The 144,179-nt window shown below is 42.5% G+C and overlaps 1 protein-coding gene across 1 annotated transcript; it reads left to right on the top strand.

Moving 5' to 3' along the window:
- Positions 1 to 24,734: 24,734 nt before the first annotated feature.
- On the top strand, positions 24,735 to 85,039 carry LOC139408493 (PDZ domain-containing RING finger protein 4-like). The gene is made up of 7 exons (XM_071152462.1): positions 24,735 to 24,985; positions 29,983 to 30,064; positions 54,757 to 54,855; positions 73,189 to 73,251; positions 75,265 to 75,366; positions 80,603 to 80,725; positions 81,688 to 85,039. The coding sequence occupies exons 1-7, from the start codon at positions 24,879 to 24,881 to the stop codon at positions 83,242 to 83,244; spliced, it is 2,133 nt and encodes a 710-aa protein (XP_071008563.1). The 5' UTR covers positions 24,735 to 24,878; the 3' UTR covers positions 83,245 to 85,039.
- The last annotated feature ends 59,140 nt before the right edge of the window (positions 85,040 to 144,179 follow it).

The following is a 144,179-nucleotide window of genomic DNA, read 5'->3' as shown; positions in this document are numbered from 1 at the left end:
GACTTCAACTGTAGATACTAGGTAGAAATACAATAAGGGTGAGACTTCGGTGATTGTATGGTTGAGTGTGAGGGTCAGTAAGCTCCATCCCCTCTCAGTGAGGTGCGAAAAATAGGTTCCGCTCTCCTCACAAACACTCTTTTTAATTGGTCTGGAAGACGTCTCCTTGAGAATATGCTAATGAATGAATGAGGGTCCTTCTGTATTGCCAAACACAGCTAATCAACTGAGGGAGCTGTGGATGCAGATTCACAACCTCCTGGGTGTGTCCCAGTCCCATGGCTCTTTGTTTTAGATCACGTTCAAAGTAGAAAGCCCAAGCTGTCGGGTCTGGTGTCATTCCATACACCCAAACATGCACATGCACACACACCCACAAAAACACACAGTCATGCACACAAACAATACACTCAGACTGGATTTATGCTGCAGTATAAAAGAAGGTGATAGCCATTTTGAAATGCACACGTCTTTCCTAAGGACAAGTTGTACAGGCTCATGGCCACTGCTATTGATAACTAGTCTCTACCTGAGTCAAAGGAGCAGAAAGGTGTTTCTAAAGCCCTTTGATTCATGCTCATTTGAGGAGATGGATACTAACTACAAAGCAGTCTGCTTCCAGACATGATATCTAATCTTTTCACAACCATACCATGTCATTGTCCAGGTTTTCCATATGCACCGACTTATGAGTCATCTTTAAATGCCCAGTGCAGTCAAAAACATATATTTCCACAGAATGAGGTTTGAATAAAACTGTGAAATTGTGTCTCTTTGCTAGGAATCACAGTATGGTACTTAGTTGTTACCCAGAAATGATTTGATATTGAGATAGTTTAGTAATGGAAAAAGCCAGCAACCTTCCCCCTAGCCATGATTGGCTGAGATAATGAGTGGGCTGGACATGCCGAGAGATGAGTTCGGATTGGTCTGCCATGTAGCACGCTTGAAATCATTGGAATTAGAGCATGATAGCTAAGGAGATGGATAAAATTCTGATTTGATTGCAAATATGCAGACGGAGTCGAATAGAGAACACATAAGGCTCCGTATTACATCTTCAAACTAAGGGCAACCATGGCATCAGTAACATAGAGGGAGATGTGTTCATCCATGTATACAGGTAAGAGAGTCTAGCTAGCAACATTTTCAGATATTACACGTTTCTAATGTTGTCAAAAAGTAATTTTCATTTCAAGTTAAAGTGTACTGTTAGCTAGCTAGCTAACGCTGGCTAGCTAGCTAACGTTACATGTATGATCTGTGTAGTAATATATATTCGTATCTCAGAGCCATTTGCATTGCTGGTTATAGCCTAATGTTAGGTAGCTAACATTGAACCTGGTTGGTTAGCTACCTGCAGATTCATGCAGGGTAGTAATGTTATGAGTTGGGATTATGGCTCATTGCTTAGCTTACTAGCTAGCTACATGTCTTAACAAAAGACTCCACTATGCAAGTCATTATTTCAGTAGAATGTTTATGATGTCACTGCGACAATTGTCGATAGACGTAGCTGGTAAATTCACTCTGGCTATCTTTTTCTTACATTTTTTATTTCACCTTAATTTAACCAGGTAAGCTAGTTGAGAACAAGTTCTCATTTACAACTGCGACCTGGCTAAGATAAAGCAAAGCAGTGCGACAGAAACAACACACATGGAATAAACAAGCGTACAGTCAATAACACAATAGGAAAAAAATGTCTAGAAGTAGCTAGCAAGTTAGCCAGTTAGCTTGGGTGCTTGACTGCTGTTGTTAGGGTCAGAACGCTCAGTTCAACCCTACTTTTTGGCCAGAGCGCCCAGTTTGGGCTCTGAATGCTCCGAGAGTGAAGCGCTCTGAATATACGAGTGGCCAATCTGACAACGCTCTGAGTTTACAAACGCCCAGAGCATACTCTGGCACTCCAGACGCAATTTCCGAACATAAGCGTAGTATAAACCAGCCTTTAGTCTTGAAATCTTTAGTTGTTTAGCACATGGCCTCACATGTGAATCCTTAAAGAGATGGGTGGGGCTAAAGCTTAAAAGGGTGTGAATGATCCTGAATGGGTGTAGACAAAGAAGAGCTCTCCAGTAGGTACCAAAACATTGAAGGGCCATTTTCCAAAAGTGAGGTTGCAAGTTTATCAACTTTCAAAGCAGAATTACTTTCCCATTGATCTTCAACTGTAGTGTATGTTATACCATGTTCTAGCTCTGAGTCTCTACTTTTATCCAATGTATAAAAAAAAACACAATTTCAAATTTTGCTTCATATCACTGAATGAATCGAGACGGTTGGTCACAAATGTCAGAAACATTTATTCTAGTGTCAAAATTGACTACAACGTGCAAATAGGATAATGATGGTCATAAAGTAAGTCTCATCCCTAACTGAGATTTGTGAGATGATAGGAAAAACATTTATGTCATGAAATGAAGGGTAGCATAACAGTTTTCCTTAGGTTGGGTTTATTGCAATCCTGCCCACAGCTGGCAGCACCCATGGTCGATTTGGTTTGACATTCGATATCCCTATGGGGCTAGTTAGGGACCATCAGTACAATGTACATGGGACGATAAAAGGTCAATAGCGCCAAATTTCAATGACTTAAAAACCTCAAACCAACTATAAATTGTAAACATTAATATACAAATATTGAAAGCATTTCATGAGACAACTAAAAGATTTCTAATATATTAACAGTCCTTAACTGGCCCCATAGATAGGCTATCCAATGTCAAACCAAATTTGAACTAGCTAGCTAGCACTAGCTAGCCTAGGCGACTTCAAGAAACAAGACCTAGAAGGGTGAGTAACTGTGCACTGTTTTGACATAGTGAATACACAAATGCTTGCCACGTGCGAACACACACACAAGAGACACCGTCATTTAACCACGCCCCCAAGACAACTCTTGTTTGGCTTTAGTGACGAATGCTGAATTTCTTAATGACCAAGCCAAAATATAAAATCAGGAAGTTTAGCCCCCCTTTAACTAACCAGGTTCATTAGATAGATACAATCACATCCATTTTATTAGGTACACCACCTCGTTCACGAAAATGGATCTCTCCTACAGACAGTGAGTCACGTGGCCATGGCTTGCTATATAAAGCAGGCAGACAGGCATCGACGCATTCAGTTACTGGGCAAAACGAGTGACCTGAGTGACTTTGAGCATGGTATGATCATCATTGCCAGGCGCGCCGGATCCAGTATCTCAGAAATGGCCGCCCTCCTGGGATTTTCTTGCACGACTGTGTCTACGGTTTACCGAGACAGTGTCTACGGTTTACCGAGAATGGTGTGACAAACAAAAAACATCCAGTCAGCGGCAGTCCTGAGGTCAAAAATAGCTCATTGATGAGAGGTCGAAGGAGATTGGCAAGAATCGTGTAAGCTAACAGGCGGGCCACATACAGACAAATAACAGCTACAGTGGGCACGAGATTACTAAACTGGACAATTGAGGAGTGGAAAAACATTGTGTGGTCCGACGAATCCCGGTTACTCTTGCGTCATGCTGATGGCAGAGTCGGGATTTGCCGTAAGCAGCATGAGTCCATGGACCCATCCTGCCTGGTGTCAACGATACAGGCTAGTGGCGGTGGTGTACCTCCATACAATCTGCAGCAACTGCATTATACTATCGCGTCCACATGGACCAACGTTCCTGTGGAACGTTTTCAACTTGTAGAATCCATTCCCCAGAGAATTCAGGCTGTTCTAGATGCAAAGGGGGGGGGGTCTGACCTGGTACTAAATGAGTGTACCTAATAAACTGGCCGGTGAGTATAGATACTTAGATAGGTGCTCCACTCCAATTTGTCAGGGACTGTCTGCTATTGAAAACCACCACTTGTAGGTATAGATGATCTTCTCTGTGGCTCCTCCACTGTGATTGAAGTTGAGGGGCTTTGATCTTGAGGTGCGTATGGAGCCAACATAAGCGTGAAGAGAAACCCCTGTGTTACTCACTCCTACGAATGAATGATGCAATGGTAATGTCATCCATACCAGCTGGGGCAAAAATAGTCTTCACACCAGAATATACTGTATACTGACCACAAATATAAACATGCAACCATTTCAATGGTGTTACTGAGTTACAGTTCATATAAGGAAATCAGTCGATTGAAATAAATTCATTAGGCCCTAATCTATGGATTTCACATGACTGGGTAGGGGCGCAGCCATGGATGGGGAGCCAGGCCCAGCTAATCAGAATGATTTTTTTTCCCACTAAAGGACTTTATTACAGACATAAATACTCCTCAGTGTCATCAGCTGTCTGGGTTGCTGGTCTCAGACAATCCCGCAGGTGAAGAAGTTATGGTTATGAGGCCGGTTGGGTGTACTGCCAAATTCTCTAAAATTACGTTGGAGGCGGCTTATGGTAGAGAAATTAACATTAAATTCTGATGGACATTCCTGCAGTCAGCATGTCAATTGCATGCTCCCTCAACTTGAGACATCTGTGGCATTGCGTTGTGTGACAAAACTGCACATTTTAGAGTGGCCTTTTATTGTCCCCACCACAGGATGCACCTTAGTAATGATCATGCAGATTAATCAGTTTCTTGATATGTCACACCTGTCAGGTGGATGGATTAGCAAAGGAGAAATGCTCAAATGAACAAATGTAATGTAAAAAACAAATGTGTGGACAAAATTTGAGAGAAATAAGCTTTTTGTGTATATGGAACATTTCTGGGATATTTTGCCTTTTGGTAGGCCAAAATGTGTTCTTAACTCACTTGCCTAGTTAAATGAAGGTAAAAAATAAAAACATTAAATATATATTTCAGCTCATGAAGCAATGGACCAACACTTTACATGTTGCGTTTATATTTTTGTTCAGTATATTAATGAAGTGATATCATTAGAGCTTCTCTGTAGTCTTCTCACTGCTCTCTGCATGATCAATCGTCAATGCTCATGTTGGGGACAGGCAGACCATCTCAGTATGGAGTGCAGTTCACTATGCATGTAGACCTATCATCTCATCATGGTAACTTGTTTTCTTGTGACAGGTAGGCCTACATTTACTGCAGCATAGCATATGCTACATTAATATGAGGACCGAATGGACGTCTAATTTACTCCATCTGGCTTTCAGGGGTCACCTTATTCTTTTATTGAACACCTACTTATTCAAGAGTTTTTCTTCATTTTTGATATTTTCTACATTGTAGAATAATAGTGAAGACATCAAAACTATGAAATAACACATTTAGATTCATGTAGTAACCCAAAAAATGTTAAATAAATCAAAATATATTTTATATTTGAGATTCTTCAAATAGCCACCCTTTGCCTTGATGACATCTTTGCACACTCTTGGCATTCTCTCAACCAGCTATACCTGGAATGCTTTCCCAACAGTCTTGAAGGAGTTCCCACATATGCTTAGCACTTGTTGGCTGCTTTTCCTTCACTCTGCGGTCCAACTCATCCCACTCTCCTTGGACGAATAGCCCTTACACAGCCTGGAGGTGTGTTGGGTCATTGTCCCGTTGAAAAACAAATGATAGTCCCACTAAGCGCAAACCACATTGGATGGCGTATCACTGCAGAATGCTGTGGTAGCCATGCTGGTTGAGTATGCAATGAATTCTAAATAAATCACTTACAGTGTCACCAGCAAAGCACCCCCACACCATCACACCTCCTCCTCCATGCTTCACGGTGGGAACCACACATGCGGAGATCATCCGTTCACCTACTCTGCGTCTCACAAAAACACGGCAGTTGGAACCAAAAATCTCACATTTGGACTCATCAGACCAAAGGACAGATTTCCACCTGTCTAATGTCCATTGCTCGTGTTTCTTGGCCCAAGCAAGTCTCTTCTTCTTATTGGTGTCCTTTAGTAGTGGTTTATTTGCAGCAATTCGACCATGAAGGCCTGATTCATACAGTCTCCTCTGAACAGTTGATGTTGAGATATATCTGTTACTTAAACTCTGTGAAGCATTTATTTGGACTGCAATCTGAGGTGCGGTTAACTCGAATGAACGTATCCTCTACAGCATAGGTAACTCTGGGTCTTCCTTTCTTGTGGCGGTTCTCATGAGAACCAGTTTCATCATAGCGCTTGATGGTTTTTGCGACTGTACTTGAAGCAACTTTCAAAGTGCTTGACATTTTCCGGATTGACTGACCTTCATGTCTTAAAGTAATGATGGACTATCATTTCTCTTTGCTTATTTGAGCTGTTCTTGCCATAATATGGACTTGGTCTTTTACCAAATAGGGCTATCTTCTGTATACCACCCGACCTTGTCACAACACAACTGATTGGCTCAAACGCATTAAGAAGTACATAAATTCCACTTTTTTAACAAGGTTAATTGAATGCATCCCAGGTGATGACCTCATGAAGCTGGTTGAGAGAATGCCAAGAGTGTGAAAAATGTAATCAAGGTGGCTACTTTGAAGAATCTCAAATATAAAATATATTTGGATTTATTTAACACTTTTTTGGTTACTACATGATTCCATATGTGTTATTTCATAGATTTGATGTCTATTATTCTACAATGTAGAAAATAGCAACAACAAAAAAAGAAAAACAGTCCCAAATGTTGACTGGTACTGTATATATATTTTAGAATGCTTGACAACAAAAAACATTGGTTGACCAAAACAAAATCGACTAGTCGACTAAATGGGGTGAACCCTAATTCTTTATGTAGGACTCATACAAATGTTTATGTAACATTTTGATCTAATCAAATCCAGATATAAACCTATATGTATGCTTTATATGCTTTTGAATGACACTTCCGGTTTTATCTGGAAATACGGGGTTACCCGGGAGAAAAGTGATGTATTCTCAGGATGGAACATTTGTAAAATACCGGGGAAATATTCAGCCCTAGTTGTGACCTCAAGGATTGTCTGCTTTTTATAGTGCTGTAGATATGCAGGATCTTAATTTGATCACCCTTTTGTTACTGGTAATGTTCCTGCAGCGATTCTGAAGTTTGTAATTTCATTACACTTAGAATGAACCTGGTGACATCCGTTTGCTATTCATTTATTTGTGGCTAATTCCGTTAACTGCGGATACATATGATGCCTTCAGAAAGTTTACATTTTCCACATTTTGTTGTGTTACAGCCTGGATTGAAAATGTATTAAAATGAGATTTCGTGTGACTGGCCTACACACAATGCCCCATAATGTTTAAGTGGAATTATGTTTTTTTTATGTATATATTTACAAATTAATAAAAAATGTAAAGCTGAAATGTCTTGAGTCAATAAGTATTCAACCACTTTGTTATGGTAAGCCTAAATAAGTTCAGGAGTAAAACTGTGCTTAACAAGTCACATGAGGTGCATTGCATCTCCAAGCCTGTGAATCATATCCAATCTTCTCTTCACTTACTTTGTTTCATTGACTGGATAACCTGAAGAGGACAGCAGTGAGATGAGGGTAGGAGGAGAAAAAATATGTAAGTGGAGAGGAGAGGAGAGAGGGATGAGAAGAGCCAAGGAAAGGAAAAGGGGGTTAGACTGGAGTGACTTTAGAGAAAGACACAGATTTTGCCTGACTCCATCTCCACCCTAACTCTCTTCACTATGCAGAGAACGAGCAAAAGCAAAGGGAATCTGCCTGTGAAGAAGATTGATTACATTTGTGATCATTCTTCAGAGATAATGTCCCCTCTTTTTAATCGTGTTCATTGCAATGTGTTCCCCAGTCTGTGCATGTTAAAGATTATCACAGGGGACTCCATCATTGTCTCATCGTAAATGCCGTCCTAATTGTGAACAGCTCGACTATTCATTGGGAGTTGGATGCTTGATCATTGATCTTGTTCCCTCCTTTGATTTCATCTTTTGGAAGTAAAGTGGCTCTGCAACATGCTGTTTTCTTCACATCAAGTTTAAAGGGCTTCATTAACTACATTTTAAAATGATAATCAGATGACCAAATACAGGTATCGGCCATCTCCGACTCACTAATGATATTCCGGGACTCTTTAAACTCCCCATTGCATCGATTGAAAAGTGGAGGAAGATGCGTTTTGGACCAGCACAGTAGTTCAGTCCCTATATCCACCTCAGCCGTTGCTCTGGGGCAGTGGGGACTTTAGCATGTACATCTTGTTGGGGCAAACCTCCCAACATTTGTTTTAGATGCATGCCAGCAAAGCCACTACACAACACAACACAACATTAAACAATACATTAATTGCACTATAACGGTGGCAAATGGTGCCCACAAAACATTAGGGCCTAAATAAAGCTGTCACAACAGCAGAGCTTTCCTTTCAGCACCACGGAGTGAATCCTTACCACCGCTACACCTGGCTAACAGCGGAGCCGTGTCTGACAGCGAAACAGTACATTCAACCTCATTTACTGCCTTCTAAAAAAACAGCGCTGATATGACTGATTTGCTTAAACAAATGTGGTTTCTACTGACAATTGAGATGTGCAAACTACGGCATAAGGGAGCGACCAGCGGATATGAGGCAATCCGTCATTTCGATGAAGACATTAATGAGCGTGCAAGGAAGGACGTAGTCAATATAACTATTTGTTCAGCACTTTTGAAATGTACAAGTGACAGAATTCAGAACATGGGCAGTTCTTACAGTATTCTCCCTGTACACCAATTCAGAACCCTGAATGACGGGTCCCCACTGCTCTGTGGTGTCTAACTTGTTATTTACACATTGAACAAGTGAGAGTCTTCATTGCGCTGGCACTCTGACACAAAATCAGACCAAGACAATTTTCCCTGTCACACACTCCACTTCCTCTCCCTCTCTCCTTCAGTCATTACCTGGCCCTGCATTAAGATCAGGAGATGAGTTTTGAGCGCTGGGACACACACACATACACACAGGGTCATGCCTGGACTGCCTGTGAATTGGATATCAGAACCCTCTAGCCGCTGGGCTACCATCAGTAGTCATGGCCTATTGTTCTCTATGGCGTGGGCAGGACTGACCAGGGCTGTTGGCTGTCCGTTGGCTATCAATTACTGATCGTTCCTTTTGCCATGTCTATTGTGGTTGTTGACATTGGCATTGTGAGGTGGCACTAATTGCACTTGGTGGATGTGTAGAAAGAGGTTAACCCTTTAGACCCCAATTGAATTCTAGAATGCTGCTGTAGATCACTGAGAATTTTCAAGATATAGCTCATTTTCGCAGACATTCAAACAAAGAACAAATGACAATCACAAGTTAACTTAGTTTTAGAGCACAACCTCAAATATCCGAAATGTGACCCGAGGACAATATTCAGAAAGTATTCATTGAATGCAACAAGTATTAGATAGAGACAGATAAAGAAGATGCAAAACACAACTGTTCAGATACAATAAAATATTTGTAGGACAAATTCATATTTCACTCTGTCACTTTAGTGCAAAGTGGCAGAGAAAATGTAGAGCAACCAAATGAGGTTTCTACACATCTCTCACTCCGGATGCACACCACACACCCTCTCTTGCGCCCTTCAAACTTCACCTACTTTCGAATGAGTTACAACTCGGTCCACATGCCACACTCTTGGCTCCCTTCTTCCTGCCACTGTAGATATATCACAAAGCGAATGCACAAGCTGCATTTTGAATGCCTTCAGGGACCAGGGCCTGCAGTAAATGGGAAGGGGCCTTTGCAGGGTCCCCTCACACAATGTACGCATTTATGATGAAATTGTTGATGATCCCCCAAAACACATACTTCCATCCATTTTCTGCCTGTGTGTCCAACATTATAATAGCTCCTCAGCAGGTCCGGATGGTCAACCCTGCCCATGTTCTCGTTGTAATCCATTACAACCTCTGGAACAGATAGAAGTTCTTATCACTTTTCAAAACAACTCCAAAACCCCTGCCACTGTCACTTTAGGTCCAGACCGTGTGGTACACGGGTGAATGGTGGGACTTAGGGCAGACACATGCCATGGAAACGTAGGTTCCCCTCTCGGGTGTGCTCTCCCTCTTCCCCTCTCTCTTCATCCTCCTCCTTCTCCGCTTCCTCTTCTTTCTCTGCTTCCTCCTCCTCTCCCTCCACTCTCCCTCCTCTTCACTCTCCTCTTCCCCTCTACTCTCCTCTCATTCACCCTCCTCTTCCCCTCTCCCTCTACTCTCCCTCCTCTTCACTCTCCTCTTCCTCTCTCCCTCCACTTTCCTCTCGCTCCACTCCTCCCTCCCCATCTTTATCCCTCCAATCATCTCTAACTCCTCTTCCTCCCTGCCTTTTGCTGCCGAGCCCCGACTCTCCACATCACTTCCTTCACTTTCCCTGACCGAGAGGAACAGAGTAACAGAGGGAGAGGAGCAAGAAATAGGATACAAGGAACATAATCTCTCTCTTCCTTCCTCTCTTTCTTTTTCTCAACCATACACATACTCTCTCCCTAATAAGGGGTTTCCATAACACATTGTAGAGGTCGACCGATTAATCGGAATGGCCGATTAATTAGGTCTGATTTCAAGTTTTCATAACAATCGGAAATCGGTATTTTTGGGCGCCAATTTTTTAAATATTTTTTATACACCTTTATTTAACTAGACAAGTCAGTTAAGAACAGATTCTTATTTTCAATGACGGTCTAGGAACGGTGGGTTAACTGCCTGGTTCAGGGGCAGAACGACAGATTTCACCTTGTCAGCTCGGGGGAGACTATCCTGCAACCTTACAGTTAACTAGTCCAACGCATTAACGACCTGCCTCTCTCTCCTTGAACTCCACAAGGAGACTGCCTGTTACGTGAATTCCCTGCGTTGCATATAATCTGACTGAGCATACAAGCATACAAGTATCTAAGTATCTGACTGAGGGGTGGTAGGCAAAAGCAGGCGCGTAAACATTCATTCAAAGAGCACTTTCGTGCGTTTTGCCAGCAGCTCTTCGCTGTGCGTCAGGCATTGCGCTGTTTATGACTTCAAGCCTATCAACTCCCGAGATTAGGCTGCTGTAACTGATGTGAAATGGCTAGCTAGTTAGCTAGTTAACGCCACTCGCTCTGAGCCTTCTAGTAGTTGTTCCCCTTGCTCTGCATGGGTGACGCTGCTTCGATGGTGGCTGTTGTCGTTGTGTTGCTGGTTTGAGCCCTGGGAGGAGCGAGGAGAGGGACGGAAGCTATACTGTTACACTGGCAATACTAAAGTGCCTATAAGGACATCCAATAGTCAAAGGTTAATGAAATACAAATGGTATAGAGGGAAATAGAGTTGGAGTTGTGTGTGGCCACGCAGTCATGGGTGAACAGGGAGTACAGGATGGGGCTGACCACAAAGCCCGATGGGGCCCCGGTGTTGAGGATCAGTGTGAAGGGGGTATTGCATTCCCTCACCACCAAGTGAGACTGGAGTGCCACTTTAAGTATTACAATATAAAGGAAAATGACAACGGTTGTCACTACTAGAGAGGATGTCTCTTTTCTCCGCAAGACCATGTTGAAAAGAAACACGTCTGAGAAATAACTGATCCTAGTCTGGCATTTCCTTTCTCCCTCCAATACACAGGAACAGTAGTGTAGTCACAGGATTAATGTCTACCGCAGCTTCAATGAGTATTAGTTCTGTTTCCTTTGTTTCCACCATGCAATCAGCAACATTTAAACCCGGCAGGAGATGCATCTCCGAGCGTGTGAATCAGATCCAATCTTCTCTGCACTCCCTTTGTTTCATTGACTGGGTAACCTGAAGAGGACAGCAGTGAGATGAGGGGTAGGAGGAGAAAAGAGAAGATGTAAGTGGAGAGGAGAGGAGAGAGGGATGAGTAGAGCTAAGTAAAGGAAAAGGGGGTTAGACTGGAGTGACTTTAGAGAAAGACACAGATTTCGCCTGACTCCATCTCCACCCTAACTCTCTTCACTATGCAGAGAACGAACAAAAGCAAAGGGAATCTGCCTGTGAAGAAGATTGATTACATTTGTGATCATTCTTCAGCGATAAAGAGATAATGTCCCCTCTTTTTAATCGTGTTCATTGCAATGTGTTCCCCAGTCTGTGCATGTTAAAGATTATCACAGGGGACTCCATCATTGTCTCATCGTAAATGCCGTCCTAATTGTGAACAGCTCGACTATTCATTGGGAGTTGGATGCTTGATCATTGATCTTGTTCCCTCCTTTGATTTCATCTTTTGGAAGTAAAGTGGCTCTGCAACATGCTGTTTTCTTCACATCAAGTTTAAAGGGCTTCATTAACTACATTTTAAAATGATAATCAGATGACCAAATACAGGTATCGGCCATCTCCGACTCACTATTGACATTCTGGGACTCTTTCAACTCCCCATTGCATCTATTGAAAAGCGGAGGAAGATGCGTTTTGGACCAGCACAGTAGTTCAGTCCCTATATCCTCTTATTTACTCAATGAACAAGTGAGAGTCTTTGCTCTGGCACTCTTGACACTAAATCAGACCAAGATGGTTTTGCTGTCACACATTCCACCTCCTCTCCCTCCCTCCCTCCCTCCTTCAGTCATTACCTGGCCCTGAATTAAGATCAGGAGTTGAGTTTAGAGCGCTGGTACACAGACATACACACAGGGTCATCAAGGAGAGGAACCACCCGAGCCACTCCCTGTTCACCCCGCTACCATCCAGAAGGCGAGGTCAGTACAGCTGCATCGAAGCTGGGGACCGAGAGACTGAAAAACAGCTTCTATCTCAAGGCCGTCAGACTCTTAAACAGCCATCACTAACACAGAGAGAGACTGCTGCCTACAAACCAAAAAAATCATTAAAAGTTTTTACTTAATTTATTTACTTTAATTTAAAAAAAACTTTACTTTATTTAACTTGGCAAGTCAGTTAAGAACAAATTCTTATTTACAATGACGGCCTATCGGGGAACAGTGGGTTAACTGCCTTGTTCAGGGGCAGAGCGACAGATTTGTACCTTCTCAGCTCGGGGATTCAAGTGGACCTCTCGGTTACTGGCCCAACACTCTAACCACTAGGCTACCTCCGACTTTAATAAATGGATCACTTGTCACTCTAATAATGACACTTTAATAACGTTTACATACCTTGCACTACTCATCTCATATGGACAGTATACACTGTATTTTATCCCGTCTATTGCATCCTGCCTATAGCGATCTGTCATTGCTCATCCATATATTTATATGTATATATTCTTATTCCATCCCTTTATTTAGATTTGTGTGTATTAGGCAGTTGTTGTGGAATTGTTAGATTACATGTTAGATTTGTGTGTATTAGGCAGTTGTTGTGGAATTGTTAGATTACATGTTAGATTTGTGTGTATTAGGCAGTTGTTGTGGAATTGTTAGATTACATGTTAGATATTACTGCACTGCCGGAACTAGAAGCACAAGCACTTCGCTACACCCGCAACAACATCTGCTGACCACGTGTATGTGACCAATAACATTTCATTTGATTTGATCATGCCTGGACTGCCTGTGAATGGGGTATCAGAACCCTCTAGCCACTGGGCTACCATCAGTAGTCATGGCCTATTGTTCTCTATGGCGTAGGCAGGACTGACCAGGGCTGTTGGCTGTCAGTCCTCAGGGCAATCTGGTCTTTTACTGCTCTTTCCCCTTGTCATGTCTATCATAGCTGTTGACAGGGACATTGTAAGGGGACACTAATTGCACTATGTGTAGCAAGGGGTTAGAACAGAAGCCTGAAGCACAGGATGACCACAATTGCCGTGAAGAGAGATCGGTATCGTGAGAATACTTGATCTTTTCAGCAGGTGGACGAGGAGGATTGGAAACAAAGTTGATGTCTCCTTTCTTTCTTTCTTTCTTTCTTTCTTTCTTTCTTTCTTTCTTTGATACTTTGTTGTATTTCTCTCTCTCTCTCTCCCCCTTTTGGTTCTACCATGAAGACAGAGTCTCTTAGCTCTCTGCTTCACACAGCTCCCAATTTCCCACCTAACAGGCAGATCAATGGGCAACTGCAGGGGTCCTGAGTGACCCGTCAAACTCCCCCTGTTTATTATGTTGAATTTTAAAACTCACGTGCCACCTTCATGACCCCCTTCCTCATTACCCCCCCCCCCCCCCCCCCACCCCCCTGTTCCTTGATGAGTGGTGGGCTGCAGTGGCAACTATGTGACAACAACAGAGACGAGGGGACGGGATGTGTGTGTGTGTGTGTGTGTGTGTGTGTGTGTGTGGTGGGGCTGGCGAGGAGTCGGACGAGACATTGTTGTGAGCTGCATTGCGTTGTGGCGTCTGGCATTATGTAAATACTGCTCATCCCATGCTAATTGCCTCCAGTGTGTTGTGATGCACTGCTTTAAGTGCCAAGAAGGAAGGAAGTGCATATCAATACCGTTGAGGAAGGAAGCTTTAAAATCCTACCTGGTTGGTTTCTGAATAAGACATGCATGGGATTGGCATCCTATGCCACAGCAAGTGCTGTCTGTCTGCTACCTGTCTGTGTGCTATCCAAACATTGTCTTCACTCAGTGTGTTGGAAAGGGGAGAGAGTTTATTGGGCAACAATACAGATTTGAACGGAAACATGTTGGTGCCAATTGTTAACTGTGCCTTATACTGTACAAACACAGCTCTTGGACTGTAGCCTAAATCTCCATTCAGTGTTGGAGAGAGAAGACAGTTTCTGGGCAGTAGCACAGAATTGAACACAAACATTTAGGTGCCATCTTTTGCTACAGCAACATAGGACAACAACAATTTACTGCACAGGCCACTCCTTTCTTTTCTAATTTCTCCTCTCTTCTCTCCCCCTCCTCTCTTCTTTCCTCCCTCCTCTCTTCTCTCCTCCCTCCTCTCTTCTCTCCTCCCTCCTCTCTTTTCTCCTCCCTCCTCTCTTCTCTCCTCCCTCCTCTCTTCTCTCCTCCCTCCTCTCTTCTCTCCTCCCTCCTCTCTTCTCTCCTCCCTCCTCTCTTCTCTCCTCCCTCCTCTCTTCTCTCCTCCCTCCTCTCTTCTCTCCCCCCTCCTCTCTTCGAAGATGCAGCATGAAGGGAAGAGGTGTTCCATGACTGTACCCTCTCCTCCTAGTTTTACACAGTCAGCAAATGGGTGGCACCATTACTTCCTTACATCTTTCTACACCAAGCTGCCTGGCCGTTTTGCTGATTTGTACAACATATAGCTACAGCCATTATCACTCATCACCAAGGAGGCTGTATAGCCATTATTTAGTCATTTAGGCAAGTGGTGTAATTCTCTGTAATTTGACATCCTCACTATCTTTTAGATTAAAACAAATTTGAAGATGGTAAGACATGGCATTTAAAGCAGTGAAGTTAACTATGCATCTCTAAATAATTTTACACTATCTACATACTGTACGTGTGTCATTAACCTTGAAAAAGCTGACTAACGCACGCACGCACACACACACACACACACACACACACACACACACACACACACACACACACACACACACACACACACACACACACCTCTCTCTCTCCACAGAAACACTGTTTGGAATCCACAGCAGTAGAAATTCATAACTCAGCTGAAATAGGAGAGTGTAATTATGCTCCTCTATTTGCCGGTAATCTGTTAGTGATGAAGATTAAATAGTTTATTGATCTAATTTCATGCTAAAGTGGCAATAAGCTGCTGAACATGGGAGATATCATATCTGCATCCCAATTGGCACCCTATTCCCTATATAGGGCACTACTTTTGACCAGGGCCCATAGGGTAGGGCACTATGTTAGGAAATAGGGTGCCATTTGGGATGCAGGCTTTGTGCTTCAGATGCACTTCAGAAGTGTTAAGCCCAAGCAACAATACAATATCCAGTTACACCTGTGTGGACTATAACTGAAAAAAATGTGTTCTCAATGCTTAACGATCTTTCCTATGCATGACATACTGTTACCTCAGCTGTGTGTGCCTGCATACTGTGTGGCTACTGTGTGTGTTTGATGACATGTGATTCTTCTTGGTAGCATGCTTATCTATCCAGACCCGGAGGCTGGTGCTCTTCAGGCTCTCTGTATTACATTAACCCAGCAGAAATGACCCTAAAGCAGCCTGCCAGAGACTAGCAGTGGGCCTCCCTCCATCACCCCCAGCCTAGAGCAGAGGAGAGATAATGGCTGGTTGTTATGGATGGTTTCTTCATAAAGATCATTGCACAATCCATTCAAATTCAAGGGGCTGTCTTTGCCTTTTGTTAAATGTAAGGTCTTTGAAATTGAACATAGGCCAGGGCTGGAATAGATTGCCACGCTTTGTAATAGTTATCTTTGCATAGAAATTACTGCAATGTCTTCAAATTAGATAACACACTTTGGCGACTAATAAGTCTTTTTTAAACCTCTCACTTTGGGTTGAATGCGTCAATGTGTAGTTCATACATGCATAATCTATGAGCAGAATTACGATTTTACCTCAATTAGCCACGAAATCACTAGTTTCAAAGTGACTGTTCACCGGAAGCTGCGCAGCGCCGTCGGGGGGGAAAGACAACGAGGTTCAGCCCCTCGCCATTTGAGTGAAAGCTAGCAAGACGCACTCGCAACAGAGCGAGAGAAAGAGAGAGCAATGAAATGGTGCCCATAAGTGACGTAGTACGCCATTTTTGGGGACCACGATTGAACCGTTAGCGCTACTTTCAGAACTGCCGGCTAAAAAGTATTCAAAGGTACCGAAGGATCTATTTAAGGGCGCCCATGGATCACAGTGCAAGTGGACAACAGATATGGGGATTTAGGGTGCGAGGGTGTTATGCAACAATGGGAGCATCACTCTATCGGTTACGAGGCTGAGTTTAGAGAGAGAAAATAGGTGGAGTTGATCAAATGTTTCACAGACATAAAGACCAAGCGAGAAGTTATTTTAATGTGAAACAGCCCGGGAGTCCCTTACGCAGTGTGTTTTATGCTGGCTGACTCCCAAATAGAACCCTATTTCCACATATAGTACACTACTTTTGACCAGGGCCCACTATATGGGGAATAGGGTGCACTATTTAGGGAATAGGGTGCCGTTTGGGACTTACCGTAGATGTAGGGTTAAAGGAGGGATGTTAGTTGGTTCATGTTGAGATGTTGGGGTGGATTGTCAGATTTCCCCAGTGGGCTGCTGGTCTTTTTTTACTGCAGTTCCATGTCACTGGAGCAGCAAGGATAGTGGTTAGAGTTGTAGCTTGGGGAATCGCTCATAGTCTCTCTCTCCCTCCCCCTCCCCCTCCCCCTCTCCCTCTCCCTCTCCCTCTCTCTCGCTCTCTCTCTCCCTCTCCCTCTCCCTCTCCCTCTCCCTCTCTCTCTCTCTCTCTCTCTCTCTCTCTCTCTCTCTCTCTCTCTCTCTCTCTCTCTCTCTCTCTCTCTCTCTCTCTCTCTCTCCCCTCCCTCCCTCCCTCCCTCCCTCCCTCCCTCCCTCTCAATTATGCAGTCATAACGTCTTAACTGTAGTGAACCAGTGCTCTGTGTTTTACTCTGACACTTCACGTCACATTCACTTGACAATCACAGGCCACAATAGGGAATTACCTCTGAGGAAACAGGAGGGGAAATTTGATGCCACTTCTCAATTGCTCCATTTTTCACCTGCATATTATAGCTCAAAGACGGCAGTTGACAGTGCGTTTGCTATTCATTAATGAACTTGGAGCATCACACAGTAGCTGGCAGCACTGAGGCTGAGTACCTTCCCTCGTCATTGTGTTGTGAATCCTATTGTTGTCTAGCCCAGTTGGGGAAAACTGTGGCTGACGTAATGCTGTTCACACACACACACACACACACACACACACACACCAGTTTTTCTATTAGCAATGCGTGACTTCAAGCCACTGTCCTGTGGTTGCAGTAGCCATATCTATGGAGCACAGCTGTACAGACCAAGGCTCCTTATCTTCCCTCTTCATCTTCTCTGGCGGGTGGGTAAACTCCTCCGTCCTCCATCCCGTACAGCTCCAGCTTTATCTGCTGTCTCCACACAGCTGGCCTTGTCCTATCGCTCTGGGGCCGTCTCACCTGTCCCCGCAGGGGGTTGATGGAACAGCCGTGTAATCAACGGCTGTAAGCGCTATGCTCCAGAGGCTGAATGACCTACATGTTACTCTCTCTCTCTCTCTCTCTCTGCGTCTCTCACCCTCTTTCTCTCTCTCCGTCTGTCTGGGTGCCTGCATATGCTTAATAAAGCCACACAAGGCTGCCACTCAAACTGAACCGGTACGATAGAGGAGACATTTCACAGCAGAGATATGCATCTACTGCCCTGAAGAAATGAGTCTTTTCAATTCAATACACGTAATGTTAATCCTTTACCTGCATGTCAGTGATTCAAAAGACATGAAAGGGCATTTAAAAGTCCCTATAATTACAAATAACACGTGCTCTGTCTATCTACTGCAGAAGAAAGCAGTCTTTTCAATTCATTACACGTTCTTTAAGAAATGGACCTGCTTGTGATCCGATATACAAGAGAACCCCATCTAAACGGTCTTAAATTACAAATAAAAACACTTCATTAACACACAGTGTGTGGCGCTGAGGCAGTTCAACTATGTATGTGGTTTATTGTAAACCATAAAAAGCTAATAGTATATTAGAGTCTATGGCCCCGAGCTGCTATTGCCTTTCACAGAGCAGAAGTACATCAATCACTCCAGTCCCTGTCAGTAATCCATGCTAGCTGAGAGGAGCTTTACGCCTGCTGCCGTTACCCGCTGACTGAAACACTCTGGCACACACGCACACGCACACACACACACACACACACACACACACACACACACTCACACACTCACACACACACACACACACACACACACACACACACACACACACACACACACACACACACACACACACACACACACACACACACACACAGGCATCAGACAGGGCTGAAGTTGACATCTTAGTGGATAAAGCCCTGTCTGCTTCCCCACCTGCCGTCAGTACAGTCTGCTCTGTCCCCTAGAGACTTAGCCTTTGGGGGGGGTGGTCTGCTAAGCTAACATATGGAATTGTTTTAAGATGGTCATACCAAGGATCATTTAGCAATTTGATGTTCCATTTTAGGACCCCTGTACAGCAGGTATCAAATAAATATTTGATATTTGATGAAACATTGAATTTGGCCTTAGCACTATTACCCCATAGCAACACATTGAGTAAGTCATTCATACATGGCAAAACAGATAGTCCAAAAATGAACCAAAAGGATGTATGTTTTTGAAGTGTCTCTCCTATATCTGTGAGGTATAAGAAAGCTCCGGAAAGCTCTGACAAACACCGCTGGTAGCTCTGCTGGTAGCTCTGCTGGTAGCTCTGCTGGTAGCTCTGCTGGTAGCTCTGCTGGTAGCTCTGCTGGTAGCTCTGCTGGTAGCTCTGCTGGTAGCTCTGCTGGTAGCTCTGGTAGCTCTGCTGGTAGCTCTGCCACCTCCCAGCGCAGATGCGGATGTGGTGGATTGAGATGCGGCCCGTGCAGAGAAACAAACGTCTCTAGCTTTAAAGAAACGGATTTTGAGTGGGCGCGGACATTGGCTCGGTGAAGATATTGACGGGGAGTCTGTGAGACAAAACACACTGAGAGTGAAGCAGAACCGACTAAGGAGGCAAAGCCTCTAGTCAAAGCCTGTGTCCTCCCTCCCTTGTACCTTCAACTGAGGTGTGATTCTAGGTGGCTCTATGAGGGGAGAGGAGATACTTTGCCTCTTCAACTACTTTTCATAGAACCACAGGGCGTACATCTGTTTAAACATGTAAGTCTTCAACAAATGGCAGTGATTCGGTCTAAATCTTGCTTCCCTAAATCCCACCTATAAAATTTCAACAAAGTAATTGTTTGCTTTTATGGTTGGACAGGAAGTATTTTCGTTTTTTTTTCTTCTTCTCAGCACTCTTTGTCAATAGAGAGAGCGGGAGAAAAAACAGGTTTCCTCTTGCCATTTCACTCCAGTAAGCCAGTGCATTGAATTTAGTTGTGAGACGCGATGCTCGTCCTCTCGCGGGCTTCGAAGGAAAACACTGTTGTGTATCCATCTGCAAACAACAAAACCGATGTGGCAACGCTCCATACATTCAATCCCTCCATCCCTCCATCCCTGCATCCCACGGTGTCCCTTTTTCTCTCCAAGGCCATTGATATTTCAAATTGCCATGGCCTTGGAAGCATACGGTTATCGCTATAGAACCAACAAAGTTTGCTACAGTTTATAACGATAATTCATATGGACTCTTTATGAATGAATGGCGCTGTTGTGGACATGTGGCGCTTCTTGGAGCTACGGTTTGAAACTATCAACACTGCAGTTCTGCTAAAAGATTTGTGGCTGAACAGCTTTTGTTTACCAGTGTGTGTTTGTGAATGAATATGGATTTGTATGCTTTGTATGCACGCTGGAGAGTAGAGGTTGACCCACCAAGCGATCTCAAGATGAATGTACTAACTGTAAGTCGCTCTGGATAAGAGCATCTGCTAAGTGACTCAAATGTAAATATCGAGTTTATGACAGTTGAACTGTGATGAAATCTGTGTGATGAAATCATGAAAGGCTGTATGAATTTCTAGCTATAGTTACAAATTGAATAGATGGATAGATCCACACTAACCAGGGCAGTGAGTATAAACAGGAGATACAACTGGCACACTGACGCACTCCAGTGCGCAAAAACCGGTTGAATCAACGTTGTTGCCACGTCATTTCAACAACAAAAATGAAATGTGGTGATGTAGAATCATAGTGGAAAACTGTGATGGATTTTTTTTTTTATAACCTAAATCCAATGTCATGGTGAAATGTTTTGTTGATTTCATGTTAAATTCACGTTAGTTGACAACTCAACCAAATGTAAATCCAAAATTGATGTTGAACTGACGTCTGTGCCCAGTGGGACAGTCTGAGTTAGTTAATATTCAGTTTGTTGATTGGAGATTAATTGTTCCATCTGGACCATCCTGGTGAAAATCTACTAAAGAGAAAATCCCTCCATTCTCCTCTCTGGTGATGACGTGTGTGTGTGTGTGTGTGTGTGTGTTTGTGCTTCTTCTGACTCGATAGGGCTCTGGTCAAAAGTATTGCACTATATAGGGAATAGTGTGCTATTTGGAATGCTGCTGAGAGCCCAGGCAGGACAGACTGGACCAGAGACCAAAGGGAGAGCTGGTTGGTTGAAAATGTGATCAGTTTTCTCCAGGACTGTCATATGCCATCGGCATCCTCATTTATCTGGTACAACTCCTTTGTTTCATTCTCCAGTTAGCTAGGCTCCTCAAACTGAGAGAGAGAGAGAGAGAGAGAGAGAGAGAGAGAGAGAGAGAGAGAGAGAGAGAGAGAGAGAGAGAGAGAGAGAGAGAGAGAGAGAGAGAGAGAGAGAGAGAGAGAGAGAGAGAGAGAGAGAGAGAGAGAGAGAGAGAGAGAGACACTTGGTTCAGACCAAAATTAGCTACTATATGGGATAGCCTAATTATTCAAAGTCCTAGTTTTTTTTAGCACAGTATATGAGGTCTGTAGCAGTATATAGCAACTGCTGACTGGCCACAAAGAGTATAGGAGAGAGGAGGGAGGGAGGGAAGGAGGAGAGCGAGCGCTACAGTCTTCTACAGCCGTCGGTACTGCTCCACGGGAGCGCTATGTGTTGACCCAGTTTATCTCTCAGGTGATTAATGCAACGTCACATCACGCAAAGGTCACTCCAGATACCAGAGGAACGGACCACTTTATTTCTCGCCTCCGGTTGTGGCTGGAAATACGTTGTGTGTGTGTGTGTTTGTAGGGCATTCTCTGATAAGAAGACCTGATCACGGAACGAAGGTGAAAGCACCCTCAGATACACCTGCCCTTAGAGATGAGGGAATGCAGACATCAGAGACAGACGTATCGCTGACACACGGTGGTTCTGTGCAGCTCAGTTGGTGCAGTAGGAGCCTGGCCAAGGTCGTGGGTTCAGTTACCCATGATGCTGTAGTCACTTTGGAGAGAAGTGTCCTCTACGTGGCATAAACCGTTGGTAGCGAGCCTGCGGTGTGTTGTTGCGTGTTCAACTGACTTGCAATGCAGATGGGACAGTTATCTTTTCAAACTTGTCCAGTTGATCGTTTCATTCCAACGCATTCCATGAACGGTCTGCCTCGCAGGCAAAACGCTACAACTGAATGCCATAATTTGATTACAACTGCAGGAGAATTGTGCTGCATGTACCGTTTTGGCAGAGGCTATCTAAATTATCATCTCTGTTTTCCGCCTTATACCAAAATACATTCTCTGAGGTATTTCAGCAATGCTTACCTTTCCAGTCAAATTACTGGGCTAAATGAACCGGTGGTTTTCTCCATAGATGCCAGCTGCAGTGTAAACGTTTTCTCACTCTGTTTGGTAGGCCTACTGTCTGACTCTCATGGTGATGCATAGAGTCAGTGATGCAGAACGGAGCGTCAATGTGGAGAACCGAGGGCTTCACTCAAACACTTGTTTCTCAAAGTCTTCTCTTGACTGATGTCATCAGTTCATCCTATTGTTCTTATACGCATTGCTTATTGGGTTTGTTGATTGGGAATCAATAAGACGTCTGTGGTTGTGGTGATCGGCTTATTAGTCATGTTGCAATGGTCTCAGCACCGCTGCAGGGTAAAGTTTCCCCTAGGTACAGACATAGGATCAGTCTTAACCCAAACCAGTGTAGTGGGGAAATACGTAACTGAGCCAAGATCAGCCTCTATGGGCAACGTTACCCTGCACCCTCAACACCACAAGAATGTTAGTTGGGTATCTACTGTGTTTCTAGGAACATGACACCAAGCATTGTGACTCAGGGAGTGGCCGTGGGGGTATCCCTCTCATGTCATGTTTATGGCCACTGAACGGAACCTGCTTTAACCCACAAATCTCAACAACTCCCAAAAGATCCCCCTCAATTCGCAGCAACTCTTTGGCCCTTCTTTGGACACTGTGCTAACAAAACTCCAGACAAGCTTCAATGCCATACAACACTCCTTCAGTGGCCTCCAACTGCTCTTAAATGCTAGTAAAACGAAATGCATGCTCTTCAACCAATTGTTGCCCAACTAGCATCACTACTCTGGACGGTTCTGATTTAGAATATGTGGACAACTATGAATACCTAGGTGTCTGGTTAGACTGTAAACCCTCTTCCAGACTCATATTAAGCATCTCCAATCCAAAATTAAATCTAGAATCGGCTTCCTATTTCGCAACAAAGCCTCCTTCCCTCATGCTGCCAAACATACCTTCGTAAAACTGACTATCCTACCGATCCTTGACTTTGGCGATGTCATTTACAAAATAGCCTCCAACACTCTACTCAGAAAATTGGATGCAGTCTATCACAGTGCCATCCGTTTTGTCACCAAAGCCCCATATACTACCCACCACTACAACCAGTGTGCTCTCGTTGTCTAGCCCTCACTACATATTCGTCGCCAAACACCAGGTCAACTCCAGGTCATCTATAAGTTTTTGCTAGGTAATGATCTGCCTTATCTCAGCTCACTGGTGCGGCAGGGTAGCCTAGTGGTTAGAGTGTTGGACTAGTAACCAGAAAGTTGAAAGATCAAATCCCTGAGCTGACAAGGTAAAAATCTGTTGTTCTGCCCCTGAATAAAGCAGTTAACCCGCTGTTCCTAGGCTGTCATTGAAAATAAGAATTTGTTGTTTACTGACTTGCCTAGTTAAATAAAGGAAATACTGGTCACCTTAGCAACAACCACCCGTGGCACAGATGGTCAAAGCCAACACCTCTTTTGGCCGCCATTCCTTCTTTCCTTCCTCTGCTGCCAATGACTGGAACGAATTTTAAAAATCACTGAAGTTAGAGACTTATATCTCCCTCACTAACTTTAAGCATCAGCTGTCAGTGCAGTTTACCGATCGCTGCAGCTGTACACAGCCCATCTGTAAATAGCCCATCCAACCAACTACCTACCTCATCCCCATATTTGTTTTAGTTTTTCTGCTCTTTTGCACACCAGTATTTCTACTTGCACATCCTCATCTGCACATGTATCACTCCAGTGCTAATTGCTAAATTGTAATTACTTCGCCACTATGGCCTATTTATTGCCTTACCTCCTTACTTCACTTGCACACACTGTATACAGATTTTTCTATTGTGTTATTGACGTTTGTGTGTTCGTACGTTTGCTGATCCCATGTGTAACTCTGTGTTGTTGTTTCAGTCACACTGCTTTGCTTTATCTCGGCCAGGTCGCAGTTGTAAATGAGAACTTGTTCTCAACTGGCCTACCTGGTTCAATAAAGGTGAAAATAAAATAAAAATTATTAAAATAAACTCAGAGGAAAGACCTCACATACTGCAGGCAGCCCTTTAACTCACAACCACTGACATCATCCATTCCCAGGCACTTTTCCTATTTGTTTGCCCTTATTGCTTATGTGAAATATTGAAATGAGATTGGCATGACGCACATAATAAACTAAGAGACATAAATCCTCTTACACCAATGAGTCAATGGCTTTGGTCATCTACTAATATGTTATAATAACACACAACTCTTCTAGCATAATACCGCCCTGCTTATAGTGAGGTATTATCTGCTTGACCACATGACAAAACTGACAAGCCAACTGCCTAATGGGTCTCTGACTGACAAATCTCTCCTGTCCTCTGTAGCTTTTGTCTTTTCATGAATTCAGTAAACAGTGTTACAGTACCTGTAACCCCCCCTGTTTCTAACATGTGAGTGGGAAGGAAGAGCCCTACATCAACAGTAGTCACAAAGTACTTTACAGTAACTGTTATCTTTCAGTATCTTTACAGTAACTTTATTTCGAACTGCATTCTGTCCTGTCCTATGCAGGTGAATGGAAAGGCCAGTCATGACGAGGCAGTGGAGGCGTTTCGCTCTGCTAAGGAACCCATTGTGGTGCAGGTCCTCAGGAGGAACACTGCTGGCCGCGGCAGCCATGTTAGCTCCACTCAGGAAGGGGACGTGGTGGACGTGGTGGACATGTGCACGCAGACCGACATCACCTTTGAACATATCATGGCCCTGGCCAAGCTCCGGGCCACTACTCCTCCCGTGCCGGACATCTGCCCCTTCCTGCTGTCTGACAGGTAAGATCTGACCCGAGCCGCGTCTCAAAGTAGGAATGGTGATCTAGGATCAGGTCCCCCGTTTCCATGTTATCTTATTCTTTATGGCAAAAAAAAGCTAAACTGATCTGAGATCAGCTGACACATGGCTCTTCTGTGTGACAGGTAGGCTAGATCTGATCAGAGCGACTATAAATATATAATGTACTACTTTAGCTAAGAAGACTACAAACATTAATCCACCTGAGATTGGGTTTCATTGTTTATTCACACAGTACAATAATATTTCAAGGCTTGAAGCTTAATTGCAATGCCAAAGAGACCAATCTCTTGTTGGCTGTCAGAAAATCCAATCTTACAACATCTATACTCGAGGTAGACCCTCACAATTTAGAGAGTTTCAAGTATCAACTGAGGGTTTCCTTGAAGACAACAAAATAAAAATGGTTTCAGTCTTTTCTCTTTCCTTTTGTTTTTGTTCATATTGTATTCATCTCTAAGGGGAGGAAAACTAAGATCAAGATAAAGTCTAGCATGAAGAATGTCTGGATTTCTTCTTTAGGGACTGAGACGGTGAAATATAAGCTGTTCGGGGGCTTCTCTACCCGAAGCTGAGAAGTTAATTGCGACTCTGTGAATGAGGGATACAGTATATTAAGTTGATAATTAATTCCAACAACATCCCATGGACAATTAATTGTCTTGGATTCAAGTATCCAATGTCAGATGGAGAGTTGGAGTTACATGTAGCGCTGTTGCGGTGACTGTATTCCCGGCACTACCAGCAGTTACAAGTCATGAAGGCAGTCAAATTCCACGTGACCGTTGGCTGGCATGAAATTGAACCACGGGAAAAGCGTCCTCCATTCACTATTTAAGTGCATAGATGACATTTTTTCCCGCTGCCCCTGTGTCGCATTGGATTTATTCAGGGTGCATTACGGCCACAAAGGGGAAGTTTAAATCAAAAATAGGCTGATGGGTGACAATATTAGCCTATCACTTATATATTGTCACTTGAGAATGATGCCCAGCATAAGAAACATACATTATTTTGCGACTTTTTCGAATCATAGTCGTACACCTCATGTAGACTAGCCCATAGGCCTATATGTTTTGATAAGGTTTGTATCACAACTAAAGTGGCCAAAACAACGTTTTAAAGTGAAGCACTTTAATCCGCTTTACAAGGGATTTAGAGCCTAACTGGTACACAAGAGCAGTGGGTTTCAAGTTTGGGGAAGATAATGGGGAAGATAATTTTCGCCATAAAAATGCACCTTTATAACAAAAGCATTACATGCATAATTGCATTTGTGGTCACTTTTGATAATGGTGTTTTCCCACTAATGGACAATCCCGCTCTTAGCCTACTGCCATGTGTGCATTGCTGTGCTTATAATGTGAAGAAATAGCCTATTAGTTTATCAACATTTTAAGCGAAACGTTCTGATCTGTTGTGTCAGCCACATTGCATAAAAAATATTTTTGCGATTCTAGTGGCTGTATTAATTTCGGATCTATTGCATCCCACCACTGTCCCAGACTATGTTCGGAATATTTCTTTATTTCTCGCACAGAATAGAATAGGTCGACTTTTGTACTATGGGGGATAGTAGATTGACATAGTGCTTTTGCTGTTTGTTAGGCCTAATCATCTTGTTGGCTGACGAAAAGTAATTGTGGACAGTTCTTCCAATATCTTCAATATGCATCTCGGAATTAGATAAGGACGCACGCAGTTGCGTCCCCGATGTCTGTCTTCACTTGTAGCCTGTGATTAAGACCCGATCATGTCGGAGGGCACAGCATTCAGGGAAAAGGGCACAACAAAGGCATGGATTTTTTTTATGGTGCATTATGGCCACAAAGGGGATGCCACCGTGAAATTCAAGGCATTATCAAGCGCTTGTAAAATTATGAATGAGAGACTAATGAAGTGTGTTCAGCCTAAGCAAAAAAAACAAAGCAGAGCTCATGCCTTTCAATTAACTTTTTTCAAATCATCATTAGAGTCGCATCATGCAGCTTGTCGAACAACAAAAGTTACATTAATAACTCTAAATGAAGCATATAGGAGTACCTATTTCTTTGTTAACCGCTCAACACAGAATAGCCGCATGTGCGCACACCGTCAAATCGTTTGGAGAAAATATTTATATTTTATTCAGCCTTGTTCAATTGTGTTCTTCATAGTATGAAACAATATAAAATAATGCCACGGAATTCTTAGCAAAACTTGTCTGCTAAATGAACTAGTGTAGCCCACAGCCATATGGCATAGCCAGATCAGGACCTAACTTAAGGACAACTCTGAGTATGCTACTCTGTTCTTCTGAAATAGACTACATTTTCTTCAGATCGTGCTTCTTTAGACCTGTCTAAAATAAATAATGGATCTATATTACACAGATTTATATATATATATATATATATATATATATATTTTAAATGTAGATGTTCCAAAGGTCTGCAATAGTGTGGAAGCCAGGAGATGCTACATGTGTTTATGTTAATTAACGGTCAATAACCGTGAGACCAAACGCTTTTTGCTTGACAATTACCAGCTGACGAAATGTTGTGAGCGCCACAGCCCTAGTTACATGAAGTGCTTAGTCTTTACAGATTATATTTTTTTTTAAATACTAGTCTGTAATAAAAGACTATCACATGTTTCAGAAAGAAACATGGTCTGTGTCAAATTGAGACTAACCATGTCATGCTATGAGCAATCTACATGTGTCACTGCTGTACATCAAGCCACAACATGACCAGACCCAACCCTTTAAACCTGACGAGATCCAACCCTTTGTTCCTTCATAATATAAGATATTTTCTCCGTATCTCAGTAGCACCACTACCCACAGGGCCTGCTTGTAATAATTGGTACTGCTTGGCATAGCCATTTGGTTTCATGGAAGGTTTACAAGGTGATTAAACCGAATGGGCTAATAAAACCAGGCAATACAGTGCAACATTCATTCACAGCCTAGTTATAGCCCCGGGCTATACTCCTAAATGTAATCAATGTGACCCATAAAAGAGACATTTTCTCCTCTTCATCTGCGATCAGGTGCGGACGCCAAGATTACAGCACATTTTATAGATACAACAAATGTTTGTTTCCCCGGGTTTTGAACGTGGGCAGTAAAGCTGTGTAATTGTGTTCAATGTACACACACACACACACAACCAAACACACACGGCCAACAATGTTACGATGTGCTGCAATATTGTAGTGCCAGAGGATAAAACATTTTGACGTTTACAAGGCTCATTTTGTCACCAGAAGATTGTTTTGGGACAGAATAACACGTGTTTGTATGCACTCACAGACGCAATGAAATTGAATTTATAATGGGAATAAATTCAATATGTTCAATGTTCAACAAAAGTGAATGCTTCATGTCACAAATAGCGTGTGTGGTATTTGATAGCACTCATTATGATCTCAAATTACCTTACAAACCCTCAAAGCAAAGCTGTTTGGCTCTGTGCATGAGATACATAAAGTAACATATTCACTGTACAGAATTCGAGAGAGAGAGAGAGAGAGAGAGAGAGAGAGAGAGAGAGATGCCTGGGTATTGCAACAGCACGCAGCATCATCCTAGACAGCATCATCCTGACATCCTTTCTTCCTCTCCTCTTAGCGGTCCCATGCAGGAAAAAGCCAAAGAAAACTGTCACTTACAGTCAGTGTATGTAAGAGAGCGATTGTGTGTGTGAGAGAGAGAGAAACTCCCTCTCAGTGGCAGTGCATGGATAAAATCACTGGGGAAGCCAAGCCAGGAAAAAAAGCCATATTACAACCTATGTTGTGATCAATGCCTTGTTTGACCCTATAACCCATTTGTTCATACGCCACCGTGATATACAATGAGGCCATTTTTTATTTAACCTTGATTTAACTGGGCAAGTCCGTTAAGAACAAATTATTATTTCCAATGACGGCCTACACCGGCCAAACCCCGGACGACACTGGGCCAATTGTGCGCCGCCCTATGAGACTCCCAATCACGGCCGGTTGTGATTCAGCCTGGATTTGAACCAGGGTGTCTGTAGTGACGCCTCTAGCGCTGAGATGCAGTGCCTTAGACCGCTGCAGCCAGACAACAGTCACGCATACATCTGTTTCATCACAGAACCAGAGAAAAACATTTGTCTTGTGAAGTCCACAAAGCATATATTGCGTAACAAACAGTTACATGACCTACGACATGGTTAGGCAAGTTAATGTTTTTGACAGTTTACTTAAAACAACTCCTGATTTAGAACCACAGAGAGTTACAGCAAGTCGGCAACAGGACAACAAAGACAACAGGACCTCTGAGACTATCACAGTGCAGGTGCATTTATACGGAGACTTGATTACACACAGGTGGATTGTATTTATCATCATTAGTATAATGTAGAAAATAGTTTAAAAAAAAGTATATATATATATATAAGAAAAACATTTAGGTCAACAATGGATCATTGAGAGATCTCACTGAACTTCTGGAGAGAGTTTGCTGCACTCTCAATGATCCATTGTTGACCTAAATGATGAAAGGGGCTGAATAATTTTGCACGCCCAATTTTTCAGTTTTTGATTTGTTAAAAAAGTTTGAAATATCCAATAAATGTCGTTCCACTTCATGATTGTGTCCCACTTGTTGTTGATTCTTCACAAAAAAATATAGTTTTATATCTTTATGTTTGAAGCCTGAAATGTGGCAAAAGGTCGCAAAGTTCAAGGGGGCCATATCCAGGTGTTAATACTTGAATCCAATCGCAAGGCACTGTACATTGAGCTCGAGCTGTTTTGCAAGGAGGAATGGGGAAGCCTTACAGCTGTAATCGCAGCAAAAGGTGGCACTACAAAGTATTAACTTAAGCATCCATGAATACATGCCACTGCTCCACAAAAAAATATAGTTTTATATCTTTATGTTTGAAGCTAATTTAATTCTCTCGTTCTCTTTCTGTCTCCTTCCTATTTCTCTCTCTCCTTCTCTCTCTTTTTTTCCTGACAGCTGTCACTCTCTCCACACCATGGAACAGGATTACTATGAGGGGAGAGCTGATGGAGGGAGGACAGAGGAGTTTGAGTATGAGGTAAGACTTGGTTACACCTCCTGTCATAGTTGTGAACAACATTTGACAAACAAACAAAACACACACACACACCACATCTCATAACGGGGCTTTGCCAATAAGGGAAGGGCTCAGTTATAATTGACTCCACAGCCCTGTCCCTAGGGGAATGTGGTGACAGATAGATGATAGGTCACACTACATACACACGACAGACAGCTCAGGATCTCTACAGGACCTTTTAAAGCCACAGCCGCTGCCAATAATGATGCACTATGAGGTCTTCATGAGGGAATATTTCTAATGTGTCATTGGTTATAACTCACTGAAAGTGTAGCAACCTCACAGCCTTAACTCTTTCCTATTTGAGGCATCTGTGAGAAAAAAAAGTTATCTGCCCTGTAAAATACTGAGGGCTCTATTTTTGGCTGGCGTTAAGGCGGCGCTAGTGTCAAACTTACGGTCTTTGGCAATTTCAACTTGTAAAAGCCAGCGCTCTGACATTTTCCAACCCCTGGCCCCAGGGTTGGTCATTTACCTGTCTTATGCCATCTTGTTTGCCTTGAGGTGGGAGGGGTGGAAATATTTGACGTGTGCCCTTAAAAACATGCGACAACATGCCAATTCCAGATTTCTTCAAACGACTCACCATCCATGTGTTTATGGTAGGAACGTACATGGCTCAAATGCAATGAGAATTTGTCTCCTATTTGTCTGCAAATATGATCTGAAAGATGGTTCCATGATGTTTATAAAACATTACATTTGCGAGCAGTGTAACGGTGAGTGGACATTCTACCTTTCTCTTTATATTGGATCTTTATCCAGCTCCTTTGAAAAGTTTGGATGTCTGTAATCTGTTACATGTAATGGATTGTAAGGGATTACAAAAACCGGTAACTGTAATCCGTTACATTACCAGCAAAAATATTGTCATCAGATTACAGATACTTTTGAAAAACTAGATCCTTACTTAGAGGATTATTTTAAAATTCATAAAGGATGTTGCGGAAAAAAAAAAGTTTCACATTTCTCTGTTTTCTCAATGACATTGAAATCAGCATTGAAAAAAAGGTGCAAGTTTAAATTTGTTCCACTTGAGCGAGTCTGACCACAAGTCGGAGACTACAATGATGACACACCAAATGTTTTTGATGGATCACGGGAAAAGAGCAGAAATAGGCTATTGTAGGCTACAGTCCAAGCCCTGTCTTCAAGTGGTGTGACTGCTGTTGACATCCAAAGATTATCCAACTTGAATAAACGCTTAGAGGTAAGGATGACAGCAGTGGTGTAGTCTACGGCCATACGGATATCACTTATTATTGATGTGAATTTCGCTGCTGCTCTCTCATCACTATTTGCACCTAACAGATTGTGGTTGTTGTGGATGGCTGTTCGCAAATCTAAATGTGTATTTGAACCCAATAAGGGTTGAATTCAAGAAGTTTATGCTGCCTATCAATCATTGTTTTTTAAACCAATTGACAGCCAGTGAAAAATGCACTCTTGCAACAGCTGCATAGTGCGGATCCCAGCCTATGGAATAAAAGTGGGGCTTTTATTGCTCAATCTAATTCATGCTGATAAAAACAAAAATCCATAGGCCTAATGGACACATGTTCAAACTCGCACACTTTTGATAGACTTAAAGGGGAAATCTGTAGTTGCATGATCCATTTTTGGATTTATAAATTACTTAAATACAGTTCCTTCGGAAAGTATTCAGACCCCTTGACTATTTACACATTTTGTTACGTTACAGCCTTATCTAAAATTGATTAAATAGAAAGAATTCCGCAGCAATCTACACCCAATACCCCATAATGACAAAGCGAAAAGAGGTTTTTAGACATTTTTGCAAAAGTATTCAGACCCTTTTGCTATGAGACACGAAATTGAGCTCAGGTGCATCCTGTTTCCATTGATCATCCTTGAGAATTTCTACAACTTCATTGGAGTCCGTCCACCTGTGGTAAATTCAATTGATTGGACATGATTTGTAAAGGCACACACCTGTCTATATAAGGTCCCACAGTTGACAGTGCATGTTAGGGAAAAAAACAAGCCATGAGGTCGAAATCATTTCCCGTATACCTCCGAGACAAGATTGTGTCGATGCACAGATCTGGGGAAGGTTACCAAAGCATTCCTTTAGTATTGAAGGTCCCCAAGAACGCAGTGGCTCCATCATTCTTAAATGGAAGAAGTTTGGAACCACCAAGACTCTTTCTAGAGCTGGCCGCCCAGCCAAACTGAGCAATCAGGGGAGAAGGGCCTTGGCCAGGGAGGTGACAAAGAAGCCAATGGTCACTCTGACAGACCTGTATAGTTCCTCTGTGGCCATGGGAGAACCTTACAGAAGGATAACCATCTCTGCAGCATTCCACCAATCAGGCCTTTATGGTAGAGTGGCAGAAACCACTCATCAGTAAAAGGCACATGACAGCCGCTTGGAGTTTGCCAAAAGGCACCTAAAGACTCTCAGACCATGAGAAACAAGATTGTCTGGTCTGATGAAACTCTTTGTCCTGAATGCCAAGCGTCACGTAGCCAAGACAACGCAGGAGTGGCTTCGGGACTAGTCCCTGAATGTCCTTGTGTGCCACAGCCAGAGCCCGGACTTGAACCCATCGAACATCTCTGGAGGGACCTTAAAATAGCAGTGAAGCGACGCTCCCTTTCTAACCTGACAAAGCTTGAGAGGATCTGCAGAGAAGAATGTGAGGAACTCCACAAATACAGGTGTGCCAAGCTTGTAGCTTAATACCCAAGAAGACTCGAGGCTGTAATCGCTGCCAAAAGGGCTTCAACAAAGTACTGAGTAAAGGGACTGAATACTTATTTAAATGTGATATTTCTGTTTTTTGTCTTAAATAAATTAGCAAAAATTTCTAAAAATCTGTTTTTTTTTAATCATTATGGGGTATTGTGTGTAGATTGATGAGGGGAAAAAACAATTTAATAATTTTTTGAATGAGTCTGTAACGTAAAAGAAATGTGGAAAAAGTCAAGGGGTCTGAATACTTTCCGCATCCATTCATTCTTGAAGATTATAAACTGGGTGGTTCAAGCCCTGAATGCTGATTGGCTGACAGCCAAGGTATATCAGACCGTAAACCACAGGTATGACAAAACATTTATTATTTTTACTGCTCTAATTACATTGGTAACCAGTTTTGCAACAGCAAAACCACACCTCCTCAGGCCTTATTGCTTAAGTATAACTTATAAATGCCTCATGAGCTTAGTTCTGTCATACTCCATGAGAACCCAAAATATAAGCTTGTTTTTCTTCAATGTTTGTAAACAAACACTGTATATCCCCATAACATGATTTAAACCATTATTTTTATATCATGGATGGTCAGTCCTTGCGTCCAAAGCTCTGTCTATTAATATGAGAATGGTTACATTTTTCCAGGCCCATCCCTCAGCTTTTTATCAAAACACAGGCGGGTGTCCGTTTTGTTATTGCTTCATCTGTGGATTTGCCCTTTAAACAGCTGCATATTATCAAGATACCAAAGTGTCAACAACAAAAGGTAAACAATAGGCCTATAGCAAATGCAGCATATGGCATTCATTTTTCACATGAGTCCTTTTCAGTAGGCCTCAAAGCATGCCCTTCCATGAGCACAGCATTTTCAACTCAAATCAATGAGCCCAATCAGTCCTCAATGACAACAGAATCATTTTTTAAAAATCAGGTATAAAAATTTGGCTAATCTAAACTTCTATATTTCCAAGTCATATTCTTGAAGATCAAGGGGTATAACATTTATTGGAATGACTGGAATTTGCATAGACTTAGTTTTTTTAATGTGAAGATAAAATGTAATCATATTATTATTATATGTAGTAGAAAGCGATGGGTTAGAAGAAGCCCACATAACCAACCCATAAAGTAAAATTTAACATCCATATATGGCCAGCTATGTAAACTTTAACATTGATTTATCCTGCAATAGATGTCGTTCAATTGGTAACATACATTTTTCGAATGCCTCTTAAAGGGAAAGTCATCTAAAAGTAGCAGAATGTAATCAGATTACATTACTAAATTTGGGTAATCCAAAGTTACGTTACCGATTACAAATTTGGACCGGTAACTAGTAACTGTAATGGATTCCTTTTAGAAAGTGACCTGCCCAACCCTGTGCATAGTATTTAAAACAAGTTGTTGTTTTGTTTTTATTATAGTTATACACTGTCTTTTTAGGACTTATCAATAGCCTAGTGAATGTAACCTTGCTTATTGACTACGTTTGGCATGTCCAGACTACAATTAACAGTAGGCCAAGCTCTTATAGCAGTGTGAATGCTATAGCCTATGTTTAACAATGTTTTTCCATATTGAAGCAATGCAATTAGAACAATGGGAACTGCAAATATGTTAAAAAATATAGCAAATATGGGGCAGGCTATTTAAAGGGATACTTCAGGATTTTGGCAATGACGTTTTAAAAGGACGTTGCTAACTAGCGTTAGCGCAATTGCTAACTAGCGTTAGTGTAATGACTGGAAGTCTATGTTAACTGCTAGCATGCTAGTAGATACAATAGACTTCCAGTCATTGTGCTAATGCTAATTAGCATTGGCTCTACATTTGGACTTCTTGCGTACTGAATGCAGACATAAAACATTTATCCATAAGTTCATCTGACTGTGGAAGTCGATAAAGGGCTTTATTGCCAAAACCCTGAAGTATCCCTTTAACGAACCAGGCTCTAATGGACTAACATTGTAATTGGAGTTGATGAGAACACAATATACAAAAGACAGTAAATACACAACTTGAAGCAACCACATATTTAGCCAAGGAGCACGTTCTGATTGGCCAGTGAGGGACCAAGCCTCGACCCACTCACAACTTCTTTATTCATCAAAACCAGCCCTTTCCCGGTTGTGAAAATAGCTCAAATATTTTGGACTCACCCGTGAACCTATAACACTACCGCAAGATTTACCACGGCGTTAGGTTTGTAAAAATAAAGCCCTGAGCGAAACAAGATTCCGTTCCCCCCCCCCCCCCCCCCCATAAATACAGCAAGGTGTCAAGTCAAACCAATCCTCCTCTTCCATCTTTGTTTGTGCTGAACTAACCCACAGGTGCATGGGCAGACTCCTGGGTTAGTTTGACAGATGATGATTTAAGCCTATAATTTAGACACACACACACACACAGATACACACACACACACACACACAGACACGGATCTAGATGCAGATGAGACAGGAGGCGATGATAAACGGGCTTCATGTCGACACTTGGCTCTCTCAATCCACCAAGCCCCCAACTCCTCCTCTCACCTTCCCCCCTGTACGAATATTATTTATTTCCACATCACTGAGGACCAGGTGAACTGTGCTGCCAGTCTGGCTTTGCTTTGAGTGATGTATGATGATTACGTTTTCTCTTTTGTTTCATTTGAATTTGTTCGAGAAGCTTCCTTTCCTTCCACCCACCGAGCTCGAGTTATTTCTCTAAAGGGATTTGCTCATCCACGTGTGTCGCCTCTGCTTCAGCCTTGGCATTAGAGGCAACACAAATATAATATATTAACCCTCTTTTCTTTATGCCTCATTTCTATTAACAAATCATATTATATTGTGTGTGCTTTGCAGCCTGCCTGCACCCTTCTTCTTCTTTTGATGCTCCGGGAGCAGGTATATTCCACGCTAACCCACCTTCACTTAACGTACGTCAATAGTTCAGAGCTGAATGCCTCTATTTTCAGAGTGATGGTTTATTCCTTCATTTATCAAAATGAGAGAGAGATTTCTGAAATTACCTCCGTCTGATGAAAAATCAGAATGTGGGCACCCTGCCATTACATCCCAGCGGAAATATAATATAGGTAATGAAATGTTGGCTCGCCATTTCATTAAGCAAGGACATTGATGATTTCCTGTAGCACAACGGCTTGAGGAGTGATAGACAAGGTGTTGGGTTAGGGAGAAAAAGAGCCATCAAAAGATTCCTTATTAAAAACTCTTGTGCAGTATGTCTGTCTTGTTTAGCCTCCACGTTCTCTTTCCACTGTATACCATCTGTATACTATTTATAACCCAAGATAAGGACTTAATGGGAACAGGTGATGCCTTCTCAGAGAGTGGACATCTTAAAATTGTGCTGCTTTTAAAATGTAATCTAAAAAGGGATTACATTGATCCCCCCCCCCCCCCCCCCCTACCGATCCATACAACTTTCCTACCGATCTATACACATTTTCAGAAAGAAAGAAAACTAATAAATGAATAACTACAGGTCTGGGTCAAATCCAATAGAACACAACATCGCGGGAAACTCTCTGTATTTTCAAGTATTGTGGTTGCAGCATGATGTTAGAGGAAAACCCACCCTAGAATTCTGAAGCGGGACAATTACAAAAAATAAATACACCCCCGAGTGGCTTTCCTGTAGATGGATGTTGAGTGTTCCTGAGTGGTCCAGTCTCAATCCTGACTTACATTTGTTTGTAAATCAGAGTTCGCCACAGAATATTGACCCAGTCTGAAATACGTATCTGTTTCCCCATATCTGTTCCCCCATAGTCCCTATGTCCAAGAACGCCAAGGTAACCTGTCTAAATACCAATCCCCCTGTAGCACTCACATCTGTAGCCACGAAATGCTCTGAAAGGCTGTTCATGGCTCACATCAACACCATCATCTCAGACACCTTGGACTCACTCCAATTCGCATAGCGCCCCAACAGATCCACAAATTACGCAAACTCTTTTACACTCCACACTGCCCTCTCCCACCTGGACAAGAGGAACACTTGTAAGAATGCTGTTCTTTGACTACAGCTCAGCGTTCAACACCATAGTACCCACAAAGCTAATCACAAGGCCCAGGACCCTGGGACTGAGCACCTCCCTCTGCAACTAGATCCTAGACTTCCTGAAGAGCCCGGTGGTGACGGTAGGCAACAACACATCCACCTCGCTGAACCTCAACATGGGGGCCTCTCAGGGGTGCGTGCTTAGTACCCTCCTGTACTCCCTGTTCACCCACAACTGCATGGCCTTGCAAGACTCTAACATCATCATTAAGTTTGCTGACGACACGACGGTGGCAGGCCAGATCACCAATGACGATGAGACCGCCTATAGTGAGGAGGCCAGCGACCTGGCAGTGTGGTGCCAGGACACCAACATCTCCCTCAACGTCAGAAAGACAAAGTGGCTGATCATGGACCACCCACATCAATGGGGCTGTAGTGGAGCGGGTCGGGAGCTTGAAGTTCCTTCGTGTCCACGTCACTAAGGAATTAACATGGTCTACACACCAACACGGTAGTAAAGGCACGACAATATCTCTTCCCCCTCAGGAGGGGAACCCTCCACAGTTCTCCAGCTGCACCATTGAGAGCATCTTGACTGGCTGCATCACCGCTTGGTATGGCAACGGCTTGGCATCCGAACGCAAGGCAGTACAGACGGTACACCCAGTACATCACTGGGGCCGAGCTCCCTGCCATCCAGGACCTCTATACCAGGTGATGTCAGAGAAAGGCCCTGGTACCACGGCAAGTGGTACCGATGCACCAAGTCTGGAACCAACAGGACCCTAAACAGCTCCGGATGGGTGGCAGGTAGCCCAGTGGTTAGCGCATTGGGCCTGTAACCAAAAGGTTGTTGGTTCGAATAACTGAGCAGACAAGGTGAAACATCTGTCAATGTACCCTTGAGCAAGGCACTTAACCATAATCCGGTCCAGGGGCGCCATACTACTATTCCTGACCCTGTAAAACAACATTTCACTGCACCTCTCTTCTGACTCTGCTGCTACTGTTTATTATCTATCCTTTTGCCTAGTCACTTTATCCCTACCTATACTGTATGTACATAGCCACCTCAATTACCTTGTACCCCTGGCAATCAACTCGTACTCTGTGTATATAGCCAAGTTATCGTTACTCATTGTGTATTTATTCCTTGTATTATAATTGTTTCTATATTTTTTTCTCTTCGTGTCATTGGTAAGGGCTCGTAAGTAAGCGTTTCACTGTTAGTCTAAATCTGTTGTGACAAATACATTTTGATATTATTTGAGTATTCCTGTCCATCGATGATTTCCAACCAAATTTACTGAGCTTGTGCAATTATGACAAAAACAATTAATATACTGTGTGTTGCCATAACAATTGTTCAAAGTTGGTAGAATCTTGTGTGTGAAGATATACGCAATCAAGACATTTCATTTATTTTTATTAGCTCTGAAAATGTTCTAAAAAAGAAATGTCACCTCCCTGTCAACTGCATTTATTTTCAGCAAACGTCTTCATGTGTAAATATTTGTATGAGCATAACATTAAACAACTGAGACATAAACTGAACAAGTTCCACAGACATGTGACTAACGGAAATGGAATAATGTGTCCCTGAACAAAGGGGAGGTCAAAATTAAAAGTAACAGTCAGTATCTGGTGTGGCCACCAGGCATTAAGTACTGTAGTGCTTCTCCTCCTCATAGACTGCACCAGATTTGCCAGTTCTTGAGATGTTACCCCACTCTTCCACCAAGGAACCTGCAAGTTCCTGGACATTTCTGGGGAGAATGGCCCTAGCCCTCACCCTCCGATCCAACAGGTTCCAGACGTGCTCAATAGGATTGAGATCCGGGCTCTTCGCTGGCCATGGCAGAACACTGACATTCAGTGTTGCAGAAAATCACGCACAGAACAAGCAGTATGGCTGGTGGCATTGTCATGCTGGAGGGTCATGTCAGGATGATCCTGCAGGAAGGGTACCACATGAGGGAGGAGGATGTCTTCCCTGTAACGCACAGCGTTGAGATTGCCTGCAATGACAACAAGCTCAGTCCGATGATGCTGTGACACACCGCCCCAGACCATGACGGACCCTCCACCTCCAAATCGTTCCCGCTCCAGAGTACAGGCCTCGGTGTAACGCTCATTCCTTCAAAGATAAACACCCCCTGCTGAGACAAAACCGCGACTCGTCAGTGAAGAGCACTTTTTGCCAGTCCTGTCTGGTCCAGCGAAGGTGGGTTTGTGCCCATAGGCGATGTTGTGGCCGGTGATGTCTGGTGAAGTCCTGCCTTACAACAGGCCTACAAGCCCTCAGTCCAGCCTCTCTCAGCCTATTGCGGACAGTCTGAGCACTGATGAAGGGATTGTGTGTTCTTGTTGTATCTCGGGCAGTTGTTGTTGCCATCCTGTACCTGTCCCGCTGGTGCTGTTCGGATGTACCGATCCTGTGCAGGTGTTGTTACACGTTGTCTGCCACTGAGAGGACGATCAGCTGTCCATCCTGTCTCCCTGTAGCGCTGTCTTAAACGTCTCACAGTAAGGACATTGCAATTTATTTAGTGTCCTAAGTGTCCATAACTGTGACCTTAATTGGTTACCGTCTGTAAGCTGTTAGTGTCTTAACGACCGTTCCACAGGTGCTTGTTCATTAATTGTTTATGGTTCATTGAACACGCATGGGAAACAGTGTTTAAATCCTTTACAATGAAGATCTGTGAAGTTATTTGTATTTTTTACGACTTATCTTTGAAAGACAGGGTCCTGAAAAAGGGATGTTTCTTTATGAGTTTAGAGTTGTTCTTTCACTTTGAAATGTGGAGTAGATTGTGTAGATTAGTATGACATTAATATAATTGTATAAATTATTTATTTTTATTTTAAGGCAGCAAAATGTGCAAGCTGTGCAAGGGGTGTGTACTTTCACTGGGCACTGTGCATTTAAATAGAGGAACATGAGGGATTGATTGAATAGGTAGGCCTGATACAATATACACGGTAGATCATAGGGCCATTTCTTCACCAGATGTATTAGGCTATATCTTAAGCTTTTAGCAGGAAAGTGTTTTGCCACGTTCCTCTCCACTATGAGAGGAGCACTTCGTCATCTTCCCTCTCTTTCTCGCTGATAGGAGAGGAGCTCTCCCCTCTCTTCTCTGCCTGTACCGGGTGGCAGCCATCCACAGAGAACTTTTTCAATTACTGGTAATCAAAGGCAGTGATTATTATGACAGCATCCAATGCAGCCTGACGGTGGGCGGCAGTCCCTTCTAATCACGCCATCGCAGTCATTAATTTACTGTCAGGCCATCGTCCCCCGTCCCCGCTCTGCAGCCGCTACATCGCAATCTCCCGCCTGAGAGGCTGAGAGCTCGCCCGGAAAATGGAAAAAGGGAAAGGAGGGAGAGAGAGGGAACACAGAGTGTATGTGATGGATCAGGAGAAGGGGCCCTTTGCCTTATCAAGGATTTACACACCAGTGTGTGTGTGTGTGTGTGTGGGGGGAAGGGGGGGGGGGGGGCTGCCAGAACACTTCCCATTCCAGACACACACACACATTCCACAATGTTTTATCCATCTTCTCCTAATCACGTCTATCTGTTTTTCCTGTTCATTTAGCCACAGGTCCTCTCCACTCTACCACCACATTACTTATACTAACTTATTCTGTCTTCTTCCACTCAACAAGATGGGAAAAGACATTAAAACATCACACACTTTCACTTGTGCCTTCGGTTTCATTTGATGATTTGTGTGGGATATTTTTAGCGAGATGTCTGCGAGACAACCACATGGATCAGGCAGATATTTGACATCAAAAACTCTTCCTGTTGAACATCACGTCACCTAGACATTCCCCTAGGCTTTCATATACCGTTTTTAGAGGATATTTTACAGAAGAAGAAAAAAATGTCTATTACTTATTAATTCCTCTCGTCGACATTGACGCCACACACACACACTCTGTTTCCTTCATGGCTCCTTTATTGCGTCACGAAGCCCCCAGTAGTCTCAGTCGCTGTGTCTAACGCTTCCAATGATGGTGTCAAACGATACACCGTTAGCAGCAGTTATAATGTCACTGGTTTGACTGATATTTTTATTTCCCTTTTCATATCTCTTCAGCTGTAGGTCCTTTCATCCCTTTTCCTTTCATATCCTCTTTCATTCAGTGACGGGGATTTTAAGTTGTCATCGGCTGCATCCCAAAAGGCAATCGTTTCACTATATAGTGATTTGCTTTTGCCCAGGGCCTGTAGGGAATAGGGTGCTATTTGGTATTCCTATCCTAGAGCACTACTTTTGACCAGGGCCTATAGGGAATAGGGTGCTATTTGGGACACATTCATTGCATGGAGAAACAGTCCGTTAGAGATCTGAGGTGTCAGCAGGTGTAGTCTGTCAAAAGAAATGAAGACCAGAGAGCTCTGACAATAGATACTGAGTGCACAAAACAGGCGTAACACCTCCTTTGCGCTCTTTGAGGGTAACACAGTGCCAACGACGTGGCCCGCTCCCAAGAGGAATACCTATGTAAGAATGCTGTTCATTGACTATAGCTCAGCATCCACCACTGAACCCCGCCCATTGCAACTGGGTCCTTGACTTCATGACTTCCACCCCCAGGTGGTGAAGGTAGGAAACAACACCTCCACTACGTTGATCATCAACACAGGGTCCCCACAAGGGTGTGTGCTCAGCCCCCTTCTGTTCTCCCTGTACCCCCATGACTGCTTGGCCACGCATGCCTCCAACTCAATCATCAAGTTTGCAGACGACACAACAGTAGTAGGCCTGATTACCAACAATGATGAGACAGCCAACAGGGAGGAGGTGAGGACCCTGGCGGAGTGGTGCCAGGAAAATAACCTCTCCCTCAACGTTAACAAAACGAGGGAGCTGATCATGGAGAGAGCACGCAGCAGAGGGAGCACGACCCTATCCACATCGACGGGACCACAGTGGAGAAGGTGAAAATCTTCAAGTTCCTCCGCGTACACATCATCGACGATCTGAAATGGTCCACCCACACAGTCAGTGTGATGACGAAGGCGCAACAGCGTCTCTTTAACCTCAGGAGGCTGAAGAAATGTATCACCACCTGGTACATCAACTGCACTGCTCGCATAATGGAACACTAGTCACTTTAATAATGTTGACATACTGCTTTACTCATTTCATATGTATATACTGTATTCTATTCTACTGTATTTTAGTCAGTGCCACTCCGACATTGCTCGTCCTAATATTTATATAGTTCTTAACTCCATTCTTTTACTTTAGATTTGCGTGTATTGTTGTGAATTGTTAGATATTACCGCACTGTCGGAGCTGGGAACACAAGCATTTCGCTACACCCGCAATGACACCTGCTAAATATGTGTATGTGACCAATACATTTCCCCTAACGTTAACCCTAACCACGACCCTAACTTCAACCCTAACCATGACCCTAACGTTAGCCCTAACTAAGGCTGTGGTGGTCATGAAATTCTGTCAGCTGGTTATTGTCACGCAAAAGACTGACAGTGTCACGGTAATTGCCCAGTAACTTGCATAAACATGTTTAGCATCTCCAGGCATCCACACTTACAAGCTGCGTACTAGCCGCTGATCCGCGCCTATGGAACATCTACACTTGAAGTCGGAAGTTTACACTTAGGTTGGAGTCATTAAAACTCGTTTTTCAACCACTCCACAAATTTCTTGTTTACAAACTATAGTTTTGGCCAGTCGGTTACGACATCTACCATGTGCATGACGACACAACAAGTCATTTTCCCAACAATTGTTTACAGACAGATTATTTCACTTATCATTGTATCCCAATTCCAGTGGGTCAGAGGTTTACATACACTAAGTTGACAGTGCCTTTAAACAGCGTGGAAAACGTTTAACCCAAGTTAAACCAAGTTAAACAGTTTAAAGGCAATGCTACCAAATACTAATTGAGTGAATGTAAACTTCTTCTTCTGACCCACTGGGAATCTGGGAATGTGATGAATTTTTTTATTTTATTTTTTTTTTATTTTACCTTTATTTAACCAGGCAAGTCAGTTAAGAACAAATTCTTATTTTCAATGACGGCCTGAAATAACTGCCTGTTCATTTGTACCTTGTCATTAAAAGCTGAAATAAATCATTCTCTCTACTATTATTCTGACATTTCACATTTTTAAAATAAAGTGGTGATCCTAACTGACCTCAGACAGGGAACTTTTACTAGGATTAAATGTCAGGAATTGTGAAAAACTGAGTTTAAATGTATTTGGCTAAGGTGTATGTAAACTTCCGACTTCAACTGTATATTTTAAAAAGTCTAATAAACAAATAATAATAAATAAATAAACAAATCAATTATTGGTTTTAGGTAGGTTTAAAGAAACATTATGATATGAAGAAAATGGATTTCAGAAGAACAGAATATGAGTTGGTATGGTATCTGTCTATGCCACATACCACATACTGGGTGTAAGCTTAGCAGACAAGATACGCTTATAAGTCCCGTGCCATTATTTTATGCAACATGCAACAATTTTAACATGTTTACTGAGTTACAGTTCATATAAGGTAATCAGTTAATTGAAATACATTCATTAGGCCCTAATCTATGGATTTCAAATGACTGGGAAAACAAGATATGCATCTGTTGGTCACAAATACGCGTACATAGGAGCGTGGATCAGGAAACCAGTCAGTATCTGGTGTGACCATCATTTGCTCATGCAGCACAACACATCTCCTTCACATAGAGTTGATCGGACTGTTGATTGTGGCCCATGGAATGTTGTCCCACTCCTCTTCAATGGCTGTGCAAACTTGCTGTATATTGGTGGGAACTGGAACATGCTGTCGTACACGTCGATCCAGAGCATCCCAAATGGGCGGCGTCTGGTGAGTATGCAGGCCTTGGAAGAACTGGAGCATATTCAGCTTCCAGGCATTTTATACAGATCCTTGCGACATGGGGCAGTGCATTATTATGCTGAAACATGAGGTGATGGCTACAGATGAATGGCATGACAATAGGCCTCAGGATCTCTTCACGATATCTCTGTGCATTCCAATTTCTATCAATAAAATGAAATTGTGTTTGTTGTCCGTAGCTTATGTCTACCCATACCATAACCCCACTGCCACCATGGGGCAATCTGTTCACAACGTTGATATCAGCAAACCACTCGCCCACACGACACCATGCACGCTGTCTGCCATCTGCCCGGTACAGTTCATAATGGGATTCATCCATGAAGAATACACTTCTCCAGTGTGCCAGCATTTGCCCACTGAAGTCGGTTACGACGCCGAACTGCAGTCAGGTCAAGACCCTGGTTAGGGCGATGAGCACGCAGATGAGCTTCACTGAGACCGTCTATGACAGTTTGTGCAGTAATTCTTGTGTAATGATCATGCAGTTTAATCAGCTTCTTGATATGCCACACCTGTCAGGTGGATGGATTATCTTGACAAAGGATAAAATACTCACTAACAGGGATGTAAACACATTTCTTGTCACGGATCCCTCCGGAACTGTCATTATGCACACCTGGCCCCTATTCCCATTGATTAGTAATTTTATAAGTGTGCCCTTTGTTCACCATTGTCCTGTCGATTATGGTTACAATGTCCATTGGTCGTGTGAGATCCTTTGGCTTTCGTGCCACTTGTACTGTGCAGATGATTACGGGTCTTGTCCCATGTTGTATCATTGTGCGCTTGTGTTATTTATTCGTGGTCCTCGCTATTTTGTTTGAGTTTCAACTCTGTGTTTTGTTACGTGTTTGTTTGGTTTTCGTCCCCGTGCCTTTACATGGCACGCTGTAATTAGGGCGAAATAATAATAACAAATATTATGTAATCCTGCACCTGTCTCCCAAAGAAATAAGCTTTTTCTACTAATATAAGATTTCTTGGACATTTTATTTCAGCATTTATTTTTAGCATTTATATTTTTTGTTCAGTGTATATGATTTTATAGTAAGAAGAATATACTTGAACTTAGCTGAATAAAATGGAAAGGATATTTTTACCATTCCGGAGCAAGTGTGCATATGCAGTGGCTATGTTGAGCGTAAAAGTCCTATACACTAGATTTCTACTTATTTGGCAACTTTAGTTGTGAATGATACGAACCTTAGAATGTCTTAGAAATCAAAACTTATTTGGGCTGCATGATGCGACTATAGGCTATTGATGATTTGAGAAAGACACACAAAAAAAGCTTGTGCTCTGTTCCTTGCCTCAGGATGCACACGCTGGTCACTCTGTCTACCATCATACTATTCTAAATGTAATCTTGTCTTTACGATGTAAAATGAGTTTTGCGCACTGTATGCACTCGAATAGCGAATGGAGACCACTTTCCCGCTGGTTCGTGGGTTATTCCAGTTATTTCACGCCACGCATCAACCACTGTTTGAGGATCATGCAGCCTCTAGCTGTGTGACAGATCAAAACTCTGTATGCCATAGGCTCTCCAGCCCTGGTACTGTAGCTGCCCAATTCTTCATTTGGGAACCAAGTGAAATCTGTTCGGGAACATAGATAGTATGTTTTCATAACTTTAATTAAACTGTTGAACAAAAACAACAAACCGACAAACGAACAGTTCTGTAAGGTGCAACAAAAACACTAAACAGAAAATAACTACCCACAACCCATAGTGGGAGAACAGGCTGCCTAGGTATGGTTCTCAATCAGAGACAACGATTGCCAGCTGCCTCTGATTGGGAACCATACCAGGCCAAACACATAGAAATAGAAAACATAGAACACAAAACAGAATGCCCACCCCAACTCACGCCCTGACCAAACTAAGACCTGAAAACACAATCGCACAATGATACACCATGGGACGAGACCTGTAATCATATATGCGCATCCCAAATGGAAAAAAAGCCAAAACAACACAGCACAGGTACTCACAGGCACAACGGACATTGGAACAATAATTAACAGCCCAATGGAGAACAAAGGGCACATTTATACCAATACAATCTGTGGGAAATAGGAACCAGGTGTGCTTAATTAGACAGTTCAGTGCCTAGAGACCGGTGACGTAGACCTCCGAAACTGGTTCACGGAATGAGCAACAGTACTGGAGGGATCCGTGACAATATAGGCCTATTCGTATGCATAAGCTCTAATATGCATATGAGTGTTTTGAATGAGTCAACACCTTAGAGAGCGTTGTCTATTTTCGTTGTGTTAGGCTTTGAAACAACATCCACAACGACAAAGTTTTCCACTCAGTTTCAACCTGTTGTTGAACTTCTTTCTTCAAATTGATCAATCACAGTGAGGTGAGATTTAAAAGCACATACTGTTTTGATGACAAGTTTTTGATGTGATTTTCCATTGCATTTGCATTGATGTTAGAGGGACAATAGAGCCTTGAGAACCAGGTTATTAGCGACCTGATGATCGTTAGCGAGTTGGGTACTACTAAAGCATGTCCAGAGTGCGTAAGAGGTGATTACTGTAACTTAGCAGTCACATGGCATTTTAATGTGGTCATGACTCATGACTGCTGGTGTGGCGGTAATACATTCACAGCAAAAGCCCTAATGCTAACCTAGCTAATTTTAGCTACCTAGCTAACTTTAGCCACAACAAATTGAAATTCGTAACACAGTATCATACATATTGCAAATTCTTAACATTTTTGTAACATATCATACAAAATATGATATTTAACTAGGCAAGTCAGTTAAGAACAAATTCCTAGGAACAGTGGGTTAACTGCCTGTTCAGGGGCAGAACGACAGATTTGTACCTTGTCAGCTCGAGGATTTGAAGTTGCAACCTTTCGGGTTACTAGTCCAACGCTCTAACCACTAGGCTACCCTGCCGCCCCAGATGATGGACATCCATAAATTAATACATACCATACGAAATGGAGAAGGACAGATTTACATTTACTATGTTACGTCTGAGTCCAGGTTGATTAGTGTTGCAGCATGTCTCTCTTTCTGAAACTATCACCTGAAATTGTTGCAAATCCTATTACTAGCCTGTTCAACCTCTCTTTCGTATCGTCTGAGATTCCCAAAGATTGGAAAGCTGCCACGGACCCAAACTGCTATAGACATATATATATATCCTACCCTGCCTTTCTAAGGTCTTTGAAAGCCAAGTTAACAAACAGATCACCAACCATTTCGAATCCCACTGTACCTTCTCCGCTATGCAATCTGGTTTCCGAGCTGGTCATGACCTCCATCGATAAGAGACAATAATGTGCAGCTATATTCGTAGACATGGCCAAGGCTTTGACTCTGTCAATCACCACATTCTTATTGGCAGACTCACCAGCCTTGGTTTCTCAAATGATTGCCTCGCCTGGCTCACCAACTACTTATCAGACAGTGTTCAAGTGTGTCAAATCGGAGGAGGGCCTGTTGTCCGGACCTCTGGCAGTCTCTATGCCACAGGGTTCAATTCTCGGGCCGACTCATCAATGATGTCGCTCTTGCTGCTGGTGATTCTCTGATCCACCTCTACGCAGATGATACCATTCTGTATACTTCTAGCCATTCTTTGGACGCTGTGTTAACTAACCTCCAGACGAGCTTCAATGCCATACAACTCTCCTTCCGTGGCCTCCAACTGCTCTTACATGCAAGTAAAACTAAATGTATGCTCAACCGATCGCTACCAGCACCTGCCTGCCCGTCCAGCATCACTACTCTGGACAGTTCTGACTTAGTTAGACTGTAAACTCTCCTTCCAGACTCACATTAAGCATCTCCAATCCAAAATTAAATCTAGAATCGGCTTCCTATTTCACTCATGCTGCCAAACATACCCTCATATCCTTGACTTTGGCGATGTCATTTACAAAATAGCCTCAAAATAACACTCTACTCAGCAAATTGGATGCAGTCTATCACAGTGCCATCCGTTTTGTCACCAAAGCCCCATATACTACCCACCACTGTGACCTGTATGCTCTCGTTGGCTGGCCCTCGTTTCATATTCGTCGCCAAACCCACTGGCTCCAGGTCATCTATAAGTCTTTGCTAGGTAAAGCCCTGCCTTATCTCAGCTCACTAGTCACCATAGCAGCATCCGCCCGTAGCACGCACTCCAGCAGGTATATTTCACTGGTCACCCCCAATGCCAATTCCCCATTTGGCCGCCTTTCCTTCCAGTTCTCTGCTGCCAATGACTGGAACGAATTGCAAAAATCACTGAAACTGGAGACTCATATCTCCCTCACTAACTTTAAGCGCCAGCTGTCAGAGCAGCTCACAGATCATTGCACCTGTACATAGCCTATCTGTAAATAGCCCATCCTCATCCCCATACTGTTATTTTTTAAATATTTTTTTTTGATGATTTGTACCCCAGTATCTCTACTTGCACATTCATCTTCTGCACCTCTATCACTCCAGTATTTATTTGCTAAATAGCAATTTTTCGCCACTATGGCCTATTTATTTCCTTACCTCCCTTATCTTACCTCATTTGCACACACTGTACATAGACTTTTTTTCTATTGTGTTATTGACTATATGTTTGTTTATTCCATTCCGTGTTGTTGTTTGTGTCGCACTGCTTTGCTTTATCTTGGCCAGGCCCAGCCTACCTGGTTAAATAAAGGTGAAATATATGTTTGTTTTTAAATGTCAATGGACACCGGGTCTCTTTGATTGTCTGTCACAGTGGGAAGGATGGGGGTAAAGGGGGAGGAGGAGGTGGGAGAGCCTTGGGGGAGTCAGTGGCTAGAAGGGGATGGGGGCATATACAGTATGGCCAGGGTGGAGCAGGGGAGGATGGGAAGGGGGCGGAGGGCTTTGGTGGGAGAGGAAATGGGGTGGATGGGGCTGTGGTAGATTGGGAAGCCTTAGGGAGTGTCTCAATGAGGGGACATACAGTATTGCTGGAGTGGAGAGGCACCAGGTGGCTGTCTGTGGCAGCTCTATTTGCTCCCACTTTCCGCTCTCTCCTCTTCCTGCCTTTGGTCTCTGATCCCCCCCTCTTCTCCCCTCGCTCCCAAAGTGTCTGACATATCTGACACGTGTAACCAGCCAACCCACAGATGTCACGGAGAAAATGTATCTCTCTATTTCCTTTATTTCTTCTTCCCAAACCTATTTGAGCCCCCTTTGCCCCTTCGCCCCTGTTCTACACACACACACACACACACACACACACACACACACACACACACACACACACACACACACACAGCCGCACGTACGCACACATATACAGTGTCTAGAGGAGTCTGTGGTGCGTTAATGAAGGCCTTGTGGAGAGGCCATTTCACACTCGATTCCCCTCAACACCCCTGACGTGTTATAACATTGGGACACAACCAGCTGGATTATTTGTTGTTTTTCTAGTCTAGTTGTTGGTGCTGTAGCCTACCCTACTGTATGTGTGTAATGATTTTTGAAAGTGATGATGGAGATGTAATTTCCTTCCGTTATCAATGTCCTGCTATTTATGTCCATTAGGTTCAGAAAATAGCTATTAATCTAAAGGTGTGTGGTATACAAGGCCATATGATTATATGGTATTGATATGATTGATATGGCTTTGGCCCCCTTTCATGCAAAAGTATGGTGGGAACATTGTGGGCGACGTCACAAAATACATTTTCACAAACTCTGAAACTGTCCAGTTGTTATTGGTTCTTTAAAGGTTCCCAGAACATTTAATTAGGTTGCCCATCAATGGAATATTATGTTAATCCTAAAACAAATATCCTATGAACGTCATAAATGTCACACGCCCCCAAAAAGGAAAATGAGAATTAAAAACAGGTTCAGCCCCTGGTTCGAGGGTGATCTTATTGAGTCACTCTGCCTCAAGAATTGCATCTGGCGAAAGGCTCGGCACACGCATACTCAGGTTGACAGGCTATCGTTCAGGCAAATGAGAAATAAGTGCACTCAGGCTATCCGGGAAGGCCAAAGTTAGTTACTTTAAGGAGCAGTTCTCGCTCTGTGGGTCTAACCCCAAGGGGTTCTGGGGAAACGGTTAAAGACCTGGAGAATAAACCCTCCTCCTCACAGCTGCCCATGTCCCTTAATGTTGATGATGTGGTTGTTACTGACAAGAAGCACATGGCTGAGCTCTTTAATCACCACTTCATTAAGTCAGGATTCCTATTTGACTCAGCCATGCCTCCTCGCCCGTCCAACATTTCCTCATCTCCCACCCCTTCTAATACGGTTATCCCTGATGCTTCTTCCTCTTTTTCCCCTGTCCTGCAACAACGTTTCTCCCTGCAGGCAGTCACTGAGTCTGAGGTGCTAAAGGAGCTCCTTAAACTAAACCCAAAAAACATCTGGTCAGATAGTTTAGACCCTTTCTTCTTTAAGGTTGCTGCCGCTATCATCGCCAAGCCTATCTCAAACCTTTTTAACCTGTCTCTCCTTTCTCCGGAGGTTCCCATTGCTTGGAAGGCAGCCACAGTTCGTCCTTTATTTAAAAGGGGAGATCAAGCTGATCCTAACTCTTATAGGCCTATTTCTATTTTGCCCTGTTTATCAAAAGTGTTGGAAAAACTTGTCAATAATCAACTGACTGGCTTTCTTGATGTCTATAGTATTCTCTCTGGTATGCAATCTGGTTTCCGTTCAGGTTATGGATGTGTCACTGCAACCTTAAAGGTCCTCAATGACGTCACCGTTGCCCTTGATTCTAAGCAATATTGTGCTGCTATTTCTATTGACTTGGCCAAAGCTTTTGATACGGTAGACCATTCCATTCTTGTGGGCCGGCTAAGGAGTATTGGTGTCTCTGAGGTGTCTTTGGCCTGGCTTGCTAACTACTTCTCTCAAAGAGTGCAGTGTGTAAAGTCAGAAAATCTGCTGTCACAGCCATTGCCTGTCACCAAGGGAGTACTCCAAGGCTCGATCCTAGGTTCCACGCTCTTCTCAATTTACATCAACAACATAGCTCAGGCAGTAGGGAGCTCTCTCATCCATTTATATGCAGACGGTAGTCTTATACTCAGCTGGCCCCTCCCCGGATTTTGTGTTAAATGCTCTACAACAAAGCTTTCTTAGTGTCCAACAAGCTTTCTCTACCCTTAACCTTATTTTGAATACATCCAAAACAAAGGTCATGTGGTTTGGTAAGAAGAATACCCCTCTTCCCACAGGTGTTATTACTACCTCTGAAGGTTTAGAGCTTGAAGTAGTCACCTCATACAAGTACTTTGGAGTATCGCTAGACGGTGCACTGTCCTTCTCTCAGCACATATCACAGCTGCAGGCTGTGATATGTGCTGGGAGAAGGACAGTGCACCGTCTAGTTAAATCTAGACTTGGTTTCCTCTATCGTAATCGCTCCTCTTTCACCCCGGCTGCCAAACGAACCCCTCTAAGCATGCTAGATTACGGAGACATAATATATAGATCGGCAGGTAAGGGTGCTCTCGAGCGGCTAGCTGTTCTTTACCATTCGGCCATCAGATTTGCCACCAATACTACTACTTATAGGACACATCCCATTTTTTTCTGCTACCATGTTGTTGTTATGTTGTGTTGCTACCATGCTGTGTTGTCATGTGTTGCTGCCTTGCTATGTTGTTGTCTTAGGGCTCTCTTTATGTAGTGTTGTGCTGTGTCTCTTGTTGTGATGTGTGTTTTGTCCTATATTTATATTGTATTTATGATTTTTTTTTTATCCCGTCCCCGCAGGAGGCCTTTTGCCTTTTGGTAGGCCATCATTGTAAATAAGAATTTGTTCTTAACTGACTTGCCTAGTTAAATAAAGGTTAAAATAAAAAATAAAAATACTTATTTGGAAATTGTGGAACATTGTAGGAATGTTCTGTGCAAACTCTTAAAGATTTCCAGAACATTTTATTAAGTTTTGGGAGTCTGGGACGTTACAAGAATATTCTTGTGATATTCACATATTGTACTGACAGGACTTAGACCAGGTGTTCTGTCAACATTCTTACAACATTAAAGGAATGTCCTGTGCAACCTATCTTAAACATTGTATGAATGGCATCACAACTGAGCATATTTAGTGCTTTTGGAACCTATGTCTTGCAATGTGTCCGCACGGTTACCACAACATGTTTCGGGAACCTTTAAATAACCCAGAAAGGCTGTTCTGTCAACATTCTTGCAACATCAAATGAATGTGGTGTGCAACATGATACAAACATTCTCTGAATGTCTGCACAACTGAACAGTTCTCTTGCCATATCCCAACAATTTTTCCATAACCTAAAGAAATGTTTTAGGAACTTTTAAAGAACATCAAAAAATGTGTTCTGGGAATGTTCTTGTAGCATCAAGTGAATGTTTTTTCATTCTAAAATATACATTGTATAATCATCTTCACAACTTGATAGTTCGTCTTTTGTGATGTCCAACACAATGATCCCACCATACTGTTTCGACAAACATTTGGGAACCTTTAAAGAACAGACTAAATGTGTTATCGGAACATTCAGACAACATCAAGGCAAATGTTTTATATGATCATCAGCATGACTCGACAGTTTTTGTGTTATGAGAACATTTGCTGCAACCTAACGATTGTTCTGGAAACTTTCACAGAACCAATTCTGGTTTGCTGGGAACATTATAGTGAATGTTAGGATATTTCATCTTTTTTTTTGTTATCAAAAACCCGGTTTGTTCCCGGTTTGTGGGTTGTCTCTCCATGAGGACTCTTCAGAGATGAGGAATACTTCAGTGGTGGGTCATGCAACTCTGAATATATTCACTACGTTAGCATAATTATATGGGTTTATTTACCAACTAATAATCTAATATTAGGCTGTAGCTGCTCGGTAAAAACACTTGAGAGCTTCTGACAGTTATCAAAGACATGACTGATCAAGCCGTTCACTGAACATTTAGAGAACAGCTTTAATCACACACACACACAGTTAAGATAAGCTCCTCTACCCAGCCAAAGTTAATATGCTGTTTGATAGCAAGTCGGGTATGATGGCTACAGCTTCAATAACTGCATTTTTTAATATATTGATGTACTTGGCACACCTACAACAGGTGGTGTGTTCTTGTCTCTTCTGTGTGTATAGGTGATATTTTATTTTACCTTTATTTAACTAGGCAAGTCAGTTAAGAACAAATTCTTATTTTCAATGACAGCCTAGTGGGTTAACTGCCTGTTCAGGGGCAGAACGACATACAGTGCCTTGCGAAAGTATTCGGCCCCCTTGAACTTTGCGACCTTTTGCCACATTTCAGGCTTCAAACATAAAGATATAAAACTGTATTTTTTTGTGAAGAATCAACAACAAGTGGGACACAATCATGAAGTGGAACGACATTTATTGGATATTTCAAACTTTTTTAACAAATCAAAAACTGAAAAATTGGGCGTGCAAAATTATTCAGCCCCTTTACTTTCAGTGCAGCAAACTCTCTCCAGAAGTTCAGTGAGGATCTCTGAATGATCCAATGTTGACCTAAATGGCTAATGATGATAAATACAATCCACCTGTGTGTAATCAAGTCTCCGTATAAATGCACCTGCACTGTGATAGTCTCAGAGGTCCGTTAAAAGCGCAGAGAGCATCATGAAGAACAAGGAACACACCAGGCAGGTCCGAGATACTGTTGTGAAGAAGTTTAAAGCCGGATTTGGATACAAAAAGATTTCCCAAGCTTTAAACATCCCAAGGAGCACTGTGCAAGCGATAATATTGAAATGGAAGGAGTATCAGACCACTGCAAATCTACCAAGACCTGGCCGTCCCTCTAAACTTTCAGCTCATACAAGGAGAAGACTGATCAGAGATGCAGCCAAGAGGCCCATGATCACTCTGGATGAACTGCAGAGATCTACAGCTGAGGTGGGAGACTCTGTCCATAGGACAACAATCAGTCGTATATTGCACAAATCTGGCCTTTATGGAAGAGTGGCAAGAAGAAAGCCATTTCTTAAAGATATCCATAAAAAGTGTCGTTTAAAGTTTGCCACAAGCCACCTGGGAGACACACCAAACATGTGGAAGAAGGTGCTCTGGTCAGATGAAACCAAAATTGAACTTTTTGGCAACAATGCAAAACAATATCTTTGGCGTAAAAGCAACACAGCTGAACACACCATCCCCACTGTCAAACATGGTGGTGGCAGCATCATGGTTTGGGCCTGCTTTTCTTCAGCAGGGACAGGGAAGATGGTTAAAATTGATGGGAAGATGGATGGAGCCAAATACAGGACCATTCTGGAAGAAAACCTGATGGAGTCTGCAAAAGACCTGAGACTGGGACGGAGATTTGTCTTCCAACAAGACAATGATCCAAAACATAAAGCAAAATCTACAATGGAATGGTTCAAAAATAAACATATCCAGGTGTTAGAATGGCCAAGTCAAAGTCCAGACCTGAATCCAATCGAGAATCTGTGGAAAGAACTGAAAACTGCTGTTCACAAATGCTCTCCATCCAACCTCACTGAGCTCGAGCTGTTTTGCAAGGAGGAATGGGAAGAAATTTCAGTCTCTCGATGTGCAAAACTGATAGAGACATACCCCAAGTGACTTACAGCTGTAATCGCAGCAAAAGGTGGCGCTACAAAGTATTAACTTAAGGGGGCTGAATAATTTTGCACGCCCAATTTTTCAGTTTTTGATTTGTTAAAAAAGTTTGAAATATCCAATAAATGTCGTTCCACTTCATGATTGTGTCCCACTTGTTGTTGATTCTTCACAAAAAAATACATCTTTATGTTTGAAGCCTGAAATGTGGCAAAAGGTCGCAAAGTTCAAGGGGGCCGAATACTTTCGCAAGGCACTGTATTTGTACCTTGTCAGCTCGGGGATTTGAACTTGCAACCTTCCGGTTACTAGTCAAACGCTCTAACCACTAGGCTACCCTGCTGCCCCAAGAGCTGTGTTCGACTCAACAGCCAGGAGAAGCTGGTTAGTGTTGTTATCCGTGTGTGGTTTTGTTAACCTCTGTTCTCTGTATGTCTGCAGGAGGTGGAGCTGTGTCGACTGAACAGCCAGGAGAAGCTGGGCCTGACGTTGTGTTACAGGACAGACGAGGAGGAGGACATGGCTATCTATGTCAGTGAGGTGAGACAGCAGGAGTGGGACTGAGGGTGGCTAGGGAACTGCTGCTGTATTTCTTCTTCTCATTCTTCTTCTTCTTCTCATTCTTCTTCTTCTTCTTCTCTCTCTCCATCCTTACAGTTTTCACTTATGAAAATGCTATTATATACGCCAGACTTGTTCAGAAATAGGTACTTTTGAAGTTCTCACTTCACCTACACGTCTAATGTCACAACACTCAGCAGTGTACAAATGCTTCCTTTCCTCAGAGTTCTTGAACAAACACCAAAATAACAGCTACTATTTATAGTTGTTGATAAAAGAAAATGTAAATCAACTTGATAAAAAAATGTATGCATGCATTTCCACCAGTCCTGTGTGTTTATCGGTTCTTTGAGGTTTCATGTGCATTTTATGTAAAATAGGTTAACATAATTGTACTACCATACTACAATTACTATGGACTACAATCACTGTGGATCATAGTAAATACAGTGCATTCCCGAAGGTATTCAGAACCCATTACTTTTTCCACATCTTATTACGTTACAGCCTTATTCTAAAAACTATTCAATTGTTCCCCCCCCTCATCAATCTACACACAATACCCCATAATGACAAAGCAAAAACTGTTTTTTAGAAAAGTTTGCAAAGTTATAAAATAAAAATAAAAGACATTTACATAAGTATTCAGACCCTTTACTCAGTACTTTGTTGAAGCACCTTTGGCAGTGATTACACCTGTATTTGGGGAGTTTCTTCCATTCTTCTCTGCAGATCCTCCTCTCAAGCTCTGTCAGGTTGGATGGGGAGCGTTGCTGCACAACCATCTTCAGGTCTCTCCAGAGATTTTCGATCAAGTTCAAGTCCGTGTTCTGCTTAGGCCACTCAAGTCATTCAGAGATTTGTGCTGAAGTCACTTCTGCGTTGTCTTGGCTGTGTACTTAGGGTCGATGTCCTGTTGGAAGGTGAACCTTCGCCCCAGTCTGAGGTCCTGAGCGCTCTGGAGCAGGTTTTCATCAAGGATCTCGCTGTACTTTGCTCTGTTCATCTTTCCCTCGATCCTGGCTGGTCTCCCAGTCCCTGCTGCTAAAAAACATCCCACACAGCATGATGCTGCCTCAACCATGCTTCACCATAGGGAAGATGCCAGGTTTCCTCCAGACGTGACGCTTGGCATTCAGGCCAAAGATTCCAATCTTGGTTTCATCAGACCAGAGAATCTTGTTTCTCATGGTCTGAGAGTCCTTTAGGTGCCTTTTGGCAAACTCCAAGCGGGTTTTAATGTACTGAAGAGTGGCTTCCATCTGGCCTCAACCATAAAGGCCTGATTGGTGGAGTGCTGCAAAGATGGTTGTCCTTCTGGAAGGTTCTCCCATCTCTACAAAGGACCTCTGGAGCTATGTCAGAGTGACCATTGGGTTCTTGGTCACCTCCCTGACCAAGGCCCTTCTCGTCCAATTGCTCAGTTTGTCCGGGCGGCCAGCTCTAGGAAGAGTCTTGGTGGTTCCAAACTTCTTCCATTTAAGAATGGTGGAGGCCACTGTGTTCTTGGGGAACTTTGACGCTAAATAATTTTTTCGTTACCCTTCCCCAGATCTGTGCCTCGACACAATCCTGTCTTGGAGCTCTACAGACAATTCCTTCGACCTCATGGCTTGGTTTCTGCTCAGACATACACTGTCAACTGTGGGACCTTATATAGACAGGTGTGTGCCTTTCCAAATCATGCCCAATCAATTTAATTTATCACAGGTGGACTCCAATCATGTTGTAGAAACATTTCTACAACATCAATGGATGATCAATGGAAACAGGATGCACCTGAGCTCAATTTTTTCTTTATTTTTAATAAATTTGCAAACATTTCTAAAAACCTGTGATGTATGTGTTTAGATTGATGAGGAAAAAACATATTTAATGCATTTTAGAATAAGGCTGTAACATAACAAAATGTGGGAAAATTCAAGGGGTATGAATACTTTCCGAATGCACTGTAAATACACTGATATACCTGTGAAAGGAATACAGCATTCTAGACTTTCAGGACTAAATCAGTTGTGACATTAATATGATTCCTCTGTGTCCTATTTTACAGAGCTTAGGTAATATTGAATATGTAGAGAGTCTGTAATTTAATATGATTAACACAGACTAAAAATACATGAATCGCTGGACTGGCACTTCGTAATTTTTATATTTGCAATAATATAGATTAAACCAACTCATAAAAAAAGGCACTGTAGTCTTTCTTTGAGTGACTATCCTTGTTCTTCAAATAGAACTGACATGTTTTGCAAGCTGAGGTTACACTATTTGTGCCCACAGTCAAGGCTTTTTTTCTCTGTTTCTCCCACTTATTGGCAGCACTTACAAAGCACTGTCCTCTCCTCCATTCTGCCCAACTTACTCTCTCTCTCTCTGTCTCTCTCTCTCATTCGTTTGAAGTTAGCTCAGACCCGCAAGGTATATGCAGCTGAACATGAGTTGAATACAGATCGCTGTAGTCACTGGGCTGCTTCTCCTCTCAAGTGTTCAGTCTATAAAAAGTAAAACCAAGGAGAGCGTGCTGCATTCAGATGAGCTCCTACTGAATGTTACTCCGTATTTCAGCTGTGTTTGAGATAGTGAATTGCGTTTCTGATCTCACTTAAATACCAATGAACTATACAGTATCATGCATACTATTTGGCAAAGCTCAAGATGTAGTGTTTAAAATGACATTTTATATCACGCTTTGTGTATTATGACTTTTCTTAAAAATGGTTTGACAATAAGCTATGTAGTGTTTATGAAGTCTTTATGAATGCTCTATAAAGCCTTGTAGGGCCCTGCTGTAAATGGCGTGCAGCTTATAAAGGCTTCATAAAGCCTTCATAAACACTACATAAATGTGTTATGAATCAATATAACCGTATGTCATGCTTTTTAAAAGGTTCATAAATGTTTCTTAACTGTGTGACATAACCACCAATGTCAAATCTGACATAACCCACTATGTAAAATATTACTTTTTAAAAATTTAACCAGGCAAGTCAGTTAAGGACAAATTCTTAATTACAATGACGGCCTAGGAACAGTGGGTTAACTGCCTTGTTCAGCTTCAGAACGACAGATTTCTATCTTTTCAGCTCGGGGATTCGATCTAGTAACCTTTCTGTCACTGGCCCAACGCTCTAACCACTAGGCTACCTGCTGCCCCATAAACCTGTTCTTTATAAAGGGTGGCATAAGGACCTCTTAATAAAGGCCTTATAAATCATATTAAATGAAGGCTTCACAAAGCATTTATAACCCTGTCATGCGTCTTGGGAGAGCATTGCAAAAAATCGTTGGAAAAATTTTATATATTATATTACACTAAAACATTTCTAGGATGGCCCAAACTCTTTCCCTCCTGGGTGCATATAGTCAATATTGGACCTGACCTCAAGTTCACCCAAAATGCTGTGTTGCAGGATGACACACATTATAAAGTTTAGTCATGCACAGCTATAAAAACGTTGGTAGAACCTTTTAAAATCAGTTTACATTTTTTGCCTACTGTTTTTTTTTCTTCTCCCAAATTCCACTTTCTTGGTTTTTGTTTTTCCAGGTTTTGGATATCCCCATTTGTTCTGGTTTACTCCAGTTTTTTTTACACCTTTTTTAATAGAAAACAACTAAATTGGATTTTGTGTGTTCACAACCAAATCAGGGGATGACTTTTGAAGCCATGGAAAAATCTAAGAAACGTCAATTTTTTTGTGTAGTTGCCCTTTAATTCAGTGAGCATGCCCTGTACTTATGTTTGGTTAGCGGGTGTTCTGTAGTGCAGTTAAGCACACGTGAGGTTATTCGACTGCCAATGGAATGGGTGGAGTAAAAGTCCAAGAATCCAAGATGGCGTAGCAGTCAGGCGTCTTGTCTTCGTCTTGTTGTGTTCTGTCTTTAAATATTTTTATATATTTTTTCTTCGCATATATATTTTTAAAACATTTTTCTTAACCTCAACTTCAACATACTCTCCTGCAACCCGCCTCACCCAATGTGGTATGGATCTGCTATTTGCTTTACTTTAGAACCGGAACCCCCAACAGGAGCTAGCTACTGCTAGCAGTCATCAGCTAACCTTTAGCCCAGACAACTCCTGCCAGTCTGCACAGCGCGATTCAACCCGGAGCAAATCGGACTTCTTCTTCTCCATATCTCCGGATTCCTACAGCAAGCTCTGAACCTTTTCACCTGGATCATCGCAGCTAGCTAGCTGCTATCCGAGTGGCTACTCCTGGCTAACGTCTCTGTCCCGAAGCAAGCACCAATTAGCATATGCTAGGCCCATCTCCCTGCTAGCTGAAGAGGTCCATCAACCACTCCTTAATCGACCTGGCCCGGGTATCCTGGAAGGATATTGACCTCATTCCGTCAGTAGAGGATGCCTGGCTATTCTTTCAAAGTTATTCTCTTCCCAGACTCAATGCACACAGCTCGCATTACAGTGTTGCTAAAAAAGGACAAGGACCCCCTATCCTGCTCGTCCTTCCGGCCCATAAGCTTGTTGGATTTCGACTATAAAATAATTACCAAATTGCTCGCCAAAAGACTAAACACTCTTCTTCCCAAAATAATAAAAGCGGACCAAACTGGATTTATTAGAGAGCTACTCTTCTGATAACATTCGCCGTCTTTTTGATATTATTGATCAAGTAAACGCACAAAAGACCCCTGTCCTGCTGGCTTCACTGGATGCTGAGAAGGCGTTTGACAGGATGGAGTGGAGCTTTCTGTTTTCAGTCTTAGAAAAGTTCAATATGGGCCCAAATTTTATTAAATTGATCAAATCACTATACTCTCATCCAAATGCCATGGTGACTACTAATGGACTGAACTCTGACAGATTCCCTCTGGAACGGGGCACAAGAAAAGGGTGCTCGCTGTCCCCCCTGCTCTACTTGTTGGGGGCGGAGCCTCTGGCAGAGTTGATAAGGAGCAATCCAAGTATTATGGGTGTTTCTGCAGGCGGCCTGCAGCACAAGATTTCGCTTTACGCGGATGATGTCTTGCTCTACATATCCAACCCTGAGAAATCCCTCCCTCTCATTTTAGACAAAACTGCTCAGTATGGCAAGTTTTCAGGTTATAAGATCAATTTTAACAAATCCACTGTCTGCCCTCTCAATATTACACTCACCAGCTCTATGAAGACAATATGTCCTTTCCAATGGAAAACACAAGGGTTTCAATACCTCGGGATCTTCATAACACCAGATCTGAATAGCCTTTTCAAGGACAATTATCTTCCACTCCTGGATCGAATCAAGAACGATCTCCAAACCTGGATCTCCCTCCCAATTAGCTTAGTAGGAAGAATTAATTTCATCCGTATGAACGTCCTCCCTAGACTGAACTACTTATTTCAGATGCTCCCATGCTATCTCCCAGTTTCCTTTTTCAAAACAACTAACCAAAGCATCACCAAATTTATATGGGGCAATAAAAAACCTAGGATCAAGTTTTCCACTCTATCGAAACCTGAATCTAAGGGTGGTCTTGCCCTTCCCTCCCTTCAATTGTACTACTGGTCTGCCCAAATCCGCAACATGCTAACATGGATCACAAACAGACAAGAGTCGACGTGGATTCAGATAGAAGCCCAATCCTGTGGTTCATTGCCCTTAAGCTCAATTATATTCATGAATAACTTTAGTGAAGTAGGGAACATAGCCAAAACCTTTGTGATTTACAGCACCCTACTAGCGTGGAGGGACTGTAAGAAATACCTGGGCATTTCCTCCCAAATATGTTCTCACTTGCCTATAGTAGGCAACCCAGACTTGCCAAAAGCCCTGAGGGTTGCCAACTTTAATCTATGGCATACTCTAGGAATCAGGACCTTTTCAGACCTATTTCATCAGAAAACCACTACACTGAAATCCTTTCAAGAGCTCTGCAGGGAATTCAATGTGCCAAGATCTTCAAATTAGACATGTAATTTCCTAATTTACCTCCAAGAGGAGGTTTAGAACTCGGTTGAATGAAGTTGAAACCCTTCTTGTCACAGCACAATCCATTAAAGGCAAAATATCTTACATCTATAGACTCCTTTCTGAGAAAGGAGACTCCTCCTTTACTCCTTTGAAAATAATTTGGGAAAAGGACCTTGGTCTGACTATCAGTGATGAGTTATGGGCGGAGGTTTGCAACAGGGTATACTGCACCTCTACTTGTGTAAAAATGAAAGAATCTAACTACAAATTGTATTATACTCCTTTGAGACTCCATAGAATGAAAACAGATATGTCTCCTAACTGTAAAAGATGTTCCTCTGAAAGTGGAACCTATATACATGTATTTTGGAGCTGTAGAGAGATTGCCAGATTCTGATTCTATACATACTGCTGCACATAAAATATTAGAGGTACAGTTTGATATGACCCCGTGTATCTATCTTCTTAATGCCCAGCAGGACTTTGTTCTTGATCCTGACAGAGAAAATTTGCTTATGACTATTACATACTTTGCTAAGAAATGTATTATTCTATTGTGGTCCTCTAATACCCCTCCTACATTTAAAATGTGGATTGACCAGATTGTTGACTTTCTTCCTCTTGAAAAGCTCACTTATGACCTCCACAAGAGACAGCCCAAGTTTGATAGACTCTGGTCTCCACTATTCAACTATATTTCAAACTGGACAGAGTGAACGGGGTGACTAGGGAAATGTGCAGAGATACATGTTGTGTAAGGTGCTGTAAAACCTAAAAACGAATTATTGGCCCGTCGTATCAGCGAAGGCTAAAAATAGATAATAAGAACCTTGATAGTGTTGCTGCAAGTGTTATATATATATATTTTTTTATTATATAAAAAAAAATTGTGTACGTGTGCGTATGTATGTATGTACTGTATGTATGTATGTATGTATGTATATGTATGTATGTGTATATATATGTATATATATATATGTGTACATATGCACCAAGGAAAATAAATAAATAATATAAAATAAAAACACTTATTTTTCTTAATATTTCATTTTAATTGTATTTTTTTTCAAATGTATTATTATTATATTTTTAGACTTTTTTTTCTTCTTTTTTTTAAGCCTGTCACATCTGTGAATGTGGAATGTGTTTTGTTGGTTGATTGAAAAACAAGAAAACTTAATAAAACTTTTTAACCAGGAACAGATATAGCCCTTGGTTCACTCCAGACCGGACTGCCCTTGACCAGCACAAAAACATCCTGTGGCGTACTGCATTGGCATAGAATAGCCCCCGCGATATGCAACTTTTCAGGGAAGTTAGGAACCAATATACACAGGCAGTTAGAAAAGCAAAGGCTAGCTTTTTAAAACAGAAATGTGCATCCTGTAGCACAAAATCCAAAAAGTTCTCTGACACTGTAAAGTCCATGGAGAATAAGAGCACCTCCTCCCAGCTGCCCACTGCACTGAGGCTAGGAAACACTGTCACCACCAATAAAGCCACGATAATTGAGCATTTCAAGAAGCATTTTTCTACGGCTGGCCATGCTTTCCACCTGGCTACCATAACCCCGATCAACAGCCCTGCACCCTGCACCCTCCACAGCAACTTGCCCAAGCCTCCCCCATTTCTCCTTCACCCAAATCTAGATAGCTGATGTAATGAAAGAGCTGCAAAATCTGGATCCCTACAAATCAGTCGGGCTAGACAATCTGGACCCTCTCTTTCTAAAATTATCCACCGAAATTGTTGAAACACCTATTACTAGCCTGTTCAAACTCTCTTTCGTATTGTGTGAGATCCCCAAAGATTGGGTAGCTGCAACGGTCATCCCCCTCTTCAAAGGGGGAGACACTATACCCAAACTGCTACAGACCTATATCTATCCTACCCTGCCTTTCTAAGGTCTTCGAAAGCCAAGTTAAAAAAACAGATCAACGACCATTTCGAATCCCACGGTACCTTCTCCGCTAGGCAATCTGGTTTCCGAGCTGGTCATGGGTGTACCTCAGCCACGCTCAAGGTCCTAAACAATATCATAACTGCCATCGATAAGAGACAATACTGTGCAGCTGTATTGATTGTCCTGGCCAAGGCTTTCGACTCTGTCAATCACCACATTCTTATCGGCAGACTCAAGTGCCTTAGTTTCTCAAATGACTGAGTTCAGTGTGTCAAATCGGAGGGCCTGTTGTCCGGACCTCTGGCAATCTCTATGTGGCTGCCACAGGGTTCAATTCTCAGGCTGACTATTTTCTCTGTATACATCAATGATGACACTCTTGCTGCTGGTGATTCTCTGATCCACCTCTACGCAGACGACACCATTCTGTATACTTCTAGCCGTTCTTTGGCCACTGCGTTAACTAACCTCCAGACGAGCTTCAATGCCATACAACACTCCTTCCGTGGCCTCCAACTGCTCTTAATGGCAAGTAAAACTAAATGCATGCTCTTAAACCGATCGCTGCCTGCACCTGCCTGCTCGTCCAGCATCACTACTCTGGACGGTTCTGACTTCGAATATGTGGACAACTATACCTAGGTGTCTGGTTAGACTGTAAACTCTCCTTTCAGACAAGCATCTCCTATCCAAAATTACATCTAGAATCGGCTTCCTATTTCGCTACAAAGCATCCTTTACTCATGCTGCCAAACATACCCACGTAAAACTGACTATATTTGACTTTGGCGATGTCATTTACAAAACAGCCTCCAACACTCTACCTAGCAAATTGGATGCAGTCTATCACAGTGCCATCCGTTTTGTCACCAAGCCCCATATACTACCCACCACTGCGACCTGTATGCTCTTGTTGGCTGGCCCTCGCTTCATATTCGTCGCCAAACCCACTGGCTCCAGGTCATCTATAAGTCTTTGCTAGTTAAAGCCCCGCCTTATCTCAGCTCACTAGTCACCATAGCAGCATCCACCCGTAGCACGCGCTCCAGCAGGTACAGTGCCTTGCGAAAGTATTCGGCCCCCTTGAACTTTGCGACCTTTTGCCACATTTCAGGCTTCAAACATAAAGATATAAAACTGTATTTTTTTGTGAAGAATCAACAGCAAGTGGGACACAATCATGAAGTGGAACGACATTTATTGGATATTTCAAATTTTAACAAATCCAAAACTGAAAAATTGGGCGTGCAAAATTATTCAGCCCCTTTACTTTCAGTGCAGCAAACTCTCTCCAGAAGTTCAGTGAGGATCTCTGAATGATCCAATGTTGACCTAAATGACTAATGATGATAAATACAATCCACCTGTGTGTAATCACGTCTCCGTATAAATGCACCTGCACTGTGATAGTCTCAGAGGTCCGTTAAAAGTGCAGAGAGCATCATGAAGAACAAGGAACACACCAGGCAGGTCCGAGATACTGTTGTGAAGAAGTTTAAAGCCGGATTTGGATACAAAAAGATTTCCCAAGCTTTAAACATCCCAAGGAGCACTGTGCAAGCGATAATATTGAAATGGAAGGAGTATCAGACCACTGCAAATCTACCAAGACCTGGCCGTCCCTCTAAACTTTCAGCTCATACAAGGAAAAGACTGATCAGAGATGCAGCCAAGAGGCCCATGATCACTCTGGATGAACTGCAGAGATCTACAGCTGAGGTGGGAGACTCTGTCCATAGGACAACAATCAGTCGTATATTGCACAAATCTGGCCTTTATGGAAGAGTTGCAAGAAGAAAGCCATTTCTTAAAGATATCCATAAAAAGTGTCGTTTAAAGTTTGCCACAAGCCACCTGGGAGACACACCAGACATGTGGAAGAAGGTGCTCTGGGTCAGATGAAACCAAAATTGAACTTTTTGGCAACAATGCAAAACGTTATCTTTGGCGTAAAAGCAACACAGCTGAACACACCATCCCCACTGTCAAACATGGTGGTGGCAGCATCATGGTTTGGGCCTGCTTTTCTTCAGCAGGGACAGGGAAGATGGTTAAAATTGATGGGAAGATGGATGGAGCCAAATACAGGACCATTCTGGAAGAAAACCTGATGGAGTCTGCAAAAGACCTGAGACTGGGACGGAGATTTGTCTTCCAAAAAGACAAAACATAAAGCAAAATCTACAATGGAATGGTTCAAAAATAAACATATCCAGGTGTTAGAATGGCCAAGTCAAAGTCCAGACCTGAATCCAATCGAGAATCTGTGGAAAGAACTGAAAACTGCTGTTCACAAATGCTCTCCATCCAACCTCACTGAGCTCGAGCTGTTTTGCAAGGAGGAATGGGAAAAAATGTCAGTCTCTTGATGTGCAAAACTGATAGAGACATACCCCAAGCGACTTACAGCTGTAATCGCAGCAAAATCGCTACAAAGTATTAACTTAAGGGGGCTGAATAATTTTGCACGCCCAATTTTTCAGTTTTTGATTTGTTAAAAAAAGTTTGAAATATCCAATAAATGGTGTTCCACTTCATGATTGTGTCCCACTTGTTGTTGATTCTTCACAAAAAAATACAGTTTTATATCTTTATGTTTGAAGCCTGAAATGTGGCAAAAGGTCGCAAAGTTCAAGGGGGCACTGTATATCTCACTGTTCACCCCTGAAGCCAATTCCTCCTTTGGCCGCCTTTCCTTCCAGTTCTCTGCTGCCAATGACTGGAACGAACTGCAAAAATCACTGAAGCTGGAGACTCATATCTCCCTCACTAGCTTTAAGCACCAGTTGTCGGAGCAGCTCACAGATCACTGCACCTGTACATAGCCCATCTGTAAATAGCCCATCTGTAAATAGCCCATCCAACTACCTCATCCCCATACTGTTATTTTATTTTATTGCTCCTTTGCACCCCAGTATCTCTACTTGCACATTCATCTCTACTTGCACATAAAAAAATGTACCACTATGACCTATTTATTTCCTTACCTCCCTTATCTTTCCTCATTTGCACACACTGTACATATAATTTTTCTATTGTGTTATTGACTGTATGTTTGTTTATTCCATGTGTAACTCTGTGTTGTTGTTTGCTTTGCTTTATCTTGGCCAAGTCGCATTTGTAAATGAGAACTTGTTCTCAACTGGCCTACCTGGTTAAATAAAGGTTAAATAAAAAAATACAAATAAAAAAGGCCAGCAACACTCCGTATTATTCAGAACGCCATGTAATGACACCATATATACAGTGGTAAAAATACTTTAAAGAACTACTTAAGTCATTTTTGGGGGGTATCTTTACTTTACTATTTACATTTTTGGCAACTTTTACTTTTACTTCACTACATTCCTAAAGAAAATAATGGACTTCTTACTCTTACATTTTCGCTGACACCCAAAAGTACTCGTTACGTTTTGACAGGAAAATAGTCCAATTCACACACTTATCAAGAGAACATCCCTGGTCATCCCTACTGCCTCTGATCTGGCAGACTAAATTATGTTTGAGTGTTGGAGCCTGCCCCTGGCTATCCGTCAATAAAAACAAACAAGAAAATGTTGCCATCTGGTTTGCTTAATTTAAGGAATTTGAAACGATTTATACTTTTACTTTTGATACTTACAGTTGAAGTCGGAAGTTAACATACACTTAGGTGGGAGTCATTAAAACTAGTTTTTCAACCACTCCACAAATTTCTTGTTAACAAACTATAGTTTTGGCAAGTCGGTTAGGACATCTACTTTGTGCATGACACAAGTAATTTTTCCAACAATTGTTTAGACAGATTATTTCACTTATAATTCACTGTACCACAATTCCAGTGGGCCAGAAATGCACATACACTAAGTACAGCTTGGAAAATTCCAGAAAATGATGTCATGGCTTTAGAAGCTTCTGATAGGCTAATCATTTGAGTCAATTGGATGTGTACCTGTGGATGAATTTCAAGGCCTACCTTCAAACTCAGTGCCTCTTTGCTTGACATCATGGGAAAATCAAAAGAATTCAGCCAAGACCTCAGAAAAAGAATTGGAGACAAGTCTGGTTCATTCTTGGGAGCAATTTCCAAATGACTGAAGGTATCACGTTCATCTTATCATCTCCTCCTATGTTCCTCTGGCGATGTAGAGGTGAATCCAGGCCCTGCAGTGCCTAGCTCCACTCCTATTCCCCAGGCGCTCTCTTTTGACGACTTCTGTAACCGTAATAGCCTTGGTTTCATGCATGTTAACATTAGAAGCCTCCTCCCTAAGTTTGTTCTATTCACTGCTTTAGCACACTCTGCCAACCCAGATGTTCTAGCTGTGTCTGAATCCTGGCTTAGGAAGACCACCAAAAATTCAGACATTTTAATTCCAAACTACAACATTTTCAGACAAGATAGAACTGCCAAAGGGGGCGGTGTTGCAATCTACTGCAAAGATAGCCTGCAGAGTTCTGTCCTACTATCCAGGTCTGTACCCAAACAATTTGAACTTCTACTTTTAAAAATCCACCTCTCTAAAAACAAGTCTCTCACCGTTGCCGCCTGCTATAGACCACCCTCTGCCCCCAGCTGTGCTCTGGACACCATATGTGAACTGATTGCCCCCCATCTATCTTCAGAGCTCGTGCTGCTAGGCGACCTAAACTGGAACATGCTTAACACCCCAGCCATCCTACAATCTAAACTTGATGCCCTCAATCTCACACAAATTATCAATGAACCTACCAGGTACCTCCCCAAAGCCTTAAACACGGGGACCCTCATAGATATCATCCTAACCAACTTCCCCTCTAAATACACCTCTGCTGTCTTCAACCAAGATCTCAGCGATCACTGCCTCATTGCCTGCATCCGTAATGGGTCAGCGGTCAAACGACCTCCACTCATCACTGTAAAGCGCTCCCTGAAACACTTCAGCGAGCAGGCCTTTCTAATCAACCTGGCCGGGGTATCCTGGAAGGATATTGATCTCATCCCGTCAGTAGAGGATCCCTGGATATTTTTTAAACATGCCTTCCTAACCATCTTAAATAAACATGCCCCATTCAATAAATTTAGAACCAGGAACAGATATAGCCCTTGGTTCTCCCCAGACCTGACTGCCCTTAACCAACACAAAAACATCCTATGGCGTTCTGCATTAGCATCGAACAGCCCCCGTGATATGCAGCTGTTCAGGGAAGCTAGAAACCATTATACACAGGCAGTTAGAAAAGCCAAGGCTAGCTTTTTCAAGCAGAAATTTGCTTCCTGCAACACTAACTCAAAAAAGTTCTGGGACACTGTAAAGTCCATGGAGAATAAGAACACCTCCTCCCAGCTGCCCACTGCACTGAAGATAGGAAACACTGTCACCACTGATAAATCCACCATAATTGAGAATTTCAATAAGCATTTTTCTACGGCTGGCCATGCTTTCCACCTGGCTACTCCTACCCCTGTCAACAGCACTGCACCCCCAACAGCAACTCGCCCAAGCCTTCCCCATTTCTCCTTCTCCCAAATCCATTCAGCTGATGTTCTGAAAGAGCTGCAAAATCTGGACCCCTACAAATCAGCTTGGGGTAGACAATCTGTACCCTTTCTTTCTAAAATTATCTGCCGAAATTGTTGCATCCCCTATTGCTAGCCTGTTCAACCTCTCTTTCGTGTCGTCTGAGATTCCCAAAGATTGGAAAGCAGCTGCGGTCATCCCCCTCTTCAAAGGAGGGGACACTCTTGACCCAAACTGCTACAGACCTATATCTATCCTACCATGCCTTTCTAAGGTCTTCGAAAGCCAAGTCAACAAACAGATTGTTATTGCTATGCAATCTGGTTTCAGAGCTGGTCATGGGTGCACCTCAGCCACGCTCAAGGTCCTAAACGATATCTTAACTGCCATCGATAAGAAACATTACTGTGCAGTCGTATTCATTGATCTGGCCAAGGCTTTCGACTCTGTCAATCACCACATCCTCATCGGCAGACTCGACAGCCTTGGTTTCTCAAATGATTGCCTCGCCTGGTTCACCAACTACTTCTCTGATAGAGTTCAGTGTGTCAAATCGGAGGGTCTGTTGTCCGGACCTCTGGCAGTCTCTATGGGGGTGCCACAGGGTTCAATTCTTGGACCGACTCTCTTCTCTGTATACATCAATGAGGTCGCTCTTGCTGCTGGTGAGTCTCTGATCCACCTCTACGCAGACAACACCATTCTGTATACTTCCGGCCCTTCTTTGGACACTGTGTTAACAACCCTCCAGGCAAGCTTCAATGCCATACAACTCTCCTTCCGTGGCCTCCAATTGCTCTTAAATACAAGTAAAACTAAATGCATGCTCTTCAACCGATCGCTACCTGCACCTACCCGCCTGTCCAACATCACTACTCTGGACGGCTCTGACTTGCAGTCATGGGTGAACAGGGAGTACAGGATGGGATTAAGCACACACCCCTGAGGGGCCTCAGTGTTGATGATCAGCATGGCAGATGTGTTGTTGCCTGCCCTTACCACCTGGGGTGCGGCCTGTCAAGAAGTCCAGGATCCATTTGCAGTGGGAGGTGTTTAGTCCCAGGGTCCTTAACTTAGTGATAAGCTTCATCGTTACTATGGTGTTGAACTCTGATCTGTAGTCAATGAACAGCATTCTCACTTACTTTTAGCTGTTCCTTTTGTCCAGGTGGGAAAGGATAGTGTGGAGTGCGATTGAGATTGCGTCATCTGTGGATCTGGGTTGTATGCGAATTGGAGTGGGTCTAGGGTTTCCGGCATGATGGTGTTGATGTGAGCCATGACCAGCATTTCAAAGCACTTCATGGCTACCGACATGAGTGCTACGGGCTGGTAATAATTTAGGCAGGTTACCTTCGCTTTCCTGGTCACAGGGAATATGGTGGTCTGTTTGAAACATGTTGGTCTTACAGACTCGTTGGTCTTACAGAAAGACGTTTGCCCATTGGTCCGCGCATGCTTTGAGTACACGTCCTGCTAATCCATCTGGCCCCGCGGCTTTATGAATGTTGACCTGTTTAAAGGTCTTGCTCACATCGGCTATGGAGAGTGTGCTCACACAGTCGTCCGGAACAGCTGGTGCTCTCTTGCATGTTTCAGTGTTGTTTTCCTCGAAGCGAGCATAAAAGGCATTTTGCTCGTCTGGTAGGCTCGTGTCACTGGGCAGTTCGCTGATGGGGTTCCCTTTGTAGTCCGTAATAGTTTTCAAGCTCTGCCACATCCGACGAGCGTGAGAGCCAGGGTAGTAGGATTCAATATTTGTCCTGTATTGATGCTTTGCCTGTTTGATGGTTCGTCTGAGGACACAGCGGGATTTCTTATAAGCTTCCGGATTAATGTCCCGCTCCTTGAAAGCGGCAGCTCTAGGCTTTAGCTCGGTGTGGATGTTGCCTGTAATCCATTGCTTCTGGTTGGGAAATGTACGTATGGTCACTGTGGGGACGACGTCGTCGATGCACTTATTGATGAAGCCGGTGACTGAGGTGGTATACTCCTCAATACCATTGGATGAATCCCGGAACATATTCCAGTCTGTGCTAGCAAAACAGTCTTGTAGCGTAGCATCCGCTGGTTGCACAGAAATGAGGTTTGACTGCATTAAAGTCCCCAGCCACTAGGAGTGCCGCTTATGGATGAGTATTTTCTTCTATGCTTTTGGCCTTACACAGCTCGTTGAGTGCGGTTTCAGTGCCAGCATCGGTTTGTGGTGGTAAATAGACGGCTACGAATAATATAGACAGTGTGGCTTACTGATTACAGAATGAGGTATTCTATCTATTCTACCTCAGGCGAGCAATACCTCGAATGACAGGGATTCGGGCCTTGTCTCGACAAAGCAGTATATCCTTCGTGTCGGACTCATTAAATTTTAAAAAACGTTGTCCAGTTCGAGGTGAGTAATCGCTGCTCTGATGTCCAGAAGCTATTTTCAGTCATAAGAGACAGTAGCAGCAACATTATGTACAAAATGAGTTACAAACAATGCGGAAAAAGAACTAAGAAAAAACAGCGCAGTTGGTTAGGAGCCCCGTTAAACTGCAGCCATCCCCTCCAGCGCCGTTATCATTCTGGGTATCACTCCACATGTTGTGACAGTGGGGGAATTGCAAAAGTCCTTTCCTCCTCCGTTCCTCGGGTCCCTTCTCCTCCTCTCCTTAAAACATTTTTCAAGAGGGACGAAAGGAGAGAAGACGTGACACGAGAAATCAAATACAGGCAGAGTCCCTCCCCATCCCCAGTAATCTCAGAGCAGCCCTTTTTAAGGAACGGTCCTTTGTGACACACACACACACACACACACACACACACACACACACACACACACACACACACACACACACACACACACACACCGGACCATCATGAAAATGGAACATTCAGGCTGGCCCAGCCATCTCAGGAGATCCTGTCTGATTGGATAGAGTAAAACAAATGGCCCCAGACGGCAGTAATTGATTGGCCGTTGAAAGAGTGGCCTGCCCTCTTCGCTCAGTATCATTAGTCAGGGAGAATCATGGGAAGGAAGAGGCATGGATGGGCCTTGTATGGATACTATGTCTCTCTGTGTCCGGTATGTTACATCTACCAATCACAACAGGAGGGATGGAGGGTGCAGGTTAGCCCAACAGGGAAATCAACAGATAAAGAAGCAGAGTACACACACACACACACACACACACACACACACACACACACACACACACACACACACACACACACACACAAACACACAGTATTCCCTGATTGTGATACTTTATTGTACTTTCCCCAGACACATGTCCTGACAGGTTTGTAGCTCTGTTCATTTAGCTGCTTCAGCCGTAGGGTAAAGTGGCCTTGATACCTGAACTGGACAGATGCTATAACACATACTGACAGCTAAGGCCTTCCTCTGGCAGCAGGTGCTTCAAACAATCACCAGATGGTGTTGAAAGAGGTCCTTTGTCTAGAAGTGTTGTATAACAGTTCTTACTTCAAACCTACAGAGGTGCTCTAGAATTATATTGGGGACTAAATTATTATTGGATGTCATAAGAAATTTAGACAATGCTTTTATAGGTCAGTGGTCTCTGTAAAGTTGTATAGGTACACTACATGACCAAAAGTTTGTGAACACCTGCTCGTCGAAAATCTCATTCCAAAATCATGGGCATTAATATGGAGTTGGTCCCCCCTTTGCTGCTATAACAGCCTCCACTATTCTGGGAAGGCGTTCCAGTAGATGTAGGAATATTGTTGCGGGGACTTGCTTCCATTCAGCCACAAGAGCATTAGTGAGGTCGGGGACTGATGTTGGGGCGATTAGGCCTGGCTCGCAGTCGGCATTCCAATTAATCTCAAAGGTGTTCGATGGGGTTGAAGTCAGGGCTCTGTGCAGGCCAGTCAAGTTCTTCCACACAGATCTCGACAAGTGAGGACCTCACTTTGTGCACAGGGGCATTGTCATGCTGAAACAGGAAAGGACCTCCCCAAGCTGATGCCACAAAGTTGGAAGCACAGAATCGTCTAGACTGTAATTGTATGCTGAAGCGTTAAGATTTCCCTTCACTGGAACTAAGGGGCCTAACCCGAACCATGAAAAACAGCCCCAGACCATTATTCCTCCTTCACCAAACTTTAGAGTTGGCACTATGTATTCGGACTGGTAGTGTTCTCCTGGCATCCACCAAACCGAAATTTGTCCATCGGACTGTGACACATGGCATTGCGCATGGTGATCTTAGGTTTGTGTGCGGCTGCTCAGCCATGGAAACCCATGTCATGAAACTGCCGACAAACAGTTCTTGCGCTGACGTTGCTTCCAGAGGCAGTTTGTAACTCGAGGATAGCTTATATTTACGTGCTACGCGTTTTAGCACTCGGCGGTCTCGCTCTGTGAGCTTGTGTGGCCTACCACTTCGCGGTTGCGCCGCTGTTGCTCCTAGATGTTACCACTTCACAAGAACAGTACTTATAGTTGACCGGGGCAGCTCTAGCAGAGCAGAAATTTGACAAACTGACCTGTTATTTTTATTATCAAATGTCTTTCTACTGTTTTTACTGTTATATTTCTTTACTTACCTACACACACACACACACACACACACACACACACATATTTAATTTTAATTTTTTTCTCAGCACTATTGGTTAGAGCCTGTAAGTAAGCATTTCACTGTTGTATTCGGCGCACGTGACAAATAAAATTTGATTTGATTTTGTTAGAAAGGTGGCATCCTATGACGGTGCCACGTTGAATGTCTGTGAGCTCTTCAGTCAGGCCATTCTATTGCCAATGTTTGTCTATGGCGATTGCATGGCTGTGTGATCGATTTTATACACCTCTCAGCAATGAGTGTGGTTGAAATTGCCAAATCCAATAATTTGAAGGGGTGTCCATATACTTTTGTATTTTCAAAAGGTTATATATTTTGTGTATGAGATGTGATGGTAAGGTATTTTGGCAAACTTCCAAAAGGCAATTTGGTGTTCCCTTTGAGCATTGATGCAAACGGTCTCTCCCCATCAGGTTGGGCCAAACAGCATCGCTGCAAGGGACGGGCGCATAAGAGAAGGAGACCACATTTTACAGGTAGGAAACTATTTCTTTCTATCTTGACCCTCAGCCCCTCTTTTCTCTCTCTCGTTCTTTCTCTCTCTCTCTCGTCTCCTCTCTCTCTCATTTCTCATCAGAGGTGACATAAACACTTTTTTATTTCACCTCCCTCTGCCATTGTCTCCCAACACAAGAACCCATTCATTTTTAATGGCACCATAGTAAAAGAGAAACTCACCCCCTCTGTGACGGTTAGCGGGGAGGAAATGTCCCTCTGGCTGTTTTAGTTACCGACTCAGCATCCGACTGGGCTTTTTAACAGCCGTAAGAGCAGTTTAAGGATGCACCGTGCTCCAGATATACCCCCCCCACCTGCTTCTGGGTAACACACTCGCACATCCACAAGAATGCACACACACCAGATCTCTTCCCTTTCTACACACACGCACACCCCGGAGGTAGACTGAGAGGCTCTCCATGTTATTACCCCTCAGCTCCATCCCTGGGCCAGGGAGGGTCGGTGGACCCTGGAGGCTACTAGTACCCCCTCCAAAGACAGTCTTCTGGTGGGGTTAGAGACACAAACAACAGTCAGTGGAGCTGTATGGACCATTATGATGTTATTGGAGAGGGAGTGGGGTGGTGAGCTTTGCGCTCTTGTAGGGGGAAGGGTGGAAAAGGGGGATGTTTTAAGGTGTAATCAAGAGGTTGGTGTTTTGGGAGGTAGGGATAAAGTAAGGTCATATATTTGGGGAGAGGCAGATTGAGGGCTTCGTGGAGAGAGATGGATAGTCATGTTTTGGGAGGTTAAGGTTGTAAAGGCTTACGGTTTTTTAAAGTCATGTTTTAAAATACAAATCTGAGCGGTAGATCTCAGAATGGGATCTCGGCTCGGGGAAGATTGGTGATCACTGGTATTAAGTGTAAGTGTTCTGTAGAGTCTGAGAGCAGTAATGGTTTTGGGAGGCAGAGCCACAAGGTTGTTACAGTAATGTGGGTGAGAGTGCTGGAGACATGCTTTTGAGGAGAATGGCAGAAGTAGACGGTAATGTCTTTTAGAGAGTGGTCTGTTTTCAGTCAGAGTGAACTCTCAGAACAACAGAGTGATGTGTTTCTGAATAAGGGTTAATGAGTCCGAGAGAGAGAGAGAGAGAGGTGAGTGCACGGTGCAGTCATGAGAGGAAGAAGATTGAGCGTAGGGTAAGCACAGTTTTTTTTTTGTTGCAGAGAGATAATGTACGGCCGGGGCTAGCTGCTTCCCTAATTGTCTGTCGCGTGGCGCCTTGTCCATGTGTGCGCACGTGTCTTTCGTGCATTGCAGGTCATAATGTGTTGTGCGATTGTATTGAGCTACGAGGCAAAGCGAGGGGAGAGGGGTTTGGGTTAGTGGCTGTGATCCATGCCTCCACCCCAAGCACCCCTTTACTATTATCCCATGGTGACAGGGCCATTACTCTGGTCAGTGGAAGACGGACGCCCCCCTGTCACGGCTCAGTTAATTGTGTGGGGCGTCTGTATGTATGAATGTGTGTCGCTTCCAGATGCTGGATGCTTTCAGGAGCAGAGCATTTCTAGTGCAGACGATCGGTCCATAGACCACTGTCCCATTCACGATCAATCCAGCCAGCCTGGCCTGCTATGAAATACTGACTGGACACATAGAGTGCAGATCCCCTGGAAGGAGGAGAGACAGTGCCTTTAGCTGTCTGCCAGCTGGGCTCTTTCTACAGTGTTAGACTGAGATAAAAATAAAAATAAATGTAAAAAAGGAAAGTGGCCCTTCCCTTTGTGTGTGTGTGTGTGTGTGTGTGTTCTAGCGCGTGTATGTGCGCGTGTAAGTTATAACAGGACAGTGTGTGATATACTGTATATTGTGACTCCTGCCTCCACTTCAGGTTGCAACACCTCTCTCTCTCTCTCTCTCTCTCTCTCTCTCTCTCTCTCTCTCTCTCTCTCTCTCTCTCTCTCTCTCTCTCTCTCTCTCTCTCTCTCTCTCTCTCTCTCTCTAGTGTGTTTGTGTATGAATAACAGTGTGTGTTGTTTCCACAGATCAATGGTCAGGATGTGCAGGACAGAGAGGAGGCTGTAGCTGTGCTCTCCAGTGAAGACACAAGGAATATCATACTGCTGGTCGCCAGGCCCGAGTTACAGGTGAGCTTACCACCACTGATGAAGTTAAAAGGAATTGTTTTAAGGTTATTTTTTTACCCCAGTCCTAATAGTTTACTAATCTGGAGAGATGTATTGTAAAAAAAAAAAGTCCATACTGTAGGTCCATAGGATCAATACACCAGCCATTAAGAGGTATTTTTATTCATGACATCCCAAGTTAACATACGTGACACCCAAAACACAGCCCTAAGGCATATACCACTTACGTTTCTTAGATGAAACATTACACGTCCCTGTATAAACACCACCGCACATCATGTGTATTTTTTTTATATAGTGCCGGCCGCTGTAATTGACTTCCAACAGTACGCCATAAAAACTAATGGCATGCTAATATGCAGTGAGTTCAGGCCCAAGGCCATGGCGAACGGTGTGTGTGCGTGCACGTGCGTGCGTAGGGCTGTGGCGGTCGTGAAGTTTTTTGCCGGCTGGTAACTGTCAACCAAATATCTCCAGGTCTCACAGTAATTGACCGTTAATTAACATACACTTGTTCGGCATCTCTGGGCTTCCACGCACAGCCCACAAGCCACTGATGCAGACCTTTGGAACATCTACATTTTAAAAAGTCGTATAAATCTATTTAATATAGATTAAACCATCACAATAAATCCGTTATTTGATTTGATTTGATTTCTAATGCATTCTAAGGCAGAATGATGTGACTTCTTATGCAGGCCGCACATGCTTCATTAGTCTGTCATTCACAATTTGACAAGCACTTGATAATATTCTCACCCATCAGACTATTCTCAATTTCATTTGGGCTTTACATGTAGCCTACTAATATACTGTATGTGTGTAATCCTTTTTTATTTAAAAAAAACATGTTATCGGTAGCCTGCCCTCAAATAGCGAATGGATGAAAGCGTGCCAGGTAGGCTGTTTTTTTGCCGTAGACGGAACATGCTGGGCATCATTCACAAGTGATAAACCCATCTGACTAGTGCTTGGCAATATGGTCAAAATATCATATCACGATATAATTTATTTTTTAAAATACAGTGTAGTGATATTTGACGGTATTTTATGTTTTTGATTAATAAAAGTTATACAGTATGTATGCTCTATGAGTAGTTCATGACCCTAGGGTGGCAACACATAAATACGTGATTTCAACAGGGCTTTCTACATTCTGACTGTTTTACACTGTTCAATCCAACTTCAAACAAAAATGATTTTCATCATTTCATACCATTTCTGTAGTTCCGGGAATTGTGTCATCATTTCCACACTGTGCCACGCAGGGCTGCATGATATGGGCAAAACATTGAGGTCTAGTTCATTGGTGAACTGTTGCAATCATGGAAATATAATTATTATTTACATTTTAGTAATTTAGCAGACACTCTTTTCCAGAGCAACTTATAGTAGTGAATATATACATACTTTTCTTTCATACTGGTCCCCCTGTGGCAGTCAAATCCACAACCCTGGCATTGCAAGCGCAATGCTCTACCAACGGAGCTACACGGGACTATTCTAATTCAATAGTTGTAATATAGTGGGCAGCACCTTGAATGCTTATGACAATGAATGAAAAAGCCAGGGAAGAAAATATTGACAGGGTAGGAACCAAAGTGTTGGTCAATGTTTCCAGGGGACCCTAATTAGATTTTACATCCCATGTTGTTTTCTTACCTCGTGTATCTAGCCAGCTAGCAAAAATATTCATGTTTCGCCTATTTCTCTCTCATTTAAGATACCGTTGCACAAACAATATGCTTATCTAGGCCTACACCCGCACTGATACCAGGCTGTATTACAGGGGTTCCCAAACTTTTTTGTCCCACAAGCTCATTTTGATATCTGAAAACCCAAACCATGTGAAAAAAATGAGGATGTAATTAACAGCCAATGTTTATCTTTTAATTTGGGTCAATGGCAGTCATTGCAAATTAGTCTAACACAATGTATCTTCTCTAACCAACACTAATGATATGGGTGCGCTTGATGCGTGTCGCGTCAGAGCTTCTCAAAGTCAGGGGGCGTGGTGGGGCATGCGGTCACATCGTACCGGGATCAATATTTGGTTTTAATGCAGACAAGATCACTGAATCCAGCTTCACACAGATATGAGCTGGCGAAGGGTATGATGAGTTTTATGGTGATTTCAAGACAACTGGGAAGTCTGAAAAATACAAGGTCAAATCGGGACGTCAGTGATCGTCAGGTCAGACTTTTGGAGCTCTAGAAACAGACACGAGTTCCCGAGTTGGAATTCCAAATTGGATGACAGTTCAAAATATTTTTCCTACAATGTGATTTTCTAGATTTTTTTTTCTCATTTTGACTGTCATAGTTGAAGTGTACCTATGATGAAAATTACAGGCCTCTCTCATCTTTTTAAGTGGGTGAACTTGCACAATTGGTGGCTGACTAAATACATTTTTGCCCCACTGTATATATGCAGTTGAAGTCAGAAGATTACATACACCTTAGCCAAATACATTTAAACTCCGTTTTTCACAATTCCTGACATTTAATCAGAGTAAAAACTCCCTGTCTTGGGTCAGTTAGGATCACCACTTAATTTTAAGAATGTGAAATGTCAGAATAATAGTAGAGCGAATGATTTATTTCAGCTTTTATTTATTTCATCATTCCCAGTGGGTCAGAAGTTTACATACGCTCAATTAGTATTTGGTACCATTGCTCCTGACAGAGCTGGTGTAACTGAGTCAGGTTTGTAGGCCTCCTTGCTCGCACACATTTTTTTCAGTTCTGCCCACACATTTTCTGTAGGCTTGAGGTCAGGGCTTTGTGATGGCCACTCCAATACTATAACTTTGTTGTCCTTAAGCCATTTTGCCTCAACTTTGGAAGTATGCTTGGTGTCATTGTCCATTTGAAAGACCAATTTGCGACCAAGCTTTAACTTCCTGACTGATGTCTTGAGATGTTGCTTCAATATATCCCGATAATTTTCATACCTCATGATGCCATCTATTTTGTGAAGTGCACCAGTCCCTCCTGCAACAAAGCACCCCCACAACATGATGCTGCTACCCCCGTGCTTCACGGTTGGGATGGTGTTCTTCAGCTTCACCCTTTTTCCTCCAAACATAACGATGGCCATTATGGCCAAACAGTTATATTTTTGTTTCATCAGACCAGAGGACATTTCTCCAAAAAGTACAATCTTTGTCCCCATGTGCAGTTGCAAACCATAGTCTGGCTTTTTTTATGGCAGTTTTGGAGCAGTGGCTTCTTCCTTGCTGAGCAGCCTTTCAGGTTATGTCGATAAAGGACTCTTTTTACTGTGGCTATATATACTTTTGTACCTGTTTCCTCCAGCATCTTCCCAAGGTCCTTTGCTGTTGTTCTGGGATTGATTTGCACTTTTCACACCAAAGTACGTTCATCTCTAGGAGACAGAATGCATCTCCTTCCTGAGCGTTATGACGGCTGCGTGGTCCCATGGTGTTTATACTCGTGTACTATTGTTTGTACTGATGAACGTGGTACCTTCAGGCTTTTGGAAATTGCTCCCAAGGATGAACCAGATTTGTGGAGGTCTCCAATTTTTTTTCTGAGGTCTTGGCTGATTTATTTTGATTTTCCCATAATGTCAAGCAAAGAGGCACTGAGTTTGAAGGTAGGACTTGAAATACATCCACAGGTACACCTCAAATTAATTCAAATAATGTCAATTAGCCTATCAGAAGCTTCTAAAGCCATGACATCATTTTCTGGAATTTTCCAAGCTTAGTGTATGTAAATTTCTGACCCACTGGAATTGTGATTCACTGTATCACAATTCCAGTGGGTCAGAAGTTTACATACACTAAGTTGACTGTGCCTTTAAACAGCTTGGAAAATTCCAGAAAAGATGAAAGATGAATGGAGCAAATTACAGAAAGATCCTTGATGAAAACCAGCTCCAAAATTTAAAAAATCTGTTTTTGCTTTGACATTATGGGATATTGTGTGTAGATTGATGAGGGGAAACAACAATTGAATCCATTTTAGAATAAGGCTGTAAAGTAACAAAATGAGGTTGAGGTCCTTGATGATCTTCTTGGCCTTCCTGCGACACCTGGTGCTGTATGTATCCTGGAGGGCAGGCAGTGTGCTCCCAATGGTGCGTTCGGCCGAGCGTACCACCCTCTGTAGAGCCTTGCGGTCAGCGGTGGTGGAGTTGCCGCACCAGGCTTTGATTCAGCCTGACAGTGTGTTCTCGATGGTGCTCCTGTAGAGCACTGTGAGGTCCTCAGAGACAGGCCTAATTTCTTCAGCCTCCTGAGGTTGAAGAGTCGCTGTCGTTACTTCTTCACCATGTTGTCTGTGTCGTTTGCCCATTTCAGCTCCTTGGAGATGTGTACGCCGAGGAACTTGAACGTTTTTTTACCGTCTCCAGTGCCTACCTCCTCTTTGTAGGCCATCTCGTTGTTGGTAATCACGCCTACTACTATCGTGTCATCAGAGAACTTGATGATGGAGTTGGAACTGTGGGAGGTATACAGAGAGTACAGGAGGGGACTGAGGACGCAACCTTGTGGGGCCTTCATGTTGAGGATCAGTGTGGAGGAAGTAATGTTGCCTACCTTCACCAACTGGGGATGTCAGAATGATTAGAGGGACAATGGAGCGCTGAGTATCAGGCCATTAGCGACTGGCCGTTAGCAAGTTTGATAGGCTACTAATGACCATCAGCGGCATCAGAGCGCAGTTCTGGAAAAGCCTAGTTACCGTGACTCAATGGTCACATAGCTCGTGACTGCCGGTGTGGCGATAATTCGGTCACAATAACAGCCCTTATGAGTACTTATGAGTATGAGCCACTGAGTACGGCAGATGAGCAATGAGCCATAATGGACTCTACCTTCCCCTTTTGGTAATTAAATACGCCTCTCATAATACATCTAAAGTCTTGGATGTGATATGGATCCCATTTGGTTTGAGTCAAGCAGACAAAGTGCTGATGAATGACATTGAGGAACCAGATCAGAGGTCAAGATCCTCTGTTCATTGAAATATATTGACTTCATCTATATGTGTGGTCAAGCAGGGATATTTGATGGGGACATTGTTAATGATCTATCAACAGTTTTATAATGCTTTCAGCTATTGCAACACAAAAACTCCATGACTTGTGTCTTATTGTGGATCTCGAATGGCCAGTTGGTGTAAGCCAGGGTTTCTCATATTCTGGTTTTAATCCTTCTCTCTCTTTTCTCTCCATCTTTATTTCACTCTCCCTTTCTATCTCTAGCTAGAGGAGGCGTGGTTGGATGATGAACACAGTGAGTTCCTGGAGCAGTTGAAGATGGAGATGTTGGAGGAGCAGCAGAGAGAAGAGATGGAGCTGGAGGCACTACAGGAGGAACAGGAGCAGGTGAGACCCACGTGTTTATTCTCTCATTTTGTATACAGAGCTTTTACCTGAGGAACAAGTACGGTCCCACAACCCTAGGGTCAAACCAAAGAGTAGACCATGGAAACCAACAATCTCAGAGTGTATACTTAAGGCATGACTATGTAAAGACTTGACTGAATGACAGTGATTACTGGTTATAAGAGAAAGGCTGTTGTAGCTTGAAATAATCAGTAACGTTAGGTGGAGCGGATGAGATTATACCAAACTGTGTATTGAGGTTCTTTCAAATCTTATGGCAATATCTAATAATATAGTTTGAAAGCTTTATTAATATGGAAGAGGGTGAGGAGCATTTTGAACCCCAAAGATTGGGGACCACAATTTAAAATCTTAGGTTTTGTTTTGAGATTAGCAAATATGTAAATGGGAAGATAGGGAAGTTCAAAAGACTGTAAAGCATGGGGAAGAAACGACAATTCCCAGCGTAGCAGAGTAGTGGTACAGAACTCCACAAGAATGGAGGGAATCCCAGTGGAGAACCCAAAGCACTGACTTTTTCAAAACTATTTCAGTCTTTAGAAATTTCAGAAATTTCAAATAGTTATGAATATCATTTCCTTTGTTCTAAAATTCCCAGTTTCCACAAAGTTGTACACAAGAGACCTATGCACTTCAAGTTGTTTTTATTTTACAGATATTTGTTTACAGATACAGTAGTATGTTAATTTGATCACACTGTTGACAGATAGTTTTCCTGCAGTCAACTCTGGACCTCGAAGTTAGTTTCACTGCTTTTTTAAATCTAATCAAGGACCAATTTAGACCTGGCACACCAGGTGTGTGCAATTAATTATCAGATAGAACAGAAAACCAGCAGGCTTCGGACCTCGTAGGCCATAGGGTAAGAGTTGAATAGCCCTGATGTAGACGTCTTTTAGCTTTTTCTACTGAAAAACATGTGATATTCATTTTTCTTTCAGCCCAGAGGAACACAAGAGGATGACATCACTGCCACCTGTTCCTCCCTAACTCAGGACATGGACAGTGAGCTGGGGATGTCTGACCACAATGCCCTTCTAACCCACATCCAGAGACGACTGTCCCAGTGCCTGAGGGATAGACAGGACACTGGGCATCATCGTCTGGACGAAGAAGAGGAGGAAGAGGAGTTGGAGGTGGAGGAGGGTGACCGCTTCCAGCAGCTCCTGGAGCTGAAGTGTCAGATCCGTAACAGCGGGGAGTACGACCTGTTCTACAGCAGACACAGCACCATCGAGTGTAGTCTGGGAGAGCCGGCTGGCGGCGTGCAGCATGAGCTCCGCATGCTCAACGAGGAGCTCTGCAGTATTGAGCTTGAGTGCCAGAACATCATGCAGGCCCACAAGCTCCGCAAGGGACCGGGGGGGACCCAGAGAGACCAGGTGCAGCAGGTGTCAACCATAACCGGCCACCCCATGCCCAAGGACCAAAGCTTCCTCCGAGGCAGCAGGGACTCGCCCAGCAGGGGCAAGCTGGCTGACATCAACAAGCGCCAAGAGAAACCGGAGAAGTCAGACAAGGACAGCTCGAGCGCCTACAACACGGCAGAGAGCTCGCGCAGCACGCCGCTGGCCATGGACCGATCCCCCGAGCACTCCCTCCAGAGGAGGATGGTCACCATCACCAACCAGAGGAACCTCCGCAGCAGCCTGGCAAGCCTTCATGCCACAGCCAGCCCCAGTCCTAGTCCCAGCCCAACACAACGGTCGCTCCACCGAACCCCCATCCCAGGCAAGGCCAGTAGCCCCGACCACAGCCCCAACCGCTTCGAGTCGGACCAGACTGCCCCGGCAGACGATGAAAGGAGCGGGAGCGGGAAGGTGAAGCCTCAGCATCCTCCCAGGGCTTCCCAGATCCCTTACCTCTCCCCGTCCCGTAGCTCCCAGCATAGGCAGCCCAACACCAACATCCCGGCACACTACCAGAGCTACATGCAGCTGATCCAGCAGCGCTCGGCCGTGGAGTACGCTCAGAGCCAGCTCAGCCTGCTCAGCGTGGTCAAGGAGCCCCAGTTGATCCCCACCAGCGAGCCCAAGATGGAGTGGAAGGTCAAGATCCGTTCCGATGGCACGCGCTACATCACAAAGAGACCCATCAGGGATAAGATCCTGCGGGAACGCGCCCTCAAGATCAAGGAGGAGCGCAGCGGCGGGATGACCACGGACGACGACGCTATGTCTGAGATGAAGATGGGGCGGTACTGGAGTAAGGAGGAGAGGAAGCAGCATCTGGTCAGGGCTAAAGAACAGCGGAGGAGACGAGAGTTCATGCAGCGGAGCAGGCTGGAAAGCCTGAGGGAGAGTCCTCAGAGCAGCAGCGAAGGACGCAAGGAGGTCAGCATCATCGAACTGAGCCACAGGAAGATGATGAAGAAGCGCAACAAGAAGATCCTGGACAACTGGATGACCATTCAGGAACTGATGACTCACGGGGCCAAGGCCCCTGATGACCCCAGGGCCAAAGTACATAACGCCTTCCTGTCGGTCACCACTGTATAATATACAACAAACACAATCTACAGCAGTGTTTCTCAACCTTATTCATACCAGGGGCCAGCAAGCTATGGTTCTTACCTTCTTGGAAGGCAGCTTATTTTAATAGGGACTAACATGAGAACTGACTAAAAAATGAGTTTCAGCTATTAAACATCTTAGGGACCGGTCGGCAACATCCCAGGGACTGTTCCTGGCCCTTAGACCAGAGGTTGAGAAATACTGATCTAGCTACAGTACCCCATGTGGTATAATATACTTGCCTCGTTCAATGTGGCATTTTTATGAGGACGATAGTAATATTTTCACAACTTTGTTACCCGAAAAAATAGCATTTTGTAAAGAATTTTAACCAATGTCAATTTTGTTTATATTTTTCTTCATGTTTTTCATGATGTCACCCTCTTCCAGATCCAGAAGCACTTTTGTATGAGATTACTGTGCAATTATCTTTCTTAGTTGATCGTTTTCTTAGTTCATCCTGTGAAAATGTTAAATTATTTTCATATTTCTGTTCTGTTATGCAGTGATTCCAACCCACGCAGATCAGGAGACTTGGACTCCCTCAGGGGGAGTTGAATTGAATGTACAGTACACGGAAATGTATTGTCATCCTACTTCTTGCCGGTCTAGATTTGATGAACCAGCCATTAGATTTATCGTTCAGGACTTTCTACAAATGTCACAGATACATTCAGAACTTTCGGCCAATTCCACACGAGCCCATACGACTTCAACTACAACCACTGATTTACCAATTATAATGATTACATTCCTTCAAAACAAGACGGTTAAGTTGGCATTTGATAACGATAACTTGGACTGAATGCATACAGCTTCTACCTGCATTTTCTAAGGGAACCCATGTTGAGATAGACAGATAGATACATTAGCTAAGGACTGAACTACCTGACCTATACCGTTTACAGTATGGATCATCTAAGCTTTTAAAGCCAAGAATGTATCCCCATTCCAAAACAAAGGACCATTTGCAATTTCCTTTGCAATCATTTTAATTGCAAAGGATTATTTTATTCCAAGAGGCTATGAAGACTAGCTGTGATATGTTGCAGCCAACAATTACTCTGCAGTGCATCAGGAGTTCTTCCAATGCAATACTGGTAAACCCTCTTTCATAAGATTTTGCATATTTATGTTTACATAATCCTTTATTTTCCACACAGTAGGTATTGTATAATGTTAATGTTTCTCAACAAAGCCTTAAACAGTTGCCAATTAGATTCATGTAACTTTGTTGTGGCAAGAAATTCGTTATGAGCTGTCTATGGTTCTCTGTTGCAGCTCAAAATGGTTCAAACTTGAAGCTCAGGCTTCACTTGATGTTTTTAACAATGCCAGCTCATTTCAGAGCCCACACAACACTCCGTATGCTTGTACTTACTAGTTATGGATTGGATGATTGCCAGTGAGCAGGACTCATAACTTGGCAGTACATTTTCCAATTGTGAAATCAGGTTTTGCATATGTATAACTGCATACTTTTCAGTCTGGTTCTGTGTACAGTAGAATACATACTTTTCAGTCTGGTTCTGTGTACAGTAGAATACATACTTTTCAGTCTGGTTCTGTGTACAGTAGAATACATACTTGTTTCAAACAGCTCATTTTCAGTTTAAATATTGTAAATGTGAACTTTGAAACCAACTCCTGTATTTGTTTCAAGTCAATGTCAATGGTCTTATTTCAAGTAATATGTAGTTGGCACACTGGTAGCCAGGTAAACGTGTGGTATAATTGTGATCATTGAAAAATGACATGAGAATAAATGATAGTTTTTTTTCTTTCTTTATGGAACGTTTGCAGTAATGCTTTGACTGTCCTTCAGTCTGGTTCTTTATGCACAACACATCACAGTGCGTGGAAGCCAATTATGTGTGAAATGACTGTTAAAGTATAGGGTTTCAAACAGCAACAGTATATGTGATTGAGCTCTAACAAGCAGAAAATCCAGACTTTAGACTTTAAAATTGCTTTTAGTTTTCTTGGTTAACTCAAATAGAAAACGTTATGTCACATTCATAAATTAAGTTGTGAATCTTCAAGCATCATTATCTCGTGCAGTTTTACTGAGATTACTCACAGTTTATAATGAAAATAGAGTATCTTCATGCGTCTTGCATTTCTTGGGGAAGTCATTGTCAAGAGATTATTTCACATGAGAACAGTCTGACAAATTGTTTTTGGAAAAGAACGGGCTTGTTCATTGGACTCATTTACACCTCAAATGTCTCCCTCTGAAATAGATCTCTCCTTTTGTTTAATATTAACAATTAAAAATATCACCTTCCACTCGGATGGCTCTGAGTTCATTAAAATATATCAACCACTAAATCATTTCAATGGCCTGTCATGAAGTATAAGGGGAACGCATTGGGATACTCCAACCATTCCTCAAATTATCTTTCGATATGAACCGTTTGTCGTCTATGGTTGAAATTGAAGTGTCACGCATACTCGCCTCAAGACTTGCTTTATACTCATGGGTTTTGCAGTTAATTGAAACCCTCTCTCGTTTTTAGAGACTGAGCTATCCATATTGGTACAATAAAGACATAAGTCTCCCCTGAAGTTAAATGACTGTCTAGAGGAAAGAAGTTTCATTTACTCACAAGTATAGAAGTCTAAACTCTCCCCTTATTTCTCTACGGACATTTACCCCGACACTCCGTTTCTCTTCCCTCCTTCCATTACTTTCTTCATTAGTGCCACTTGTCCTGGACATACACATGTCTTCCTGTTGACACTTTCTCAACACGCCTCACTAATACCGGAAGACTTGAACCAAGAAGATGACCGATTAATAAACATTGCGTTCGTACAACAACAACAAAAAGACGGCAATAAGTGCCGGTCAACCCTATAACAGGCGACGTGTTTCTCTTTCCAGGTGATCAGCAAGCAAAATATGATCCACGTGAATATTCAATAAATAAATGTGCTTCTCATAGACAGCTTTGCAAAAACATTGTCTGGTCCTTTATGGCAATTACGCAAGGCTCTTGGTAAAGTGACGGAGGACACCTATCACATGTCCTCGACCTTCTCTTTGACGCACGTGGAGGAGTGTGGAGGAGTAATATGTCGTTGGCACACTGGTAGCCAGGTAAACTTGTGGTATAATTGTGATCATTGAAAAATGCCATGAGAATAAAACTTTTTTTTTTCCTTCCTTTATGGAACGTTTGCAGTAATGATTTGACTGTGTCCTTCAGTCTGGTTCTTTATTCACAACACATCACGGTGCTTGGAAGCCAATTATGTGTGAAATGACTGTTAAAAGTATAGGGTTTCAAACATCCAACAGTATATGTGATGGAAGTGCGGAGGAAAAGCACTAGGCAGTTCGAGGTTTAACCACCTTCCTTGAAGCGCAGGCTATCAAGAGTATTTAAAACGCAAACACAGAGGTATATGCATCAGTATAACCTGGCTGAAGGTACTTTAATCAGCACAGGACCTTGCTGGCGTTTTACCTGACCAGAGTGAAGTTGAAGTAGGCCTACACAGGTAGAACACAAGAATAAGTAACGTGAAACAAAGAATTCACAGGCTTTTCATTATGAATGCAATTAACCAATAGGAAGAAGACGTGTCTATAATGAACAAGTATCATTAAACCAGTTGGAATTCCAGTCTTCCAGTCTTCAGCTCGTCAACATACCTCCATTACAATGACCACACATATCGATAAATGTGCTTACCATGCTTACCATGCAAATAGACATAAGGCTTCCAACATGAACTCCCCCCCCCCCCCCCCCCCGGAAATGATCAACTTTAGCTATACCCATACTACTGATTAACCCAGGCGCTTTGGAACGCCCCCTCTGTCTTGACCATAAAACCCTAATCAGGAAATGAACAAAACCCTCTTCGATCAACGAGGAAATAACAAGGTAAGCATGTACATTTATTTTGATTAGCGTACACATTTTCATTAATACACTTGATCACATTGTAGTTGTAACCTCTGATCGATAACAAAAACATTATTGACATAAAGAACTATATACTGGGCCAAGTACAACAACAGGTTCTGCATGCCCAAACTAATTGTCGGCATGCGACCGCAATTCTAATAGGCTAGATGTTTATCTTTCCAGGTGATTGACAATCAAAAGGACAACGCTATCCATACAGAAATATTCAGTGCATGTTCTTCTCTTAAACATTTTTTGTAAACATGGCATGTTTACTATAGTAATAGGCAATGCTTCAAGATAAAGTGACGGTGGACATAGGACAAGCATTATAATGCCCGATACATTGCTTCATTTTAAGTAGTCCACTAGCCACAGTATGATGCTGAGCTGAGAGCACATCACACCATCACATTCAGGGTGACTTTGAGATGAAGTCTGTCCTCCCTCGTAATGAATACCGGCCATTCCAACCCACACCGGTCCGTCCGGGCACACACACAAAAACCATTTACACAATGACTGAACGTTAAGCTCCAGACCTTGGATTGAAATTTACACTCCCTCGCACCAACCCTAAGGCCCATTTCCCATTCCCCATCTCTCATTTGTTAATTCACATTGTCTATACAGATAGAGACCATTAAAATGCCATCGAAACACCACTGAATAGCTGCGTGGGTTGCACCAACTGGCGAGGGCCGCCGAAATCGAGCTCTAGACACACACACAGCGCTAGGCAAGCCCTTTGGAAACCTGCTAATTAACTTCATGGGCGAAGAAGCCCCCTGAAAGACCCAAGTGCGTTCTAAATGGCACCATATTCCCTATAAAGTGCACTTCTATTGACCAAAGCTCTGGTCAAAAGTAGTGCACTATAAAGGGAATATGGGTGCCCTTTGGGACGCTCGAAGATTCAGGTGTAATTAAAACTTGAGTCTAGTGACAGCACTGGCATTTGTCAGAGCCCATCCAGCGGTTCAAATGTCAAACAGATAGCAGCACCATCGACACTGCCTCACTGCCATCTCCTCAGCTATAATACATACGCACACACGGACTAGGGAATGAAATGAAGCTCTGGTATTTCAGCCAGACCGGCCCACTACAGCTGTACCACACCGGGGCCCCAGCCACACTGCTTTGTAGATAATGAAGTCCTGAGTTCTATGTTAATATTTTCATGTTGTATTTGAAACTTGTGCAAAGTAATGAATTCTAATGAGTTCAATAGGCTTTACATTTAGCTAATGGATTTTGTAGCAAATAAGTGCTGATAGGTCATTTTCATTTTTTACTGGTCATTTTGGCAACTTCAGTAGGAATATAGGCTGGCTCACTGATGGCAGGTTTGACTTTGAACTTATCCGGGCCAGCCCATCGGAGTAGGGGGGGCTGTTCCCACTGCAAAGGCCCAATAGAGAAAGCTGATAGATTATGTCAACGTAGCCTAGGCTACAAAAAAAAATATTCAAAAGAACAGGCCAAATAAACAATATCATTTTTTTTTTTTCAATTTTGACCAGCCCGCTCACCTGAAAAATTGTCCAGCCCATCTGGAATCTGCCAGATATGCCAGACGGCCAATCCGCCCCTACTTGGCACACAGCCTCCTGGATCTATTATGAATGATTGCTGATAACCTTTAGGGTTACCTGAAGAGAAAAAAAACTACAAATTCCCCCTCATTATCCTATGGAGAAAGACTTGGATTTCCAGATGTTGATGCAGATGCTGACATGTGAGACAAGAGGTATTCAACTCTTACCCCTACCAGGTCCGGAGCCTGCTGGTTTTCGGTTCTACCTGATGGTTCATCAGGTAGAAGGTCTAAATCAGTCCCTGATTAGATAAGAACAATGTAAAATGCAGTGGAACTGTCTTTTGAGGTCAGGGTTGAGTTTGAGGGGGATAGATCATTTGCTCTGTAGTGTTTCCCAGGCATACCTGCGTTTTAAAAAAAAACACAGACACGCAAGTTCAGGGCATCTGATAATCCCCAGGCTAAGGACAAATCTCCTCAAATATACAGTTTCATACAGAGTCATCACTGAATGGAATTCCGTACCAACTCACATTTCTCAGGCAAAAATGCAATTCACCTTCAATAAAATATCAAAATAAATAAAAGGTATTTTAATTGCCTGTAATGTCTTCTTGTTAATGTTTGTAATCATTTCAAATACTTTATCTGTGCTTGATTGGCCAATAGAAAGTGTCAAACTGCAAACCCCACCCATCTGGCACTCTAGGCGGGCTTTAGCAAACGCTCAAAGTGTTTGAAGGATTTCCAGGTCTGCTTCATGCGGCTTCACTCCGGGTAAGACTATACTGGGATGAATGAGGCATGTAACCAACTGGTAATTTTGCCGCAGATGATGCGCCTATTGATGTCACTTTGGAAAAATTATGGCCGGTTTGAGCTGTGATATCACAGCTGTAGCATCATGGTAATGGGAATTCTACTGTGCCAGATGTACCGTGGTAGTGGCGCCTATAGAGCAGTGGTCTCCAGCAACGTTCCTGAAGAGCTACCCTTTTCGCTCCAACCACAGTTGTGATTAATCTGGTTCATTTTATCACCCAGCTAATTATTAGAATCAGGTGTGGTAGATTATGGTTGGAGTGAAAACCTACAGGGAGGTAGCTCTCCAGGAACAGGGTTGGAGACACCTGCCATAGAGGCTGTGTATGATGGGCTATAGAGCCGTTTTGCTGAGCCAGCTGCTACAAATAGCAGTCTTAATCAAGCAACCGGCACACCATTGTGTGTCAATTGCTCGATAGAGGATATGGAATATGTGAAGTCTTGTATAATAAAGAGGTCTAATTCTACTGTATTTAAATCACAGCAGTAGGATGGTTTATATTAATCGCAGCAGCAACATTAATCGTATTATGCAGTAGAATATGGGCGGTCTTTTATGGCATCTGGAAAGTCTCTCAGCGTGAGCAGAGATGGGGTACATCCAACGGTCAAGAACTCGACTGTTTCAGTTGTTGGACAACAAACAGCAACACCCATCTCACCGACCTTCCTTAAGATGATCATGTTAAAGCTGGTATAGAAATGTATCCCATGTCCTATATTACCTATTTTGCTTACCTCATGTACACACACTATCCAGCTGTACACACACTGTGACCACAGGAGGTTGTTGGCACCTTAATTGGGGAGGATGGGCTCGTTGGTAGTGGCTGGAGCAGAATTGGTGGATCGGTATCAAACATGATTTCCGTGTGTTTGCTGCCATTCCATTTACTTCGTTACAGTCATCATTGTGAGCCATTTCCCCCTCAGCAGCCTTCACTGACTGTAACAGTTGTCAATGCTGAGTATTGAACAACTACTATACACTAGCCAGTGTGTTGCATTAAGGTCATTCAAGAAGTTCAGCCACAGTTCTCTGGGCATTGGTTTTTTGTCTATTTCCAATGTGATGGTCTGGGATCCCGCCAAGAAAACTATCACAACTTCTTAAATACACAAACTGTTTCAGAAATAATTGTTCTGTTGGCTGTTGTTCTTATGATTTATTATTGGTAGAATGCTGTTGTCCTTTTTTTGTAATCCATTCAGCTTCTTATTGATAGAAAAACAAACCATTTTGCTCCCATTGCTTCATGTGTGGCATTTGTTGTTTTGATTTCACCCTGAACGAACGAAAGCGTTAAGACTCCAATTAGGGAGAAACATGTCAATATTTTAGAATGTAATTAAGGTCGTAATTACATTAAATTTTTTTAAATGTGTTGAACCTCCATTCCAAAGTGCAGTGGTAACAATATCGCCCATGTATTATTTAATTAGGATTTTAATTACAATACTTAGTTACCTTACCAAATGTCAATTGTATTAATGCGTCTCGAGTGTTCAAAGGATGTGAGACCAATGAAGTACCAGCAAAAGGTCCAGTGTTTCATCCCCATTTACATTATTACAGAATACTAGTCAAAGCTTGGGGCGTTAAGTTGCTGGACATTAGTGTACCCTACTCATGACATGTATTGATGAAGACGGCAAATATAAGTGCCTGCATACTGATGCAATTTAATCCTGAGAATCTGTGCAATATAAACACACTGTTATCCTCACAGCGGAAATCAAATAATCGACATGCTTGGTGGCCAGGTTGTACACGTACGTACCTCTTTGCTCTCTCTGTATTTGTCTCCGATACTCATTTCACTGACACTCTTGTAAAGTTTGCTTATTTCCTTATTCATGAGATCCAGGTCAGAGTTCCACGAGCGCATCCCAAATGGCCCTCTATCCCTTACATAAGTGCACTACTTTTGATCAGAGCCCCGTGGGCCCTAGGAACAGGGTGCCATTTGGGACACAGTCCATGTCCAATAAGAACAAGCCATCTCATTCCGCCTGCATCTGCCTCACTGAACACTGGAATTAATAAATGATGTCTGTCAGTGACACTGATACCCTGTGTTCACATAGGGTTGGTTTTTACATGTATTGCACAGTGTAAACACTGTCTACCCTTCCTCATTATATCGTTGGCAGTATCATAGTCAGTGCTGAGTGAACTGAGTGAGTTCCATTTCATTAGTCATAGTGGGTTAGTCTATAATTGTTTTAGGCTGCGTCCCAGATGGCACTCTATTCCCTGCATACACAAAGGTGCTATCTAAAACCTTAAAGGGTTCTTCAGCGGAACCTTTTTGGAGCCCTTTTTTTTCCTAAGAGTGTAGTGAACTACTTTTTGACCAGAGCCCTATGGGGAATAGGGTGCCATTTGGGACGGAGGCTTAGGGGTCTATACGATCTGTGTCGCCGAAGCGTTACAGATTGCACGCTAGAAATTGAAAGGTAATTTCCGATTGAACCGGCATATGCAGTGTTTACCGTGAACGCAGTCTCCGCTAACGTGGGAACATTTCAATCACACTGGATCTAGACTTGCACGGTCATAATTGCCTCTTTCATGCTTCCTAATGAAATCTAGCAAGAGCAGTGTGTCTGTGTCTGTTTGTGTGTGTGTGTGTGTGTGTGTGTGTGCGTCTGTGTTCTAAAGCTGTTGCTTTTTCAGGTGCGTTGATTTTGAGCTGATGACACAAACCACCTGTGCTATGTAAGAAGAATCTAGCCAGGTGTCCTGGGTTCTTGATATACCAAAAACCGCTAGGGGATGAGAGTTCTGACATTTCTAGGGTACTATAGTTCACTAAAGAGTGCTCTCGGTCACCTTGGTACACATCCTGTGCTGAGACCGCTCAGGCTCTTCATTTGGTTTATTTTGTACATCTAGTGCACTACTAAAAGGGTCGGACCAAAGTAGCAGTACATTTGTCCAATGTAAAAGGTGTCATTTCTCTGCCTGAGAGAGAAATGAACTGTGAAAGAGCAAAGTTACAGTAATTTGCAATTACCGATGAGACGAAAGCTGTGAAAATGAGAACTTGGTTCAAATAATCGTTATGTCAACCTGTAGCCCTTAGGTGGTTAGTGTCACTTCAATAACCTCCCAAGTGGAAAGAATGCATTTCCTCACAATAACCGCCAAACTAAACGTTGCTTCAAGGATTCTCACAATCCTAAAGGGAGCGGTGGTTGTATCGTGACACCTTAATAGCACCGTTTTGGCTAGGTAGGTCCTCATATCTCTGCACCAATGTACTATCAGTTTTTGTCTTTTCAGTCAATAAACATGGGATACTCATGCCCACAACCACACTTCTATTATGTCATGCACACACATCCTTTGCTTTCAAGTCCTTTCAAGTCTTGTATTAGACCAAAAGAGAACTGAATTCCCCTGATGAGCTCTTTGACTATTATCTTTCGATCCCTCTTTTGTCTTTTTTCTCTTTCTCTCTCCCTCTCTTAGTTTTCTTGAAGTGAATAGACCAAGGTGAGCTGTACCGCACAGCCTGTACGTGCAAGGATGATGGTTGAACAACAGAATGATGAACAGAATGCAGAGCTGGAAAGTAGGACGACCCAGTCCACTGAACACAGTGACTACAGAACATGGGCTGCCTGCGCCCCCAAATGGCACCCTATTCCTTATGTTGTGCACTACTTCAGACCAGGGCCAAATGGAAGCAGTGGAGAAAGCAGTGCAATACATAGGGGAAGAGGGTGCCATTTGGGACCCAGGCCTGGACTCGTTCTCTGATGACCTTGAAGATTTTATGGCCATTATTCTTTATTAGGTGACAGAAGTCTGACTCTGTTCATTTTTATGATTCATAGCCACTGGTTTCACAGGGTCCTACAGACCATTAGGGTCGATCAAGCCAGTGAAAAAATTGCCTGGTTAAACCAGACTGAATACTGTGCTCCCCATGAAACAATGTTGATCACAGCGGTCAGTCTGGTTCGACCAGGCTAGGGATATAAGGCCCAACACAGAATAGCTATACAGGTACTGTAGTATTTGTTTCTAGAACAAGGCTGTTGTTTTTTTATTCCATTGAGCTATAATTGTATTATTATGTTTATTTAATCGTATTATGTTGCATTGTTGACAGGGAACTTGCAAGTAAGATTTTAATTGTACTGTGTACCACAAATAAACTTCAGTTGACCCCAATTATTTAAAAAAAGAATAGTTTCACCACATTAAAATGAGAGTTTAGTCCACAGAACAGGGTTGACCTCAAAACGAGGGCAAGTGTTGTTTTCTTCCTTAAAATGAATCACTAATCACAGCTGCGCACAATTTCTACTTCAGACATCAGGGACATAAAAAGGGACTCCTTTTGTGGAACGATACTGTCACAAACACACGCCATAACTCTGTGTCCTTCCTTCGTATCTCGCTAATGGTGTAGAATCTATATTCAAAAAAAGTAGAGCAGTTAAGAATCTCCCTCTCTCCCTCCCAGAGAGTAGCATGCACCACAAAGCTAACCACACTAAGGCCCACGTCTGCACCCAGGCGATACATCACTGTCAAAACAATCGTCCTCATTTCTGCATTTTCGTACGCTTCACACGTGGTATAACGTTTGTCTCCCGCAGATTGCAATAACTGCCAGCAGACGTTCCATCAACGTAGACGTGTACGTGTGACTTTCCAGGTAAATGTGATTCCTTTGTTAGTAAAACTAGGCGAGTGAGACAAGTTATTAGCGCTAACTTTGATAACTCAAGACTCTTGTTATCTGTTGCTCACCGATGCCATCCTAGGAAACATTCCCATCTCTGTTATGAGAAGTTGTGTTCACGTTTGTTTGTCAAAAATAGAGTGCTCATCACAATTTAAAACTGGAAGGTATGCGTCTCGACAAAACATGCAAATGAAATGGATATCATAGATGCAAAAATGTAAAAATCGAATCTATAATCTGCGGCGTTGCTTTGCAGCTTTTGGTGATGTATGTTTAATGCAGCAGAAAGATAATTAGCTTGTCTATGATACCCTTGAGCACTGTATTCCTCAGGTGTGCCCTCTACTCCCAATCTACCTAAGGACACGAACACAGACACAGAAAGAACAAAGGAATCTCATAAAGTATGTAAAGTTATGAACATTATATTCTGGAATGAAGGGTTAGTATTGAAATCTGCTTATGGAAGCAACATAGCATTATTTACAATCCAAGCACCAAGCAGGCAAGCGGATTTGTCCTACGATGACAAAAGGACAGAATAGGATTATTGTCATTAGCCTAAGTGCAAGTGATTTCATTTGGGTGAGCATTATCAGGACAGCAATCTGATATTGAGAGGGATGGGAGGATGGAAAGCTAGAGAGATGGAGGGATGGGAGAAGAGACAGGAAACATCTGGAAAGGGCAGATGTTTATCTGTTTACTGGCATTCGAGGATTAGCTGTGGGTGGGCTGCTTTGCTTTGGTATGGTGGCATTATAGGAAGGTGAGTGAAGGCTTGCCTCCAGCACCCAGTGTAGTTACCCAGCAAACATGTCCACATTAAACTGGAACGACACTCTCAGTAACGGTTGCACAAAAACAACTTGTGAACTTAAGGTTATATCGGGAAAAAAAATATGATTTCAAGATAATTGGCTTTAAAGTTTCGAACCCTCATTGGTTTGAATGGTGTCAGATATTTGTATCTTGTATTATTTTTTACTTAGCAACATGAATTGGGGTATTTGCAAACCACGCCCGAAAATATTCAAAAGACCCCTTGCCTGTACATTATGACATAACTGGTCTTGGTGTGGGCTAGCCTGTGCTGAGCTTGATGTGAGCTAGCCCATGTTGGGCTGCTGTGGGCTAGCCTGTGATGGAGTGGTGTAGGCTAGCCTGTGTTTAGCTGATGTAAGCATGTTGTGTGCTAGCCCGTGCAGTGCGAGCTCATGTTTGGCTGGTGTGGGCTTGATATGAGCTTTGTGTGGGCTAGCCATATTGATAATTTAGCCAATGTCAATCAGCCAGATGGAGAGTACATGTTCCCAGAACGTAGGGACAGTATGTCAAATGTATAATTCTGTCAAAACAAAAGGCCTGGTAGTCGTATCAGTGAAAGAAGGAAGAGACAGATTTAAAAAAAAAAATAAAAAAAAACAATGAAGGCTAAGAGAATGTCTGGCTTTTATAAGGCTAGTGATCCCTCTTAGTTTAACATTTAGACAAACACTATAGACAACACATATGTTTAGACATTATGTCAAAGTGCAAGCCAGCTCCAATACATTCATCGTCCATCTATAGTTACCACTTCATGATAACACACTGCCTAGAACAAAATGTCAAGAAGACAGACTTGCCATGGCATCAAGCTGAGCTTTTTTTATCACATCTTTCAACGGCTGTCACACAAGAGACAGCGCTGGAGAGACACAGCGTCTGACAAATCAGCAGTAGTTACCAGGCAGCATTTAAAATGTGACATTGTATTTTTCAAGAACTTCTAAAAAAAAGTGGGTGCTCAGGTTCAACGTCAAGAAGTTAGTCAATTTGAAAGATGCCATCCATAACAATCACAACAACCCCTTACATGTGTTAGTGACTCCTCCTAGACCTCGTTTCACCTTGTTTGTCTAATATATACAGCTTGTTTGCCACCAACGGTTATCTTATTCCGTGTCATGTTTGACATTGCTTGACAGCAAACTATTGACTTGGTTATATGAGAGAGAGACAGAGAGACGGGAGGGGAGGGGTGGGGGGGGGGCGCGTTAAAATCCTTCGAGCAAAAATGCATGTCCATGCATTACCCTTAACGAAGTTGTGTTATTTCCATCTTCTGGTCTGTCTCAGCTTCACAAAGATGATTTAGCTCAGAACCCCTAAGAAACACCTATATTCCGAGATGGAAGACCTTAATGTTGGTGTAGATAGCCTGCAGACAAAACCCAAATGAGAGGTGCCATCCGTCACAGACTTCATGACACCGATTGTCTTTGTCTGCCACTGTCATTTCTTCGAGCCGCATCCTATTATTATTATAGAAGGAATTATGCACTCTGCACAGGAGCATGCGTACGAATGGCACTCCTCTCCAATATTCCCTCTCATCCCCCTTCTCTCTATCTCTCTCATGCGTACATACACTCCGCTTACCCACATACAAAGGGGTCCTGTAAAAGGAAAGGGCAGGCATCATGTAAATTAGATTCCATTCAATGATGGGAGGAAGCAGAATGGGTGGGTTAATATTTCTTCTTTTAATAAGAAACGGACCGGGGCCTGAATCAACTGATAGCCATTCATCCCATGCTGGGCTTGCCAGGAGAAAGATGCAAATAACTGCTTCATCAAAGCAGACAATACCACATCCTTTTCCCACAGGTCAACTTCAGGGTCCTAAAACTTATATTGGGAGCAATATATCACCCATTATATTAGACATGAACTGCCTGTTCCCTTTCAGGCCTTGATAATATATAATAATATATGCCATTTAGCAGAATGCTTTAATCCAATATTGCCGTTGCATGTGCCATGCGTCACCAACTGAGCGGTACATAGGACGTTCGGCTGTTTATGCCGCTGCTCATAAGATTATATGGCACTTTTTAATGAGGGCATCACTCGTCAATGGCATCAATTTACTCAAACGGCAGAACTGGCCACCATCGTTAACTTTTCTGCAAGGGTGGGACATTTTTATCAGGATTGTTTATATTATATGGTGCCAACCATGCTGGAGCATGCAATGCCTATGTCTATTTAAAGAGTTTCGACACATAACCTGGATGTTTGGTAATGACCTTCATACAGCTTGCAGCAGTGGTCACCAACCAATTGATCGCGATCGACTGGTCGATCTTCAAGGTATTTCAAATCGATCACAAAACATTTCCGCAGGAAAGCCAGCGATAAAAGGCTTGCGCTCCTTTTTTGATTGGTGTTAAGCAGTAGGTGCACTTTATTCAGAAACCCTGCGGACCAGACCGGGAGATCTGTGGCTAAATCTAGTGCGGCTACTGAGCTGGCCAATCGGACGCCACAAATCCCCGTGCCTACAGCTTCCAAGACCTAGGCCACAGCAAAGTTTGATACTAGCCTACGTGAGCTTTCAGAATGTAAGGGTTTTCGTCCTCCTCTTCTGACGAGGAGTAGCAAGGATCGGACCAAAATGCAGCGTGGTATGTATCCATAATGATTGAATGATTTAATGAATACAAAATACAAAAGAACAAGAGAATCAAAAATGAAAACCGAAACAGTCCCGAATGGTGCAAACACTGAAACGGAAAAAAATAAACACCCACAACTCAAAAGTGAAACCAGGCTACCTAAGTATGATTCTCAATCGGGGACAACGATTGACAGCTGCCTCTGATTGAGAACCATACCAGGACAAACACAGCAATCCCAAATCATAGACAAACGAACATAGACAAACCCACCCAACTCACCATACTAAAACGAAGACATAATAAAAGGACTAAGGTCAGAACGTGACACAGAACTTTTAAAACCATGACCAGTACGAGACTGTCAAATAATACAGCAAAGAGCTGCTGTTTTTATGTGTGAGTTCATGGATTTCATTTAGCACAGTCAACAGTTTTTATTCAACACTATGAGAAAACATCAAACGCATTTCTCCCTACTTCTAATCGCGTTGCCGCTGCACTGAACGAGTAGTCATGTGTATCGATAGGCCTGCGTTTTTATTATTATTAGCAGCTCGTCGTGTATATTTTTAATTTAGAGGAATATTTCCACTTTCTCTGGTCACAGGAACAACATGAATTTGAGCATGACAGGCGGATAACGGTGCGACTCCAGTTTCGCCATCAGGTGGAAGACGGTGTCTCCTTTCCGTCGGTCTCAGCTGAGGAAAGGAAGGAAAGAGTAGGGACCATGAGAGGCAGACCGTCTGCTCCTCTCTCCCTCTTTCCGCTTGGACTAATGCCATGTTCAAAACAACTGGGAACTCGGAAATCTCCGACTTCAGTGCGTTGAAGACAATCGGGACTCTGAAAAAAACTAGATCCGACTGGGAAAAAATAGTTTTGAATGGTCATCCAACTCGGAATTTCAAGTTGGAAACTCTGGTATCTTTCTATAGACCTCCGACTTTCCCGACCTGAAGATCACTGACGTTATGATTTGACCTATTTTTTTCCCCAGAGTTCTCAGTTGTCTTAAAAGCATCATGACCATCAGATACAGGTAGCCTACAAATCAGTCCAGTAAAATAATAAAGCCAAATAGTGCATATTATTTCAATGTATGCTCAGCTGTGCATTGTAAGTGCTACACCAAGCTCATTTTTGTTGCAATATACACTGAACAAAAATATAAACACAACATGCAACAAATTCAAAAATTTTACAGAGTCACAGTTCTTATAAGAAAATCAATTGATTTAAATAAATTCAGTAGGCCCTAATCTATGGATTGCACATGACTGGGAATACAAATGCATCTGTTGGTCACAGATATCTTACAAAAAAGTAGGGGCGTGGATCAGAAAACCAGTCAGTATCTGGTGTGACCACCATTGGCCTCATGCAGCGCAATACATCTCCTTCACATAGAGTTGACTAGGCTGCTGATTGTGGCTGTGGAATATTGTCCCACTCCTCTTCAATAGCTGTGCAAACTTGCTAGATATTGGCGGTAACATACACGTAAATCCAGAGCATTCCAAACGTGCTCAATCTGTAACATGTCTGGTGAGTGAGTATGCAGGCCATGAAACAACTGGGACATTTTCAGCTCCGGGAATTGTGTACAGATACTTGTGACATGGGGCCGTGCATTATCATGCTGAAACATGAGGTGATGGCAGCGGATGAATGGCACAACAATGGTCCTCAGGATCTCGTCACAGTATCGCTGTGCTTTCAAATGGCCATTGATAAAATGCAATTGCGTTCGTTGTCCGTAGCTTATGCCTGCCCATAAGGTAACGCCACCGCCATCATGGTGCACTCTATTCACAACGTTGACATCGGCAAACCCCTCGCCCACACAACGCCATACATGCTGTCTGCTACAGTTGAAACCAGGATTCATCCGTGAAGAGCACACTTCTCCAACGTTCCAGTGGCCATCGAAAGTAAGCATTTGCCCACTGAAGTCGGTTACGACGCCAAACTGCAGTCAGGTCAAGACCCTGGTTAGGACGACGAGCACGCAGATGAGCTTCCCTGAGACAGTTTCTGACAGTTTGTGCAGAAATGATTTGGCTGTGCAAACCCACAGTTTCATCAGCTGGCCAGGTGGCTTGTCTCAGACGATCCCGCTAGGTGAAGAAGCCGGATGTGGTGGTCCTGGGCTGGTGAGGTTACAAGTGGTCTACGGTTGTGAGGCCAGATGGACGAACTGCCAAATTCTCTAAAACGACATTGGAGGCAGCTTATGGTAGAGAAATTAACATTAAATTATCTGGCAACAGCTCCTGCAGATAGCATGCCAATTGCACGCTTCCTCAAAACTTGAGACATCTGTGGCATTGTGTTCCGTGACAAAACTGCACATTTTAAAATGACCTTTTATTGTCCCCCACACAAGGTGCACCTGTGTAATGATCGTGCTGTTTAATCAGCTTCTTGAAATGCCACACCTGTCCGGTGGATGGATTATCTTGGCAAAGGAGAAATGCTCACTAACAAGGATGTAAACAAATTTGTGCACAACATTTGAAGGAAATAAGCTTTTTGTGCGTATGGAACATTTCTGGGATCTTTTATTTCAGCTCATGAAATCTGGGACCAACACTTTACATGTTCTGGTGGTCTGAGAAGAATGATATTGTCAGGCCAGGCATATAGCAAATATGCTGTGATAATGTACTAGTCCTACTGCACAAACCTCATTCCTACGTAACTGTTTTTATTAGGTTCATATTTAAAAGAAAATATGAGCTGTAGATCTATGCATGCTTTTTGACTGTGAAGTGATCATCACTCAGAAAAGGTTGGTGACCACTGGCTTACACTGTCAAGTGTAAATACATTTGTTTCAAATATCAAAGTATCAAATATACCAATATACTAATATAACCTCTGTTATACCGTTCATATCTTGAATACAGCTTGTGTTATCATTATCTTTCCAGGGATATTTGAATCCTTCTCGTCCTGTTAATGTAATGTTTTTCTGAGCCGCCGCTCTGCCTGAAACCTGTCCTCTCTCTTTCTCTCTGCTCCCTCTCTTTCTCTCTGCTCCCTCTCTCTCTCTGCTCTCTCTCTTTCTCTCTGCTCCCTCTCTTTCTCTCTGCTCCCTCTCTTTCTCTCTGCTCCCTCTCTTTCTCTCTGCTCCCTCTCTTTCTCTCTGCTCCCTCTCTTTATCTCTTTGCTCTGCTCCCTCTCTCTCTTTCTCTCTGCTCCCTCTCTCTCTTTCTCTCTGCTCCCTCTCTCTCTTTCTCTCTGCTCCCTCTCTCTCTTTCTCTCTGCTCCCTCTCTCTGCTCCCTCTCTCTCTTTCTCTCTGCTCCCTCTCTCTCTTTCTCTCTGCTCCCTCTCACTTTCTCTCTGCTCCCTCTCTCTCTCTTTCTCTCTGCTCCCTCTCTTTCTTTCTCTCTGCTCCCTCTCGTCATCTCTTTGCCCTCTCTTTCTCTCTGCTCCCTCTCTCTTTCTCTCTGCTCCCTCTCTTTATCTCTTTGCCCTCTCTCTTTCTCTCTGCTCCCTCTCTCTCTTTCTCTCTGCTCCCTCTCTTTATCTCTTTGCCCTCTCTCGTTCTCTCTGCTCCCTCTCTCTCTGACCCATTTGATGCCAGTCAATCTGTACTCTCTTAAACTCCCTCCTCTGGGTTCCTCTGGGCTCACTGCTAACTTGTTTTGTCCGCGAGACCTTGATCAAATCTCCAGCCATTTAGTTTCCTCATTAAATATGACGGCTCCTCTTGATCCTCAGTTTTCCGAAGAGATAAACGGAGGGGGGGTTATTTTTTCCGGCAAGCTGCCTTTGATCTTCACACACAGGTAGAGAGAAGGAAACCTTTCCGACATGTTGATAAGAAGAAACGTAAATCGGCGCCAGCGGTAAACTTCCTGGAATCTTTCCAAGAGAAGTTTCCCTCGACCAGCTTAAAATGAGGGTAAATTTAGCAGGAACATTTTTATTTTTTGGTTGTTGATTGCATTGCTTTCTCTTAGTAACGTGTAAACAAACCTCTCGTGGCAGTTTGATGTCATTATAGTGGGGATTTCTGTGCCCTCTTTGTTTTAAAGTTTCGCTCACATTCAGTCACAAGTGTCAGAATCCATTCCATAGACTTCCATACAGAACCAATTCCTCATGCCTCAATGGCAATTGGATTTCAAATTTGAATAATCCAAATATGTAAACTGTCAAAAACATATTGTGGACAGGGCATGACAGATTGATAACACATCGGTTGGAATCACCCAAACCAGGTTATGAAAAAATACTGAATATGAATGTAAATGTATGTAAATAGGTAATAACACTTCAAGAACTATCGGAGTGAAACGGATATAAGATGGACAATAAAAAGGTGTGATAAGATCTATGGAGAAGGAAGGAGACATTATGTTATTGAGGCTCTCTGGGGGAACCCAAGCGTATTACAAACAGTTGACTCCCACCTCTCAACCAGTCTTTTCTAACATAAATGTTGGCAATTGGGGCTCCATCCATGAAGCGAAAGTCCACTCATGGATGACATGAATCTGCCTTGATGCGTGCACTCTAGATTACCATACATACTATAATATTTTAAGATGTTACAATTAGAAGTCTGTATATTCTCACATTGTGTTAGATATTAACTCACGGAATCAAAAAAGCATCACGATCATCCATCATCTAAGACCAGGAAGTCCATCCAGGTTTTCCCTATTTTCAGAGTCAGCGGGGACAAACATAGACATACATTCAAATATATATTCATACATATATTCATTCAGTGCTTGTATACATTAGGGACAACAGCTGTATAATCTTAGTTGAGATCTAATGAAGAACTCATGTTATATTGGACTGTTCCCATTAAACATTGATGCTCCCTGTGCGGTATTATAATACTTCTAAACCTCCTACACCGTTCCCATCTGCTGCATGTTGTATTGCTGCCCTGGATGCCACAACACCGTGTCGGGGGCTAGTCTAGGCTAATGAAATGCATCCAGCAAAATAAAAGTAATGAATCCTATTTCCCAGTGTGACAATCTGAACATGAGGGGTGATATAGGACAGCCCTGGCCTATCTCCATACCTGCATGACCAAATGGCACCTTAATCCCTATGTAGTGCACTACTTTCGAATGACACCCTATGGTCCGTGGACAAAAGAGGTGAGCTAAAATAGAGAATAGGGTGCCATTTGGGACACAGGCCCTCGCTGCATGGTGACCTTCTGCTACACTGAGGTTGTGTTTGACATGGCTAATACATCACGAAGCAGTCAGGAGCTATTTGCATGTGGCCTCGCCGCTACTCCAACACATGGAGCATCCCAAATTGCATCGCCTGGTCAATAGTAGTGCACTATATAGAGGATAGGGTGCCATTTGGGCTGCAGCCATGGTGATATGTTAACTGCAACCGCTAACTCAAAAATGGCTTACACATTTCAGCTGGCTGTCACATACTATTAACATTACCACCACAGCCTCAGAGAATGGAGCGTTTATTTTTTTTTCAGCCGTGGTGTCTATTTCCGCCGGTTAGGATAGCGAAGGGGTTGTCAAACACAGCTCATCCCCCACGGGAGGCGAAAACAAACATGTTAACCCGGCTCCTCCCGTCCTCTGTGATACCTTTTGGGGTTTCTCTTAAACACTGGCATGCAAAGTTTGTCTGCAAGAGACATTTTTAAAGATTGAACAGGGTCATATACTCTCAGCTGGAGCTCCCCGTCTGGTCTGGGGAAGCAGGGTAGACAGTGAGTGCTGCCATATCGCTCCGGAAAAATCTAAACACATTTGGAGCTAAACGAGCAAAGCTTGCAAATGACATTCACCTGTCCATCCAGTTGTGTTTGATCCTATGTGACTGTCAACCTGAATGATAGGGCTCGTCATAATAATTAGGGTCCTGTTGTCTTTGGTGTATCTCGGGAGGCTGGTTACTGTGTTTGAGTTGTGCCCTTAGCTTTTTACAGATGCTAGTAATGTATTTATTTATTGCCTTTATTAACCAGCTAAGTTACTGAGAACGCGTGATCTTTTACAATAATGAGCTTACCAGGAGGGATGATATGGTGAACTATCCTTTTGGGTTAAAAGCCAAATCCATGGCTCAGTGTTCTCATTTGGCCCACTTGTACTTGGGAAGTCAATCAAGCATACTGAAGTGAAAACAAAAATCATTGAAAACAAAAAGTCTCCTCGTCGACTGTCCTTTACACACAGGATACCACAAAGAGCCATTCTCAACCTTCAATTACTGTACGGTCTTCCCCTGGCTTCTTAGCTTCTTGCGTGATAGGCTATCATCTTGCCATGTCTGGAAAATGAAAGGAACAGAGTTTCGGTGACAAACACGGTTCAGCGTTTGGTTCAAAATATAGAAAAATAGGTTCAGATGGGGAAGAAGTCAAATTCAGAAAGTAATATAGGTCATTGTATCTCCACATCAATAGTTATGTTTCCCCTCTCTCCATAGGGGGTTTTCTCGCTCATTATCTGGTGAAATAGATCCTGGCACATGCCTACCATACACAACACAGTTTTGTCTACACTTTATAAAGTCAAGCACGTCATGAAAAGAAAAGATTCCTTCTTGTGGCTCTTTGATGGAAGGACATAAAATATGAATTTCACAACAGCTGCCTGCATTGGCCCTCTTTGGTATTATGGCGTGGGTTGCTTCCCTGTCTGTCTGTCTGTCTGTCTGTCTGTCTGTCTGTCTGTCTGTCGGTCTTCTAATAATCTTCCTGGGTTGGTCTCATTTTGTGACACACACGCACATTCACACACATCCCTGTCGAGGTGTCTGTGTAATCTCCTTCATTATTAATCTCGCACCGCGGAAATGTCATGTCGTCGTCTCGGCTCCGGCAGCCTCCTCCACGGCAATGGCAGCTTCCTCAGCGGCATCATTTAATTCTTGTTTACCATCTTCCTCTTTTGGCTTGGGTAAGCTGCCGCACAGCACACGCTTTCCCCTAAAGAATAGTATTTTCATTCTGTCAGGAGACAGAGGGAAATTTGCATTGAGATCTACAGGCTTCCCTCTACCAGACATCCCTCTCATCATTCCCCTAATGGATCACAACAGCCTTTGTGTGTGTGTGTGTGTGTGTGTGTGTGTGTGTGTGTGGTGGAGGTGTCAAGTGATTGTGAGGAGACATCTACAGTACAGAAGCAGCCCTTGAGAAAAGCTGATTTTTCTCTCTTGCCCTACTTCCCTACTGACCCTCTGTGTCTGTGTCTTGTCCTGTCAATCAGGCCTTAATGTGATACCACAGGGATTTCAAATAAAAATGTAATGACATTTTATTTTTCACATGGTTCGCAAACAGTAAAATGCTTACTGATGGACCCTTCACAATAATGCAGAGAGAAACAAATAAAAAATAATAGCACAAGGGAAGATAACTTGTCTATATACAGTACACAGGGAACCCGTATAGAGTCGATGTGCAGGGGTATGAGGTAATTGAGTTAGATATGTATGTACATATAGGTAGGAATAAAGTGACTGGGCAGCAGGATAGATAATGAACAGCAACAGCAGTGTATGTGATGAGTCAGAGTTAGTGCAAAAAAGGCCAATGCAGATACAGTGCATTCGGAAATTATTCAGACCCCTTGACTTTTTCAACAAACAAAAAATATGTTACAGCCTTATTCTAAAATTGATTAAAGTGTGTGTGTGTCCCCCCCATCAAACTACACACAATACCCCGTAATTTGTAGAAATGTTAGCAAATGTATCATTTAAACAAAACTGGAAATGTTACATTTACATAAGTATTCAGACCCTTTACTCAGTATTTTGTTGAAGCACCTTTGGCAGCGATTCCAGCCTGGAGTCTTCTTGGGTATGACGCTACAAGCCTGGCACACCTCTATTTGGGGAGTTTTAGCCCTTCTTCTCTGCAGATCCTCTCAAGATCTGTCAGGTTGGATGGGGAGCGTCACTGCACAACACATTTTTTAGGTCTCTCCAGAGATGTTCGATTGGGTTCAAGTCCAGGCTGTGGCTGGGCCCCTCAAGGACATTCAGAGCCTTATCCCAAAACCACTCCTGCATTGTATTGGCTGTGTTCTTAGGGTCATTGTCCTGTTGGAAGGTGAACCTTCGCCCCAGTCTGAGGTCCTGAGCACTCTGGAGCAGGTTTTCATCAAGGATCTCTCTTTACTTTACTCCATTCATCTTTCCCTCGATCCGGACTAGTCTTCCAGTCCCTGCCACTGAAAAACATCCCAACAGCATGATGCTGCTACCACCATGCTTCACCGTAGGGATGGTGTCAGGTTTCCTCCAGACGTGACACTTGGCATTCAGACCAAAGAGTTCAATCTTGGTTTCATCAGACCAGAGAATCTTATCTCTCACGGTCTGAGAGTCCTTATGTTTTTGCAACTCCAAGTGGGCTGTCGTGCCTTTTACTGAGGAGTGGCATCCGTCTGTCTACGCTATCATAAAGGCCTGAATGGTGGAGTGCTACAGTGATAATTGTCCTTCTGGAAGGCTTACAAATCTCCACAGAAGAACTCTGGTGCTCTGTTAGAGGGATCATCGGGTTCTTAGTCACCTCCTGACCAAGGCCCTTCTCCCCCGATTGCTCAGTTTGGACGGGTGGCCAGCTTTAGGAAGAGTCTTGGTGGTTCCAAACTTCTCCAATTTAAGAATGGAGGCCACTGTGTTCTTGGGGACCTTCAATGCTGCAGAAATGTTTTGGTACTTTTCCCCAGATCTGTGCCTCGACATAATCCTGTTTACTGACAATTCCTTCTACCTCATGGCTTGATTTTTGCTCTGACATGCACTGTCAACTGTGGGGCCTTATATGTGCCTTTTCCAAATCATGTCCAATCAATTGAATTTACCACAGGTGGGCTGCAATCAAGTTGTAGAAACATCTCAAGGATGATCAATGGAAACAGGATGCACCTGAGCTCAATTTCAAGTCTCATAGCAAAGGGTCTAAATACTTATGTAAATAAGTATCTGTTTTTTATTTTTAATACATTTGCAAACATTTCTAAAAACTGATTTTGAGTCGTCAATATGTGTTATTATGTGTAGATTGCTGAGGAAAAATAATGCAATCAATTTTAGAATAAGGCTGTAATGTAGCAAAATGTGGAAAAAGGGAAGGTCTGAATACTTTCCAAATGCATTGTAGTCCGGTTTGCCTTTTGGTTAACTATTTAACTAACTATTTAGCAGTCTTATGGCTTGGGGGTAGAAGCTGTTCAAGGTCCTGTTGGTTCCAGACTTGGTGCATCGGTACCGCTTGCCGTGTGATAGCAAAGAGAACAGTCGTAGTTGTAGGGCCTTCCTCTGTCACAGCCTGGTATAGAGGTCCTGGATTGCAGGGAGCTCGGCCCCAGTGATGTACTGGTCCGTACGCACTACCATCTGTAGCCACCATGCGGTCGGATGCCAAGCAGTTGCCATACCAAGTGGTGATGCAGCCAGTCAAGATGCTCTCAGTCAAGATACTCTCAACGGTGCAGCTGTAAAACTTTCTGAGGATCTGAGGGCCCATGACAAATCTTTTCAACCTCCTGCGGGGGAAGAGGCATTGTTGTGCCCTCTTCACGACTGTGTTTGTGTGTGTGGACCATGATACATTCTTAGTGATGTGGACACCGAGGAACTTGAAGCTCTCGACCTGCTGCACTACAGCCCCGTCAATGTGGATGGGGGCATGCTCGGCCCTCCATTTTCCTGTAGTCTACGATCAGCTCCTTTGTCTTGCTGACTTTGAGAGAGAGGTTGTTGTCCTGGCACCACACTGCCAGGTATCTGACCTTCTCCCTGTCGGCATTCTCATTGTCGTTGATGATCAGGCCTATCACCGTTGTGTGGTCGGCAAAGTTAGTCGTGCACAGCCTCACAATCGTGGGTGAACAAGTAGTACAGGAGGAGACTAAGCATGTACACCTGAAGGGCCCCCATGTTGAGGGTCAGCATTTCAGATGTGTTGTTGCCTACCCTCACCACCTGGGGTTGTTTTTCCAATCATTTAATGGCTACAGATGTGAGTGCTACGGGGCTATAGTCATTTAGTCAGGTTACCTTGGTGTTCTTGGGCACAGGGACTATGGACTATGAAACACTATGAAACATCTAGGTATTAATGACTGAGTCAGGGAAAGGTTGAAAATGTAATTGAAGACACTTGCCAGCTGGCAAGTGCATGCTCTGTGCATGCGTCCTGGTAATACTTCTGGCCCTGCGGCCTTGTGAATGTTTAACCTCGTGAACCTGTTTAAAGGTCTTACTCACATCGGCCATGGAGAGTGTGATCAGTCTGGAACAGCTGGTGCTCTCATATATGGTTCAGTGTTGGTAGCCTCAAAACGAGACCAGAACGTATTTAGTTTGTCTGGTAGGCTTGCGTCATAGTACAGCGCACAGCTGGGTTTCCCTTTGTAATCCGTGGTAGTTTGCATCCCTACCACATCCGACCAGCGTCAGAGCCGGTGTAGTAGGATTGGATCTTGATCCTGTATTGACGCTTTGCCTTTTTGATGGTTTGTCAGAGGGCGTAGCAGGATTTCTTTTAAGCGTCTGGATGAAAGCGGCAGCTGTAGCCTTTACCTCAGTGCAGATGTTGCCTGTAATCCATGGCTTCTGGTTGGGATATGTACGTATTGTCACCGTAGGGACGATGACGTCAATGTACTTATAAATGAAGCAGGTGACAGATGTGGTAAACTCCTCAATGTCATCTGATGAATCCCAGAACATATTCCAGTCTGTGTTAGCGAAATAGTCCTGCAGCTTAGCATCCGCTTCATTGGATCACTTTTGTAATGAGCGTGTCACTGGTACTTCATGTTTGAGTTTTTGCTTGTAAGCAGGAATCAGCAGGATAGAGTTATGGTCAGATTTGCCAAATGGAGGGCGAGGGAGAGCTTTGTATGCGTCTCTGTGTGTGGAGTAAAGATGATCTAGAGTTTCTTTCGCCTCCAGTTGCACAGGTGACATGCTGGCAGTGTTGTAAAGTAAGTCGTTTTTTGGGCTATATTTTTTACACCTTTTGCTTTTACTTCACTACATTCCAAAGAATGCACACCCAGTCCAAAGAATATAATGTGCTTTTTACTCCATACACTTCCCTTGACACCCAAAAGTACTCATTACACTTTGAATGCTTTGCAGGACAGGAAAATGGTCCAATTCACACACTTCTCAAGTGAACATCCCTGATCATCCCTACTGCCTCGGATCTGGCAGACTCACTAAACACAAATGCTTTGTATTTAAATTATAGTGTTGGAGAGTGCCCTTGGCTATTTGTAAACAAATAAGAAAATTGTTCCATCTGGTTTGCTAAGGGATTTTAAATGATTTATACTTTTACTTTTGATACTCCAGTATATTTTACCAATTACATTTACTTTTGATACTTAAGTATATTTGAAACCAAATACTTTTAGACTTTTACTCAAGTAGTATTTTACTGGGTGACTTTCTTTTTTTATAACTAACCCAAGATAGGCCAGAGCCTGTCATTTATAATGGGAGAAAATGAATCAGTGGGCAGAACAAGCAAGGAGGTGGGCAGAGCCAAGCACGAGCTGGTGAGATCCTATTGGCGAGTTCTAGTATTTATTTGCATATTTCCGTTAGGGAACAGCTACACTGTGAAGTGCGCGTGTGCAATAACTCAATTCACCTTTGCACTCTATTTTTTTTTTTAACTTTGGCAAAGAGCAAAGTCTACAAAACGCAGTCCACTCTGTTACAGATTCTGGTTTTGGAAACAGAAAACTGTATGGAGATCAAATGTTTAAATCGATGAGAAAATGTGTAGAATGTTTCCAAAATCCATCTCCTCCCACTGCAGACCACTGGGCTTCCTCTCATCACCATATATGGTAGTGAGTGGAAACGCCAAGCGGATGCTTCACATTTATACATCTGGTGAAACATCTGGCTCATTGTTTTTTAACATTACTTTGTTACCTGGTTTCTACCTGGACTGGCCACCAATGGTGTTGGCTGCAGGTCTGAGATGTTGGAGGGGATGTCTGAAGCTGTGTCTGTGGATGAGGCAGAGAAAGAGGCAGTGGCTGTGGTGGTGGTTTTGTCTCTGCCTCTGTGTCTATGGCAGAGGTTGTAGCGTGTGCCATCGGGGCTCTGGGTGGGCTGTTCTGTGGGCCTGTAGTTCGGCACATGCCAGCTGTGCTATACGCTGCTCCTGTGTTTACTCTGTTTACTGACAAGGCCCTCTGCAGCTGGAGCACAGGGACAGGGAACGGCACCAGTCAGAATTATACATGTGGCTACACAGCTCTGCAAACAACCTGGAGACAGATGGAGCCTGCTGGAATACATGAATTGGGTTCTTTCACTGCTACACTGGGTAGCACTTTGCCCTTTGTTTCTTTCTACATGCATTTTTATTTATTTTTTTACATATGAGGGCATGAAAGTTAGCCTCAGGTAAACGGGCCTTTTCAGAAGATAAATGATTGAAAGCATGTGGACGGAAGTGTAAACTTAGTTCTCTCTCATAATTGACAGTGTAGATCATGTGTCAAAGTCATTCCACGGAGGGCCGAGTGCCTTCGCTCCTCCCTTGTACTTAATGATATGAGTTAAGGTCACTAATTAGTAAAGAATTCCCCTCACCTGGTTGTATAGTTGTTAATTGAAAACAAAAAAAACTAAAACCTGCAGACACTAGGCCCTCAACGGAATGAGTTTGACAGCCCTGGTGTAGATATTACTTTCGACTTAATATATTCCTCTGCTGGTGAAAACTGGAAAACACCCATCACTCAACGCCATATCCACCGACTAACAAGTAAAAATGTATTTACATCAGGGATAAATTATTCACTTACATTACGGTTTTACAATATGTATTTCTGTCACCTTTTCCACCGCATCAACCTCTGCATTGTGTCCAATGTGTGTTTTTACTCACAAAAGTGCCTTTATGTACCATTTTATAACAAGTTCCTCAATAGATCTTCTGTTCGGCGGTCTGTCTGAGTGATCCGCAGCCAGTGTTAGTACAGTGTGTAAGGTCCATCACAACCTCATTATCCCATTAACAACCTCTCTGAACTGGATTTACCAACTGGAAAATGAAAGAGAAATATTAAAACTCTCATGAATAGGCCTACATGTTCCACTAATTTAAGTGACATTCTGAATAAGGAATAAGCAGGGAGAGATGAAGAAAAGTAAAGCATCTGGCAAATAATGAGCCCATTGTGAGCCTATCGAAATTCCGACGAGACAGGAGCTTTCATTTGTTGTCAGCTGAGGCCCAGTGAAGGAGAATGAGGCAGGATTTAGAGATATCATCATTTAATTCAACCGGTCGATTCTTATTCAGAAAACCTCAGGAGTGGAAGAAAGGATACGTACATGTGTTGGAGGAGGGAAATTACAGAAGCCTCGTCCAAAAACCATATTGGTATTTTCTGTCAAATTACATTTATACCACAATAAGATAGATACAGTGCCTTCAGAAAGTATTCACACCCCTTGACTTTCCGCATTTTGTTGTGTTACAGCCTGAATTTAAAAAATTATTAAAAGTAGATTTTGTGTCACTGCCACACACCCCATGTCAAAGTATATATATATTTTTCAAATATTTTTACTAATGAACTAAAAATGAAAAGCTGAACTGTCTTGAGTCAATAAGTAGTCAGACCCTTTGTTATAGCAACCCTAAATATGCTAAACAAGACACATACTAAGTTGCATGGACTCACTCTGTGTGCAATAACATAGTTGATCATGATTTTTGAATGACTACCTCATGTCTGTACTCCACACTATCTGTAAGGTCCCTCAGTCGAGCAGTGGAAACACAGATTCAACCACAAAGTCCAGGGAGGTTTTCCAATGCTTCGCAAAGAGCACCTATTGATAGATGGATGAAAATAAAACAGACAATGAATATCCCTTTGAGCATGGTAAAGTTATTAATTACACTTTCGATGGTGTGTCAATACACTTAGTCACTACAAATATTCAGACGGCCTTCCTAACTCAGTTGCCGGAGGGGATGAAGCCATTAGTATCTTTTAAACTGTTTCATAGTTTAATGACTGTTATAGAAAAAAACTGAGGATGAATCAACAACATTGTAGTCACTCCATAATACTAATCTAAATGACAGAGTGAAAAGAAGGAAGCCTGTACAGAATAAAAGTATTCCAAAACATGCATCCTGTTTGCAAAAAGGCACTAAAGTAAAACTGTAAAAAAATGTGGCAAAGAAATGATCTTCATGTCCTGAATACTTTGGGGCAAATCCGACACAGCACATCACTGAGTACCAGTCTCCACATTTTCAAGCATAGTGGTGGCGACATCATGTTATGGGTATGCTTGTCATCGGCAAAGACTAGGGAGTTTTTGGGGGGGGATACAAATAAATGGAATAGAGCTAAGCATAGACAGAATCCTAGAGGAAAACATGGTTCAGTCTGCTTTCTAACAGGTACTGGGAGACAAATTCACCTTTCAGCAGGACAATAACATAAAACAAAAAGGCCAAATATACACTGGAGTTTCTTACGAGTACATGGAATGTTCCTGAGTGGCCTAGTTACAGTTTTGACTTAAATCAGCTTGAAAATCTATGGCAAAACTTGAAAATGGCAGTCTAGCAATGATTAACAATCAACTTGACAGAGCTTGAAGAATTTTAAAAAGAATAATGTGCAAATATTGTACAATCCAGGTGTGCAAAGCTCTTAGAGATTTACCCAGAAAGACACAGCTGTAATCACTGCCAAAGGTGATTCAAACATGTAATGACTCAGGGGTGTGAATACTTATGTAAATGAGATTTCTGTATTTCATTTTCAATACAATTGCTACAATTTCTAAAACATGTTTTGACTTTTTCTTAACAGGGTATTGTCTGAAGATGGGTGAGAAATCAAATCCATTTTGAATTCAGCTGTAACACAATAAAATGTGGAATAAGTGAAGGGGTATGAATCCTTTCTGAAGGCACTGTATTTCACAGCAATATCAACAACACCCTTCAAAATGTTAAGCACATTTTTTTTTTATGTTGATGCATTTAATGAATTGGTCTTAGATTCAGTTGAGTTTGCTCATACATAAGCCAAGCCCTAAGCTCTGGAGGGAGGGGTTACTGATGATCTCACAGAGCCTCACAGATGGTCTGTTGCTCCCCTCAATCACCATGAAGCCATAAGACGTGAGTGGCTAATGAAAATGAATGGCTGAGTCCACTCACCCTGATTGACCAACCGTTTCTCATCGATAGTTATAATCAAGGAGCAAAACCTCCAGGAAGAAGGCAAGATGGAATGAAGGCTCCATGGTGCCAGCAGAATACAGCAGGCAGAGCTAAACTATTATAAAACATTGAATACAGGGGTGGAATTAAGAAAATTTCATTTTCCTAAGTGATGCAATTGAATAAGCGATGTGTTTGGAAGGTAAAAACCACCTGGGAACACACCAATGTAAAAACCTAGAATTCACCAAAATGATTTTCTCTCTAACATGTTCTGAAGACACAATGAAAGTCAAGGAGCTGCAACACACAGTAACAATAGGATGGCAGTTGCAACCCCACTGGAATAAACGCATCAATATCAGACAGTTGATATGACTCAGAGCAGACCTTTGATTTTTTTTAAAAGATTTTACATGTTTATTCTCACCAACACTCCTTTTGATTGTGTGGAATAGCAGAACTATACATCTGTACTAACGTACAGTAACACTTCTATCACAATGAGATACCTAGCACTAAAACACATTTGATCCATGAGAGAACACTAGAATATACATTTCCTGAAGCCTTTTGAAGCTAAAAATGTGCAATTAAGTACAGAACATCCAGCTATGTAGGTTGAGTCTTTGGAGAAGACTCCATACATTTCATGCCTATAAGCCTGCAGCATTCCCCGCTATTGTCTCTCTTTCCTTGTGAGAGAGTCTAAAAGCCAGTATAAATGTAGGTATTACCATGAATACAATCATCCACTTTGACATGAACCTAACAGAAAAACACCAAAGAAGTCCATTCATGTGTCAGTGTAAAGAGGTGTAATCTAAATGCAAATGGTGAATTATCATCCATCCTCGTCTTAGGCTGAGTCCCAAATGGCACTGTGTTCCGTAGACAGTTATTGACTAGAGCCCTATGGGGCAATACATAGAGAGTAGTGTGCCATGTGGGTTGCTAGTGCTGTCCTTTGGCACTATTCCTTTCAGCATAATAGCTTGCATGTTGTTATTAGGCATTGGGAATGAGATAATGATGAGCCATGATCAAATAGTATAAATTGCGTTACATCCACCAAGCCTGCTATTATTGTCACTTAGTGCCTCTAGGGTTGGTGGGACTGGGAGGTAGGATCACCCTGTCATGTCTGGCTTGAATGTAGGTGAAGTCTGGGAATGAATGAAGCCGTTGACTCTGCTTATGGCACTCAATTCCATACATAGGACTCTGGTCAAAAGTAGTGCACTATGGGCCCTGGTCAAAAGTAGTGCACCAATATAGGGATTATGGTGCCATTTGGGATGTAGCCACTGTCGACACTGTGACCATGTTCTTGTTTGATTGGGCTGATCAGTCCTGTGATTTTATCAAAGTCCTTCACTGAAAAACACATTCTAGTTGTTTCAACAAATTATTATGAAGTAACTGGTTCCACAGACATTTTTTTTTTTTTTTTTTAGCTTACTCAACATTCCTGTCAAAGTGTGACTTGAACATTTTAAATTGGCCCAAATGTAGCTCCAACTTGAAAGCTAAGACAAAAATTCTGTCAACTTAAAATGATGTGTTGGCTCAAATGGTCTCATATGTTCATCACTAGAAATGATTATTTGGGCATTGTTTTACACACAAAAAAAGGTGTTGGAACTAGTTACACACCACTAGCCACTAGGCTACCTGCCACCATTGTAATGGAGAGGTTAGCATGTCTTGGGGGTATGATATTTGTTTATCTGTAACGTTCCCACTCATTATAATTCCCAATTCATGCAGGATTATCTGACAGTCTGCACTTGAACGTCAATGTCATTGTTTGATTTTAAATCCAAACTTTTTGGAATATAGAGCCAAAAGAAAAAAAATGCTTCACTGTCCCAATAATTAAGGAGGACACTGTGTAAGACAAGTTGAGCAAACACATCATTTTAAATTGACTGAACTTTTCTCAAATTGAAGCTTAAGTTTGGGCCAACTTAACATGTTAAATTCAGTTAACACATTGATCGAAAGGTTCAGTAAATTTTTAAAAAGGCTGTGGAACCATTTACTTAAAAGTGCAATATGGAGAACACGCTCGGCCATTTCCTGGATGCTAAAATTCCAATAGTTTGCCGAATTTAAATTTGCGAGACAAAAACAAGCACTCAGAGTGTAGAGAATCATTGTACCGTCTAAACCTTTGTGAAATATCTTTACAACCAAACATATTGTATTTCAGCTGTTTCAAGATGTACATTTTAAAGCTACTTCGCCCCTTAGGGCATCTGTACGTAGTTGAGATCCACCAAGCAGCAGAGCAGAACCCATGTGGGAGGATGATCATGTTCCACAGTTCCCATAATCCCATTGGAGATGTAAAAGTTCAGAAGTTGCAGCTGGCCCAGTTATCAAAGTGCCTGAAAACTTCACTACTGATCTGATTGAACTTTTTCTTGACAGGAACAGGAAATCGTGTTCAGTACAGACTGGTCATGGGAGTACACAATTAGTTAGCGACAAAACTTCCCTTCGCCTCATCATTTACATACCATCAGAGATCCTTAGCCACAGTAGACCAGTCAGGTTCACTTTTAAATCAGTTTTTTAATTCAAAAACAAACCTCAAGATCTCTGCTCAGAGCCGGTAGGGTTTTAATGACAATACCCCTGTGCTAAAATGTAAGGCATTTACCAAAGTCAGAGTGCCTTTCATAATGATCAAAGTGCTCTAAAAAAAAAGGGGGTCCTTGAAGAGTAGATCTTTTTTTTCCAAGTTGAGAGAGGTAAGAAACATGATAATTCTCAGTTATTTTAAGGGTTCCAACATCCATTAGTTGGTCCTATCACATAGTAGAAATACGGATGAGAGAAATGGTTTACTGACATTGTCTTGTGCTTATTTTCAATAAGTGCTGCAATTTCCCCAAAGTGAATATGTATGCCACTTTCTTCTCTCAAGCAGTATTTTGCCCCACATAAGAATTTAACCAATATAACATTCTGCGTAACAATGCCTTGAGTGGATCCAAAACACACTATATATTGTAGAGCTATTAGGACGCCCAATTTTTCAGTTTTTGATTTGTTAAAAAAGTTTGAAATATCCAATAAATGTCGTTCCACTTCATGATTGTGTCCCACTTGTTGTTGAGTCTTCACAAAAAAATACAGTTTTATATCTTTATGTTTGAAGCCTGAAATGTGGCAAAAGGTCGCAAAGTTCAAGGGGGCCGAATAATTTCGCAAGGCACTGTACAGTGGCAAGAAAAAGTAAGTGAACCCTTTGGAATTACCTGGATTTCTGCATAAATTGGTCATCAAATTTGATCTGATCTTCATTTCAATCACAACAATAGATAAATAGTGCACTTAAACTAATAACACACAAATGATTGTATTTTTCTTGTATAATTGAATACATCATTTAAACATTCACAGTGTAGGTTGGAAAAAGTATGTGAACCCCTAGGCTAAGGACTTCTCCAAAAGCTAATTGGAGTCAGGAGTCAGCTAACCTGGAGATGTTGGTTAGAGCTGCCTTGCCCTATAAAAAACGATCACAAAATTTGAGTTTGCTATTCACAAAAAGCATTGCCTGATGTGAACCATGCCTCAAACAAAAGAGATCTCAAAAGACCTAAGATTAAGATGTGTTGACTTGTATAAAGCTGGAAAGGGTTACAAAAGTATCTCTAAAAGCCTTTATGTTCATCAGTCCATGGTAAGACAAATTGTCTATAAATGGAGAAAGTTCTGCACTGTTGCTACTCTCCCTAGGAGTGGCCGTCCTGCAAAGATGACTGCAAGAGCACAGCGCGGAATGCTCACTGAGGTTAAGAAGAATCCTAGAGTCAGCTAAAGACTTACAGAAATCTCTGGAACATGCTAACATCTCTGTTGACGAGTCAAATATACGTAAAACCCTTAACAAGAATGGTGTTCATGGGAGGACACCACGGAAGAAGCCACTGCTGTCCAAAAAAAACATTGCTGCATGTCTGAAGTTTGCAAAAGTGCACCTGGATGTTCCACAGCTCTACTGGCAAAATATACCTTGGACAGATGAAACTACAGTTGAGTTGTTTGGAAGGAACACACAAAACTGTGTGTGGAGAAAAAAAGGCACAGCACACCAACATCAAAACCTCATCCCAAAACTTTGTGACGTCGGCTGATGTAAAAAGGGATTTATAAATACATTTTATGGATTATATTTGATTGATCCCAACTGTAAAGTATGGGGGAGGGAGCATCATGGTTTGGGGCTGCTTTGTTGCCTCAGGGCCTGGGCAGCTTGCTATCAGACAGAAAAATGAATTCCCAAGTTTAGCAAAATATTTTGCAGGAGAATGTTAGGCTATCTGTCCACCAATTGAAGCTCAACAGAAGTTGGCTGATGCAACAGGACAAAGACCCAAAACACAGAATTAAATCAACAACAGAATGGCTTCAACAGAAGAAAATACAGTGGCTTGCAAAGGTAATTACCCCCCTGGCATTTTTCCTATTTTGTTGCCTTACAACCTGGAATTAAAATGGATTTTGGGGGGATTTGTATCATTTGATTTACACAACACGGCTCCCACTTTGAAGATGCAAAATATGTTCTATTGCAAAACAAACCAGAAACAAGACAAAGCAAAAAAAACAGAACTTGAGCGTGCATAACTATTCACCCCCCCCCCCCCAAAGTCAATACTTTATAGAGCCACCTTTTGCAGCAATTTCAGCTGCAAGTCTATTGGGGTATGTCTCTATGAGCTTGGCACATCTAACCACTGGGATTTTTGCCCATTCGTCAAGGCAAAACTGCTCCAGCTCCTTCAAGTTGGATGGGTTCCGTTGGTATACTTAAGTCATACCACAGATTCTCAGTTGGATTGAGGTCTGGGCTTTGACTAGGCCATTCCAAACCATTTAAATGTCTCCCCTTAAACCACTCGAGTATTGCTTTAGCAGTATGCTTAGGGTCATTGTCCTGCTGAAAGGTGAACCTCCATCCCAGTCTCAAATCTCTGGAAGACAAACAGGTTTCCCTCAAGAATTTCCCTGTATTTAGCGCCATGCATCATTCCTTAAATTCTGACCTGTTTCTCAGTCCCTGCCGATGAAAAACATCTTCTCAGCATGATGCTGCCATGGTGTTCTCAGGATGATGTTCTCGGGGTGATGAGAGGTGTTGGGTTTGCGCCAGACATAGCGTTTCCCTTGATGGCTAAAAAGCTCAATTTTCGTCTCATCTGACTAGAGTACCTTCTTCCATATGTTTGGGGAGTCTCCCACACCAAACGTGTTTGCTTATTTTTTTCTTTAAGCAATGTTTTTTTTTCTGGCCACTCTTCCGTAAAGCCCAGCTCTGTGGAGTGTACGGCTTAATTCTTGACGCTACCCACCCCTTTAGCGGGATAATTGTCATCAACAACCGCTGAATTGCATAGCACCATATTCAAATAATATTACTAAAAATACTTATATTCATGAAATCATAAGTGCAATATAGAAAAACACAGCTTAGCCTTTTGTTAATCCACCTGTCGTGTCAGATTCTGAAAATATGCTTTACAGCAAAAGCAATCCAAGCGTTTGTGTAAGTTTATCGATCGCTCGACAAAACATTATGAACACCTAGCATCAAGTAGCTTGGTCGCGAAAATCAGAAAAGCAATCAAATTAATCGTTTACCTTTGATGATCTTCAGATATTTTCACTCACGAGACTCCCAGTTACACAATAAAATGTTCCTTTTGTTCCATAAAGATTATTTTTTATATCCAAAATACCTATCCAAAACACCTTATGTTCAGAAATCCACAGGAAAGAGCGGTCACAACAACGCAGACAAATTCCAAATAGTATCCGTAATGTCCACAGAAACATGTCAAACGTTTTTTATAATCAATCCCCAGGGTGTTATTAAAATATATAATCAATAATATATCAACCGCAACTGTCTTTTTCAGTAGGAGAGGGAAACGCAATGGCTGCCCAAACTCTGTTGCGCCAAGCAAAATGCTGCTGGCACCCAGCCATACAATGACGAGATGTTATCTTTCTCGCTCATTTTTCAAAATAAAAGCCTGAAACTATGTCTAAAGACTGTTGGCACCTCGAGGAAGCGATAGGAAAATGAATCTGGTTGATATCCCTTTAATTGGAGCGAAGGCAGGCTATGGAACATGGAGTTTTCAAAATAGAAGCCACTTCCTGGTTTGATTTTCCTCAGGGTTTCGCCTGCAATATCAGTTCTGTTATACTCACAGACAATATTTTGACAGTTTCAGAAACTTTAGAGTGTTTTCTATGTCAATTATATGCATATTCTAGCATCTGGTCCTGAGAAATGGGCCGTTTACTTTGGGAACGTTATTTTTCCAAACATAAAAATAGTGCCCCCTAGCTTCAAGAGGTTAAAGTGGTCCTACGGACAGATACTCCAATCTCTGATGTGGAGCTTTGCAGCTCCTTCAGGATTATCTTTGGTCTCTTTGTTGCCTCTCTGATTAATGCCCTTCTTGCCTGGTCCATGAGTTTCGGTGGGCGGCCCTCTCTTGGCAGGTTTGTTGTGGTGCCACATTCTTTCCATTTTTTAATAATGGATTTAACGGTGCTCCGTGGGATGTTCAAATTTTGGGATATTTTTTTATAACATAACCCTGATCTGTACTTCTCCACAACTTTGTCCCTGACCTGTTTGGAGAGCTCCTTAGACTTCATGGTGCCCCTTGCTTGGTGGTGCAGACTCTGTGGCCTTTCAGAACAGAACATACTGAGATCATGTGACAGCTCATGGGACAGTTAAATAAAGTCCACCTGTGTGCAATCTAACTAATTATGTGACTTCTGAAGGTAATTGGTTGCACCAGATCTTATTTAGGGGCTTCATAGCAAAGGGGGTGAATACATATGCACGCACCACTTTCCATTTATTAAAAAAATAATAATAAGTGATGTTTTTCATTTCACTTCACCAAATTTGGACTATTTTGTGTTTAAATTACAGGTTGTAATCAACAAAATAGGAAAAACTCAAAGGGGGATGAATACTTTTGCAAGACACTGTATGCCTTCTGGAGTGGCCCAGTCTGATCCTGACCTCAACCCGATTGAGATGCTGTGGCATGACCTCAAGAGAGCAGTTCACACCAGACATCCCAAGAATATTGCTGAACTGAAACAGTTTTGCAAAGAGGAATGGTCCAAAATTCCTCCTGACCGTTGTGCAAGTCTGATCGGCAACTGCAGAAAAGGTTTGGTTGAGGTTATTTCTTCCAAAAGGATGGTCAACCAGTTATTAAATCCAAGGGTTCACATACTTTTCCCACCCTGCATTGTGAATGTTTACATAGTGTGTTCAATAAAGACATGAAAATGTATAATTGTTTGTGTGTTATTAGTTTAAGTAGACTGTGTTTGTCTATTGTTGTGACCTAGATGAAGATCAGATCAAATTTTATTACCAATTTATGCAGAAATCCAGGTATTTCCAAAGGGTTCACATACTTTTTCTTGCCACTGTCATGACGTTGCCCTCTTTGGGTACAGCGAGCTCCATCCCCCTCTCCCTGCCTCCTTCAACCAGGCAGCTGTGGTCAGAGAGGTTGTAAATTCCTAGGGAAGATCCTGCCTCATGCCCACACAGTATAGAGACAGAGTGAAGTTTCATAGAGAACAAAGGAATTTCTTCCACCTCACAGAACATGAGGTCCGAACAACATTTATGTTCCGGAGAAGGTATAAAAGATCGGTGAAGAATCCAGCTACGAACTGGTCCGTTTGGTAATCTTGGTGAAGCTCATGGGAGACGGTGCGGCCACATTACCATAACGCTGTCTATATAATAGCCTCAGATATGAGGTTTACATCTAATTGTATAAGATGTATGAGTGAGGATGATACTGTTTATTAAATTGTGTAATGTGATTTTGGACTGTTTAATGAAGGAAACTCCAATTCCCTTTTGAGTTGAACTAAATCAGAGGACCGCCCATGAGCCCAGTTAGGGTCGGGCATCCTGGGACAGGCCCTTTTCTGCAACTCCCAAATAAAACCCTAACTTTGAGAAGTTCTCACTAGACCATGTTTTTCTCCATTACGAGAGGACAAAGGTTACAGACCATGTTTTCTCTTTTAACCATACCACGTGGTTAAACTCTTAGACTATCGATAACGACAGAATAAGAACAAGTCTTTGATATTAATTACTAGTCTGAAGCTAGGAATTCGGTATCATTGAACGCGAAGAACGAAGATCGCCGAAACATCTATAACGAAATGAATCAATGTCACTCTGAACAATCCATTCTAACCACGACAGAAAGAGAGCGAGGACATAAACTCTCCAACAGAAACTAACCTTTACGCAGGGATCCCGACAACACACTGAGTATAAATATATTGATTGCAATTGTTCCTGAATGAGTGAGCATTCATGTGCAAAGGATTAGCATTTCAATTGTTATAATTATCAACTCTGTAGTGACTTCACAGCTGACCCCCACTCCCCTTTTGTCTAACAATCCGCCATACCGGTTTAGCCCACTAGGGCACATTCCTCTATAATTTCTTGTAACCATATTTATTTTGTTTGTTTGTGTGTGCACTTCTGTAATTGTTTAGTTAGTTAATAAATAAATGAATTAAGACAATTGATGACTCATAGTGAAGACTGGGTTAGTGCAGATAACCAACAATTTACGATGTTTGGAATGAGACTAACGTGAGGTAAAGTAAATAATTAATTCATTTGAAGACTAATTGATCAGATATAAAATATCTGAAAAGTTATATTAGGATATTATAACTTTGTAATCTGAATATTTTCCTTGGTGCCCCGACTTCCTAGTTAATTACAGTTAGATGATTAATCAGTTTAATCGCGTAATACTAATTACAGAGAATCTTCGATAAAAACTAAAAGTCTTAATTTAATGATAGTAAAGACACCACTGTACATATATAACTAACATACATTTTTCTAAACTGATCCAACCAGTTAGTTAGATTTATTGCACCATTACTGAAATGGTTGTTCCAGTTTAGATAGTCTTCCTATCCAATTTCCTAACCTTGACAATCATTCCGAATGCAGGTTGCGGGTGAATACAAATTCCAAATGTTGGATATTCTAAATCTGTCTGGATTCCAATAGGTATAGGTAGTGATGTTATATTAGATACCGGAGCTCCGAGGCAGGAGTCAAAATTGTTAAGCAGCTAACGTTCGAAAGCGGTTTGCTGATGTGTGTATCACTTTATCAGAAGTACGTCATCATTGATATCCGAAGTCTTGTTTGATCATGTGCTTTTTCAAACCGTGTGTTGCGAAATGAGAGATCCCACTGATTTCGGCGTTTTTCCGGTGCTTTCTTTGATTCCAAGCTCCTTTCAAACTCTGACCTCTACTGGACACTGTACTTACAAATATAGTTAGGTGAAACTACATGTTCGAAATCCTTACTGGTAGTTTAGCAGGTCGAGTAAGGAACTATGGAACATTCAGGGAAGTGCAGGTATGAGGTTGAATCCCATTGAAGACACAATCATTTGAAAATAGTTCTGTGAAACCACACTTTGCACTCCTGTTGAAATAATTTGTTTTATTTTGTATTGTATAAGCTTCTGTCTTAAGCATCCTAAATAATGCCATAGATTCCGTTTTTGAAAAATAGTCAACTTGAATACAAAAAAAGGGAAGGATGATGCAAACATGGTATTCCAACTGATTATGGGCAAAAAAAAAAGTCAACGACTTACCGTTGCACCACAGAGTTCTGATGAAACAGTGGAGAGAAAAAAAAACATCTCTGATAATCACACGCTGCTATTTATTGCTGACCAGCAAATGTCTCTAATGTGCATTGTGAGCAGATAATTAAGCGCCGAGTAATGAACCGGTTTTAGGCACAATTTGGTGAAAGCGCCGAAAGCCTTTAGAAAGCCTTGGTTTCCCATCACTACCAATAGGAATTACATATCACTTTGCAAGCCAGCATAATGTGACTTGCAGTCCTGATGCGGTCTGTAAACCAGGAGTTTCCTGACACCACTGTGTTAAGGTAAAACTAGACCATCAATGTAAGGCCTTATGATAAATGTATGGTATTTTCAGAGTTAATTTCAATGATAGCATTTGCCTAGGTATTCACTTGGTTAAATCCACAGACCTTTAAAAGGAAAGAATTCAATAACCAGGTCTCTGTCACTAACAAATAAAGTCATGGGTGGTAAGTCTACAATATGCAAATTAGGCTTCACATCATACATTGTTAAAACAAGACCCCAAAATGATTTACAGTAACACTACAGGTGTTACAGTACTGTAACACTACAGCATCAGCACTAAGTAAGGTGAGTTCAGTTTACTTTAAGTCAAGTGTTATGTTTTACACTGCAGGTGTTGCGTATTACTCTACAGTGGAGCTATGCAAACACCACAATCAAGTTAATTTGAACACTTTAAGAGTTGAATGGGGAACACTGCAACATCGTTAAACACTTTTATGTGTTATGTTAACACCAGTATGGTGGGACTCATATGTTCACTGAAAATAGTGTACATTTTTACACTTCCCGAGTTAAATGTACACCATTGATTTGCCTGTGCAGTGATCAACTTGCATCTTGTCTATCTGGTGGACAACTTTAAAAGACATGAATGTAAGACGTCAGCTATGTCTGGAACCTTATTTTAAATCTACAGACTCAGAACTATGTTACCTAAGCTTAGAACTAGCATTTAACCCTTTGGTAAGCTGCTGGTCTGTGGACAAAAAGATACCTTTAATGATCACATACTGTTGCACTGAACAAAAATAGCATGGATAAGATGTTGGGTGTGCAGTGTGTCTATGACATTGTATATAAGACTTCCTGGTAAGATGAAAGAGTTGGCTTCCTACTGGAAATGCTTTTTCTGCACATTTTTGGGTGTCCAGTGGAGAATTGGGTTATGGGATTTGGGAATTGGGCGGGGAAAGCCGCTTTGGTTAAGATGCTGAGGAGAGGAGACATGGGATAAGTGGTGGATTGGGAGGTCCAGAGGTACAGACCACCTAGTGAAAGAGATGACATTGTGAATTGGTGTGTTTGGCAGATATTGGTACAACCAGTAACCCTTAACTCTCAATTATACAATTTTAAGATGTTTAAGGGAGTTTTTTTGTTAGGTTTTACCAAAAACACCAATACTGTACAATGAGAGATTAGGTTTTTGGTGAAAATGTGCTAATTGGGAGCATATCGGTAATACTTTGAATATGGTTTCATCAGGTTTTTACTTTATTTTAATGTATGCAAAAATGCCCAGAACCTTGTTCCCTTAACTGCATAATATATGCATTTTATTAGTACTTAAACACCTGCCTGGTGGTATACATCCTTCCTTTAAATTATCTAGAACTATAAATATTAATATGTCTGCCCCGGGTCGGGGAGGGAATAGGAAAGAGGAGGGAAATCGGAGAGTGGGTGGTTTATGGGGTTCAATGTTGAATTTAATCCAATCTGAAAATAGAAAGATTATAAATATATCTTGCAAAAATAAAAGTTGTAATTCACACTTTGCAAAAGTATTCTATCTAATAACAATTATTTTTTTGAGTTGGATCAAAATCAAATCAAAGTCAATTTGTCACAGAAGAAGCAAAATCAGAACGAGCAATGTCAGAGTCCGGGATATACAGTGCCTTCGGAAAGTATTCAGACCCCTTGATTTTTTCCACATTTTGATACGTTACAGCCTTATTCTAAAACTGATTAAATAAAAATAAATCCTCAGCAAATCTACACACAATACCCCATAATGACAAAGTGAGAACAGGTTTTTAGTTACTTTTGCACGTCTTAAAAATAAATAAAATACCTTATTTACATAGGTATTCAGAGCCTTTGCAATGAGACTAGAAATGGAGCTCGGGTGCATCCTGTTTCCATTGATCTTCCTTGAGATGTTTCTACAACTTGACTGGAGTAAACCTGTGGTAAATTCAACTGATTGGTCCTGATTTGAAAAGGCACACGTCTTTCTATATAAGGTCCCACAGTTGACAGTACATGTCAGAGCAAAAACAAAGCCATGAGGTCGAAGGAATTGTCTGTAGAGCCCCGAGACAGGATTGTGTCGAGGCATAGATCTGGGGAAGGGTACCAAAACATTTCTGCAGCATTGAAGGTCGCCAAGAACACAGTGGACTCCATCATTCTTAAATGGAAGAAGTTTGGAACAACCATGACTCTTCCTAGAGCTGGCCGTCTGGTCAAACTGAGCAATCGGGGGAGAAGGGCCTTGGTCAGGGAGGTGACCAAGAACCCGATGGTCACTCTGACAGAACCTTCCAGAAGGACAACCATCTCTGCAGCCCTTCACCAATCAGGCCTTTATTGTAGAGTGGCCAGGCAGAAGCCACTCCTCAGTAAAAATAACATGACAGCCTGCTTGGAGTTTGCCAAAAGGCACCTAAAGAACTCTCAGACCATGAGACAAGATTCTCTTGACTAATGAAACCAAAATTGAACTCTTTGGCCTGAATGCCAAAGTGGCAGGGGACTTTACTGCAGGGAAACTTAAATCAGTTGTACCTAATTTCTATCAGCATGTTAAATGTGCAACCAGAGGGAAAACAATTCTAGACCATTTTTACTGCACACACAGAGATGCATTCAAAGCTCTCCCTCGCTCTCCATTTGGCAAATCTGACCATAATTCTATCCTCATGATTCCTTCTGACAAACTAAAATTAAAACAGGAAGCACCAGAGACTCGGTCTATAAAAAAGTGGTAAGATGAAGCAGATGCTAAACTACAGGACTGTTTTGCTAGCACAGACTGGAATTTGTTCTCGGGATTCTTCCGATGGCATTAAGTACACCACACCAGTCACTGGATTTATCAATAAGTGCATAGAGGTCGTCATCCCCACAGTGACAATATGTACATAGCCCAACCAAAATCCATGTATTACAGGCAACATTCGCACTGAGCTAAAGGGTAGACCTGCCGCTTTCAAGAAGCGGGACTCTAACCTGGAAGCTTATAAGAAACCCCGCTATGCCCTCCAACAAACCATCAAACAGGCAAAGCGTCAATACAGGACTACGGTCGACTCGTACTACACCGCTAAATAACTTCTACGCTCGCCCCCATAGACCACCATAGTCCCTGTGCCCAAGAACATTAAGGTAACCTGCCTAAATGACTAGCGACCTGCAGCACTCACGTCTGTAGACATGAAGTGCTTTGAAAGGCTGGTCATGGCTCACAACAGCATTATCCCAGAAAACCTAGACCCACTCCAATTTCCATACCGCACCAACAGATCCACAAATTATGGAATCTCTACTGCACTCCACACTGCCCTTTCACACCTGGACAAACGGAACACCTATGTGAGAATGCTATTCATTGACTACAGCTCAGCGTTCAACACCATAGTGCCCTCAAAGCTCATCACTAATCAAAGGACCCTGGGACTAAACACCTCCCTCTGCAACTGGATCCTAGTCTTCCTTGACCTGCCAGCCCCTTGGTGGTAAGGGTAGGTAACAACACATCCGCCACGCTGATCCTCAACACGGTGGCCCCTCCCGGGTGCGTGCTCAGTCGCCTCCTGTACTCCCTGTTCACCCAAGACTGCATGTCCAAGCATGACTCCAACACCATCATTAAGTTTGCTGATGACACAACAGTGGTAGGCCTGATCACCGAACAATGATGAGACAGCCTATAGGTAGGAGGTCAGAGACCACCACCAACATGTGGTGCAAGGACAACAACCTCTCCCTCAACATGATCAAGACAAAGGAGATGATTGTGGACTACAGGAAATGGAGGACCGAGCACACCCCTATTGATGGGGCTGTAGTGGAGCAGGTTGAGAGCTTCAAGTTCCTTGGCGTCCACATCACCAACAAACTAACATGGTCCAAGCACACCAAGACAGTCGTGAAGAGGGCACGACAAAACCTATTCCCCCTCAGGAGACTGAAAATATTTGGCATGGGTCCTCAGATCCTCAAAAGGTTTTACAGCTGCACAGTTGAAAGCATCCTGACGGATTTTATCACTGCCTGGTATGGTAACTGCTCGGCCTCCGACCGCAAGGCACTACAGAGGGTAATGCGTACAGCCCAGTATATCATCGTGCGAAGCTTCCTGCCATCCAGGACCTCTATACCAGGCGGTGTCAGAGGAAGGCCCTAAAAATTGTAAGGTCTACACCTGTTGTACAATTTGATTTGATGACAGTATCATGCTGTGGGGATGTTTCAGCGGCAGGGATTGGAAGACTAGTCATGATCGAGGAAAAGATGAACAGAGGAAAGTACAGAAAGATCCTTGATGAAAACCTGCTCCAGAGCACTCACGATGTCAGACTGGGGCGTAGGTTCACCTTCCAACAGGACAGCGACCCTAAGCACACAGCCAAGACAATGAGTGGCTTTGGGACAAGTCTTTGAAATGTCCTTGAGTGGCCCAGCCAGAGCCCGGAGAGACCTAACATCTCTGGAGAGACCTGAAAATAGCTGTGCAGCAACGCTCCCTATCCAACCTGAGGATCTGCAGAGAAGAATAGGAGAAACTCCCCAAATACAGGTGTGCCAAGGTTGTAGCGTCATACCCAAGAAGACCCGATGCTGTAATCCCTGCCAAAGGTACTTCAACAAACAAAGTACTAAATAAAGGGTCTGAATACTTATGTAAATGTAATATTTCCATTTTTTTCCCTAAAAACCTATTTTTGCTTTGTCATTATGGTGTGTAGATTAATGAGGGGGGAAACAATTTCAGAATAAGGCTGTAACTTTACAAAATTTGGAAAAAGTCAAGGAGTCTGAATATTTTCTCGAATGCACTGTAAATATGTGGTGTGCATAGACAGTATGGACAATATATACTGTAAGTAGGAAAAAGGTATGTAAAGCAGTAGTTATATAGCATGAGCTATTTCAATAATACCGTATAGATAAAGTAATCAAAGTTGAATCCTTCAAAGATCAACCTACATATAAAAATAACAATATTGCAGGAATGGTAATCTTATTTGTTCCCAACAACAGAAATGACTTCAGAACAATAAACATTTTTAAAGTGACCCGTGTTCAATGACTATGTATATAGGGCAGCAGTCTAAGCTGCAGGGTAGAGTACTGGGTGGTAGACGGCTAGTGACAGTGTCTAAGGTGCAGGGCAGGGTACCAGCTTTGATGCACCTGTATTTTCTCCACCTGCTAGAAGGTAGCAGGATGATTAGGCCGTGGCCAGGTGGCTGATGTCCTTGATGACCTTCATGGCCTTCCTGTAACACCGGATTCTGTAGATGTCCTGGGACGGGAGACATTGTGCCCTCAGTGATGCGTTGGGCTGACCGCGCCACCCACTGGAGCACCTGTGGTTGCGGGCGGTGCAGTTGCCGTACCAGGCAGTGAACAGCCCGGCAGAATGCTCTCGATGGTGCATTTGTAGAGGTTTGTGAGGATCTGAGGGGTGAAGCCAAAATTCTTTAGCCTCCTGAGGTTGAAGAGGCGCTGTTGCGCCTTCTTCACAGGTCCTCAGTGATGTGCACGCCGAGGAGCTTTTAATCCTCTCCACTGCAGCCCCATCTATGTGGATGGGGGCTTTCTCTCTCTGCATTCTCCTGTCATCCACGAACAGCTCTATCGTTTTTTTGACGTTGAGGGAGAGGTTATTGTCCTGGCACCAATCTGCCAAGGCGCTCACCTCCTCCCTGTAGGCTGTCTAGTCATTGTTGATGATTGAGTTGGAGTTGTGCGTAGCCACGCAGTCATGGGTAAATAGAGAGTACAGGAGGGGGCTGAGCACGCACCCGTGGGGCCCCATGTTGCCTTCCTTCACCATCTGGGGTCGGCCTGCCAGGAAGTCGAGGACCCAGTTTCACAGGGAGGGGTTCAGAGCCAGGGTCCTGAGCTTAAGAGTGGTGAGCTCGGAGGGTACTACAATGTTGAAGGCTGGGCTGTAGTCGATGGCCAGCATTCTCACATAGGTATTCCTCTTGTCCAGGTGGGATAGGGGAGTGTGCAGTGCAATGGAGATTGCGTCGTCTGTGGATCTGTTGGGGGGGGGGGGTATGCAAATTGTAGTGGATCTAGGATGATGGGTAAGGTGGAGGTGATATGGTCCTTAACCAGCCTCTCAAAGCACTTCATGATGATAGTAATTTAGTTCAGTTACCTTCGCTTTCTTGGGTAAAGGAACAATGATGAACATCTTGAAGCAAGTGGGGATAACAGACTGGTATAGGGAGAGATTGAATATGTCCGTAAACATTCCAGTCAGATGGTCTGCATATGCTCTGAGGACGCAGCTTGGGATGTTGTCTGGGCCAGCAGCCTTGAGAGGGTTAACATGCTTGAATGTCTTACGTTGGCCACTGAGATCAGGAGGACAAAGTTCTCGTAAACGGCGGGGCCCATTTGATGGCTCAGCTAAAGGAATTTAGCTTGTGCGGGAGTGAGGTGTTGGTGTCCGCGACGTGGCCATCTTTCCCTTTATTATCAGTGATTGTCTGGAGTCCCTGCCACATGCGTCTCCACTTTGTTCCTGTACTGTTGTTTTTGCCTCTGATTGCCTTGCAGAAGTCAAAGCTGGTCTGTTTGTACACGTCCGTGTTCCCAGTCACCTTGCCGTGGTTAAATGTGGTGGCTTGTGCTTTCAGTTTTGCGTGAATGCTGCCATCTATCCATGGTTTTTGGTTTGGGTAAGTTGTAATCATCACAGTAGGAACAACATCCTCTATGCACTTCCTGATGAACCCAGTCACTGACTCGATGTATACGTCGATACTTTTCCAAAAGACAACCCGGAAAATGTCCCAGTCCGCGTGATCAAAACAATCCTGAAGCATGAATTCCAATTGGTCAGATCAACGTTGAACAGTCCTCACTACCTATAGGTGGTGGATTCATGCTTATAAAAGTGTTCCTAAAGATTTATACAAGTTAATTACTTTCAAATCAATAAGAGACTTTAACCTTTTGTGACCTCCAAGTTGTTGATTCCATTTAAGACCAACTCCAGGGAATAAAACCTACTCATAAGAGGAAGTGTAATTATTTTCTTAATAAGGAGGAAATTGATTCCTTAAGTCACCATTAAATGGAACAAATGTAAATAAATGACTTATAGCAGGACATTGCAATGTGTTTTTCAAGACTACATCGACAGTCATTACTTGACTGATGTATTGAGTTGGCTCACTTCCTGTATCTCTGACCTTTCTACACCCACTCAAACAAACATAGAATTGAATTGGTTGAGAAAACCACAACTGCATTACAGAAAAACGTCCTATGACAGAAGTTGTGTCTTAAGTTGCTGTTATAAAGGCATTACGAATGTATAAACACGGGGATTACAGTACCCCAAAAATGAAGGCATCGTATGGTAAGGTACTCAATTCTAAATTCTGTCAAAGGAGGATTAAATGTTTTCATCACAGAACAAAGATTAGAAGGTGGCTTGATAATAAATTATTCGGATTGTTTAATGCCAAATCTTGTGATATTAGATTGTGAATTACTCTTCATGCTGGAATGGAAAAGCTCAAGGGGCAATTATTATTAATCCTAATTAATCAGTTGGAGGTGCAGAACAAATTCATGTGATTTTGGAGAAGAGGCACCATGCAGCATCAGGGCCCATATTCATAAAGAGTCTCAGAGTCGTAGGAGTACTGATCTAGGAATAGGTCCCCCACTGTCCATATAATCCTGTTCATTATGATCTAAATGGCAAAAAAAATAATCTAGATCAGCAGTCCTACTCTGAGATGCTTTAGGAATATGAGCCCAGACTTTTGGTCAACATGACCCAGAAAAGGTTTCTTTGCCGAGGCTCTTTTCTGCTGCTACTCTTCCTACCAACTCTCTTTCGTAAAAAATTATTTTGGACGCACTTGCAAGTTTATAGTTAATTATTTAAGGTCTTGGCAGTTAGCAAAACAAATCCGAAAACATCAACATGTCAAACGCTGAAGATGATTTTTACTTGTTAGGTAAAGTTTTGCTATTCAAAACACCTTTGTTGATATAAAATAAACCAAGCATAGATATACATCATTTCCACAAAATGCACCTCCGTTGAGTCAATTCAAATAAATAGCCAATAGGAGAAAGGCAAGGCAGTAAAGTATAAATTCCATGTAGGCATACTATATAATTAGTTGGGTTATTGATTTGACTTACAGGCTTATTTTCAGGTGTCACTCATTCCACTCCAAATGTAAATTGGCCAGGCAGCTTAATCAAGCATAGAAACTCTGTACATGGCAACTCAGTCGGCGAGTCAAGTTCATGTGCATAGCATGACTTCATTGTAAACAAATCAGCCAAAGTGTGACATGCACAAGCAGGGGGAATTACAAACCTGATGATGTGTGCTGTCGCCCAAAACCAAACCATCATGATCTCCAGGCTCCGAAATATTGGATTTGGAAGATTTGTGCTAGCCTATGCTAGGCATATAGGTTCTTGTTGTACTCTGCCTGGAGATTTCCCCAGTACAGGGGTTTAACGACTGAACGAGGCATTGTGGTAAAGTCACTGTGTGTGTGTGGTACTGGCTCTGTCTAAATCTAAATGAATGGTTGTCAACATAATGGTTAGTGTTTGTTTACCATGCCAACAGCCAATCAAAAACCCATTGTTACGTAGCCCAGACACTTTTTGGCAAACGGTCGTCTTTTGGCATGACAGTCGCTCTGTCTAACTCAGAGGCTGTCAAAATAGAACTAGTTTTTTGTTAATGTTGTTTGCTTAAATGTAGCCCAGTGTACAGACTGAGGGTGCTCTGAACTCTACTGAATAGCTGAGGCAATGATGGAGCGATCCAGCGATGGGTTAAATAATCAATGCTATTGAAATGTGGCTGTCTGGTTTATGCAGCTCTTTACAATTAAATTAGCCTCTGCTGTGCTCTTGAAATATGACGATGGGGGTAGTCCATTTTTCATAGCGCCAAAACTTTATGGTTAAATCATTAAAATGTATTCTAAAGGGGATCTAATTAACACACATTTGCAAGTACATTTTTAAGAAAAATCATCTGGGCACACAAACAAAAGAGGCACTGTATCGGTATGCATTTATTTGGCAAGGAAGGAATAAACTTTAGTGGCAGACAAAATATGCTATGTAGTCTAATAATAATTTATTACATTTAAATAGCGTTTTTCATTACAGAAATAATCTAAAAGTTCAGTATCTGGTTTATTGTGTGCTATTGATGCTGAGAATGTTGCATTTCTGCATTTCATTGCCTTCCCATCTTTTCAACTAAAAAAGCCTATGGGCTGAAAAGCTGAAGATAACTATTTCAGTAAGGAATACATTGATGAAACAGGATCTACCTTGAGCATTGCAGTCTCGTCTAGCATCCTAGTGCAGAGTGGGGTTTTCTCTTTGTGCATTTCATGTTTAATAGACTCTCCCCAGATAACCTACAGTACATTCCAGAAGTCTGTTTGTCTAAAATATCAGTTGTCTTTTCTTAGGGATTTTTCCAAAATGTATCCTCCACACTCCTATCCCCAATGGTGCATCAAAGTCTGAGAGACGAAAACCCCATGGCTTGCAGGCATCTTTATATGAATAACTATTTCCTTTCAATAGCTTGTAACACTTTCTGGTTAAACTATTGTAAAGAGGGGCTTTTGAGGAGGGAGTCAGAAGTGTAAGTGTTGTACTTTACGCTGCGAGGTGTTCGTCATTGATGATCACCAAACTCACTGGCCAGTGGAGGGGAGAAACGATTCTCTTGGATCAAAACATCTGCTGCCAAATATGCAGATCAGTATTGGTTCCTCATGGGACCTTGTCTGAGCACAAAGAAACTCATGTCCCATTGCCGGTGCTCTACAGTTTTGAAATGATACACCATTTAAGAGCACTAAAAGTGTGGTTTTTGCTTCGCTTATTTCACGTGCCTCCTCCACTAGATATGAGTCATAAACATGTTATAGAGCAACAAACCAAAACATTGAGCCAGAATACATGAGCCGCAGCCTTGACGGCAGGCAAAACAATGTACTATACAGTTGCTTCAGGTAGGTGGGGGGGGTTTAGCTATTCGCTTACCACTCTTCTCCCAACGGAGGACTGTAATACATCCACTGTTCTCGTCTCTCAGTAAAGTCCCCAGTGACAACAAGACTGCAAAGCTGAGAAAGACCTTTCATTTTTACCCAACAACTACACCGTCTGAGACATCAGCACATGCGAGAGCATTAGAGTAGGCAGCGCTTGGTATTCCTCGTCATTGAAAATGCAATTGGGGGGAAATCAATTATGACGTAGAATAAACATGGAATATACAGCCATCAATCAGTACTGTTTTCATCTCATTTCAACCAACGTTGTAAACATGAGCGTGTGTAAAAATGTCATCAAATTTTAACTATCACCACAACTATGTATGTATACGTTGACATATTTTTATTTTTTCATCCAATTGAACATTGGCTGGCAAAAATAACATTGAATTTTAGATTTGATTAGCCATATTTATTTGACCTTGTTTCAATGTTGATAGTAAAATGGTATGTTTTCCAAGTACATTGTTTCAACGGCATGCTATCAACCTAAATAAGAGTTAAATTAAAATAAAACATGAAGCCACCGTCCAGTGTTTTCTGCCTGAATAGTGACTCCCATTGGTATATGAGGGGTAACGCTCTTCAGTGAGAACGAGTCTTCCATCCAGCTGCCTACCTCTATGTACCCTGCTTAGCTTTGGAAACATGCTGTATATCATGTCAACACATTTAGACACTGACCAGCTTCCATACTAATTTCCATAGACTACATAAATAACATTAAATACACTACATGACCAAAAGTATGTGTGTTCGACTGCTCGTCGAACATCTCATTCCAAATTAATGGGCATTAATACGGAGTTGGTCCTCCCTTTGCTCCTATAACAGCCTCCACTCTTATGGGAAGGCTTTCCCCTAGATGTTTCAACATTGCTGCGTGGCCTTGCATCCATTCAGCCAAAAGCGCATAAGCGAGGTCAAGCACTGACGTTGAGTGATTAGGCCTGGCTCGCAGTCGGCATTCCAATTCATCCCAAAGCTGTTTTATGGGGTTGAGGTCAGGGCTCTGTGCAGGCCAGTCAAGTTCTTCCACACCAATCTCGACAAACGATTTCTGTATGGACCGCACTTTGTGCACAGGGGCATTGTCATGCTGAAACAGGAAAGGGGCTTCCACCAAACTGTTTCCACAAAGTTGGAAGCACAGAATCATCTAGAATGTCATTGTATGCTGTAGCATTAAGATTTTCGTTCACTGGAACTAAGGGCCTAGCCCGAACCATGAAAGACAGCCCAGACCATTATTCCTCCTCCACCAAACTTTACAGTTGGCACTATGTATTGGGGCAGGTAGCGTTCTCCTGGCATCCGCTAAACCCAAACGCTAAACCTAAACCCAACTTGACGGTGCCAAGTTGAACGTCACTGAGCTCTTCTGTAAGGCCATTCTACTGCCAATTTGTATCTATGGAAATTGTATGGTTGTGTGCTCGATTTTATACACCCGTCAGTAATGGTGTGGTTGAAATAGCTGAATATACTAATTTGAAGGGATGTCCACATACTTTTGTATATATAGTGTAGCTGAAAGGACCTAACTAACATTTCTTACACAACTGTATATGAAAGTAAATTCGGCATGAGATTGGGATTGTGTACGCGACATTGACATCTGATTTTCCCAACAAAGGAAACCATAATTTCAATGTGTAGTTAGGTCTACTATCAATTATCCATGGTTGATTGGATCTTTGGAAGTTTAGAAGTAGTTACCTTTTTCCCTTCATGATATTAATAATACACTTTTACCTTTGGATAGTCTTTGTTATTAATATTATTCATAATATGTAGTACAGTATATATTCTATCCAAGCAGAACATCCATCTCCTTCAAATGTTGTCATTTGTTTGTATTCACAGTTCAATATCTAGTTTGTCTACAAATTAATGATTGATATGTTGGATTCAAGTCTCCATCTCAACCTAAAATCTAGGTTATAGAATTGCAAGAAATGGACTTCACTAAATAAACTTGACTAAATAAACTTGACTAAATAAAGTTTGATTTGATTTAGTCTTATTCTTCAACTTAGATTTTTGGTTAAAATAGAGATGTGAATTTGACATAATATCTTGTAGATTAAATTTGAAATCAACCAACCATATTTCATATAAAAGACAATATCCAAAGGTAAAAGGGTGTTATTAGTATCATGAATTTGGCATCATATTTATAGGGCTAAAAGGTACAGTAACTACTTCTAAACTTCAAAAGATCCAATCAATCATGGTCGAATGATAGCATACCTAGCTTCACGTTGAAATTATGGTGTCTTTTGGGCAAATCAGATGTCAATGTAGCCTACATAAACCCAACTTCACTCCAAATTAACATGACGCTTCTGTAAGAAAAGTTAGGTGGTCCGTTCAACTATTCAATGTTGTTTATGTAGTCTATGCAAATGAGTATGGAAGCTGATAAATGTCTAAATGTTGAAATATTAAAACACAGCTTGTTTCCATAGCTAAGCAGGGTACACACAACAAAAAAGGTTTCTATTGTGGTTATAGGCTACAACCAAGGTTTCCATTGTGGTTATCAAATTAAACTATTTGTCACGTGCGCCAAATACAACAAGTGTAGACCTTACTGTGAAATGCTTACTTAACCAACAGTGCAGTTCAAGAAGAGTTAAGAAGATATTTACCAAATAAACTAAAGTAAAAAAGAATAAAAAGTAACAATAACATAATAACGAGGTTATATACAGGGGGTACTGGTAGCGAATCATTGTGCAGGGGTACAAGTTAGTTGAGGTAATTTGTACATGTAGGTATGGGTGAAGTGACTATGCATAGATAATAAACAGCAAGTAGCAGCAGTGTAAAAGCAAAGTCAATGTAATAGTCCGGTGGCCATTTGATTAATTGTTCAGCAGTCTTATGGCTTGAGGGCAGAAGCTGTTAAGGAGCCTTTTGGTCCTAGACTTGGCGCTCCGGTACTGCTTGCCGTGCGGTAACAGAGAAAACAGTCTATGACTTAGGTGACTGGAGTCCCAGACAATTTTATGGGATTTCCACTGACACCGCCTATTATATAGGAGCTAGATTGCAGGAAGCTTGGCCCCAGTGATGTACTAGGCCGTACGCACTACCCTCTGTAGCGGCTTACGATCGGATGGCGAGCAGTTGCCATACCAGGCGGTGATGCAACCAGTCAGGATGCTCTCGATGGTGCAGCTTTAGAACTTTTTGAGGATCTGGGGACCCATGCCAAATCTTTTCAGTCTCCTGAGGAGGAAAAGGTTTTGTCGTGCCCTCTTCATGACTGTCTTGGTGTGTTTGGACCATGATTGTTCGTTGGTGATGTGGACACAAAGGAGCTTGAAACTCTTGACCCACTCCACTATAGCCCCGTTTATGTTAATAGGGGCCTGTGTGGCCCGCTTTTCCTGTAGTCCACTATCAGCTCCTTTGTCTTGCTCACATTGGGGGAAGAGGTTGATGTCCTGGCACCACACTGCCAGTTCTCTGACTTCCCTATAGGCTGTCTCAACGTTGTCGGTGATCAGGCCTAACACTTTTGTGTCGTCAGCAAACTTTTCCTTTTGTCCAGATGAGAAAGGGCAGTGTGGTGTGCGATTGAGATTGCGTCATCTGTGGATCTGTTGGGAATTGGGGGTCGAGGGTTTCCTGGAGGATGCTGTTAATGTGAGCCATGACCAGCCTTTCAAAGCACTTCATGGCTACCGATGTGAGTGCTACGGGGCAGGAATCATTTTGGCAAGTTACCTTCACTTCCTTGGGCACATGGACTATGGTGGTCCGCTTGAAACATGTTGGTATTATAGACTCCGTCAGGGAGAGGTTGAAAATGTCAGTGAAGAAACTTGCCAGTTTGTCCGCGCATGCTCTGAGTACACGTCCTGGTAATCCATCTGGCCCCCAGGCTTGGTGAATGTTGACCTGTTAAAAAAGGTCTTGCTCACATCGGTTACCAAGAGCATTATCACACAGTCATCCAGAACAGCTGGTGCTCTCGTGCATGCTTCAGTGTTGGTTTTAGGCTACAACCAAGGCGTCTATTGTGGTTATAAGCTACAACCAAGGTGTCCATTGTGGTTATAGGCCACAACCGAGGTGCCCATTGTGGTTATAGGCTACAAACAAGGTTTCCATTGTGGTACTCCAAGTAAACTGAAATACTTGAAGAAAGGAAAGAATTTAGATTCAGTAAAGACACTTTTGACCACAGATATAGTCATCTGATTTAACACACTTTATAGTAAAGAATCACAAAATGGTTGCATGCATCTCATGACTAAATACTCTAAATGTTGAGGAATACGATTTATAAGCGGAGGTCACCAGCTTAGGGTCCCATTGACCTTTTGGTATGTTTACATCACATGTAGATCAATGTGTCCCTCCTCAACTGACAATTTATTAACTGGTACGCTGAAATGACCGCTAATTATTGCCATCAGTTTGTCTTTGCATGTATAGTTCTGAGCCTATTTTTTTTTACTGTGCTGTAGTAGCAACATTAGAGAGAGCTAGGATTTCACATGGAAATAAACCTCTGATAAGTGACAGTCATTATCTAACGCTCTGCTTATCAGCTCTGTACCACTCAACCTGACCGCTGGAGTTGCACCTTTAATCCTGCTGATAGAGAGAAGAATCACACTCCATCCCCTTTAACTTCACACTCAATCAGACATATCCTCTTTAAAACTGTTCCCGAAGCACTTTCATAAGCCTGCTGTACAGCTGCCGATTAAACTGGGCATTGAACTTTACAGCTATGCCATGATACCCTTGTAACTGCCAGGTTCTATAATCATGGTGAGGGAGGAAGTGACTTCCCCCTTAAATGTTAATTGAATTGGAAAATTTGTCTGGAGTCATGATAAACTCGATGCTAAATGGGTGTGGTGGTTTGGTGTATGACTATGAGGGAGGGAGGACATGGTGGATTTAATTTGATTTGAATGTGAAGAACATTAAGTAGATGGCTCTGTTGAGGTACTCTATTTCCTTTCACCATCCTCATTTCTAAATGAAATTAAGAGGATGAACACCGTCGATGAGGGCTATTCAAAATGGAAACAAATTTCAAATGATGCTTTCATGGCTCTCCACTGTGATGCTGGAAATGCTCTCCTGTTCATTAGGGGTCTGTGACCAGACAGCGTGAGTAGGACTGGAAACTAAAGGACGATTAACTGTTGCTGAATTGTAATGCGGAATTAGGGAATGTGTATTAACTTTACAAACATGCACACCATTGCTGGACTCCTGATTAGTGCAACACTTCCGTCGAAACCAATCTTCAAAGCAAACACACGCCAGTTGAAACATTTTTCTTCAATTTGCCACAAAATGAAAAACAGTTTTGTGCTGAAACAGCACATAGAGGTCAGGCAGCAATTTAAACTCCTGTGAATACCCTTCTCAGTGAGAATAATAAGATGAGTGGCCCCAACATTATAATTGGTTTTACTTTGGCAGCCATCAGTGTCCCCATGGCGACGCCATCTGTCAACAGGTATCGCATCTCACTCCGTCTTATAGATCCTTCGACTCTTCAAGAGATCACGTCTCTTTACTTTTTTACTTCAAAACATGGTTCTCCCAGACTACAGAGCCTTATATTTAGATATCAATATATTTGTCTATGCCGGACTCCATTCCTTAGGACTGTGTTATTTGAGCAACATCTACACAAGATGTCAGGACTGGGGACTTGGTTTACTTACAGATCAAAGTTCAGCGAGACTAAAAGGAGGCTATAAGGAGATCTCCTCTGAAGTGGGGGGGACCTTAAATCAACTTCATTGAAATTACGTGGAAACAACGTTGATTCCACCAGTGTGTGCCAAGTGGGATGTAGGTCTTCTCACATACGAAAGGTGTAGCGTCACAAGTAACCGTTTGAGGACATCAATCATCAATCACATCAATCATCTAAAAAAGGTCAACTGTTTATTTCCACTTATTCCATTTTTCACCGTTAATCACCAGTTTTGTGAAAATAGAGAGGAGCTGAGAGGAGTTTTTCGACTTTGTGTTTAAACTCGGGATAATTCAGTTATAACTTGGTAACAAACATTTTTCATGATGTTTATTCGGGACGCACAATATAATCGGTGAGCATATCGAAATCGGCCAATATCGGCTAAAAACGCCAACATCGGAATCATGTCTAGTTTAACAGCGATGTGCAAAACCAATGTCAAAGCTGACGTGCTTACGTATATAATGTAATGACGTCACGAAAAATACAGTGATACACAACACAAAAACAGAAAAATACTAAGTGCACACTTCCAACTTCTTGGTGCCACGTTGAAAATTGGACTGGCTGAAATAGACAAATCCACTCATTTGAAGGGGTGTCCACATACCTTTGTATATACAGTGCCTTGCGAAAGTATTCGGCCCCTTTGAACTTTGCGACCTTTTGCCACATTTCAGGCTTCAAACATAAAGATATAAAACTGTATTTTTTTTGTGAAGAATCAACAACAAGTGGGACACAATCATGAAGTGGAACGACATTTATTGGATATTTCAAACTTTTTTAACAAATCAAAAACAGAAAAATTGGGAGTGCAAAATTATTCAGCCCCTTTACTTTCAGTGCAGCAAACTCTCTCCAGAAGTTCAGTGAGGATCTCTGAATGATCCAATGTTGACCTAAATGACTAATGATGATAAATACAATCCACCTGTGTGTAATCAAGTCTCCGTATAAATGCAACTGCACTGTGATAGTCTCAGAGGTCCGTTAAAAGCGCAGAGAGCATCATGAAGAACAAGGAACACACCAGGCAGGTCCGAGATACTGTTGTGAAGAAGTTTAAAGCCGGATTTGGATACAAAAATATTTCCCAAGCTTTAAACATCCCAAGGAGCACTGTGCAAGCGATAATATTGAAATGGAAGGAGTATCAGACCACTGCAAATCTACCAAGACCTGGCCGTCCCTCTAAACTTTCAGCTCAAACAAGGAGAAGACGGATCAGAGATGCAGCCAAGAGGCCCATGATCACTCTGGATGAACTGCAGAGATCTACAGCTTAGGTGGGACACTATGTCCATAGGACAACAATCAGTCGTATATTGCACAAATCTGGCCTTTATGGAAGAGTGGCAAGAAGAAAGCCATTTCTTAAAGATATCCATAAAAAGTGTCGTTTAAAGTTTGCCACAAGCCACCTGGGAGACACACCAAACATGTGGAAGAAGGTGCTCTGGTCAGATGAAACCAAAATTGAACTTTTTGGCAACAATGCAAAACGTTATGTTTGGCGTAAAAGCAACACAGCTGAACACACCATCCCCACTGTCAAACATGGTGGTGGCAGCATCATGGTTTGGGCCTGCTTTTCTTCAGCAGGGACAGGGAAGATGGTTAAAATTGATGGGAAGATGGATGGAGCCAAATACAGGACCATTCTGGAAGAAAACCTGATGGAGTCTGCAAAAGACCTGAGACTGGGACGGAGATTTGTCTTCCAACAGCGACTTACAGCTGTAATCGCAGCAAAAGGTGGCGCTACAAAGTATTAACTTAAGGGGGCTGAATAATTTTGCACGCCCAATTTTTCAGTTTTTGATTTGTTAAAAAAGTTTTAAATATCCAATAAATGTCGTTCCACTTCATGATTGTGTCCCACTTGTTGTTGATTCTTCACAAAAAAATACAGTTTTATATCTTTATGTTTGAAGCCTGAAATGTGGCAAAAGGTCGCAAAGTTCAAGGGGGCCGAATACTTTCGCAAGGCACTGTATATAATTTATTACACCTGAGCTTTAAAGAAATACTGCTTGAGATATTACAAAAGTAGCTCAAAGATCATTTGACTTCAGACCAGAAGCATGGATGGATCCTTCAAAAGGTGATTAAATACCCTGGCGTTATGAACACTGAATTGTCTGGTGAAGTCATGCATGACTTAGCGCTTTACCTTAACGCACAATCCATGAATAAAAATAAGGAGCATAGGTAAAAGAAAAATGTAAAAGCTTCAGAAATGAGATAGTAAGTGAAAAGTGGTACATCAGCATCTCTATAGAGAATCTATGAATGACACATTTTGGAAAGTCCAAGGTCCATGTTTTAATCCAGTTTATGAATTGATGAGAACTGGAGGGCAATCAGGTCAACATTTATAAAAGGAGTCAGGTATTCCTTGTATTCCTTGTTTACGTTCCTGGATCAAATGGTTTTCAAGGAAAACAGTGGGCTAAAACAGTTTGCCCAACCTGGAAGGCTTTGGATTGGCTAATTCCGTCCGACGGTGATTTGTGTCAGCGCAGTGGCGTGTATTCAGGGATGCCAAGGGGAGCCAGGCTTCCCAAATATTTGACCAATAAATGTTTTTAAAATGTGTTTTCATAGTTTTTCCGTCAATTCGCAAGTGGCTGAATCTAACCAGAGAAATCATCTGAGCGAGCTCACAGAGCTGTCATCAAGGCAAAGGGTGGCTACTCTGAAGAATCTCAAATATAAAATATATTTAGATTTGTTTAACACTTTGTTACTATAGGATTCCATGTGGGTTATTTCATTGTAGAATGAAGACATCAAAACGATTTTAAAAAAAGAGTAAAAATAAAGAAAAACCCTGGAATGAGTAGGTGTGTCCAAACTTCTGACTGGTACTGTGTGTGTGTGTGTGTGTGTGTGTGTGTGTGTGTGTGTGTGTGTGTGTGTGTGTGTGTGTGTGTGTACGTGTACATACAGTTGAAGTCAGAAGTTTACATACACCTTAGCCAAATAAATGTCAACTCAGTTTTTCACAATTCCTGACATTTAATTCTAGTAAAAATTCCCCGTCTTAGGTCAGTTAGGATCACCACTTAATTTTAAGAAAATTAAATGTCAGAATAATAGTAGAGAGAATGTATGACTTATTTCAGCTTTTGTTTCTTTCATCACATAACCAGTGGGTCGGAAGTATACATACTCTCAATTAGTATTTGGTACCATTAACAATAAATTGTTTAACTTGGGTCAAACATTTTGGGCAGCCTTCCACAAGCTTCCCACAATAAGTTGGGTGAATTTTGGCCCATTCCTCCTGACAGAGCTGGTGTAACTGAGTCAGGTTTGTTGGCCTCCTTGCTCACACACACACTTGTTCAGTTCTGCCCACACATTTTCTATGGGATTGAGGTCAAGGCTTTATGATGGCCACTCCAATACCATGACTTTGTTGTCCTTAAGCCATTTTGCCAGAACTTTGGAAGTATGGTTGGGGTCATTGTCCATGTGGAAGTCCCATTTGCGACCAAGTATTAACATCCTGATGTCTTGAGATGTTGCTTCAACATATCCACAATTTTCCATCCTCATGATGCCATCTATTTTGTGAAGTGCACCAGTCCCTCCTGCACCCCCACAACATGATGCTGCCACCCCCGTGCTTCATGGTTGGGATGGTGTTCTTCGGCTTGCAAGTCTCCCCCTTTTTCCTCCAAACATAACGATGGTCATTATGGCCAAACAGTTGTATTTTTGTTTCATCAGACCAGAGGACATTTCTCCAAAAAGTACGATCTTTGTCCCCATGTGCAGTTGCAAACCGTAGTCTGGCTTTTTATGGCGGTTTTGGAGCAGTGGCTTCTTCCTTACTGAGCAGCCTTTCAGGTTATGTAAATATAGGACTCATTTTACTGTGGATATAGATACTTTTGTACCTGTTTCTTCCAGCATCTTCACAAGGTCCTTTGCTGTTGTTCAGGGATTGATTTGCAGTTTTCGCACCAAAGTACGTTAATCTCTAGGAGACAGAACACGTCTCCCTCCTGAGCGGTATGACAGCTGCGTGGTCGCATGGTGTTTATACTTGCGTACTACTGTTTGTACAGATGAACATGGCACCTTCAGGCGTTTGGAAATTACTCTCAAGGATGAACCAGACTTCCAGTGGTCTACACTTTTTTTTTTAGGTCTTGGCTGATTTTCCTATGATGTCAAGCAAAAAGAGGCACTGAGTTTGCCTCAAAATACATCCACAGGTACACCTCCAATTGACTCAAATGATGTCAATTAGCCTATCAGAAGCTTCTAAAGCCCTGACATAATTTTCATGAATTTTCCAAGCTGTTTAAAGGCACAGTTAACTTGGTGAATGTAAACTTCTGACACACTGGAATTGTGATACAGTGAATTATAAGTGAAATAATCTGTCTGAAAACAATTGTTGGAAAAATTACTTGTGTCATGCACAAAGTAGATGTCCTAAACTACTTGCCAAAACTAACAAAGACATTTGTGGAGTGGTTGAAAAACTAGTTTTAATGACTCCAACCTAAGTGCATGTAAACTTCTGACTCCAACTGTATATAAACTCAGCAAAAAAAAAATCCTCTTACTGTCAACTGTGTTTATTTTCAGCAACCTTAACATGTGTAAATATTTGTATGAACATAACATTCAACAACTGAGACATAAACTGAACAAGTTCCAGACAGGTGACTAACAGAAATGGAATAATGTGTCCCTGAAAAATGGTGGGGGGGGGGGGGGGGGGGGGTCAAAATCAAAAGTAAGTCCGTATCTGGTGTGGCCACCAGCTGCATTAAGTACTGCAGTGCACCTCCTCCTCGTGAACTGCACCAGATCTGCCAGTTCTTGCTGTGAGATGTTACCCCACTCTTCCACCAAGGCACCTGCAAGTTCCCGGACATTTCTGGGGGGAATGGACCTAGCCCTCACACTCCGAGCCAACAGGTCCCAGACGTGTTCAATGGGATTGAGATCCGGGCTCTTCGCTGGCCATGGCAGATCACTGACATTCCTGTCTTGCAGGAAATCACACACAGTACGAGCAGTGTGGCTGGTGGCATTGTCATGCTGGAGGGTCATGTCAGGATGAGCCTGCAGGAAGGGTACCACATGAGGGAGGAGTGTGTCTTCCCTGTAACGCACAGCGTTGAGATTGCCTGGAATGACAACAAGCTCAGTCCAATGATGCTGTGATACACCGCCACAGACCATGACAGACCTTCCACCTCCAAATCAATCTCGCTCCAGAATACATGCCTCGGAGTAACGCTTATTCCTTCGATGTTAAACGCGAATCTGACCATCACCCCTGGTGAGACAAAACCGCGACTCATCAGTGAAGAGCACTTTTTGCCAGTCCTGTCTGGTCCAGCGCAGGTGGGTTTGTGCTCATAGGCAACATAGTTGCCAGTGATGTAAGGCAGGTCCTCACCAGACAACAGGCCT

This window comes from Oncorhynchus clarkii, chromosome 1 (genome assembly GCF_045791955.1).
Source record: "Oncorhynchus clarkii lewisi isolate Uvic-CL-2024 chromosome 1, UVic_Ocla_1.0, whole genome shotgun sequence".
Lineage (NCBI taxonomy): Eukaryota > Metazoa > Chordata > Actinopteri > Salmoniformes > Salmonidae > Oncorhynchus > Oncorhynchus clarkii.
Note: the sequence above shows the minus strand (reverse complement) of the source record. Positions and strands in the feature narration are given on the sequence as shown.

Coding starts and splice junctions, on each gene's coding strand:
- LOC139408493 (XM_071152462.1), top strand. CDS start 24,879: ATGTGCACGCAGACCGACATCACCTTTGAACATATCATGGCCCTGGCC. Junction 24,986..29,982: donor CCCTTCCTGCTGTCTGACAG/GTAAGATCTGAC, acceptor TTTTCCTGACAG/CTGTCACTCTCTCCACACCA. Junction 54,856..73,188: donor TGGCTATCTATGTCAGTGAG/GTGAGACAGCAG, acceptor TCTCCCCATCAG/GTTGGGCCAAACAGCATCGC.